General features: G+C 40.1%; 1 protein-coding gene and 1 long non-coding RNA gene across 5 annotated transcripts; one reads left to right on the top strand and one right to left on the bottom strand.

Annotated features, from left to right (window-relative positions):
- Positions 1-15,289: 15,289 nt before the first annotated feature.
- On the bottom strand, positions 15,290-28,734 carry LOC308552783. 3 transcript variants are annotated; one of them, XR_013998141.1, is made up of 5 exons: positions 28,366-28,734; positions 22,834-23,006; positions 17,604-17,786; positions 17,440-17,495; positions 15,290-16,245 (listed from the first exon to the last, which is right to left on the bottom strand). It is a non-coding gene; the product is annotated as an uncharacterized lncRNA (long non-coding RNA). The 3 variants fall into 3 exon arrangements; XR_013998142.1 differs by lacking the exon at positions 17,604-17,786; XR_013998143.1 differs by lacking the exons at positions 17,440-17,495; positions 17,604-17,786.
- Positions 28,735-29,315: 581 nt separating this feature from the next.
- On the top strand, positions 29,316-124,665 carry RASSF8 (Ras association domain family member 8). Of its 2 annotated transcripts, XM_081128148.1 has the most exons (6): positions 29,316-29,399; positions 60,381-60,456; positions 109,786-109,988; positions 116,459-117,348; positions 119,397-119,541; positions 120,590-124,665. In XM_081128148.1, exons 3-6 carry the CDS (start codon positions 109,886-109,888, stop codon positions 120,709-120,711), a joined length of 1,260 nt encoding a protein of 419 aa, XP_080984274.1. In that variant the 5' UTR covers positions 29,316-29,399; positions 60,381-60,456; positions 109,786-109,885; the 3' UTR covers positions 120,712-124,665. The 2 variants fall into 2 exon arrangements, with proteins under 2 accessions (XP_080984274.1, XP_080984275.1); XM_081128149.1 differs by lacking the exon at positions 60,381-60,456 and having other exon boundaries at positions 29,329-29,399.
- The last annotated feature ends 19,514 nt before the right edge of the window (positions 124,666-144,179 follow it).

The raw sequence follows: 144,179 nt of genomic DNA, 5'->3' as shown, positions 1-144,179 counted from the left end.
CTTTTTTTTTCCTTCCTGTTCAGTTTGTATAAAGTTTTATCAATTTTATTGATCTTTTCAAAGAACTAGCTTTTAATTTCATTGATTTTCTTTATTGTTTTTCTGTTTATTCTTTTATTGATTTCTGCTTGTATCTTCATTATTTTCTTCCTTCTACTTATTTTGAGTTAAATTTACTCTTCTTTACCTAGTTTATTTATTTATTTTTTAATTTTAGAGACAGGAGAGAGAGAGAGAGAGAGAGAGAGAGAGAGAGAAAGAGAGAGAGATATTTGTTGTTCCACTTATTTATGCATTCATTGATTGATTCTTGTATGTGCCCTGACCAGAGATTGAACCGCAAACTTGGTGTATCAGAACGATGCTCTAATCAACTGAGCCACCAGGCCAGGGCCTCTAGTTTCTTAAGATGATTAATTTGACAACTTTTTTCTTATTTAATATAAGCATTTATACATTTGTCTCTAAACACTCCTTTGGCTTCATCCCACAAGTTTTTACATGTCATACGCTCATTTTCATTCAGTTCAAAATATTTTCTAAATTTCTTGTGATTTCCTTTTTCACATGTAGATTATTTAGGATGTTGTTTAAATTCCAAATATTAGGGTACTTTTTAGATAATCTTGCTATTAATTGTTAATTCCAGCTCTCCATCTGGTCCTGAGTTTGAAGTTGTGATTTTGATCTTGCCTCTAGGCTATAATGATGGGTCCCTACTAGTAAATGATCCCTGAGGTGTGCCCTCCAGCTTCATGCCCCACCCTTTGCCCTTCAGTAGTCCTCGAGGGACTCATCCAAATGTCTCTGACTCCCTATCTTCTATGTGATGTGATAGAGGGATCATAAACAATGGCAAATTTGTTAGAAAATCAAATAGAGATCCAATTTAATCAAATGAAAACACTACCAAAGTGCATCAAGGGTTCAGCAGAGATTAGATAAATAATGCACAGAGTGGACTCCTCCAGAAATACTCAGTAAGTGAAGAATAGGGCACTGAAATGTATAATGGGGTTTTAGTCAAACTTGAGAATTAATAGGCTTGATAAAATTAAGGTATAAAGGACTTAAGAATGTTAGTAAGAACTTTCTTTGGCATAACCCCACAATGCTTTCAAAATTACCTTCCCTTTTTTTCCAATTTTATTGAGAAATAATTGACATGCATCACTGTACAAATTTATAGTATACAGCATGATGGTCTGATTTACATATATTGTGATATGATTACCACAATAAGTTTAGTTAACATTTATCATCTCATATGGATATAATAAAAATAATAATAATTTTTCCCTGTGATGAGATCTCTTAAAATCTACTCTCTTGACAACTTTCCTAACACTGCATCCCTAGTATTTATTTATCTTATAACTAAAATTTATCCATTTTAACCACCTTTCTCCAATTTCCCCTCACATACCCCCACCTCTGATAACCACACATCTGATCTCTTTTTCTGTGAGTTTGGTGTTTTTTTGTTTTTTGTTTTCTTTATTTTTTTTTAATTTTTGACTTTAAATAATTTTATTTTTTAATTACAGCTGACATACAATATTATATTAGTTTCAGGTGTATAACCCAGTGATCAGACATTCTATAACTTACTAAGTGATCATCCTGATACATCTCACATCCACCCTGCACCATACATAGTTATTACAATCATTATTGACCATATCCCTTATGCTATACTTTACATCTTGTGACTATTTTCTAACTACCAATTCATACTTAATCTTTTCACCTCAGTCCATCCTATTGATGTCTAAAAAAATGTGATAAATAAAAGTTAGATGACAGAATGTGAATTGATTAAGAACTTTGATGTCATGTGTAGCGTTTGGGGGGGTTTATTTTGTTTGTTTTTAGGTCCCGTTCTACAACCCTGGACAGCTAGAATTCCATTTCAATCTCAACAGGAACTAAAGAATACTGAATACTGTACTGTCTCAGCTTTTAAAAGCCTGAAATATCACTTAGAACAATGGCTATGGAAGAAAAACGACAATAAAGTTTGTTTTGTTTGACAGCGACTGACAATGATATTATTGTCTGCGCATGTCTGTCTATAAATACTGTTATAGATCTTGCAGCTCTTTTCCCCTCTAGCACAACCCAGGCATGGAATTAGTTGATCAACCCATCACCATAGATAATGAAAAGTCTGCCCAAGGGACCTCAAATGTAGATCATGGGTAAAATTGTATGAGTTGCTGTGACTGATCAGGACTCTGTCCTCATTAAGGAAGATCAGCCCCAGGGAAGAGGCCCAGTGTCCCCAGAGATCCCGTCCCCATGGGTCCTAAATCTCACCTTTTACCTGCCTCAGCTTCTCAGGCTCTCTTGAGGTCCTGGGCCCACAGTTTCTACAGTTCACGCACATGGGAATCCAATGATAGCACCTCTGGCCCACTATTTTTCTCTGGGATGATGCTCACATATAACCTTTAGGGATTTACCAGTTTCTCTCTTTATCTAAACCAAGTATGAAAAATCTATTTCTTCTGTTTTAGTTTAAACAAAATGCTTAACCCCCCAAATTGAGAGGAAAACAATGAATTTCAAAACAAAACTTAGTTCAAATTCTTGTTCTTCCTTTAACTCACTATAGACATTGAATAAATTACTTCATTTTTAAGTAATCATTCAACCAACATTTGCCAAGGAGCTACTATGCCAAACATGCTTAGGCAATAGGTGTGCCAAGAAAATGAGAAACCATTCGTGTTCTCAAGGAGCTTACAACGGAAAACATAAGATGGACACGTGCGGCAATGTTTACATGCTGGATGACACAGATCATGACAAGAGGAAATGAAGGAGCTCTTACTGGGTCATCTCACCCAGACTGGGAAGGTCAGGGTGGGCTTCCAGGAGGAGGAGGGTAGCCTGAGGTGAGGCTGAAGGATGAAAGACAGTCAGTACAAGGGGAAAGGTGGGGCGAGAGGAAGTGTAAAAGCAGGAAACAGCAAATGGTAATGGACTTGGAAAGTAGAAAATGTTATCCTGACATGCTACTTGACCCAGCATGAAAAGCTGCCATACTGATATAAATGCCATTAATTAGCTTTTAAAGTCAAAATGTAGACAAAAGTATCATCAATGGTTTCAGCACATAATAACATGAAATATTAACATTATTTAACCATATAAAAGAAAATCATTATATCTACCCTCTGATGTAGTAATTCCACTCCCAGGCATTTACCCAAGACAAATGAAAACATGTGTCCACACAGAAACTAGAATAAAGGCGTTCTTAGCAGCTTTATACATATTAGCCCAAACCAGACACAACTCAAATATCTATTAACAGTGAAATGGATAAACAAATTGTGTTTATATAACGCAATACTCTTCAGCGATAAAAAGGAATAAACTACTGATACATGCAACAACATGGATGACTCTTGCAGACATTACAGAAGCCAGACATGCACAAAATAGAAAATACCTTGTTTACACTTACGTGAAGTTCTAGAAGAGGAAAATCTACTCCATGATGAAAAAAGTCCGATTCGTTGCCTCTGGAAGGTGCAGAGGACTGACTAGGAGGAAGCCCAAAGAAAAATTTCTGGCTTGATAAAAGTGCTAGAGATGCAGATTACACAGATATATGCACTGATTAAAACTCACTGAATAGCTCTTAACATGTATGGCTTTTGCCGTATGCTCTTGATCTAAATGAAAACAAGCGTTACAATTTCATTAGTACGTTTGCTTTTTTTCAGCGGTTTAAGTTAGCCATTCTGAGGCTACCTCCTGTGTATTCTAGGCTTGAGCAAAATTCTAGCCTTTTGAAAATAATGGGAGCCAGGTTTCTCACTGCTGATGAATGGGTAACAAATACAGAAAGGAAGAAGACAAACCCGTGCTGTCCAATATGGTAACTATTAGCCACATGTGGCTTCTGAACCCTTGAAATGGGGCTAGCCCAGATTGAGGATGTGATGTAGGCATCAAATACACACTAGATTAGGAAGACCTGGTACAAAAAAAAAAAAAGAGTAAAAAAACCTCAGTACTTTTTATATTGATTATATTTTGAAATGATAAATTTTTAAATATAGTTGGTTAACTAAGTATAATATTAAAATCAATTTCAATTGTTTCTTTTTACTTTTTTAAACATTGTAACTAGAAAGTTAATCGTTACATGTGTGGCTCATATTTGTATCCATTAGGCTCTGCTGGACTATAAAGTAGTTTGTGGTGTTGGACTGGAATTAGAGCTATCATGGTCCAGCAGGATCTATCTATGTATCTACCTACCTATGTATCTATCTATGTATCTATCTATCTATGTACCTATCTATCATCCATCTATCTATTTTTCCTTCTTATGAGAGGGCCTAGAAACAATGACATGCCAGTAACATGAGCACACCTAGCACCCAAATCGTGGTACCATTCTCCATTAAGAGAAAATACAGCTGCTTGAAGAAATAGCTGATTTCAGGGCTGGAGCAGAGAAAAGTACACAGTGAGCCCGGAACATCTTATTCCACAGGAAAGTAAAGGGTTGCTCAGAAAATGATGGGGTATATCAAAATGACACAAAGAACCACTGGGGCTCCCACTGGCCAATCTAGGACAATTTGAGCAGCAAAATAAATGGTGATAGTAATGGATTATTGAATAATATAAGAATCCATGAGTCTATGGTGAAAGAAAGAAGGAAAGAAGAAAAGAAAGGAAAGAAAGAAAGAAAGAAAGAAAGAAAGAAAGAAAGAAAGAAAGAAAGAAAGAAAGAAAGAAAGAAAGAAAGAAAGAAAGAAAGAAAGAAAGAGAAAGAAAGAAAGAAAGAGGGAGGGAGGGAGGGAGGGAGGGAGGGAGGGAGGGAGGGAGGGAGGGAGGGAGGGAGGGAGGGAGGGAGGAAGAAGGAAAGAATGAGGGAAAGACGGGCTCCTTTAGAGTAGAATGCCAACTAATAAATACAGAAAAAAAATGATCGAAGTCAAAAATTATCAATGAGTACTAAAACTAGGTTCAAGTTTGATGAGAAGCAGCATAATTTACCTAGTTTCAAAGTATCTCCCCATATATTAACTACAAAGAGAAAATTGTTTCAGTTTAGAAGAGTAATTATAAACTTTACCACTGGGGAAAAATCACCAAAATAAACCCGGAATTAATTATGCAACCTTGCTGCCTTTGTGTTTTTAAATATCACTGAGAGGATTCAAATTCCCCCTCCCAAATCTGATGAAGGGAAGCTAACCTCGTCTGCGTTTGGTTCATGAATGGCCATTAGGTCCGTCTGAATCCCTTTTCTGAAATCTTTATAAGACATAAGAGGCAAGAAGCCTGCATGCCCCAAGGAACATGACAGTAGCAGGGGCAGTTAAAATATCATTTGCAAAACTATTTAGCAAATAAGAAAGCAAACAAGAAAGAAGAAAGCAAGCTACTTACACTGTCATTTTTAATTGTTACACTTATGATTGTCATACCTTAAAATGATATAATTTTAAATAGAGTCAAAAATCTTTGTAAACCTTGCACTGACACTTCTTAAAAGGCTCCATGTAATTTTAAAAAACATAATATATCATAAAGGCAAAAATTTGTATGGGGATGGGGCAAAAATAGGAAATCACCTATAAAATTAGATATCCTATTCTTAAGTAGACCCAACAACAGAAAAGCTGAGTTTATTGACCTGCTAAATAACTTCCATATTTAAAAATAATAATAATAATGCCAGTACTTACACACACATCAGAGTTAGAACAATTTAAATAAAATAACACGTAGTCAGTAACTGTATATCTAGCCCCCAAATTTAAAATTCAACCATATGCCAAGAGCTGTATAATTGAACACGAGAGGATCGGGTGGACTTATTTATTAGTCTGTTTGTTTAATCATTCTAAGATAACCTCTTTTCAAAGGAGCTGAGTTTCTTATGACAGAGGGCATATAGAACATGGTATTCAAAATGATACAGAAATGTTCCCGGTAGGTCCGCGGCAGGTCTGGGCGCGAAGGAGGTGCCTGCTTTCCGGAGCAAGAGCAGTCATGGAGTTGAAGGCCAGACCTCGAGGAGCTGGCTCCAAGGGAGCTTAACGAGACAAGAGGAGGCTTTTTCACAACAGGGTGAAGTGCTCTCCTAAGAATGCAGGTAGGAGGGTGGCAATAAAATTTGAATAAGTAAGATGGCAAGAAAAGCTGGCAGAGACTATGAATCTTGGAACTTCAAATTCACATTTACCATCAGCATCAGAAGACTCGTCAATCCTTCACTGTCTTGGCCAACACTTGGTGATGGCTGTAAAGTAATATATTTTACTTTAGGAGTAAATAACCCTTAAAGACCAAGAAATGAGATTATCCCGATCTTTTGGTAAACATGGCATCATCTCTAACCAGAACATAGTCATCAGATTTATTTGATTATCAAACCCTTCGAAGCTGAGAATAATTTTACTGTGTTCTTTAAAATTTGTTTTCTGCATATATTGAAAAGAAGAAAAGACTATAGTGTGTGTGTGTGTGTGTGTGTAAGTAGCAAGGTTGGCTAAAGAAAGGACTGCATGAAAGTCTTTTTAGCAAAATCAACTGAAGATATCTCCAGTGTCTATTTTAAAAATATGATCTTTTTTTTTTTTCCCATCTTAACAGTTCAAAATGTTATAAAAGAAAAAGAAAATTCAGACCAAAGGAAAAGGAGACAATGTAAACATGCCAGCCCTGAGCAATGTCAGAGTTGCCGCCATTCTTTCAATTCTGTCTTGAGCTTCCTGGCAACCAAAACAATGGGCACACAAAATTACAATACTTTGTCATTGGAGTAAGGAAATATCCTAGTTCCTCAGAAAAGGAAAGGCTTTCCTTGACTTTAAATTTGAAAAGTATTTCTCATGGGGAGAAAGGAATAATATATAGTGTAACGTAGTATATACTATCTTCCACTGGATTTTTATTGCTGATATCAAATGATTGTCTATGGCCAAGAATATGACAGTAACGTATTGCTCGGTGAAGGCAGTCCTAGGAGGATTAAGGAATATCTATGGAGCATATGGCCCTCATAATACACTGTTCTCTGGAGAACGCATTTTGCTCTTTAAGGTACATCTAAGTGAATATATTTTCCCACTTGATTACATCATGTCGTATAAACATAGTCCATGAAATCAAGTGCCGCAAAATTCACTGATTGGTTTGTCAGATGAACATAGGAACAAAGGCTCTGAAAGGTGGAAAGGATTTTAGAGATCTTTTGATCCAATACTAAATTAGAACAGCTAATGTCATAAAAGGCATCTCTCATAGTCAGTAGAGGAACTCAGCGTATACACCATGATGGACAGTTGGATCTCTCTCTAACAAGGGCATCCGCTCCACTGTGGCAGGCGGTTCTTTTTTACGTTACATTGAAAACTTCTGGACAGTAATTTCCACCAGCTTTTAAAGTCTGTCCTACAGATCAACTGAGCAATCCTTCAGATATCAGAAGATGCTTGTGGTTCACCACTTCTGCCTTACTGAGCTAAACATCTTCAGTTTATGCTATTCATCCACTTAGAACAATAATATTACTTAAAATTCATGTAACACTTCAAACTTCAGTGCTTTGTATATGTGTTCTCATTGTAGCTTTATAGGTAACTCTGAGTGCTAAACAATAGGTGTTTTACACATGAGAAAACTGGGTTGCCCAAGATCATGCCACTGGTTTATGGCGGAATGTAGACTAGAAGCTTGATCTCATTTTCTTCCTAGCTCTGTGTTTAAATGAGCATTTATAAACTAGACTGAACACTCACTAACCTCAGTGAGTATTGAGGAGAATAAAATTTTGAAGACATTTTACTAACTTTAAGAAAATAATCAGGAAGACAGATTTATGGTAATCAATACTTGTAAATCTACTGATTTTTTCAAAGTGCTAAGAATTTTATATAGGTGTTTGGAACTTCTAGAAGCTATATTAAAGGGGTTAGTTTCTCTTTTGTTTTCAGCTAAAAGTGTTGACCAACTATAGGTCTGAGTTCAGGTTTAAGTATTCTGATCACCTGAACTGTAAGGTAATATCCCAATAGAAACCCTCTGGCTTACCAAGTAAAACTGGAACGCCTACAGCAACTTTAAAAATGCGTGAAGGATCTAGGGCTTTTGTACTTCAGTCAGTTCAGATACCGTTTTCCTGTTTTCATCTTCAGCCACTCATATTTACTGAATTGCTGGGCATCTTCTGGCTCCTCATCTGTGTTCCCAGAAAAGAATCTCAGAATTCAAACATTTTTCCTTAAACAGCAACAACAAAAATTCACGGCGTACGTAAAACTTCACCTGTTGTGATGAAATCCTTAAGGCTTTAGAACTAAGCGTAAGGCACTCAATTTAAGTACATAGAAGCCGCAGCAGTTGATGGTATATAATCAAAATATCAGCTTCAAAATGTGCCTCTAAGGCATTTCAATTTAAAGAACTCTTCATTGTCCCACAGAGGTGCTCTACGGAGCCCGAGGACATTGGAAAATTAAATGGTGAGAGCTCTCCGCGAGGCACCCTCCCCTCCATCCTTTGCACATGGGAGTGTGCACTGCTGGTGAAACTCCCACTGGAGGGCAATGGGAACTGAAGAGCCTCTTGAAGTGTGTGGGAAATGGAGAGAAAACCCTTGGTGATGGGGTGAGCTGGGACTCGCTCGTAGCAGGTTGGACCCCTGGAAATATTCACCTGGCCACACATCCTGTTTGGGTAGAACTATCTTGCTCTTTGGTTCCTCTTTTCCTTTCTGAGTGTGTCCAAATGCCAATTTGAGCCATGTTTTTAAGGAACAAACTAATGAATATCAATATACGAAAAATGAAAACTAGCTATTGTGCCCTCTGGCCTCAAAACAGCCACAGGCAGAGAGGAACAGGCTGGGAAGCCCTGTAGGAAATTTAGATCAAACCGCCTCTCCTTGGATTCCTGACTCAGCCACCAGCCAGCCCCAGTTCCAACACCGAATCTTACAGGCAGTGAAAAGTTGTTGAGCACCAGGGATTCAAGTTACTGTGTTACTGAAATACAGCATGCACTTCCTTCATCTTGAGTCTTCCTAGGATTCTTTAGTAAGAATCCTAGCTTTTTTTTTTAAAGTAATTTTTTTCAATTACAGTTTACATTCAATATTATTTTGCATTTATCTCAGGGGTACAGCATAGTGCTCAGACAACCATCTACTTTACAAAGTGTTCCCCCCAATATTTCCATTACCCACTGTAGTTATTACAGTATTATTGACTATATTTTCTATGCTGTACTTCATATCCCCACGACTATTTTGTACCTACCAACTTATAGTTTTTAACCCCTTCACTTTTTTCGCCCAGTCCCCCAACCTCCCTCCCCTGTGGCAACCACCAGTCTGTTCTCTGTATCTCTGAGTTGGTTTCTGTTTTGTTCGTTCACATGCATTGTTCTTCAGATTCCACATATAAGTGAAATTATATGGTATTTGTCTTTCTCTGACTGACTTAGTTCACTTAGCCAAATGGTAAGATTTCAAAGAATCTTAGCTTTTAAAATACCATTCCCTTTTCCCCAGCCTCGGCATGTTTTCTTTCTAGAAGCAGCAGAATCCCGCAGGCTGTAGAGCGAAACAGTCTGCTTTTACCCTAGGTTCTCCCACGTGTCAGGGAGGTTCTCTGTTCCTGGCTCCCGGTGTTTCTTGTGTCTGGAGAGACCTCAGGCTCTGTAGCATTCCTGGCCTCGCCACTCTTTAATCACACTCTGCCTCAGGGCATAAGGAGCAAATTATTTGATTGGGAAATCTGAGAAGAGTAAGCAGGACTGCCATCCTTTCCTTCCTGAGGAACGCCTGCAGTCGTGCGAATGTTCGCGTCCTCCCCTCCACGCTAAGCTGTAGCAGGGGAGCCCCACGGGAGGACACGTGTCCAGCAGGCCCGCACTGATGAATAAGTCCGCCTATTTCTGGGCTGCAGGATTAGGAAACCCACGGCTGCCGCACCCCTAAGCCCCGTTATCCGGCCCAGCCTTAATCAGTAATAAGTATGGTATTCTGACCTCCATCTGTCCTGTTCCTTGACTGCTTCTTAAGTGGCTTAGAATCAGGCCCACTTGTTAACTGTGTTGTCCTTGGAAAGTCACTGTACTACAGGCATCACCATCCACTCAGATTTGCCAAGTTTCTGAGCATCTTTTGGTTCCTCTTCTGGCCGCTATCATTTTATCAACCTGGCAGGACTGTGAGCGGAAGGTGCCTGGTGCAGACAGGCCTTTGCTTTCAATTAAAGTTTACCTTTCCTTGCTATTATTTTAAGTTTAATTTAATCTTAATTCTTTCTTCCCTTTAGCTTACTCCAGTAAGTTATCTTCTAGCTTTTCTCACTGTCTTCAACGGTTCCTTATTAAACCTTTCTGTCTCTAGGCATTGCCCTAAATTAACCTAAATTTGGTACTTAAAATATGGTGCCAGGCCCCACAGCATCAGCATCTTCTGGGAATTTGTTGGAAATGGAAATTCGCAGCCCCCTCCTCACTCCCCCTCAGATCTACTGAATCAGAAACTCTGGGGGTGGAGTCCAGTAGTTTGTGTTTTAACAAACCACGCAGGTGCTTCTGAGGGCACGTTCAAGTTCAAGAACCAGAAGCTTAAATCATTGCATTTCTGTTGAGTCCCGTGGTTTGTCTCCGCCAGAGACTTTTCTGTTTGTACTTTAGTCTCTTTTGTGATGACCAATCATTTCATTTAGTGTCATTATCAATTGTTCCATACCTGAAAGTCCCAATCTCCATCTAAAAAGGGACACAAAAATAACTATTTTACCCTTAAATGATTTAAAATTAGGATCTACAAGTTTCATTTGTATAGCTTTTTTTTTTTTTTTTTTTTTTTTTGTCCACTCCTAATTATTATGCCTGATTTACTGAAAATTCAGGCAACTCAGTTTGTTTTCATTTAGTTCACTAGGTGGTTCTTTTTCACAATCATTGTATAACAAACCCACTCACAGATCTGCAAATCTTGGCTCTGTGTTTTGTTTTTAATGGGTAAACAGAAAATCTCTTATCACAGGAAACTACAGGTAGCACTGAAGAAAAAAAATCGGTTTCACAGCACTGGTTTCCCAACAACTTGAAAAGCATCAAGCAATTCAATTATCCTAAAATTGTCATCCAATTTGTTTCTCTGTGGGAGAGCTAGTATTTTTGTGTCATGAAGACCAGGAGTATGTGAATCTTTTACATTCTATATTTGCTGAATCTCTGAAGGAATATTTAGGGGCAGCAGGAATTGGGGGGGGGGGCAGGGATAAGGGGAGAAGAGGTAAAATGGGAGCTGAAAAAAAAAGATGTTTTTCATTTCAAATGACACCAAAATATTACTATTTAATTTGTTAAATACACTTGAAATGATCCTTTAGTAAATTTTAATGCCTAGGTACTTCAAATAATTGGTTCTGGTATTTATTAATTTCCCTCCCACCATTCCTCAAATGTTTATGCAAATTAATTTTTAATCAACAGACTGGTAGACATTCATGATTTTACAGCAAATTAGTATTAATGTGTAACGTTTTGGAAAAATGTGATTCTCGTGCCATTCATTACGAGGCACTTGGGGGGAGGGCAAGCAAATCATTCACTTAAGTTGTAATGAAAGCATTTAGTATTTTATTAGTGTATAGGAGTCTTGTTCTCAAGGGAGTATTTCACAGCTATTATTCATTCAAATTGTTTCCCTGGAAGGGAAGGGAAGGGAGCCCAGTGAGCCAGAGTCAATGAGTTGACTCATTGTTCAGCTCTACTCCAAAGGACGACTCGGTTTCAGCCTTAGGGCGAAGTTAGGATTCTCTGGCTAAGGATATTCTTTGTGATCTGGTCCCATTGGTAACAGCTCAGACACCACTTATCTGGTCTATGATCACCTTCCACCTACAGGACCCTGGGAGGCAGCCATGAAACAAAAGACTGTCCCGAGACTCTCTCTCCGTGTGTACACCAAGGAAAGGTCATGTGAGCACACAGCAAGGAGGTGGCTGTCCTCTTGCCAGACATCAGCCCTGCTGGCACCTTGATCTTGGACTCCCGATCTCTAGAACTGTAAGAAAGTAAATTTCTGTTGTTTTTAAAAAAACAAAAACAAAAAAAACAAACAAAAAGTCCTGAGCCTTCCAGGATAAAGCATATGGTCCTATTTTGAATACTCCAAGATCTTAAATTTGGTGGTGGTGATAAACAGGGGTCCCTTTTCATTTTATCTTCATTGATTTCTCTCCTTTGTACTCCATCTTATAGAAACGGCATTTTCGTCTCATTTGTCTGTGTTTTTTAAAATCCTAGCTGATCAAGGTTCTTCTGGTGTCTCTTGCTCTACCAAGCAGTTTGGAGAAGTTATTTAAATACTATCTTCTTGAACACTCATTCCACCCCTTAACTTTTCTTGAGTAATCTCCTAGTAATCTCAGCCCCTGGTGATCTCAACTTTCTTTCCTATTTCTAACACCTAGGCTACCAAAAATTTTAGGAAAGATTACAAAACCATATCAAATACTTTTTTTTCAACAGTCCTGTCAGTGGACTATACAGCTTCATGCAGGACAGTCATTGGTTTACCCTCCTGAAACGCCCCATCATAATCCCGGCTCCCTTGTTCAATGTGGGTGACCTTGTCATCTCTGTTGTTACACCCTGTTGTGCCTCCCCCTTCAAATTTTCTGTGCTTCTGCTTTTTTCTTTCTTCCTTACTGCTTCAGAGGGAGCTTTGCCCCTTCCATACTCAACATCTAGTCATCCCTTCAACCTCTTCTCTATTCCTTTTCCCGGAGTTTGCCCAGCTGTCTCTGTCTTTTCTTGTCTCTGTGCTTTGGTTAGGCCTATCAACACTCTCAGTACTTGCCTAAAAAAACAACAAACAAGCAAACAAGAGTCAACTTCCCTTGGTTTTGCAGCCTCTTCAGATGATCATCTTCCTGGTTTTCTTTCCAGGGTAAATCTGTTTGCTGCTGGACCTCTTGAAAACTGGCTAATGCCACACGGTTTCACAGAAGTGGTTTTCTCCGAGGCCGCCCATAAGCTCTAATCACCAAGTCCAGTGAACTGCTTTATTACTCAGTTTACCTGATCTGACGCCTGCTCGTACCAACCAACTTATCTTGGACTCGCTCCTTGCTCGGCGTTTGGGAAACATAGCTGCTCTCACTGTGCCTTCTTTGCTTCCTTCAGGGATTCCTTCCTCTCCCAGCTGTCAAAGGGGATCTTCCACCAGGTGCTTTCTCCAAACCTCATTGCTCTTTCTTGACTTCACCAACTTGCACATTTTAAACGACTGCTTCTTGTGGAGCATTCCAAACCCTAAATCCCACTGGACATTTCTACCTTGGATATTCTAGAGAAAGGGTCGTAACACTATTTCTAGAAAGGACAGATAGTAAATATTTTAGGCTTTGCAGGCCATATGGCCTCTGTTATGACTACTAAGCTCTGCTATTGTCGTGTGAAGGCAGGTACAGTGTGTAAATGAATGAGCATGGCTCATTCAATAAAACTTTACTTATGGGCATTGATATTTGAATTTCACATACTTTTCATGTATTAAAAAATAGTATTCTTCTTTGGACTAAAAAAATATATATAAAAATTAAAGTCATTCTTAAAATAAAACGGGCAGCAGGCTGGCTTTGACCCTCGGAGTCCAGTTTGCTGATTCCTGTCCCAGTTACATGTTCCTCAGCCATTCACTCCTCCCTCCCCATTGTGGCAGTTTCCTCTTCAAGACTGTCTTTATTTTTATTTTAAAATAAAGAGCTGTGTGCTGTGCCATTTCCTGAAGGCACAGACTTCCTGTAGGGTGGGCTTGAGGAAAACACATCGCTACAGTATTCCCATTCTCAGGGAAGGGAGCTGAGGCCCAGCTGGGATTTGTCAGAGTTAAGAAGCGCTAACTCCAGCAATAGAACTCAGTTCTCTGGATTTTTTTGGACCAAGACTCTAGATGAATTGTCACACAGCAGCTAATTGGCAATCATATGTGGTTTATATCTTTCAACACAGAAAACCTACCGAGGTTCTTTTCAGATCTACAATCCGTATAACACTGCAGTCCCCCCGGTTACAATGCTTCAGCGTAGCTTAGTCAGGCTGCCAGAAACAATGTTTACTAAGGCGAAGTTCCATAGGGTGAGGCAGAAATCTTCATACGCACAATGAAGATCTAGATAACAACTGTCATAATTTCAGCACTGGCGAAGAGAGTGAAAGCCCCGTACTGCATTAAAAAAAATAAAGAAAAAGCAAAAAGCGAGATGCATTTGCTATTAGTTCAAATATGGTGTGGGAGTGGGTTATTTTCCTGTAGCTGATGCCTACTTTTTCCTCTTAATCTGCATCTTCTTGAACTCCCACAGAGTTCTAAGAATACTGTAATAGTCACTTTGCTTTCAGGAGGCTATGAAGGGCTTAGGTTCCTTTATAACTTCTTTTCCTACCTCTCCAATTTTAGAATCGTAAGGAAATCACCCTCATCAGTCCTGAGCCCACGTTTGTTTTGTAGCCACAAGCCAATTTGGCACTATTTATTTTAACTTCCATACTTTAGTATCTATCCTAATGAAAAAACTTTACAAAAAGCCTAAATTATACGTGTTATTTTGCTTTGTGAGGAAAACAAAGCAAACCAACAAACACAAACAAAAATATTCAGTAAAGAAGCACCATTAGGCATGACGACAGTTGTGGGCGTAAAAAACAAGCCACGAACAGGTGCGTGTGTGATTCTACCCTCAACTCAACTTATGCTTTTTTTCTGAAATTACATGTTAACTTTGCTTTATGCTTCTTTCATTATTGTATTATAATAAGTGACCCCTGAAGAATCTTGTTTCCTGAGAGTGCATTTGATCAGAAACAGAATTTGCTCCTAATTAAAATGGGATTATCACAGGGTGCTCTAGCAAAGAAATGTGCTTCTGTATATATGCGTATGTGTGTGTGTGTGTGTGTGTGTGTGTATGGCCAAAGCATACTACCCTTTTCAAATAACAGCCCTTTGGTAAACAGATTTTCATGTTTGAATGGAAGACTAAATTAGCTTTATCAATGTCTTAATGTATAGGGAAATTCACTGTCAGAATCAAAGGAAAACAGCTGAAGAGTGTAGAGTTTTATTTTCTGAAGAAAATTACTTTGCTTCTATGGTTTGGTTATTTAATATATTGAGGTAAAACACCTCACAATAGGAAACCTTGTAAAATAATTTTTGTAGTAGTATTATTGAATAGACTAAGCTATTATCGTAAGACAGGCAGACCCCCAAATGCAGTGGCTCGAAGAACAATGAGTTTATTTGTCTCCCAGGTTACAGTCCAGGAGAAGCGTTCCAGCCGGGTGGGCAGGTCTGCTCCAGTCATCGGAGCCCAGGCTGGCAGCGGCTCTGCCATCAGCGGTTGGCTTGCAGGGTTGCTCTGGCCGTCACCATTCCAGCTGGCTTCGTGGGGGAAAGAGAGGGAGTCTTGGGCCAGGGATACGCAAGATAAGGCAGAAGTTCCTCAAATCACTTGTACTCAGCCACACCCAGCTACACGGGAGGCTGGGAAACACAGCCTGTCCCTGTGCCCGGGGGAGGGGAAAGTCAGAAACAGTGGGCAACTACAGTCTCTATATGCTCTCCGATTGTGGAAAATTATACATGGCCAACAATATGCATTGCAAGGTCTCTAGATGGTTATACAAACACACAAAAAACATGAGGAATAAATGGATTAATTTCTTTCTATTATGAAAATATGCAACAAGGTAAAAACCAAGGCAGGTCTCTGACTTTATGTCACCACATCAAAAAGATTTTTGTTACCAAACACACAGAGGAAATACCCAACTTAAAATAAATCATGTTCTAAAAACTGGGAATTCATTTTCTCATAGAAAGAATGTTATAAAAATGGCCAGGTTCCAATATGATTTCAAAGGGGCTCATTTACCTCCTGTGGGACCTCTGCGATGAAAAACAGTGGACAATACTGCGCTGCAGCACTCAAAACAGAACTGTTGGCTAGAAGTAATTTTTTAAAATATTTTTAATAAGGAAATTAAGTTTAACTAGAGAAGGATATGAAAGGGGAGGGGGGGAACGAATACTTTAATGTGAAGTCAAAGTGGACTTCCAGCATCTCCTGGCCGTGGTTCTTTACGTCGAAAACACACCAAAATGTGTGGATTTGCCTTTTCCTTCTTCAGGGTTTATCACAGGCAAAATGAAAACGCTGCTCAGCCATGGGTTACCTATAGATTTGGGGGAATGAAATGGGAGGGAGAAAATAACGAGCAGAGTGGTGCAGGAGGAGAGGATTCTACAAATAACCAGGAAAGGTTTGGGGGTGTCAACATAAGAAGGTCCAGACCTGGAGAGAATGTTTTAATAAAAATTTATTTGAGCCAAATAGAGAAATGCCCCAAAGCAAGATCTCAGTAGACTGAGATAAATGTGTTGTTTTTTTAAAAATAACAGTTTGCAGTTTCTTTTATGCATTTGAGATTAAGGAGGGAATGTAAAAAAGATTGCATGTAAGTGGGAGAAAGCGAGATGCAATCGGGTTACAGGATAGTTAAGGTTACGTGTGCTCTCTTGCACACTTTGGAAGGGGGGGTCTGAAAGGATGGGCAGGTATTACAAGGAGGGGCCCGGAAGGGGGCACTTCAAAGGTGTGTTAACCTAGATGCACAGACACAATGGACAGGCCTTGCTTAAGGCAAACATAAACCTTTCAGTAAAGAAGTTAGGTGCCTAAGTCTGACTACCCACCAAGACCTGCTCAGTTAGGAATTTACGATCACTCTATGAGGTTACTTCCTATAGAACCCCCTTTTTTTCCCCCACAGGAAACGTAAGGGAAGGGAGTAAAAGTCTCATGTGCTCACGTCTACAAGTATTTGTAGAAAGACATTAGCAGGGGAAAAGAAATCAAGACTAAGATATGCATGATCTTTTATGGGAAAAAATGAGAATGGTTTGGGATTGAGTTTTCCATGCTCCAACCTCCAGGAATTTGATTACTGACTGCAGTGAGTGTCTCAGATTAGGAGAGGCAGCAAGTGACCACGTGGAGAGAGAGAATGTTCACCAGCAGAGAGGAATTTAGGGAGTGACTGACCTCTATTTTTTTTTTTAATTGGCATAAGAAAAGTTCATGGTTTAAAATTAAGAAAAGGGCCCTAGCCACTTTGGCGCAGTGGTTAGAGCACTGGCTCAGGGACTGAAGGGTCTTGGATTCTATTCCGGTCAAGGGCACATACCTTGGTTGCAGGCTTGATCCCCAGCCCTGGTCTCTCTCTCTCTCTCTCTCTCTCTCTCTCTCTCTCTCTCTCTCTCTCTCTCCCCCTTTCACTGTCTCTGAAAAGCAATGGAAGAAAATATCCTTGGGTAAGGATTTAAAAACAAAAAACAAAACCCATAAAATTAAGAAAGGGAAAACATACCAAAATGCAAATTAGAAGAATCTCCATGGCAGAAAAGATACATCCAAACAGGGGCCCTATAAATATACCCAGTATTAGCTCCTTGCATCTTTCAACTACACATTTGTTTTCTTCTTTCTAACTGTTCCACTCAAGTACAACTTAACGGTTCCCCTACTACTTACAACATGACTTCTGAAGGTGCTTGATCTTGAGTAAAAAGGCAATTTTGAGCAGCTTGATCTGGGGGTGAGTCCTGTGTCTGAAGTGGAGGGCTGTTCTCTGTGCGTCTGACTGACTGCTCACAGCCCACTGATTGTGGAAGTCACCAAGGAATACTGGTTTCTCTCACTTGACAACTGCACGTACTATAATCACAGAGGCATGACACTGAGCTCCTCTAAAATTGCCTCGAATTGCTTTCCAAGTAGTACTGGGTCTAATGGTGGCACCAGCAACAATGAACCATCGCCCTGGGTTTCGAGAGCCCAGCCTTTAAAGCCTAACAGGGAACAAAGATTGCTTTAACTTCTGAAAATGAAAGCACCCTTTGAAATTAAACATAAATTCTCAAATTGGCTGCAAACTCTTTAATAAGTGCACTTTGTGGTTTTAGAGAATATTAATACAATCCCAAGCATGTCAGCACAATTTCACTCACAAATTTCTCTTATTCCAGCTAATTGCTGTGTTAACTATTTTGCAGAGAGATCAAAGTTGATGAGGCAAGGGAGAGAAATGATGTAAAGTTTAAATATAATTTTTTTTCTCTATTCTGTCTTGAGTCTTAAATCTGAGCCTAATTAGTTGCATTATCTTGAGCAGGTCCCTAGACATCTCTGGATTTGATTCTTCAACTGGAAATTGAAGGGATTGGAGGAGATGACCCCCTGTAGCTCGATGGGCTATAATTCAGATTTTTTCAGCTTCACTTGCACTATGACAGAAAATTTTCTTGGCAGTCTTGGATTACTCGAAGATAGAGCACACTGCTTCAGGCCTATGAAGTACTGCCCCTCCCAGCTGCTCTGGTTCTTTCTGTTAGAGGCCACTTGGATTGGGGTGAGGCCAGTGAAATTCCATGTCCACATCTAAAGAGCTTTTGAAAAGCTGCCCTGTGACTCTTAAAAAGGTTTCCTATACAATCTGACAGTGCTAAGCCAACTTCACAAAGTGACAAACAAGTATTCAAAGTCAACACCAAGAAACCCTTGCCCGGCCACACAGAATTCTCATTTAGAATAATGCCAAGCTTGGGTCAGATTTTAAATAAAACACTGATTTTTTTTTTTTAAAGCTCCAACATTACACAAACCTGACTTACCAGTCTTTTCATTTGCAGTAATAACGTCTAAGTGAGGGTATTTATCAGCAGAATGGACCAAAAACAGACACAACTGGACATGGAGAAACTTTTCTGTCTAATATTCACCCACCTGGGAGCTCAGAGCTGCAACTGGTACTGGTACTGACTTCTGAATCATTGCCAGGGCATGGAGTTCCCTCTTTTCTCTGCTACTAACCGAGAGGTAGGGATTTCTGGTCTCACTCCCCACTCCTTGTCCCACCATCTGACACCATATAAAGGAAAGCATCTCTGGCCTAAACAATAAGGCCTCCAACCCAAAATTTCTGATTCAGTGGGAAGATTAAGGGCTAGAGCTAATTTGAACTGAGGCCTACTCTAGGTCATACACAGTTAATCTTTCAGACACTGTATTTGGTAAAAACTCATCAACAACCCTTTTTACGCATGAAGAAACTGAGGTCCAAAGAGATTAAATAAATTGCCTGGAAGCGGGCACCACCATCCCCACTCTAGATGCTAATCCACACACTTCACAGTTTGCCTGGAGCCATTTAGAGCCGCTCTGTCTTCTTGCCATCAAGGGTGGGGGTAGAGTAGCCAGGAGAAAGAAGGGTTAAAAACTGACAAGACAGCATTAGATTTAAATGTTTCATTTGCAAATAGTCTATCTTTTTTATAATTGTCCTTAATCAGGCTCAGGTCTCTGAAGAGAGCTCTGGAAAGTGTATCAATTTGCTTTTCATTTCTCTAATAAAAAAAGACCCACTCAAGCACCTCTTACGTGCATAGTAACTACTGAACTGACTACTGCTGCTGAAGGGTAGGTTTGAAAAAAACAGAGCCCAGAGCCCTGGCCAGTGTGGCTCAGTTGGCTGAGCATCATCCTATGCACCTGAAGGTTGCCGGTTTGATTCCGGGGGTGGGGGTGACGGGAGTAGTGGTTTGATTCTGGGGGTAGGGGTGACAGGAGTAGTGGTGTGTTTGGGAGGCAGCCAATCGATGTTTCTCTTTCTCTCCCTCTCCCTTCCTCTCTCTCTAAAATCAATAAATATTTTTTTAAAAAAGATAAAACAGAAAAAAACTCTAAGATGTCATCCATGTGCTAGGAGGATTATAACCCAGTACTTGAAGCCTTTCAAACTTCTTTCACATCCAAGTTACCTTCCAACGCATCTTCTGCCTATATTAAAAAATTAGGAAATTATCTATTCTCTCTCAATTTTAGAGATCTGAATTACTCATGTGAATTCTGCATTCTCTCTAAAATACGACCTAAGGATGTCCTTGAGATCTCACAGTAAAATAAATATTTATGTACAAAGTAGTTCCTCATCCAAATCACTTCTTCCCTTTTCTGAGTCCAGCCTTGGAAAGAGAGTAGAGTCACCTGCCAGGACCTCCGCTGGTTTCCATTTGCTGCACAGCCCTCAGGCTTGGGTGTGCACTGCCAAGGTCTAGAATTTTAGGTTCCCATGTATCATTTTGCATTTACTTAACTTTTTCCTAGTAACTCCTTTTTATCCCTTTATTTGCTCCTAAAAAGCCAGATAGAATTAGAGCCCTTACCTACAAGGACCCCAACAGTACAATCATGATTGCTTATTATAAGAGAAGGGATTCTGACATGCTACTATATCTTTGATTAATTTCTAACACTCAGATACTAATAAAAGTGTTTTTGTTTTAGCAAACACTTCCCTAGGGAACACCAGGTGCTAAAATTAAAACAAAAACATCTTTGCCCTGAGGAGAACAAGATTTCCTTTTCTTAGTTTACTCTCTTGAAACTACCCAGGGCTGAACTGATTATCTACTTGCGTCTAGAATCACTGAAGTATTATGCAGTTTTCTCTTCACTTCGGCATTCTGTCATGACCCCTATTAGTACATGGACTTCCCAGTTTTGAGGGCAACAAGTAACGTGAGGCTCTTTCTTCCTAGGGTAGCCACCCTTTGTTCATTTATTTGTTATAAAGCTCCAGTGGCTCATAGAATTCTCTGAATAATGACTTTTTTGGGAACTGATGCTCACAAATTGATATCTAAAATGAATGTAAGGAGTGAAGTCATAAAATAAAGTAAAAATGCATAATAGAATTATATTCACTGATTATGTTCCTAGTGCAAACCTATCTTAAAGCCTCACCTACATCTTTTTCTGGATTTTTAAGTTGGTTGTTGAATTGCTGTGTGGGTCATTATTAGGAGCTGGAGCAAGCCTACTTTGCCATGTCTCTTCTCTTTCAATGACACCCAGTATTTTAATTGATGATTCATCTATTTAGAATGTTAGAGCTTAGAAGTGACATTTGAGGTAATTTTATAAGCCCTTGCCACAAGAACAATGCAGCCCCACCTGGAAATGGGGCCTTTTGGAAAAACCACACATAGGGACACACAGGGAACAGTGGAAGGGAAAGGGGGACTCCCATTAGGCAGCCAGATCTGCCAGTTAATGCTGGGGTTCAAAGAACCACTGACAAATCATGCTCCCATCTTAGAGAGGTCAAGGAAGGCAAAGGGGCTTGCCCTGGGTCACAAAGTTCATTGAAGCAGAACTAGCTCCTGCTGGCTCACTTCCTAGGATTGTCCCTTATCTGGTAGAAGACCGAATACCAGGAATTCATTTAAAATGCACATAGCTGGCCTGGGCCAGGTTGCTCAGTTGGTTAGAGCGCTGCCCCAAAACACCAAGGTTGCGGGTTTGATCTTCAGTCAAGGCAGATACAAGAAGCAAGCAATGAATGCATAAATAAGTGGAACAACAAATTGATGTTTCTTCCTCTCTCTCCCTTCCTCTCTCTCTCTAAAATCAATTTTTAAAAAAATAAAAAATAAAATGCACATAGTTATCTTAGTCACAGTCCTCTGTGGGTTACTTTCCCAATTTGCTTGTAAATTAACTTGGAAACATCAATCATTCTAAAATAGAAGGGTAACTTATTTTGCTAAGTGTACAGTCCATAATGAGGGGGCACTGATGCTGCTGGGCCTGCCCCGTCCTCACTTCCCATCCCACACCCTCCACACACTCTAGATACCAGGGGAAAGGAACCTGCCGAAACCAGATCACAATCTGCGATCTCATTCTAATCTTTTCACCTTGAACCTGAGCCAATTCCATGCTTCATTCTCTGTTATTTTTTATTCTTGCCTCACTTTTTATTAACTGCAGTGGTAAAGAATGCAGGCTTTGGCCTGGCTGGGCATGGCTCGGCGGTTAAGCATCGACCTAGGATCCAGGAGATCAGGGTTTGATTCCCAGTCAGGGCACATGCCCGGGTTGTGGGCTCGATCAATGACTCTCTCATCATTGATGTTTCTATCTCTCTTTCTCCCTCTCCTTTCCTCTCTCTGAAATCAATAAAGATATATTTTAAAAAGAAAAAAAAGAATGCAGGCTTTGAAGCAGATTTCCTGGGTTTGAATCCCTGCTCTGCTACTATCTAATGATGGAACCCTGACTAAATTACTTAATCTCTCTGTGCTGCGACTTCCTAATCTATAAAATGGGTATATAAGAGTATCTACTTGGTACAGGTGTTGTATTTAAAATTTAATACATGAACAGCATTTAGAACAGTGCCTGCCACAGAGTATACTGAAACAGACAATTATAATTATTGGCTTTGCTGAAAAGTACCTTGTCACCTACCAGCCTGAAGATGATGACATGTACCAGGCACTGTAGTGAAGGCTTTCCACACGAGGCCAGTGAATCACAATAATTCTTTATGTGCTGCTAATATTATCCTCTCTTCCCCCACCCCCCTTTTTTTTCTCAGATAAGAAAACTAAAGTCTGAGTACTTGAACAACACGTCACTCAGGTAGTGAGAAGCGGAGTTGGGACTTGAACCAAGGTCTGTCTTGGTGTCTTTCAATCTCTCTAAGAAAAGAAGCTTAGGGTTCTTTTAAAGTTCTTTTATTTAAATGGACTGCCATACCTCCCATATAGGTCAGGAAGACAGGGATCTCCTCAGAGGCTGAAGGGCAGCAGCAGGACGGGAATGGTCTCTCCCGGAAGGTGTCAGGCGTGGGATGACGACACTATCAATGTCTTAACCTGCCCACCCCCTGCCTTCCATTGAGCCACACAGCACTCACCTGGGCTGTGCTGCTGGAGGCCACATCCAGCCTCTTGCTTATTTGAGTACAGTTATCAGGAAATGTCGTTCTGATTCAGGCCAAAGTGGTAGTATTTACAATTTCAGTATCAGTAGTTCTCGCAAGCATTCATTTCTACCCCAGCCTTAGAGTAGGGAACATCTCTTTCTTTCCTAGATTAGAAAGAAAATTTGATTTTTCTCCCTTCCTTCAAAGTCTTCAGTAGCCAGTATCTCACCACTCTTGCCCAACACCCATTCTCATTTGTCAACTTTTCTTGCATTTGTCCAAAATGATGTCTTCAGCCGGTCTGGGGCTAAAGGGCCAGGGGAGGGAAAAGAAGGAAAGTCCCTGATTTTGCTAGAGGAACACCATGCACACTGACTTGTCCTTGCTCCTGTACCACTTGCCCATTCTTGTATTTCCTCTGAAGCTCTGTCTGCCTCCTTCACTTCCACCCCAGAACCTTCACCCAGAACCTTCCAGAACAGTCTCTGGGTGGTGCCCGGGAATGCAGGTGAATCAGCTACGTGGCCTCTGTTTTTCCCAAATACCCACCAGTAACACCCATGCTGAGCTTGGCTAGTTGGGCTAAATTTGGGGAGGAGAATAGCACTGGAAGGATTTTTACTCTATTCCCTCTCCCCACAGCTGCCATCATATTTACTATTAAATTACTAGAAAATGTCAGAGAAGCTGAAGATGAATGTTTGTTATATGAAGAGAGGCAGAGAAGCTGTTTGAAGACAGACTGTAAATAGAGCTCCAGAGGAGGCCAGCGGGGATAGATATCCTGGTTGGCAGCAAAGAGACTGGCAGAGGAAAGAGAAGTAGATAAGTGTATTTCTATGGCTAGTGGGAGAATAGAAAGGGTGAGACTGGCAAGTAGGCCTCAGACAGGCCTTCACCCAAGGGTCCCTTGTTCCATCCCGGCCTCTCTGGATCTAGCCTAAATTTTCCTAACATCCTTAGGTCCTTCCTTGCTATGTAGCATTTACTATTAATCAATACCTTTGTGATAATTCTTGTGGCTGAATGATTCTAAGTTATTTTGCAATTATTATTCTTGCTATGATCATATAAATCTCACATTTTTAATCAGTTGTATATTCTTCCCATGAACTGTAGAATCTTCTATTGCAGATGACTGGGTCCTTGACAAGGAGGCTCTGGTTAGTCTAGCAGTGTTATTAAACAGATCAGATTTCCAGTTTGCAATTAATAAAAATATAATTAAATACATAGAGGCAAAGCAGAAGATAATTTAATCTTTCTGCTATGATTCAGAAGTCATATCAGGGTCATCATGATAAACCTCAATTAAAGTACTACAGAAGTGTAGGGACATTGGCAAGTGGCATTCCGGTTGAAAGAATGCCAGTTAGACCAGATTCTACCCCATGTATTAATAACATCGGGTACTACATTCATTGATTTCCCCAATATACTGATCCTAGTATAAGCTCTGGTAGACTCCCCTATAGTTAACTTCAGCTGACTAAATCCACTCTTCTAGCCTACAATAAAAAAACCAAGACTGTTTCATTTTCATGAGATTATCCTACCAAAAATCATCTATCTAAAGATCCAATCATATTTTAAATCCTATTTCTGAACATATTTGGTTGTATTCCTTTTGGCAGAACCTGTTGTAGTTTCCATTTATAGTTTATGCTTTCTTTTCTTTCCATACTGTACTTGATTGTTAAACAAAATACACTGATCATTACCCTCCTTCCCCATCAGATTATTGGAGGGTCTTTTAAGGGGTTCTTTATAATTTAGTAACTGAATATTTTTTAAAGAAGAAACTATCATTACATAAGAAATTTCTACAGACCTGAGAACTGTTGGTTGTTTCTAAAAAGCCCCTTTATGTTGGTCAAACAAATCACAATATTTATAGGTCTTTGTAGTGTTTCAGTATAAAAGAAAAACTACAGTATATAAGAAAATATAAGATTTTCATCAGGAATGAGAAAGAATACCATATTTACTTGCTTTCCACACACACATATACCAAAGGGAATAGATGTCATTTTTTTCTCTTCTTTCCAAACTTATCACTACTAGTGACTAAATAAAGGCGTGGTAAGATAGGCTGAATCACTCTAAATGACCCCTTTTGTACAAATTTTAGCATATGACTGGGCTTCAAGAGAGTCTTGATTTCACAAGATTGCTGCTGTAACTCCAGCTATCACACTCAAGTTCCATGCAAGCATAGGGCTTGAGTCTGCCCTGCCAGTATCCCACCACCAGACACACAAATAAGGAGTTTTCCTCAAGTCCTATCAACACCTTCCATTCACATACCATTGGGCTATACTTTGTAACACCTATCTGCAAGGAAGGTTGTGAAATAAAAATTTTCCCTGGGCACAAAATCAGGTTTCTGTTACTAAGAAAGGGAATGGGATAGGCAACTAGCATTATCTGCCTTCTCTTTTAGGACATGTTTCTTTAGATGAACTTGAATTCATAGAAGGCTGAAATGATGTCAAATTCATTTTTGTAATCCTGGAGCCTAGCACAATACCATAGCTTATTTTTTGTGTGTGTTTTTTAATTAAAGAAGAAAATGAAAATCTTAGCTAGTAATGGGTTAGAAGGAAGAAGATCAAAGAAAAGTATAACAGGTGAGCAGGTGGCATTAGTTTATTCCATTTATTTGGTCATTCACTCATTCGTTATTTCAGCTATGTTCCCAGTCTGAGCCAGACCCAGTGTCAGGCAAGGGGGATACAGTAAGTACCACATAGTCCCTGGCTTCAAGAAATGAGTAAGGGTGAGGTTGAGGGTGGATAGTGAGGGCTCTACAAGTAAAGGAGCAATTTCAGGGTAGTGTAGTAAGAGAACTGAGAAGTGGTCCTGAATCACCGTTTGAGAGGTTAGGGAGCTGTTAAGTAGTCTGGGTGGAACAGGGTGGGGAAAGATGTAGGGAAAAGGAAAGTTAGGAGAGGCTACATAATAAAGGAACTGATGTTGTATGCAGAAGTCCATAATTTATTCCTCCCAGCACACATATCTATTTGCTGTGGCACAATGTTTGTCTCTCTCTTGGACGTCCTTATGAAAGGATTTCCCAATACTTTGTCCTGGATAGATCTGACCTATTGATGAGCTTCTAGGCTGGCCAAACTGTAGTCGCTGCTGTGTTCCATGGACTATATTTAAGCATGGAAGCAACTGTCTTCCCAGTGTCCCACCTTACAGGGTGGTGCTTCACCTTACAGGGTGTTGGGAAATGCTTGTCTAAACATATAGTTCTCAAACTCGGCAATATGACTTACCAGGGATTTCCAGAGAAAGGGATTTACACCCAGGGGCTGCAGATGTGAACCTGGTTTTCTCAATGTGTTAATACATTGGGTTTCAGTTATGTAAGTCACCAGAGGGGATCCATGATTTAGTTGAACTAATGAGTCATCACTGCAGCAATCTTACGGTTAAATCCCACTGACGGTTTGACTAGTAATAGAGACACCAGCATCTCTTCCTGCAAATAATTCAATTCTGTTCACAGCACAGAGGGCTAGAAATGTATCTACATCAAATTCCCATTTTCTTTGCCTATCTAAAGAGATGGCCCCCTCATCATAAAGCAGAGGTGACAAACAGAGAGAGATTTGAAGATGCTATGTCGTTGGCTTTGAAGAGAGCAGAAGCAGGCACAAGCCGAGAAATGCACACGGCATCCAGACACTGGAAAAGGCAAGGCAATGGATTCTCCCCTAGAGCCTCCGGATAGAACACAGCCCACACCTTGGCTTTAGGATTTCTGACCTCCACAACTGTAAGATAACACGTTCATGTTGTTTTTAGCCACTAAGTTCATGGTAACTTGTTTATAGTTAGCAATAGGAAACCAGTTACACATAATTATGTATCTCTAGGTGCTGTCCCCCCATTCATTCCCACTGCTTTCCACGAAAGTCAGAGTCTCTCCCGTGGTAGTCTCCTCTATTCTGAATCTAACCTCTCAGACTGTTCTCTTAAAACTCAAATCTGATTATGCCACAGGGCTTGAAGTGCATGAACACTCACTGATTTCTAGTTAGGTTACTTTTTGGGAATATAATTAGAAACCAGAAATAAAGGTTGTTTACAACTCCCGTCAAGGACATTTGGTGTGATCGCAGGAAGGCTTACCAGGGATATGATTATAGCTAAGAAAGCTTAAAACAAATTGAACTATGTGCTGAAGAAAGAATGTGTTAACCGCATGGGGCTGAGGTAGGGAACAGAGTTATCTGAGTTTATCCAGGACTGGATACAGGTAAACTCACTGACTTCAACAGCCATCTCGGTAAGGCACACTCTGGTTTACAGGTGGGGATACCTCACCAGGTACCTCGATCCTAGTAAGCGCTTCTCCTTACTAGTGAGCACGGTTATTTAATCATAGTAAATTTCATCTTGATTTATGCACTGGTCACATGAAAGTTGGTTGTCATGAGTCAGCCAACTTGTTCACCTCTGGATGCATGATAAAATTGATGTCAGGACCCTCCCTGTGACCAACAGAAACTCTAGGAAGGTTCTTCTACTTGGTAAGATCCAGAATCCTGGTTTAACAAGAGCCACACTCCTCCCTGCTATCACTCACCCCTGTTTCAAGAAAAAGAGGGATGACTATCACAGCAAAAAGAAAAAAAAAAGGGGGGGGAGAAAAGTTCTAAGAAGGAAGGAGAGAGAAGTCAACGTTTGCAAATGCCACAAAGGGCACAAGATGGGGATTAAAATTTTCCATTAGATTTGGCAAGTAGGTGGTGACTGATGTTCAGTGGAGTGAAGGCTGACAAGACAATGAGAATTTAGAAAATGGTAACGTTAAGGATGGACAACTCTGGGGAAAGGATCCATGCCCTACAAAGACATCTTGAAATAAAATTCCCTTGGTTTGTACTTTTGAATCAAAGAGCATTCTCCTCCCCAAATCCTCCAAATGTTGATCAGCCAAATTTGAATCTCACCATTTCTCTCCTCAGTTAACCTCCGAGGTAGAGGAACTAATGAGCTGTGCAGTAACTAAAGGTCAAAAAACAAGGGGAAGAAACAGAAGGCCTACTACAAACCCAAACTCAACACAAACAAAACAAATCGGGCCTTGAGTAAGATGAGCTGTAACAAGCTGTGCTTCAAATTTAATATCCTTGTTTTGATGATGAATAAAAAAGTACCTAGAGAATTTAAAAGGGCATTTGATCATTGGAAAGCTTCCTTGCATCTCACCCGTTATCTTCACCCCAACTCCCTCCAAATTAATAGCTGTTGCAGAGTTGTGGGCAAGTGTGAGCACATGCTGGACCAAAGGCTGAACTGTGTCCTGGGCTAGACTCACTGCATGCCAAAAAAGAAAAGGAAGGTGGAATAGGGAAAACATACCAGTGCAACCATACATATCTGCATTTCTAGATGAAAGCACGGTTTTCCTTCCTCGACTCTCTGCTGTATTTAAAGGGGTGTGTGTGTTGGGGGGGGGGGGGGGGTCCTGAATGGGAGCCGGCTCTTTCTAACTTGGTTACTCACGTCTGATTCATTCCTGTGTTTGTTGAGGGCGCGTGTGAGTCCTGTCTCTGTCACTGCTGCTGCGGAGTGGCTGAATCACTGCCACTCCAGACGAAAGCAATTCAATTCAAACCCAGTCCTTGGGGGCTGGAAGGGCTTTTTTTTTTTTTCTGTTTTTTTTTCCCCCCAAAAGGGTCTGCGGGAAAAGCCGCCTACTTTCCGGGGTGACCGGAAAGGGCAGCTTTACCAGCGTCGCCCCGGGCTACGGAAGATTTTGCTTCGCTGCGAGTGGGCGAGGCGCCGGTCCCCGCGCCCGCAGGCTCCGGGCGCACAGGCCTCGGGGGCCGGGGGCCGGCCGAGCCCGCCCGGTGGGCCCGAGCCGCCCGCCGCTCGCCCCGCCGCCGCCGGAGCTCCCACAATGCAGCGCTGGCGTCCCAGTTCCGTTACAAGGTCTCCCCCGGCGCCGGCGACCCGGCGAGGCGCGGGCGGGGCGGCGGGGGAGCGGCGGCTGTAACCCGAGCGCCGGGCCGAGGGGGGCGCCCCCGCACCGCTCCTCTCGCGCGCTCAGACCGCCGCACGGCGGAGGGGCGGAGCCGCCGGCCGCCCGGCCCGGCCCCCAGCCCGGCCCCCAGCCCAGAGACACCGGCCGCGGGAGCCAGCCGGCCGCCAACTCCGCAGCCCGCGCTCGCCGGTGCCCCGCGGCGCGCCCGCCGCCCGGCTCCTCGCCCAGCCTCGCCCTCCCGCCCGCCGCGGCGGCGGTGCTGGGGCGGCTCCCGCCCGCCGCGCCGCCGCTGCCCGCGCGCTCGCACAGTCCCGCAGCCCCGCCCGGGGCGTCCGCACTCACCTAGCGCCGCCGGGGAGGTGCGCGGAGGGCGCGCCCGGGCCTCCCTCGGCTGCGGGGCGCGCGGCCCGCGGAGCCCGCGGAAGGAGGCGCGCGGGGCGGCGCGGCCGGGGGCAGGCGCTGGGCGGCCGCCGGGCTCCGGGCGCCGCCGCGTCCCCAGCGCCCGGCCGGCCCCGCGGGGCGGCCTGCGGGGGCGGCGCAGTTGCGAAACTGAGTGAGTATTGAGCATTAACTTTACTCGGCGGCCGCGATTTCTAGGCTGCGCGCGGGACCCCTCCCTCCTGGCCCGGAGCGCCGGGTCGGTCCCCTGCGCGCAGCCGGGCTCTCCGCCGGCTCTGCCCCGCTGCTCCCGACCACCTCCCCGCCGCGCGCGTCCGCCTGAAAAGTGCGAGCCCTTCCTCGCCGCGCCGTTTCCTCCGGTGCCCTTGGCAGGGGAGTTTAGAGGCCACTTTTGCTGGGAAGGGAAATGCATGTCTGGTTTCGCTCATATTTTCTCCTCCAAATGGAAACCGGAGGCTCGCTCGCCGGGTGGCGGTTTGCTGAGACGCTCGTTTTCTCCTCTGAAACAATGATTGGTTTATAGGTTTTTAAATTCTGTCTGAACGGAGAATCCTCCTCGGGCTCTCTTCCCCCTGGCCGCCGATACGTACAGGGAGGGGTCCAGAGGAGGTGACTTTAAAAGTAATTCCGTTTTGCACACTAGAAACTCCGAGAGGGTGAATCGCAGAAAACTTAAGACCGCCCCCGGAGGAACCTTGAGCTCCGAACGCGGGTCCGTGGACGGCACTGAGCCCTCCAAGCCCAGTACCTGGTTTGCAATCCCGCGTTGCGTTGTTATTTTAGCATCACAGAGCCGCCTGGTGTTGCTAAACCACTACTTTCTCAGCATCAAATGGCATCTTGAGCTGTGCAAGCATCGGATATAATTGCGGGCCAGCGTTGCCCCTGATCTTTAGGGATTTAGAAAGGAAAGAGATATGCAGGGCACGTTTCGTAGCCGATTCAAACCCGTCGGGTTAGCACTGTCAATACATCAAAGCACGGCACTGGAAAAAAAAAATTACTCCAGCCTGGTGACCCGGGGACCAACATTTATGGCTTTCCCAGTGCAATGCGGCTCCGCAGCTCTTCGTTAGATCGGTTGTGTCCCCAGGAAGCGCCTTTTACCATGTGCAGACCTCTGTTTTCCGGGTCAGTTGGACTAAGGACTCATTTTGGTAGGAGACCTCAGGTAGTTTTCCTCTTTATTTTCTTTCATCCTTGGGTGGCCAGGAGTTAGCGACCATGTTATGAAGGAACAGAAAGAGGGAAGCTTCCGTGACGGGCTCTCAGCGTCCTGCCCTTGGCGGGGTTGAGGCGGCGGCCGCCAGCTAGCCCTCTGCCCCGAGAGGTGGCCCAGGGGCAGGACGCAGGGCGCAGCGCTGCCACTCAGGAGGGTGGTTGTGTTTATCTTTTAGCGGGCTTATTAATGGCACTTTTTATTTATCTCCATGGGGAACTCTCCCCAAGCCATAAAAATTACATGTGACTGAACATGATTTGATGATTTATCCCATTGAAGGATCAGACCCAACCAGATGTCATTTGTGATGTGGATGATAAAAACCTTTCAAAAATCACCCTCTCCCTCATTTTCTCTCCTTTTAAGCGTCTCAGGCCGGTACTTTCAATAATAGACGCAATTGGCAGTAATGTATTGAGTTCATTCTTTCTAGGCTCATTGATCAAGCCTAATTTCTGGGTTTCCATAGCTTGAAGGGGACCTCAGAGAGAGAGAAAGGGAGCACAAACCATGGGATTGTGCCGATAGGAAAGGCATTCCAGTTGGCCAGAGTGCCCACGTGCAGGGAAAAGCAGTTTAAAAGAAGACTGCATGTTTAAGTTGTTTTTAGGGTGCATGTTTACTGAATTTGGCATTTGGTTGAGGTATCTGGGAATTGCAGATTTTAAGTTCTGTGCCATAGTGGTGTCGTTTCTTTCTGCCTAATTTTTTTTTTTTTTTTTAAGATTTTTTTATTGATTTTTAGAGAAGGAAAAAGGGAGAGGGAGAGAGAAACATGGGTGTGAGAGTGAGACATGAGTAGGCTGCCTCCTGCATGCCCCCTACTGGGGACTGAGCACACCACCCCAGGCATGTGCCCTGACCTGTCACCTCTCAGTGCCAGGGATATCCGCCCACCAACTGAGGGGCAGTGCCCAGGGCACCTAATTTTTTTAAGGTTTCAATTTTTTTATTTATGTGAATATCAGTGCTTGGCTTTTGTAGCCTTCCCTCCGGGACAGCTTGCATTTTTGACTTGAATGCCTTGGTTATTTGAGAAATGATTACTTTTTCAGAGTTCTTGCTCATTAATTGGTCTGTCTTATGTTGGTGTATGTAATGAGAGTAAAAATACTGTTTGCTATTGGCTATTGTTGCTCTTTTCGTTATGGTTGATTCCTGGCGTAACGGCTTTGCTATTTATGGTAAAACATTAAGGTCCTAGATATCTTGCTAGTGTCCAAAAGATTGCAGGACTCTTTGCAGGTATGGAGTAGGGATGGGAGTGGGAAAGGAAGCCATTATGCATTAAATCTGAGGATTTGGGTTTAAAAAATAATGTATTACCTATTTACTCTCCTTGGGTGCTGGCTTGCTCCAGCCGTAAATAGTCTTCAAAATTCAAAGCGTAGAGACAGTTTCCAAGAACTCTGTATAGTGGGAAGAATGCTTACCCCACAGCCAGCCGGCCAGCCTTGGGTGGCAGGTGTGACTTTGTCACTCCGAGCTGAATGAGCTTGGCCACGCTACTTCAGCTTCTGTGATCTACAGTTTGCTTTCAGTAAAATGGGGATACTGCTACTAATCGGGATGCTGGGACAAGCAGAACACCTGATGTAGTGCCTGGCACATCCTAGCCAACGAATGGCAATGTCTCAGACGTCTTCAGAACTGTGCTCTTGATTACCGAACCTTTCCAGTTGTTTTTGCTGTTTTTCATCTCATCCATCCAAAGAGTGGCTCAGGCCAGAAGGCTGGAATTCCCGTCACTCTCTGTTTCATTCTGTCACCCTCCAACCAGCCAGTTTGTCACAAAGTTCTACCCACTTTTCTGGCGAAAGCTCTCTCAAACCTGTCTGACTTTTCAGTCTCCATTATGCTACTCCCCTAGTTCAAGCTATCATTACCCCTCCCCACTGCAGAGGCCTCCTGCATGCACTCTGCACCCATTCCCGTCCCTTTACCCACACATCCTGAGAAAAAAGAGAAGTCACTTGCTGCTTAAACTCTTCAAAGCTCTTAGGGAACACATTTACACTTAGGATAAAATATGAAATCCTCCACAAGCCTACAAGGTCCTGCATGACTTGGCCCCTGCCCACCGTCTTCATCTCTTGTCAGCCCCATTGGCAGTTTCCAGCGGACTCACCTGAGGGCTGTTGCTCTTGCTGTTGGCCTTTCTGTTTTATGACCATGTCACTGAGTAATTTCTTGTCCTGGCTGCTGGTTCAAATATCCTTTTATAAAGTCTTCTCTGATAAGGCCACCCTTAGCATCAGGTAACTTGGAACCCCTTTATTTTTTCCCTCATAGCATAATCATCACTTCCCTTAATATTTTCCACAATTTAGAATTACATATTATTTCATTGTTTAATGTTTTTCTCTTGCCCTTGAAGGCAGCAATAATGCCTGGTTTGTTCAGCAGTCTATACCCAGTGCATTGTGTGTCTGGTGTGTGTGCGTGCGCGTGTGCAGTCGGTGCTCAATAAATAGTTATTGTTATAATGAATAAGATAGTAATATCAGCTTAATATTTGAGTTTTGATTGTCTTCTTATCACTGTTAAATCTGCTTTTCATAATAGAAAAGCCAGACTGGTTTTATGTATAATGTGAAACAACCTTTGCATATATCAGGTAAAATCAATGCATTTGGGCTCTGTGAAAAAATTTGTAATAATAAATCGAGACACCTTTCAATTAGTGTTACCCTGTGATTTTCTTTTGTAGATAATTCTTTTTCTAAGTACATCATTAAAGTAATTATGCTTTTTTTTTTTTTTTATCAGTACAGGATTACTGAAAGAAAAAAAATCTTACCGTGTCATATTATTTTACACATGTCATGTGGTAACATGTCAGTCAGCAGCTATTGATTGCCCAGTGCTAGATTTCAAAGGGAGGTAGGGAAAACTGTGGTGGAAAAATGAGTTTTAACTCTAAGGTTTAGTACTGTCCAGCTGTTGATGTGACTTGCATAAATAAATAGATTTTACTTGACCATTTAGTTGAGGTAGAGGAGTACTGTAGTAGTTTAAAAATGGGAGCCACCTAGAGGTCCAGAAGTCCTTTTTCCCTTTCTCACTAAAGCATTTCTTGTTTTAGCCAAAAAAGTCTCATGACTTTCCAAGGCCAAAGAAGGTTTAAAGCTTTGTTTGAGTATTTTTATCATGTGGTTGCTCTTTACACAGTATTAGTTTGATGCACTATAACTCTGAAGTACCCGTCTTTATTATTAATGTTTTGAGTCTCTACTGCTTACATAATCACCCACGTTTTCTTTTGACTTGTTTTTTAGGACTTTAGTTTCCTTTTAGAATTTTCCCCCAAAGCCTTAGAGGATAATCCCAATTACTTTCTAGTTTTGTATCTTGTAGGTCACTAAGTATACAGGGAACTTGGCAGTTGATTCTAGTTCTTTCAGGATTTATATCTTTGCTCACAACCTCTGGATGTCCCCAAAAAGTTGTTGCTCTGAGTGGTCTGGACCCTGAGTTTTTGCCAGCCAGAATCTCTTTGCCCTTGGATTGGGAGAACAGGGCGGGTGAAAGCAGCATTTCTAAGCTCCTGTTATGTGCTGAGCTCTGGGCAAAGTGTTCTCACAAAAGGGGAGTAAGTAGTTCACCTGCTTGAAATCACAGAAAGGAACCTTAAGCTTTTCATACATTTGCTTCACTCAAGGAAATTGTTCCTGTGACACCCTCATTTCCCCACCCTTTATTTTCTAGTCAGGAAGGTATGGCAAGATTGAGATGTCCTCTCTAGCCAGACCCTTTACGTTGTCTTGGTGCTTATTTAGACTTGACTTTATTTGTAGAGAAATATTGGGAGTGGGGCCAAAGAGAGACAAACCATATGATTTGCCTTTGTGGTAGGCCTCCGTGCCCCCAGGACATTTGCATCACGAGTATCCACCACTCTGGAGAAGAAAGTTATGGTTGGGAGCCCTTGTTATTTTTTCCCTCTTGTACATATGCTTAGTGGTTACTTTGGGTGACCTTGAACAAGTTGCCTGGAGCTTTTTAGCACCAATGATACTATCTGTTTCTCAGCCTTGCTGTAAGATTTAGAGGACTTATTTTTTGCAAATTTTTTTTTGATCACATTCAGATGTTTCACAGAGGTTATTACAATTATCTCTAGTGCTGTGCAAGTTTTATGCATTTAGAAAAATACTTTGGGAGAGAAATTTGACCCCCAGCTGCATCCAGAACCAAAGTCATGGCCCCACTCCACCCCCATGCAAAACCTAACCAGAACTTGAACACCGGAACTCTTTCAGAAACCAAGGGTCCATTTTCCAGAAAGATCCAGGGCTGACACCTTTTATCATAAATGCCAAGTTCCTTCAATTAAAACTTGCCCCACCGGCACTGTTCCCCCAACCCCTTAAAAACCCTTAACCTAGTCTAGTGTGCAAGATGGATTTGAGGCACCATTAGATCTCCCATCTTCTTGGTTGGTGCCTTGTTGATTAATAAATCTTTTCTAACAAAAAAGAAAAGAAAGGTAAAAAATATTTTGTTATTCAGTAGCATATGTTTTACTCTGTTTTCATAAGAAATCAGATACTTTTGTAACAAGAGAAGAGTTGTGATAGTTTCCACCAGGTTTTATTCATGGGGTTGATGTGCCTTGTTACTCTTGTTAACTGTCATTGACTTCTGAGTGCTAAGTCATTCTTATTGTTAATTGTAGAAATTTTATTATTGGAAAATTACTTAAAATTAAATTATTCTTTCAGATGTAAGTATACACATTGAAAAATTAGTGTTCCCTTAATGGATAGGTATTGTACAGAAAAGTAAGCACTTACTCTTATTTTTGCTAAAAGTATTTGAGTAGATTTATAATCTCTGAAACCGTACTGTAGAAATACTTTTGAAAGATAGATTGGGAATGTTTTGCAATGTTTAAGGTAAAATTTGGCCATTTCTAAAGCAAATTCTAATACCTGATGCCATTAGATGTCAGGAAACCTAAAATGGCTTATTTGTACTATATTTTCTTTTTTTAATATTATGACTTTTCCCTTATATTTCTTTTTTAAAAAATAGCTTTATTGAGATTAAATGATATGCAATAAACTGAACACATTTAAGTGTATCATTTGAGAAGCTTTGACCTATGTATATAAATATGAAATCATCACCACAATAAAGGTGAACAAGTCCAGCAAACTCCCCAAATTTCCCCACTCCCCTTTATAAACCCTTCCTTTTCCATCATCCCGTCACCCCAAATCACAGCTTTGCTTTCTGTCTATAAGAGTAGTTGGCTCAGGTCAGTATGGCTCAGTTGGGTGAGCATCATCCCATGCACCAAAAGGTCACCGGTTCAATTCCCAGTCAGGGCACAAGCCCTGGTTGCAGGCAATCTATGTTTCTCTCTCACATTGATGTTTCTCCCTCCGTCCCTTCCTCCCTCCCTCTCTTCCTCTCTTCCCCTCTCCCCCCTCCCCCCTCCCCCTCCCTCTCCCTTCCTCTCTCTCATCAATAAAAACATATATATAAAAAACATATATGTAAAGAGTATATATATTATAGTATATGTAATATATATAAGGAGTAGTTTGCATTTTCTAGAATTTTAAATTAATGGAATCATGTATAGTATGTATTCTTTTTTTTTTGGTCTGGCTTCTTTCACTCAGAATAATTATTTGGAGATTCATGCATATTGATGTATGTAGCAGTGGTTCATTTCTTCTCATTGCTGAATAGTATTCTGTTGTATGGCTATATATACACAACAGTTTATCTTTGTACCTATTGATGGACATTTGGGTTGTTTCTAATTTTTTGCTCTTTCAAATAAACCTACTACATTTGCATGCAATCTTTGTATAGACATGTACTTTCATTTATCTTGGGTAAGCACCTAGGATTGAAATGGCTAGATCATGTTAGTTGTATGTTTAACTTTTTCAGAAACTGTTTTCCAAAGTGATTATATCATTTTACTTCCCTACCAGCAGTGTATAAGCATGCTAGTTTCTTCCCATCCTTGTCAGCACTTAGTATAGTCAGGTTTTTTCATTTTAGTCATTAGCGATATTTTATTGTGATTTTAATTTGCATTTCCCTAGTGACCAATGAAGTCGAGCATCTTTTTATGTATTTTTTGCTATCTTTATACATTTGGTGGTCTGCCCAAGTTTTTTGCCCATGTTTTTATTGGGTTGATTGTCTTTATTGTTGAATGTTGAGAGTTCTTTATATATTTTGAATAAGTCCTTCATCAAATATATGTTTTATAAAGATTTTCTCCTAGCTTGTGGCTTGTTTTTTCATTCTCTTCACAGTGACTGTTGAGAAGTTTTTAATTTTGATGAAGTCCAACTTATGACTTTCTTTATAAATACATTATGCTTTTGGTGTCTTGTCTAAGAAATCTTTGCCTAACCCAAGGTCACAAAGGTTTTCTCCTATGTTTCCTTCAGGAAGTTTTATAGTTTTAAGTTTTGCATTTACGTCTATGATCTATTTTAAGTTAATTTTTTAAAAGAGGCTTTATGTTTTAGAGAAGTTTTCGGTGCACAGCAAAATTGAGCAGAAGGTACAGATTGCCCTTGTACTCCCTGCCCCATACATGCAAAGCCTTCTCCATTATGAACATTCCCCACCAGAGTGGTACATTTGTTGCAGCTGAACCCACATTGACACATGATGATTGCTCAGAGTCCATCTTTCATTAGAGTTCGCTCTTGCTGTTGTACATTCTGTGTGTCTGGACAAAAGTATAATGACATGTATCCACCTTATAGCATCATACAGAGTGGTTGTACAGCCCTAAAAATCCTCTGTGCTCTGCCTGTTCATCCCTCTTTCCTTAACCCCTGGCAACCATAGTCTTTTTACTGTTTCCATAGTTTTTTCTTTTCCTGAATGTCATATAATTGGAATCATACAATATGTAGCTTTTTGAGATTGGTTCTTTCACCTAGTAATATGCACTTATATTTCTTTCCTACATGTCTTTTCATGGCTTGATAGCTAATTTTTGCCCTGAATAACATTTCGTTGTCTGTGTGTACCACCGTTTATTTGTCCATTCACCACCAAAGGACATCTTGGTTGCTTCCAAGTTTGGGCAATTATGAATAAAGGTGCAGTAAGCATACATATGCAGGTTTTTGTGTAGACATAAGTTTTCAGTTTCTTTGGGTAAATACCAAGAAGCACAATTGCTGGATCATATGGTACAAGTATGTTTAGTTTTGTAAGAGACTGCCAAACTGTGTTCCAAAGTGGCTATACCATTTGCATTCCCACCAGCAATGAATGAGAGTTCCTGTTGCTCCACAGTCTTATCAGCATTTGGTGTTGTCAGTGTTTTGGATTTTGGCCATTCCCATAGGTATGTAGTGATATCTCATTGTTTTAATTTGCATTTCCATTATGACATACGATATTGGGTTCTTCATATGCTTATTTGCCATCTATATATCTTTGGCAAGGTGTCTGTTAAAGGTATTTGGACCATTGAGTTAATTTTTTATATTGGATAGGTTATTGATTAAAGTTCATTTTTTTGCATATGAAAATCTAATTGTTCCAGCACTGTTTGTTAAAAAGACTGTTCTTTCTCCACTGAATTGCCTTTACCTCTTTGTCAACATTCAGTTGCCTATTATGTCTCTTTTTATTGTATCAATTGACATTCTTAGCTGTGTAGCACATACTAAAGGAAAAGTAATTAAATTCAATACTTGATAATGAATGTGTTTTTGTCACATTTAATAAAATTTCTAGTTTCTGTACTGTAGCCTTCATGGAATCCTTTTTCTATTCAAACATTCCTTTTTCCTTTCTCTTTTTGTTATTTACTATACTTATAATAAAATCTGGTGATGAGGGGACATATACAACTTATCCCTTTCTTTAAGTTTTACTTATCTTTCCTGTGAATGACAGTTATTTCACTGTTTCTTTGAAAATCTCGCAACCTCTATCACTCCCTCTTTTTAATTTTTCTAGTCTCGATGATCTCTCTTCTATCACAGTCTGTTGAGTAGTGGCATACTGTATATATTGGAAAGAATGCTCCCTTCAGTGAAAAACCTGGCTGGACCTGGGTATCCTTGGAGAAATTATGAAGCTCACCCAGCCTCAAGTTTTCTGATCTTTAAATGGGGCTACTAATTTATCCCTCAGGGCTGTTTAGGAATAAAAGAGATGTTTACATGTGTCCATGTAGGGAAATGAATGTATATGAAGTATCTCGGTGAAGGGTTAGGCCTTCCCCCCTTACCCAACTCCAGTGAGCTCAGTATACATGTCTGTCCCAACTGGGAGTCTGAGCAGGCCTTGGTGCTCTTTGGAGAGGATGGGTACGAACTCCTCCAGTCTGCCCAGGCCCATGGTTGAGAAGCACCTGAGTTGGAGAGAACACTGTCAGTGTAGAGCATCCAGGGGTGGAAGAAGAACATTTGCTGGTCAGCGTGGAAGAACATCTTCATCCCCACAGCTGGAATTGGGTATGTCCAAGGCCTTTCTCCATCAGTAATCCTTTCTCTGTGTTGAATTTCAATCTCACCTTCCCTTGGCTCCTTCCCTTGATCTGGAAAGAATATGTTCAAGTCTCTCTTGACATTGCTGCTCCTTTTAGCTGTCTCCTTTATCAGCTATCTTCTTACAGGAGCTGTCTGTGCTTAATGCTTCTACTATTCTATCTGCCAACTCACTCCTTAGCCAGGTATACCATTTCTTAAGACACATTTCTTGCCATAGGTGCCAATATATATTTTTTTTTAATCCTCACCTGAGGATATTTTTTCCATTGCTTTTCAGAGTGGAAGGAGAGAGAGAAAAAGAGAGAGAGAGAGAGAAAAAGAGAGAGAGAGAGAGAGAGAAACATCAATGTGAAAGAGACACATCGATTGGTTGCCTCCCACATGTGCCCTGGCCAGGGCTGGGGATCGAGCCTGCAACTGAGGTACACGCCCTTGACCGGAATTGAACCGAGACCCTTCAGTACACGGGCCGATGCTCTGACCACTGAGCAAAATTGGCTAGGGCATGTGCCAATATCTTAATTGCCAAAATCAATGGAAACTTTTCACCCCTAATATAACCGAAGCCTTTTTGTGGCATTGTACTTTATTGGGCTGTCTCCCTCTGTGTTGAAACTTCTCCTTCTTGACTTCTGGTCATCATTCTTTATTCATTCACCCAAAAATGAACTACAGTGCCCTTCCATTCATGGGGCTATAGCAGAGATCAAAGCACACAAAATTGCTGCTCTCATGGAACATGCACTCTTCTGAGGGGAGTTAGATAATAAATGAATGAGTGATTCTACATTTTTTTATATGATAATAAATGCTTTGGAGAAAACGAAAAGCAGCAAGGTGGAAGAATTGAAAATGCTGGCGGTGGGAGTGTGTTATTTGATATTGGATGGGCAGGAAGTCCTCACTCAAGAGCACATTTAAATAGAAACCAGTGAAGTGAAGGAGCTACCTCTATGACTGGAGGAAGACACTCCAGATAGAGGAGACAGTAGTGAGTGCAGAGGCCCTGGAGCAGGTGCATACAGGTGTGCCCACATCATAGCAGTCAGACCAGTGAGGTTGGGAGGTGTCATGGAGCAGTAGCAAGGAGGTAAGGTAGAAGAGGTCCTGGCTGTGCCAAGGATCTTGGTTTTTACTCTGGAGTGAGAAGACAGTTGCAGGCCTTAGAGGAATGAATGAATTGGAGGGTGACATGGAGTATTAGGCAAGAACATGAACTCTGGAGCTGGCTGCCTGGGTTAAAATCCCAGCTCTACATTTGCTGGCTCTGGGACCATGGAGTAGTTGTGTAACTTCTCTCTGCCTCATTGGTAAAATGGGAATAAAAGTGATATCTATTTCATAGTGATGTGAGGATTACATGAGTTAATATTTGTAAAGAACAGAGCATGGCAGATAGTTTTATAAAAGAGCCTGTTAAATAAAATCAGTAAAATTGAAAAGCCACACTTTGCTGCCCTGTGGAAAGGGCTTGTCAAGGGGAATTAAGAACAGAAGCAGGAAGCCAAGACGTGAAAACAACCTAAGTATCTATCAGTGGATGATTGATAGAATGGGGTATGTATACACACTTGTATTTTCAGCCAGGAAAAAAGGAGACACTGCCATTTGCGACACCATGGATGGACCTTGAGGGCATTATGTTAAGTGACATAAGTCAGAGAAAGACAAATAGTGTGTGATCTAACTTATATGTGCATTCAAAAACAAACAAAAACCCACCAAACTCATAGATACAGAGAACAGATTGGTGGTTGCCAGAGGCAGATAGTGGGTGGGAGGGATGGTGCATGGGTGAAATGGGTAAAAAGATAGACATCGAGTTTTAAGATAAATAAGTCCTGGGATATAATGTACACCTTGGTGACTTTCAAGAAAAGACTAGAAGCAGGAAGACCAGTTAGATGATTGCCTTAATTCACACGAGGATGGCTTAGATGAGGTGCTAGTGGTGGAGGTGGGGAGAAGGGTCACATGGTGGGTGTATTTTGGATACGGGACTGGCCTGTTGACTGGAGGCTTAGATCTGCTTTTTGTCCCATCGCTGATCTTTCTAAGACTTTATTGTCTCCTTCTCTCCTATTTGACCAGAGGCTCTCAAACACATTTGGAAATATGTGGGCACGTTTTTTGGTTGTCACAGAGACTAGGTTGTGGATATTTCCAGTGTTTAGTGGGCAGGGGCTGGGCCAGGGGTGAGGACCTGTCCCTTGCAATTTGCCAGCAGCATTCTGCTTGAGAAATCCTGCTTTAGACCCTTTCCCACATACCCTCCCTGCTCCCAGCCCAGGATTTCTTAACCCGCAGTCCTATGTGGACAGCAGGAGTCCTATAAGCTGCCTGACATTTTCCCCAAAATATTGTTTGTTAATGTACATTATGGGGCCTGAGCATTTAAAAATATATATATATATATTTTTACTGATTTCAGAGAGAAGGGAGAGGGGGAGAGAGAGAGAAAGAAACATCAGTGATGCGAGTCATTGATCAGCTGCCTCCTGCTCGTCCCTGACTGGGGATCGAGGACACAGCCTGGGCAGGTGCCCTGACTGGGAATTGAACCACAATCTCCTGGATTCTAGGTGTGGCCTGAGCATTGTCATTAAGTTCTCAAAACTGTCCTATCCTGAGAACATACAAATTCCTGTTATGAGTGGTCTCACCCACTTTCATTGTTTTTACTCCAGTGTGTATGGTGATGCTTCCAGTTCTTTTCCTACAGTGCTCTGACCTCTGGACCCCTCTCGACTGAGCCCTGCAGCGGTTCCTCAGGATCAGCAGTCCCTGGCTTCTTCCTTTATTTCCTGCCTGGATTGGTGGCACCATCATCCACCTGTCTCCTAACCCTGCCTTCCCTGTGCCACCTCACCTTGACTAATTCATCTGTACCTTCTGATATTACCTCTTGGACAGCTGAGGAAGTCTTTTCCATTTCCCCTGCCATTTGTTACTCTAATTTAGCCTCTCATTTAGATTGTTGCCACCTCACCGGCCTCCCCACCTGAGATGCATCTTTTACACACCACCAGATGAGCTCTTGGATGCACAAATCTCACCATGTCACTGACTTGCTAAAAACTTAGCTTGCCACTGCCTGTAGGGTTGAGTTCAGACTCTTACAGCAAGCACACAGACCCTCTGAAATCTGGTGCTGGTCCCCCGCCCTGGGCTGGCTAGGTGGCTGTCATGCCTCCCTGCTTGGCTGCCCTCCAGCTCTCTCCCCTTACTTGTCCTCCTGCGCCAGGCTCTAGCAAGACTAAATAAGCTCTTTCATGCATTGATGCTTGAATATTTAAACATGCTGTTGGTCACACACAAAAAAATGGTTCAAGCTCTCCCTTACCTCCAAAATATTCTATAGCTCTAAAACCCAGCCTGGCTCCCCTCTTCCTGAAGGAGGGACTCACTCCCTCCCGAGTCTACCTTGCCTTCTTCCTGTCCCATATGCATGCATGTTTCCCTTCTCTCTTTGCATTTTCATTTCAGGAGCTCTCTACTTCAAACAGGTGAGCTTCTGAGAGGCTCTTCTTAAGCTCATTTGTTCACAAGTTCAAAGTGACTAAGAGGACTTTAAGTTTGCATTCCCCCGATGCAGTTCAAGGAGTGTAAGTTGGTTCTTTGAAGCTTTATAACCAGTTCTGCACTTGCTGCTGGATGTCCTGTAGGGCATCTTTTTCTAAAGTGGAGCAGCTTTGTCTACATGAAAAATCTCCTGAGGCAGGTGGCTCCTTCCTGGTCTCTTTGGAGCCCTGGGGAGCCCCTTAGTAGCCCTTGGTGTCCAAGTTCACGCCTCATCTTGAATTGCAGAAGCCTCAGTGGGCTCAGCCCTGGCTGTGCTCAGGCTTTCTGTTCTAGAACAATAGCCTGGCCTCCTGAACTAACATTGGGCCGAGTTTCCACCTTTGGCCCTGATCATTCTGTTGCATATTCAAAATGGAAAAAGGTCTGAGGATCTCCTTTCTCTGTTCTGGCTGATTATTACTGATAGGTTATAGGTGTAGGTTAGCTTTTTTTCACCCTCGCTCAGCCCCATTCATTTTTTGCCCTTAACGGTTCTTCCCAGTGTAGTCCATATGCAAAAGGAGAAAAAAAAAGAAAAGAAAAATATTTTTCATCACTCACAACTATTTGTATAAGCTCTCCTTTTGTTTCTATCATAATTGTGTGTCTCTTTTTTACTACCACTTTAAACAGTGCTATACTTTTGCATTATCAGATATGATGGGGTTAATGTTTGTAAAATACTTCAAAACATATTTTAAATACAGCAAACGCGTCCATCCGCAGACTAAGGAGCGTGAAGGCACCTACCAGGCAGAGTTTCCAGAGTTGGGCTCTGGGGCGAGTATTTGTTCCCATCTGGACAGTTGTGATTTGACAGCTCAGGAGTGGAAGGGTCAAGATTTGTTTCCTGTTGCCTTTCCTTCTAGACTGTGGGAAGCAGGATTCATATTTAATTGTCTACCAACTTTTAGCTCTTTGATGGCAGGAATGTGTCTGATTCTCATTGGATCCTTGGGTGTGGTACTGTTAGTTGTGGAATGAATTCACTGTGCTGGCTAGTATTTATACCCTCAAGGGGAACCTTGCTAAACTGCCTCTAAGCATTGAGCTGTGCAGACTAAACAAAGAGTTTGGAATACAGCTGACTAAAGCATTCATATTACATGGATGACTGAGGTGATACTGAACTCTATATGGTTAGGAATGGAAGCTTTACTTGGCTTCTGAAAACACTTCAACAAATATTAAGTACCTACCATGTTCAAGAGTAGGTTCTGTGGAGGACAAGAGGAGGGGGATATGGTCTGTGGTTTTGGAAAGCTTACTATTGAACAATGAGGATGCGCTAAGCACCAGTAAGAAAACACATCAAAATATAAACATTGCATCTGACTTCAAGTATACGATGCATATGTGCATGTGTATATGCCTATGTATATGTGTATATAGGGTGGGGCAAAAGTAGGTTTACAGTTGTTTGTATAAAAAAATAATAACTGATAAATAACAACACAAGAATAAAAACTCTGTTTCACATACAACTATAAACCTACTTTTGCCCCACCCTGTATGTACATATATGTGTGTACGTATCATAATTATACACTTCATTGAATTTTCACACTGTGACCATACTCATGCAACAAGTGCCTAGGTTAAGAAATAGAACATTATCTGCGTTCCACAGGTCCCCTCGTGTTCCCAACTTCTGGTGGCATTCCACAGTTTTGGCATCATGGAAATAGACTCATACAGCATCTACTCCTATGTCTGATTTTTCACACTCAACATTGTCTGACTCATCCATATTGTTTATAGTTGTAGATCGGTCATTCTTATTATTATGGATCACCTACTCTTATGCTTTCATATTTTTAATGTTTTCAGAAGTATGTATTTTATAATCAGAAAAAGATTGTTTTTTTTTTTCAAGAGGCAAAGGCAAGTTTATTTGCAAAGAGCTTGAGTAGATTGAGTTGGCCAGTTCAGCTGGACCGTGGCACGCGTGGAAGAGAATAAGTGGTGGCTGTTCTGAAACAGATGCATAGATATGCAGTGGGAGCTCACAGGAGAGCAAGATTCTGTATGTTCTGTCGGTTTGTAGTCATGGGACTGGGCACTCCTTCAGTCCCTTTGATCCTCAGCTTGCTCATCCGTTTATCAGCTGGGTGTAATGGTATCATCCTTAGATAACACTGGTCTTGAGGATTTGCTTGAGATAGTGAGTCTGTAAGTAAGTCTGCCAGATGGTGAAATCCTTGACTTAAAAATGGGAATTAGAGAGGAGGATGCTCAAGGAGGTAAGTTATGTTCAGTTGCCATTAATTTTCTCTAGGAAGTGAGGGGTGATGATTATCTGTAAATGAAAGCACATGGCTTTGAGGTGGGGGTTCGAGAAGCTCAAAGCAGAGAAGCTCTGGGCAGGCAGCCCCTAAGTGCTCAGTGAGAAGGGGCCCAGGGAGAATGGAAGGAGAGCTTGGCAGTGCTAAGGGCCCATGTCTGAGGTTGGAGCACAGACATCAGTGTAGTGTATTGGTCCCCCCCCCAAAATATTTGTTTATTATGTTTTATTTGGGCTGATATTAAACCGATTTTTCCTGATCATACCAATGGAAAAAGTAGAAACAGAAGGAAAAGGGAAGGAGGAAGAAAGCCCACTGACACATGAGAAATACCTAATCTACAAAGACAACACTATTCAAAAGAAGCCTCTGATTTAAAATATGAATATGTCACAAGAGTCCATGGTGGTCTGGAACTTCGAATGTCTTTTTCCAAGGATATTTACTCTAAAAGGGAGCCCTAGGATTTTAGTCTAGATCACAAAAGCCTACAAAACGTGGGGATCTTTTACTAATATTTTCTAGCTCCGAGAGTCCTAAAATCACCAGCAGTTTTAACTATTTTAGATCCACTAAGTAGTGTAGGGCTTGATGGGCCGGCCTGTAACCCTGTTCATTGCTGGAATTGTTTCTATGGGAATAATTCCCAGGTGCAGTGAAAACTGCCGAGGATGCACTCCGAGCTTGCCCACCTCTTCCAAATAAAGCGATGGGTAAGCACTTCATCGTGAACCCAGTAGGGAGAGGTGAGCTATTTGTAGATAAATGATGTTAATAGATTGGGTGGCGCCTTCACTCATCATTGTTCTATTCAAACAGTATCTGTTGACTGCTTGTGGGCTGGATATGAAAAAAAGCTTCTTTTTAAAAGCCTTATCTCCCAGATACTTTTTATCTGGGCCCTGCATTTAAAGAAATAATTTTTGGAATGTGATAATGGGTAAAATGTAGATGTGGGTTCCTGGGGTGGGGTCAGAGGTGAGTGCTTCTGGAAACATCTTTCTAAGTCTGCCAGCAGAAATCTGGGAAGGTTTAAAAGGGAAATTCACTCTTGAGCTAAGACTTGAGAATGAAAAGGCGTTTTCGGAGAGGGTACTCCATACAGATAAAACTGGGCACAAAGCCTGAACCTGTAAGGAGAACAGGGTTGGTTGGTGAACTACTGCTAGTCTTAATATCACTAAAGTTAGCGAGGGGGTGGGGGGGAGTGCAGGAACCAAGGAGTGGAATAATTCTTCCCCCCACCCATGGGGGAAAGGATGTCACATTATCCTAAAGTTTGTTTAGCTTTTTGCTCATTGGGTATGAGAAGCACAGTTGTTCTGTCTCTGTTCTGAATCAAGATTTCTACTTATTCAGATTTTACATTTGAGATTGCTTTATAATTAAGTGGGACTTGGAGTACTGCTCTGTGTCTTCCAGTACAACGTATTGAGATCACCTTGTTTGTGTTCAGTCCACAGTCATTAATTAAGCATATATTCTATCAAAGGAATTATACCTGCTGTTGATGGTCTTACAAAGATAGGAACTGGCCTCTGCCTTTCAAGAAGCTTTCAATCTAGTTAGCAAAGCAGAACTTGAACTTTCAGAAGCCCTATTATGGAAAGACAGGTAACAAGATGGACTTGTCACAACTGTGGGAAGTAGAGATTTATTTAGAAGATAGGGCACCCTGATCAGGGACCAAAGGCCCCCAAAGATATGACTGGTGGATAGTGGTATAAAAGTGGGGCACGGTGGCTTTGGAACTGGAAAGAAGTCACCTCAGCTGGAGGACCATGGTGGAGGCTAGCCCAGGAGCATGGATGTGCAGAGAACCATTGGGAGGTAGAATGGTATCTAGAATCACTCAGTGCCGGGAATAGAGAGAAGTGTGGCTGGGGCTAGGTGGCAGGGGCCTTAAATGCGGCACTGAGGAATTTGGACTTTATTCCAAGCCATTATGCATTGTTGTTGTTTTTTAAATTATAAGAGAAAGTTTATGTAGAAAGTTACAGGGGTAGTAGAATGAACAAACTGGGATGCGTAGGTTCAGGAGACAAGTTACAGAAGCAAAAGAAGGGCTCTTTGAGTTTAGGAGAGAGAAAGGCAAAGATAACATGCCTGGGGGAAGGAAAGGGAAGGGAAAGACTGAGCTATCTGGTCAGGGCCCAGGTATAATACCCTTATATACCTGGAAGTCAGACTAATAAGAGTATCTGCAGTGGTGGTCAGAAAACCTCCATGCTTCCTCATTCCTATCTTCATTCCTATTCAGCATCCTATTAATTATGTTACCTGTGTTAAAAATAGTAAGCATAAAACCTGTGTGTGCATGTATATGTTGGGGAGGTCAAAAATCAACAGAATGAGGGCCTTAAAAAACAGGCGCGTAGATACAACTGGTACACAGAAAAGACAGCAAGGCCAGCGTTCTTTAGTTTCAAGTGTAGTCAAAGGTTATAATCATATTGCACATGATTCATGGTGCCTTACAGTTTTCAGATCATTTTCACATCTTTTAAATCATTTGGTTGTCACAGCAAACCTGTGAGGGTGGTAAACTAAATGTCATTCACATTCTCCATGCAAATTTAAGTCATGGAAAGACTGTGCATTGTCTCTTATGACAGGTGTCCAGACCATTCTTCCACAGCCCGTTTGGTCTTGCCCAACTCCTCGGTGTCTTTTTGGGGAGTGGGTAGGTGATGGTACGTACCAAAGAAACTTGAAGCAGGTGGCAGTTACCTGCTGTCTTACAAACTCACTTCTAGTTAATAATGAAAGCGGGTTTCCGCTAAACTAGTGCACACATAGAGATAACTTTTAGATAAACATTCTCTAGCCAGAAGCCAAAAAAGGGTTGATACAATCTGGCTCATAAGCTTGATGAAAGCTCCAGTCTTTGTGTTTCAGGTGTTCTGATGCACAATATCAAGGAACACTTGAAGCACACAACAGGAGGGCAGGGGAGAGGTTCCTGGTTTTTTAGTTGCTCTCAGGGGTTCAGGCTTCACCAGACTCTTATATTCTGTTCGTTCAAGGGCAAAAGTGTCTCTAAAACATTTCAGCATGCCCATGTACTTGAATCCTTTAATTTCACCAGTGTGATCCCATTTCTAACATCCATCATGCTCATTTACAAGCTGCTGATTGCACCAAAGAACATCCATCCAGTAGGTAATGAGCAAAGTATGCCCAAAGCATTTGTCTTTTGTAACCACTTCTGAAGTATGGGCATCCTGCTTGAGCCCACTAGCTCCACCCTGGACAGTGCACCCCGTTACTATCAGAGTTATTGCTTAAGCTAAACAGCATCACAGAATGTCACAGGGTGGTTATGCTGAAATGACTCAAAAATAAATCACTGATATTGAAACACATCTAGGCTGTCGAGATATCTAGGGAAGTTACATTGCTATTTTTGATAAAATTGAGATGTGCTTGTTCCAGGTCTTAAGCATTTTACATGTATTAACTCATTTAAATCTCTCAACAACCTTGTAAAGTCTGTACTATTTTCAGGCCCCATTATACCTATACAAAAACAGAGGCACAGAATAATTTGCCTAAACTCACATGGGTAGGAAGAGTGGGGCAGAGCCAGGATTCTAACCCAGGGGTGGCTTGCCCACTATTGATTTTAACTATCATTCCATGCTGAAGCTTCACTGTAGAGGAGAGAGGTTGGGTACTGTGTTGGGTGATGGGGACAAGGATAGTCCCCACCCTTGAGGAATTTTTACAAGGCTAGTAGGGGAGATGAATCAATAGCACGTGTAGTTTTTGGTGCTGTATGGAAGTGTATAGCAGGTAGAGTCAGGGCACAGGAAGGCAGTGGCCAGTTTAGCTGTTGGAGGTGGGAGGGAGGAATCAGGAAAGGTCTCTTAAGGAAAGTGACCTCTTAAACTGAGATTCAGAGTGACAAAATTCAGAGTGGTGGTTTAAAAAAATATAGGTATGAGAAGCTGGATTTCATCAACTCTACTTCTGTTTTGATCAAATTTTCTAAGTACCTTTCCCCATGGTTAAAAATTGATTTAAGCAGATATAGCGGGTCTTTAACAGTCTCCAGTGGCTTTTTCCTATTTAATTTGCAAATGTGAACAGATTATTGTTGTTCCTATTTGTTTTGGCTAGGTGGAATGTGATGCTGTAATACTAATAATGTAATTACATGCAGCATTATATTTAGAGAAGGGAAACCAAAGACTTCCCTCACATACTCTATTTTAAGAAAAAGCACACATATATATATACAACAAAATGGGCAGTAATTTGGGCTTTAAAAACAGTCATTTAAAAAAATAAATGCTGTAACTTGTGGATGAAAAGGGGTACTGTAATAAATCATAAATTCCTAACCCGCCAGGTCATGGTGGGTAGTCATGCCCCAGGCCTATAACTTCTTTAGTGAAAGGTTTTGAGTAAGCCCTGTCCATTGTTCTTGTGCATCTAGGTTAACAAACCTTTGAAATGCCAGAAGTAATACCCTTGAAGGCCTAACCATCCTCTAGAGAGCACATAATCTTAACTATCCTATAATCCAACCTATGTGTAATCTTCCTTAAATTCCCTCCTTAATTCCAAATGCATAAAAGAGTCTGCAAACTGCCATTCTGTGGAGCATTTAAGATCTTGTTTTCCATCATTGTCTTCATTTTGGCTCAAATAAACTCATAAAAATTCTCTACAGGTTTGGACTTTCTTACATCAACACAATCTATTATGCCTCCTGTATAGGGTGGAAAAGACCCTTCCTCCATAATCATTTCTGTGCCTTTCATTGAAAGCACCTTATAAGAAATGAAATTGTTGCTTAAATGAGAACAGGGAAATCAGCAAGAGAATGCTGGAAATCTTACAGGCCCCTTCTCAGTGACTGCCTGCATGCTACAGATGCCCTCTCTCTATTAAGTTATGTGATATAGCTGAATTTATTATTTCTTGTGTATGTAATAGTTTTGTTACCCATTCTTTAAAAGCAAGAAAATTGTAACTTTTAAAAACTCAAAATAAATTCCATAAACAAAGTTACTATTATTATTATTGCACTAGCTCACTATTTGTTCTATGTTAGAGTTTGTTCAGACTTAAATAACTAAGTGGTTATAATATGTGTAGGGCTGTGCTAGGTCCTTTCACCCACATTTTCGTTTAACCTTCACAACTCTGCAAGGTAAATCTACTCATTTTATGAATGAGAAAAATAGGTTTGGAGAGAGTTGTTATTTTTTAACTTCAGAAAGTTAATAAGAACCCAGTGGGAAGAGCTAATTTCAGAGTATGAGGCCAACACTGGGAGAAAAAGAGATGAAGAGAGCAGAGCAAGTGAGCAAGAGGTGATACATTGGACAGATCAATCAGCCACAACCCCAGAGTCTCTGAGTATACAATGTCCTTGTCATGGGTATGTTTAGCCTTCCGTGTATATGGGGGTGTGTGTGCTTATTTACAAGTGCTTTATGACAGCGTTTGCAAACTCATTACAACAGTAGGGCAGATGGCACTGGGGTGAAGTGGGTTGGGTGTGAAGGATGAGTGGTTAGGAGTATGGCAAATTAGAGAGTACTTGACTCAGCTAAAGGGGCGGGCCCCACTCAGCTCCAGCTGATTCCCCTTAGGAAATGTGGGTGGACCAACTCCTGGGAAATCTTCAGGGGTTTTTTGTGTTTTGCTTTTTTCCAAAGAAGCCATATATCTGGATTTTTGGGGGTGATTTCCATCCTTTTAAAAACATCAAAAACCCTAGGTTGGCCAAACAAAACACTTGATAGTAGGTGGATTTGTGCTTCAAATTGTATCGCAGTGTCTCCCTATTAGCCCATGGGGATAGTATTAAGTTCTTAAGCTTGTGAGAGAGGATTTCTTGTTACCTAGCAGCCTCAGCCAGCTACTCCTGAGCAGTCATGGGCAGTAGTTACAAATGCCCTGATTTACATTTTTGCACAGAAGGAGATGCAGCTGTCAGACTGTTTTGACACTCTCCTTGCAAGAATAATTTACATTCAAGCTAATTTTTTTAAAAAAAATTTGTGAAATGAGATAATGCATTGAATTTTTATATAATTTAAAATCTATTAAAACTTTCATTTTAAAAATGAAGGATATCAAACTACCTGCTTTAACAAATTATATTAAACATAATATTTGGGGGTTATTGAAGGATATTACTAGCATATTATCCTGTAAATTTAGATATTGTCCAGTAGAAAATAGGCAGTGGATACTTTTTATGGTCAGTATAAGGAGACCCTGAGGCACTTGCTTTATCAAAAGAAAAAAGAGGTGTGTTGTTAGGGTGACACTTGTCCTGGTAACTGGATCAGTCCTGGTTCACTCCTGTTGTTCTGGCCTAATAATAGGACCTTTCCTCCTGGGTGATAAAGTACATGGTCATCCTATATAATGTTAATGTTGTTTTAGTTGCTGGTCCCTTTCTCATGGAGGTGGAATCAGGCAGGTATGCTGCATGACCTTGCTGCTGCTTGTAAAATTAATCGCCGAACAAAGGCTAAACCAGTCTTCACCTTAGAATGACTCTCAGCTTTTCCTAAAAGATCTCTGCTGTTGCAGTCAGGGTTTTCCTTGTCAGCAGCATATAAAGCATGATTGATTATTTCTATGTCATAGTTTTACAAGGCGTTCTCCTTGTGAACTTTAACCTACTCTTATGTCTGTATCAGATTTGATTTGTGGTATGTAAGGGAGGCATAGCAATCCCAACTTCAAGGATCCATACTATATTTTGGGTAAATACCAAGGAGCGCACTTGCTGGAAAGAGTATATTTAGTTTTGTAAGAAACTGGCAAACTGTTTTATTTTGCATTCCCACCAGCAGTGAATGAGATTTCCTGTTGTTCCACGGTCTCACCCACATTTGGTGGTGTTAGTGTTTTGGATTTTGGCCATTCTAATAGGTGTGTAGTATCTCCTTGTTTTTAATTTGCATTTCCCTCATGATATATGGTATAGAGCATCTTTTCATATGTTTGTTAGGCATTTTCAGATAAAAGTACTCTTTTTCATTGGGAAGGAAATGGTCTTATTTCCATCTTACAGATGTGGAATTTAGGGAGGGGATAGCTAAAGATTATATTTTGGGGAGAGAAGACCTTCCTGCCAGGACTGCAAGTTGTGATACAGCATGGCCGTGGAACAGCTCAGTAGTGTTACAGCTCAATTATGAAGCAGCACGGCTGTGAGGCGGCCTGCTCGGCTCCATCTGCTCCTGTGTGCGCTGCTCTGCCTTGCTCAGCACCTGTCTGCCCCCTCCACCTGCCCGCTTTTAGCAAGACTCCTTTCATGTTTCAGCGCCAGCTGGGGAAGTGCAGTCTTCTGTCTTCAGTGGAAAGGGAAATTATACTTCCAGAGGCTGAGGGGAGTTGGCTTATATAGAGAGAAGTCCCACCCAGGGCCCCTGGTTGGTCTGTCCTCATGCAAATGAGGACTCCAAATCCTCACAGTTTGGTCCTTAATGTCCTGATTGGTCACAATGGAGCTGCCCTGATTTGTCATTGAAGGTGCTGCTGGGGATATAGCTGCACGGCTCCAATTGGACAGGGAATGCCTCAGTCCTATTGGTTGAAATATAATTTCTGGAACTCCTTTCTAAGGGCTGGCTCGGATGGCAGGAACACAGTGCAGGCAGGCAGTTCAATGCAGGCTTTTCCCTGAAGTGTAACTTGTATGAGAGGCTGCTAGACTCTGTTTTTGTTGTTGTTTGTTTTTATTTTGAGCCCAGTTAGCCACCAGGAGCCCTTAGTGTAGGTATCTTCTTTCTCAGGGTCCACACATATGTAAACTGAACCACTGAAGCTCATGGGTTCCATGTGCCCTTTGGGGCCTGTGATGTGCAGGCCGCTGCCAGTTTCCACTTCATGCCAGGGCAGCTTGCCTCTTCTGTGAGCACCTCTGCTCACCACTCCTCTTAATGCAGTTCCTCTCTAAATTGTGCAAGTATTAGATGTCCATTGGCTTCTGTGTGTTTCCCATATTTCTGACTTATTCCCCTTTGGTTTGCTTTAATCATTTCCCTTTTTTATCCCCTCTTATTTATTCTTACACACTGGCCCTTACGTGTTTATGCCATTTTTCCTGTACCTGGGGGTCAGGAGTAGACTGTTTGTTGACTTTTAGAGCCATTACTAGGCAGTGAACTGGTATGAACTGGAATGTGGTATGAACTGACCGAAATCCACAATACATCATGTGAACTATTCAGTCTTGCCTCTTGGCTCTCTTTTGCTCAGCCAAACTGAACATTATTAACACAGCATTACATTCAACATCGTAATGTCTCAGCAAGGGAAAAGAGTACACCAAACTAAACAAAAAACTGGGTAATTCCAGAAATGATCTAAGGAGTTTCCTTCATTCAGGCACTAAGGCAGGAAATGATAAGGTTCCAGAAATATGTAAAGTATAATCTGCACCAGTGCCTAGCGTAAATAGTGTTTAAAGAAAAGGGTACTCTTTTCCTCAACTTAACGTAGCTTTATTGCTTATGCTTTTCTTTGAACTGAAATGAGGACATTTATTCAAGATTAACATACATTATGAAACAGCTCAATTTAGGAAATTAGATAATTGTTTAAAGCATACTTGAATGAGCCAACATACTATAGTAATTTTCAACTTCAGAAGCAGAAGATTCTTTACCCTCTCTATTTTTTCCCTTTTTTAATGTATGCTGAAATTTGCCTATCAACTCATGTTTTAAACAGAGAATGAAAATCATTGTCACTTGAAAGTAATTAGTGTTATTTTAAAAACGAATCCCTTTTGCACACTTGAACTTACTCTTCATTCTGGTAAGGTCTTTTTAACATTAGTTCTCTGAGACCATTAGGAAAAAAAATGGGGGAAATTTTAAAACATCCGTGCAGACAACCTTCCAGTCAGAGCCGCCAGGTCTTTACAGCAGTGTTGGGATTTTTCTTACTGTCTTGTAGCAATATTGAAACATGGTTAATTGACAGCAGGAAAGCAGGCTCATGAAATCTGATAAGCTGAGAAGAGGTTAACTAGAGCGATGTTTAGTATTTAGAAAAATTTCTAGGGTGAGTGGTGACCAAAATCAATATTTAGGATTTCATTTGTGTTAATACAAAAATACAACTTAAAGCCACAGGTTTGTTTTTTAATTAAATTTTTTTCTTTCATTTAAAAAATCATCCTCCTATCCCCCAATAAATCCTTCCTTGTATGAGGAGAAGGAAAGGAGAAATTTGTATTAGCTACCTGTCTGCATTGCCATCTTGGGAAGTAGCATGTCAGATTCCTGCTTTATCTAGACCCTCCTCCTGGCCTTCCCTTCATCCTCAGTTACTGAGTGTGCCAAATTTGGTGCTAGGTGCTGGGACTGCAAACAAGAAATGAGACAGGATTCACTGGTACAGCAGGGGAATGGATCTAATATATAACACAAAACACTCGATTCCTCCAGAGAATCCTTTTATTGTGTTTAGAGAAACTATCTGTTGGACTATTTACGACTTTATCGATTTTATTACCTTTGTAGTTTACTTTATTTAAATTAAAAAACAGTTATCTTTTTGACGTTTTCCTGGTCTTAGAAAGCAGCTCTTCCAGGGGTGTACCTATCCTACCTAAATCCTTCTGCAGATGCACTGTGCCTCCAACAGAGCCTGTACTTTCCAAGCCACAGTAAAGACAGCTTTATAATGTCTCCTTTGCAGAAGGAACCTACTTCCTTTTCTATTCCTCAGGTCTTTTTCCCTCCCAACATTACCATCAATTCAATGTTTTCTCTTTAAACTTTGGCCCAGCCATGTGTTCTTTCTTAACCACTGGACCACACCAAAGATCACACTATTCCTTTCTCAGTGCTTGCTTGATGTCCTAATGTCCTATTTGTCTCATGTGTGTTCTGTAGAGAAACACAGCTTCTATTAATATGTTTATGTTTGTTCTTTAATCTATATGTACTTAATAGTGGTTCTTTTGATTGACTCAAATTGGAGTAATTTTCAATAAAGACACCTAGATAATTTGATGAATATTGATCAAAACTCTGAAAACAGCTCCCTGGCGTATAGGATATTAAAGTGTTAGGTAGGGGAAGGAGACCCTATCCAAGTAATCAATGGATAACTTGTCTAGTAAAGTTTATTAAATGCATTTTTCAAACTGATCTAAACAAAAATGATTGCTTGGCTATTTAAAAATAATTGATCGTATTATTTGCTTGTCTTATCATTCTCCTTTGCTCTCCTGATTTCCTGCATGGCATTTAATTACAAATCATAAGACTAACAATGCATTTCAATTCCAATGGTTTATGGGTCAGTTTATTAGCCCAAAAGGGAAAGGTGCAGGAAAGAGTGTGGGTTATGTGAACTAACCAGGGATGGGAGTCTGGTAGACAAAAGCAAACACCTGAGTTCAAATCAGGGTTCCACCATTCGCTGGCCATGTGAACCTGGAAAGGTACCAGATCTTTCTGAAAACTTAGTTTCCTCATCTGCAAGATGAGTATTGTAGGATTTGCCTTCACAGGGCTGTGAACAGTGTCTGAGTTGTGCAGCGTGTTTCCTGGCATGCACTTACTGAGTGCCTGCTATTACTTCAAAGGCAGGAACTGGGTTCAGATCAGTCTTTCTGAACCCAGTCTTTCTAACTTCAGCTTTGCCATCTGTATACTAGGACTTTTAGCATTCATATAAAAAAGCTCAAAGTTTACAGCCACATGCCAATGCAAAGAGTTACTTCATGAAGGCTTCCATCAGGATAGGCGCTCAACTGTCGTTTTTCCTCTCTTTCGTGCTTACAAATGTGTATTTGGTATTATTATGAACAGGTGTTATCTGTGTCTCGTAAGTATTGCATAGTTAGTGGAAAGAAACCCGTATCTTATCTACCTTTATAATCCCTACTATATTTTAAATATAGTAAGGACTTGGTGAATGTTTATTATAGGAATAATTCTTTTTTATTCCTGTTGCCCTCTGCTTTGCAAACTGATATAGCTGATAACATCATAATGGATTGATTTCCACAGAACTTTTATTATTCTAACATTTCATAGGGAATATGTAAAACCTAAGATATTTTTCTTATTGGCATTTCATATTGCTTTTAGCAGAACTGAATTATATTCAGAGATATAGAATGTCTCTGAGTTTTGAGGTTAAAGAAGGAAAAACCCCTTGACTGTTCCTACTTCTTATTAGAAAAACTAAAAATTTAGGAGAATTTTATTTTATTTTATTATTTATTTATTTTTTAAAAAATATACCTTTATTGATTTGAGAGAGAGGAAAGGAGAGGGAGACAGAGAGATAGAAACATCAGTGATGAGAGAGTCATTGATAGAGCCCGCAACCTGGGCATGTGCCCTGACTGGGAATCGAACCCCGATCGCCTGGATCCTAGGTCGATGCTCAACCGCTGAGCCACGCCCGGCCGGGCTTAGGAGAATTTTAAATTTGCATAATATTCACGATTTTAATTTATTTTATTGATGCAAACAGATAATGCTTTTGAAAATGTACTGTAACATCTTATTTACAGTTGAATATTTATTTATAGTTGAATATTTGTATGGATTTTTTTCTTTTCAGTAAAAAAGATTGCGCTTTTTTAACTTTTGAACATCTCAGGGTCACAGAGTAGAGAGTAGCTGGCTTCTTCCAAAACCTTTAGACTTTTTCTTATATGACCTAAAAGATTTGAACAACCAGAGCAATAAGCTCTTTTCTGATTTCTACAGTAATGAAAATGTCAGTGTTGTCCATTGATTATCCATTCTGCTGGGCCTAATTTGAAAGAAGAGAATATACCACATCAGTAGTCATTAAGAGACATTAACAAGCAAATGAAAGGCCTGCATCCTTCACTTCATTTGTGAAAAAAAGGAAAAAAAGACACTACCTCTTGGAAACTGTAACTTACTTTGCTCTTGAGTTCTTAATCATTCTGTTTTGCTTATGTTCAGTGTATTAAAATTGCAATAACCTGTTACTGTGTTCATTTACATCAGTAACTTCTATTTGCATTCTTTAAACTAATTTAAGTAAAGACTTGGAGGAGGTGACAATAAATTCATTAGTTATCTGTTGCTGCATAACAAATTGCCTTGATCCTAGGGACTTAAAACTAAACATTTTTTATCTCACCTAGTTTATTTGCATCGGGAATCCAGGAATGCCCTAGGTGACTGGCTGTGGCTCAGGGTCTTTCATAAGGTTGCAGTCCAGATGTCATTCCAAATCATAAGTAGTCTATGGGAAGACTTGACTGGGGCTGGAAGATCTACTTCCGAGGTGGTTCGCTCACATGCCTGGCAGATTTGAACTGATTGTTGGCAGGGAGCCTCAGTTCCTTACCATGTGGACCTCCTCGTGGGGCTGCTGATACGTTCGTGTAACATGAGCAGTTGATCAAAGAGAGGAAGATGGAAGCTGCATTGCCTCTCATAACCTAGCCTGGAAGTCATATGTTATTTCCATGATATCCTACTGGCTATGCAAGTTAACTTCGCTCATTGTGGGAGGAGAATACACAATGGTATGAAGACCAGGAGGCCTGGGGATCTCTGGGGGCTGTCTTAGAGGCTGGCTACCAAAGTAGTAGAATGCCTTATCTTTAGCCCATATTTTGAAGTGTCCAGTGAATACTTTTAATTTTATCGGAAATATCGTAATATAATTATTGGAGTATAGAGGTTTCCAATTTTTACCCCTTCCGTTTACTCCAAATTTTGCATGTTGGTATATGCTCATTAATGATTCATTTCAACTGCTTATGTAACAGATATCTCTCTTCCAGACATGTGGCCATAGGAGAATTATATCTAGATAGAAGGAATCATTTAGCGCGACAAAGTTTTCACTGAACAACCCACTGCTATACTGTAAAACCCTGTGAATTCATTAAGCCTCTTATGTGCTGGGCAATGTGAATGCCGGTATCAGTAGCAAATGTCTCTGCCCTCAAGCAAAGGCAAACATGACAATGGAGATACATACTGGAAATGGCGAGCTCAGTTGTTTAAGATCATGGGCTCTGAAGTCCATTTGCCTGAGTTCAATTCCTGGTTCTCCTATTTAATAGCTGTATGACCTTGGACCAGTTATTTAACCTTTCTGTATATTTTTAAAAATATATATCTTTATTGATTTCAGAGAGAGGAAAGGAGAGAGAGAGAGAGAGGGAAACAGCAATGATGAGAGAGTCATTGATCGGCTGCCTCCTGCACGCCCCCAACTGGGGATCAAGCCCGCAACCCGGGCATGTGCCCTGACCGGAAATCGAACCCCGATTGCCTGCATCCTAGGTCAACGCTCAACCACTGAGCCACGCCCGGCCGGGCAACCTTTCTATTTTTTAGTTTTCTGACATTCTCTTATTACAACTTACCTACCTCATAGGCTTGTGAGGATTTAGGAAACAGTGCCAGTGAGTACTGTTAGCCAGTCTCTTGGATACACCTGGAATAATCAGTTTGGATAAGGGAAGGTTTGCAGGGAGTGTGAGATATTTGAGTTGACTCTTGGAGGATAAACTGGAGCTTGTTCAACACAAAAAATTGGTAAGGCCTGGCATGGGAGACAATTGAGGCCTCTCAGGAACTTGAGAGGTGAGGACACGTGTCCAACAGCCCGAGTCCCTCCCTTCTTGTCAGGTTCGGCATTTCCCACAGGCAGCCAAGCACATTCCCAGGATACCGGCAGGACTGGGACACTTCCCATCCCATCCTATCCCAAAGAGCCTTGACTCATCCAGAATTTTACAATTATAAAAATCTAAAAAGGAGAGATGTTAATGTCAGCATATATGTCAGTATCATTTTGAATTGTATATGAGGCAATAGATGTCATAACCTCCTTGGCCTTTAAGGGTCTGGCTCTGGTAGTAAGAACTTTATTTCATGGACAAAAGATGATTATGCCAATTTTAGAAACTCCTTGTCAACTGCCCACTTCCCACTTCCAAAAGATTTCCTTGAAAACAAAGCTAAAAAGAGAGGTGAGGCTTTAAAGAAGAAAAGATGGGTAGGAAAAGAGATTTTGATTTAACTAAATAAGAATCCCTTTGCCAAATAGGCTGGATTCCAGATAGTTTCCAGGCCCAAGGGTGGGAGTTAGGTGGTCAGTCTCTTTTGTGTCTTCTCACATGGTTCTGAACTCGCCACCCAGTCCTCTCTTCCAGCAGGGTTGCCCCTTCATTGCTTCTCCCATGACATCGCCCTCCGTGGACAGCCCCTTTTACTGAGCAGCACATGAGCCTCAAATGTGTCGTTCCTCTGGCTTATTTAGGAGATAAGTCAGTCCATTGAAGCCAGAAGGCTCTAACCCATCTAAGAGGATAAAACAGGAATTCTGTGATTTATCTAGTTGGCTTAAAGCCTTTTCATTTTCATTAGAAACAGTTTTAATGTGACTGCTAGTCTCTTTTTCTTGTAAAACTTGAGAGCATGCACTCTAGTGCACCTTTGCATTGCAGCTATAACACTATGTAAAAAATAATCCGGAAGTGAATGGCATTTTTATAAAAACTATTAAGTTATATGAAGTGTTAGTCCAGTTACCAGATTTGGGGACAATGTCTCCATTCACAGTTAGAGTAGCTGAGCAGGGAGAACCCAGGTATGGAAGGGGACACTTTGGTCTAACGTCTCCCTTCCTCAGTTGTGTGTGAAATTTATATATTTTCTGATAGCTTCCATCAGATTTGGGGTCCTCGAGCTCTTCTTACACTATTTCTTATTTGATATTTCATACTATTTCATAACTAAGAATTTGATTGTAACTTTTTTGGTGGCATTTTCTCTTCATAATAAAAGTACTTCAGTTTCTTGGTATATTAAAAATATGGTTGACGGAAGATGGTCTTGTTACTAAAGTAAACCCTTCTATAAATAAATGCAGAAACATCTGTTAAGAGCATAGTCTGAATGTAGCAGACATAAGAATTGCGTCAATTCTCGCCTTGTAGCCAAGATTTCTTTCCTAGGCTTTCTTTGTAACTAACGTCATGGCAGTTTCACATTCTCACAGCATTAGGCCATAGAGTGGTCAAAAAACTGGTGCCAAGTCACCTTCTTTCTTAGTTAGCCAGTGGTTGTAATTTGTACTCACCAAGGAAAAGTGCAGCGTGCTTTTGTTTTTATTTTTTAGCACCAAAAGCCTGAGCTCTCTCCTCCAGCTTCATTTTCAGGCCTTGACCTTAGGCAATTTTCCAAATGTCTAACTGTTAAACTGCTTTCAAGAAATTATTGTGGTATTGCAGGGAGCCTTGGTCAGGAGAAGAAGGCACGCAGTCTTTCCTAGAACACCATGGGCCCACCAAGTAACCTTTTTAAGAAACAACTGAAATTCCTTTTTCAAAGGCACAGAAATACTAATTGAAACCAAACCAAACAAACCCACTCCACAAGTACTGCAGCTCAAATGACTAAAGGGGAGGGTCAGAAAGGGGAGGAAGAAGTCTTCTTGGGAAAACTGTTTGAAGCCGAAAGCTTGTGTATTTTTACTCTTCAATGATTATACGTTGCAACGGGGTGATTTAGCATTTTTAAGATAAAAATTAGCCAGGCCTGTAAGAACACTGTGTACCCTTTCAGGTGCCTGTGCCTGGTGCTCTGCCCTTCCTCAGGACTACCTCACACTCTTCCTGCTTGAGGATCCCAGCGTGACAAGGTGAGTCTGTATATTTGTACTCCTTACTACATCCTAGAATATCACTTATGGGGACTTAAAAAAAATGTGTTTTTTTTTAAGTCCCTATAATGTGTTTTTAAAAACACTTTTTTTTTTAAAGTATGGGAGACTTTTATAGATTGTGTTCCCTATTGAACTCTTAAGAATCATCATTTGTAAGCCTTTTATTTAGGAAAGTGTCAGTGTGGTTAACAATGGTATCTTTTTTTAAAAAAAAAAGTTTTATTGATTTTTAATTTTTTTTAGAGAGCGAGGAAGGGAGAGGGAGAGAGAGATAGAAATATCCATGAGGGAATCACCTTTCGGCTGCTTCCTGCATGCCCCCTACTGGGGATGGAGCCCGAAAGTCCCTCCCCTCCCCCGACCAGGAATTGAACCTGCGACCTCTTGGTGCATGGGACAAGGCTCAATGCACTGAGCCACACTGGCTGGGCAACATTTTATCTTTTTGCCACTGTAATGTAAATCCTAGGTTCAAATTGGATTGACACTACTAGCATCATGAAACATACTTTGGGTTCCAAATTTGGAGTCTGAGGCAAAATTTTACAGATTGTATCACCACTCTAGGGCTCCCTGGACACTATTCTACTAATGCTTTAAATGGACAGACAGCCTCTTTTAAAGCAGACACTTACATATTTCTAAGTGAAAGGCTAGGTTTTGATAAGTCTGAAATATATCCTGTAGTTTGCACTTCCATCTCTTTAGTAGTGCCAAGAATTGGCTCCATTAAGTAAAGAGGGGCACAAAATCCCTTGAGGTGAGAATATCCCACTTGCTGTTTGTATGTTTGATGTGCATTATCTCTTACGTCTTGAACATTAGAGTGACTTATTGGTCCCAAGAGGGAAAATAATTTGACCTTGTTTGTAGTAAGTGAATTACTTATAAATAACTGTTCACATTTTACAGGTGAGTAAACTGTGTAAGGGCACCAGCCAGCGTGCTCTCTCATAAATTACTTATAGTCCCTCATTTGCAAGTTATGTGCTTGCATTTTTGCCTAGCTGATGAATTTCGAAGGTCTCACATACGTTAATTTCTCCCTGGAATAAAGAAGTATAACCGTAGAACCTTCCAGTAATTACTAGACTATGTGGAAGGAATGGATTCCTAAAAGCACTAGTCCACATTCTCCCTGGTTCAGTTGTTCTGTGGGCTCTGCTACATTGCTTGTGGATTAGGAAAAACCATGACTAGAAGGCCACATGTGTTGAGAGTAAATGATAGTCTTATTGTAATAAGGCAATTTTATTATGTCCCTGTGAGACCTGAAAATTCCTAGTTGGGCCCTGCTCCTTGTAACGTCGTACTGTTTGTAGTAGTCTCGAGGAAAAGCATAAGGAAAAAAAATGTCTTATGCAGCTAAACTGACTAAAGTTCTCTCCATGATTACACACTTAAATTTTAGTTTTAGCTTCCATTGCCAATAAAGCTGTTCCATAAACCTTTCTTTTATACATGAATTATTTCTGTTTAAGAGGATTTATATGTTAAGTTAGACCAAGAAGGAACTATAGTTCAAGTTTAATGCTAAGGGATTTTGTACATTTGAGTTTGAATAATTTAATTATTTTGTTTCTTTTATGGAAGATGTGTGAGTTGCTTGGAGTTTGCTGCTGAACAGTTTTTATTTTTTCGGCTGTTTCTGCTCAAAGGCTCAGTACACTAAAAATTCAATGACTTTCATTATTGACCTCAAGTGCAAAGAGGCTCCTTTAACACACTGCTTTGTTTTCCTTTTTAAATTAAGTTTTGTTTGTTTTACATAAATGAAGGCTCCTGGGCTAGGGTATAGCTAGCTATGCATGAAACTTATAAAACTTTTTGCCTGTGTTGGTTACTGAAGTAACCCAGCTTACTCGTAGAAGGGGAGGGTATGTGAGTTCCCCGTCTTTCTGAATGAGGCATCTCATTTTAGTCATGCTAACTTTGATGAGCAAAGCCAGCTTGCGATTCTCAGTATTACTACACTGTAAAAGAACTTGTTTGTTTTTTTTTCATGGAGCTACTTTTAATTTTTAATGCCATGCAATCAGATTATCTCTACTAAATCACATTTTCTCCATAAAGATGCAGATTTCCCCAAGCCGTTATTCTTTTAAAGCATGATAATAGAGAGTAACTCACAGTTTATCGCAAGGCATCTTTGTTAGGTTTATAAATTTGGAACTGTGAGAGCAAACTTTAAAGCCCATATTTTCTATAAAAAAAACGCCACAGATTGGGTAAAACAAATAAGACTTTACAGATTGTTTATTTGCTTCTCTTTCTGTTTGTACTAGGGCTTCCCCACCCCCCTTTCCTGGTACCTTCCTATAAAACCATTAGTGAGGGGGAAATAATGGTAAGTAGGGTTTAGCTCCGTGCTCTTCTTTCAGAATGGCCTTGCAGGTCATTCCCGTAGTTCCGGGGCGAAGCCGATGGGGGTGATATACTGTGCCTTTGGTAGTGAGGAGCAGTTTCAGAATAGTCTCAACATTTCATATTTTAAGCAGTGTATGTGTGTGCTTTCAGGTTGGGTTTTCTGTCCCATGTAGACTTAATGGAATTTATTTTTTCTATGCTTATAGTTGGTTTTCATGCTTTAGATTAGGGCATTCCTGAGTAAAAGTGGTGAAGAGACGTTTATTGTTGTTACAGGTAATTCGTGCGCACAGGTTTTAGGAGGCCTGAGATGATCTTATGGAGAAAACAGTTCGGTAGGAGGGGGGACGTTTTCTGAAACTTAAGTTGTCATAGTAACCTGCCTCGTACTTGGAACCCGGGCCTGAAGAATCTCAGTGACAATAAACATTCCAGTCACATTCGTCATCTTTTTTTTTTCTTCTTCCAAGAGAGGAGCCAACTATTGTGACCTAATTGTTTCATTTCTGTTTTTAGAACGTGGGCAGCGGTTTGCATTTTTGTAACATTTTGAAACTTCCCTGGTAGAGTGAAAAAGAAAAGTTTAGCTGTTTATATTTGAAGTTGACATTTTTTGATAATGTATCTCCAGCTCATTTCAGATGGCAAGACAGGTTCAATATACTCGTTACTTAATGAAGAAAGAAACGGGGTTTGAAGAAATGGCCACATACATTTGTTAAATGCAAGTCTTAATAGTAAGAATATTGGAATCTGGTTTTCATGGAATGTTGATCTGGGAATGTTTTTACTTTCCTAATATCAAATTGTTAATATTTTTATTTGATGGCCTCTTGTCCTGTTGTCTTAAAGCACAAGTGTATTTTAATAAAAAAAGATGAGGTATCGTTTTTATTAGCAGAGTAAGTTTACTTTGAGAAATTTGTATCCAGGCATTATTTTTAGGTATGCCGTCTTTCACAAAGGACAGTAGAATGTTTTTCCTAAATAAAAAGCTTTTTATCTTTTGCTTCTCTCTTGCCTTTTGCAAAATACTGTTTGCTAATCAAGAAGATTTGCAGTTAAAAATGTTCTCCATAAGTAAGGAATGTTCAGAGAAATAGGAGGTAAGGACGTGTGTGCCCATTCACTTTAGGAAACTTGGAAAATAAGTTGGAAGAGTTTGTAGCTAGTCTAATAAAAATATTCAAAATTAGAAGTTATGGGATTTAACTATAGTTATCTGTAGATAAAAAGTGATAATATTTTTGTAGGTGCTTTTCCACATATGTATGAGAATCCTAATCAAATGAGTGATTCTTTTAAAAACACAAATCAACAAAATTTAAATTTTAAAAAGTGTAAAGATAGATTTAGAAAACCTAAACAATCCATTTACTGGCAAAATGTGAAGGGAAATAAAATCACTCGTTATCTCACTGTTTAGAGAATTCTACAGTTAATATTTTATGAGAAGTATCTGTACTTTTTTAAAACAAAATTGGAATCAAGCTGTCAGTAATGAAAATACTAAGAATGATGAAACTGTAGGCTTTTATCTTCTATTAGAATTAACAGCATAAGCAGCTGTCATCACTACTGTCTAAAATAGCTCCGAAATATCAAGCTAGTATATTAGGAAAAGAAGGACTAAAAGAGAGAAGTATTAGAAAGTTTAAAATTATTTATAGATAATACTAAATCCCAAGACGATCAACTGAAACTAATAGAGTGTAGTGAGGTTCTATTTAAATAATGTAATATGACCTACATAGTAATAACAGTTCAAAAATATGAGGAAAAAAGAGCCCATTCATAGTAGAAACAAAACGCATGCTGAGGATTAAACTTTGTAAGAAATGTCAATGGCATGTGGGAAGGAAACTATTAAACTTCACTGCCAGGATGTGGATACTGTTTCTAGATACGAAGACAATTCATTAATTATTTTCATTCTCTTCACATTTATTTGTAAGTATAATATAATTTTAATCAAAATCTCAGCAGTAATTTTTTACATATCAGTGATTCTGAATTTCATTTTTATAGAAAAAATAGCCACAAAATGCTTATATAAAGAGGAATAATGAAGGAGAACTTGTAATGCTAGATTTTATAAACTGTATGATGTTCATGAAATAGACATATATTTGGAAGAGAATAGAAAGCTCAGAAAAATGTTGTATTGATAAAATGCCATTATAAATCATATAAAAAGTATAGTAATAAATATACTAAAAGAGAATGTCCATGAGTATCTGCTGGATTTAGGAAAAGATAAAGTAAAATACAGTAGCAGAGGTTAAAAAAGAGTGATTCATATATATAATTACATTAAAAATACATCAAATTTAGTATATGTCAGATCACAAAAAGTATTCTCTCTATATGTAATATATATATAAAAGGAGTTAATACCCACATGTAAAGAATTATTTCAAATTAGTAAGGAAATACTCAGTGCCCAATTAGAAATTCGTTTGTAGTGCTTGGTAGACAGTTAGTTTAAAAGGAATGTAAACAGATGTAGCCTAAAGATTTGTTCAACCTTAATACTTAAAGAAATATTATATTTGGTATACCAATCATATTATTAAAGATTCAAAAACATGTACATAACCCATATGTGTGACCCATACATAAAATGTAACACAAGCAGACCTGTGTAATTCCTAATGTTGGCAGTGGGAGAAGTAAGAATGCTCATATGATGCAACTAGAAGGTAGACTGCTCTGCAGCCAGTAATAGCATCTGTCTGTCCGTCTACCATACCTAGCTACTTACTTACCCACCTATTTATCTAGTTTAACTATTTAATTAAGTGGAAAAAGTATAGTAACTTAAAAAGTGACAATACAAGGGCATGATATGAATTATAATGTCCTTATATTGCCATATATTTTTTAAAGTATATTTACATAGAAAATAAATAAGAAGGCAATATACAAAAGTGCTAATGATGATTATTTCCAAGAACTACAGGGAAATAATAATATTTGTTAACTCTAAATTATTATTATAGATTTTCTAAAACAAACATATATTCAGAAAGTTGAAAATGGATTCAGTTTTTAAAAAAAACAAATATCTGAGGTTTCATTTTATGCCTTTTTGACAAGTATATACTTACTGTAAAGACGTGTTTTTTTGTGATGAACTATACACAGAAATTAATAACAAGGGGATCCTTAGAGTCCTTGGGCAGGGCTGAACAGACTGCATTCCTGGCTGCCATTCACATTCGACTATGGTCTGTACCTGTGCATTTGGTATCGTGCTTCCTGGAAGTGATACATCTGTTTATATCATGCATCCCTGGAATGATAAAGAGCATTGTGTCCCTATGTTTAATGTATCTGGAAACTGCACACCTGTTAATTCTCTTGTCTGTCTCTCTAAATTACTTCAGCTATGCTATTGGATAAGTTTTATGTATAGGTGTTTCTGCTGTGTTGTGTACTTACTTCCCACACTTCCTTAATGTATCTTTATAGTTCATCAGACGAGATATTGTAAGCGGTGATCATAACTAACTGCACAGGTGGTTCCTCAGTTTAGAGTGGAGGGTTGATTTCCATTGTTTGAATTTTTTGACATTGAAAGGTATGAATGATATGGTTGAACCGCACCCACTTGTCCCTGTAAACTCTCCTGTGGTATGTTTTTTTTTCTTTTGTGCTTTCCTGTTTTTTAGATGAGTCATAGTCCAAATAGGAGAATTTTTTTTTGGTAAATATTTCAAGTATGAATTTTCCTATGCATCTAATAGACTGTGTGAATCAAGGGCATGTGTTCTATGCATCAGCCACAGAGGTATTTTACTTCCTTGGGGGGGGAGAATCTAGCTGAACCTTGAACATTGATAGAATAATTGATAATATACATACCAAATGTGTTTTTCTTATAATTTGTAAATAACTTCTAATATTACAAAACTGGAGGAAGTAATAGGCCTCAAGGTTTGGATCATTTGTGAAAGGATCAAACATTACCTTCCATAGTTTCCTTCATTAGCAAATTTGTGTTCACACCAGACATTGCCCAGTTTTTAGGCTTACAGAGAATCTACTGCGAGCGAGACAGGTAGTAAATAAGTATAGTCATGTCATAAATTATGCAATAGTGGAATGAAGAAGGTGCTGTGGGAGCACTTTAACTGTGTAGAGGTTAAGGAAGGCTGCTTATGGATATTGCTTGAGCCAAGTGTCTAAAGGTGAGTAGGTTTTTAGGGAGTGGGGAAAAGGCCTTCTAGAACAGCCTGGCACTCAGTATATGCAAAGCCTAGAAAGGCGCATAGGGCATGATGTGTCTGGGGACAAATAAGTGCAGCTGGGTGTGAACACGAGTGTAGATGGGAAGGAGATGACTAACTTAAAAGACAGGATTCTTATTCTAGTTTTATAGGAACACTCTTTTAGCGGCTCTGGGATTTATGGTAATTAATTAAAAGGATCAAAATTATTTAGAAGTAGACAAAGTTCTAGTTGGAGGATAAGTAGAAGTATTAATGATTGGGAGTAACCTAACTTCAGATATCTCTAAGCAGAAAAGTAACTCATGCTTTTTATTCTTGATAATTTGTGTATAATCTCAAGAAATTAAATATGTAACATATTCTCATGTTCAAGAAGATATTGCTACTTTAAAATGTTCTTCCTTGTAAAATTAGATATAAATAGGTAACATTAAAAGCTATACTGTTTCCAGCAAGTTGATTCAATGTTCCATTCAGTTTGTTAATATTTTCTCCTGTGAGCTGCTCTAGTCACTAGACAATTTTTTGCATATTTTGCCTTGTCAGAATATGAATTGTGTAAAGGGAGAAATAATTAAAGATTGCTTTTGGGGTGGGGGGGTACAGCAAATAATGCTTTTAGAAAAACAGGCTGATATTAACTGTTATTTTTATTCCATTTTGCTCCCAAAGATCATTTGAATGTATACTCTCAATCTTTCTATTACACCAAGAAGTAGAAATGTAAGTTGTGATTTTTACTGTTAACAAAACAGTAATTTTATATAGTAATATTTATATCCTGATGTGAAAAATAAAATAATGTCATGTGGGTAACTTCACCTGAGCTCTAGGACTGTCTTGCCTGCTTCATTTTGTATTTTCCCGATGCTACACCACCACATATTTCAAGCATATACATAAAATTGTAATTTTATTTTTCACTTGAAAAGCACTTTGGAGATTTGGCTTTGATGGTAAAGAAACCAAGACTGAGTTGGAGACTGATTTACTTCCTCTAGACATAGTCTTTAGGGCAAAAACTCTTCTCATCTTTGTGGTCCCACTGCCTAAGCAAGTAGAGAAAGATCAGTCCAATAGGTGAATATATCTCTTTATTCTCAGAGCCTGAATTACAACTCTCATTCTTTCCAGTCAGTCCAGTGTTCTTTCCTATCTACTGGTACTTTCTCATCTGATTTTCTACTGCAAAATGGATTTCCATAGCAGCAGAATTCCCAAGGTTTCAAGGTATGTATAAGGCATAGCTGCCGGCTATCATGACCCTACCCTCATCTCACAAGAAAGCCAAGCTCCTCAACACATTAAGACAAGGGGGTTTTCTGGGCTGAGAACCGATGGATATGTTGGGATATTCCTGAATGAATTGGAATTCCACACTCACGGTGGATGGCACTTTGTGTTTTTCCGTTTGTTGACCACACTTCTTTTGATAAAACTACAGAGTCAAGACTTGCTGTAGGATCGTAGACTTCATTTCTAGAGCAGTCTTTCTAAGCAAGAGTGGTTCCACCATCAGGTGTCTGGGAAATTTGTGAGGGCATTTTTGGTTGTCACAGTAGTTGAAGGGATGCTCCTGGCACTTGATGAATGGGTGCCAGGTGCCAGGCATTCTGTCATGCACAGGACAGCCCCACACAGTGGAGCGAATGAAAAACCTAATGAAAAACCACAGTTGAATGTAATTTTTTACTGAAATGAAAAGCGTGGGTATAAGAGACCAGGGGTATAAGATCTAGAGTTCCTTTTAAGACATGTTGAGTTTGAGGTGTCTACTGGACATCAAAATGGCAAGGTTGACTTAGGCATCTGAAAGTGAGACTGAAGTCAGAGAGAGCCAGAAATATAAATATGGGAATTGTCAGGTATCTCAAGTTATGATCAAGTTGAATGAGATCATCAGGGAGTAACTATAAGTGGAAAATAGCAGAGGACCAGTGACGGAGATCGGGGACGCTCAGACATCAATAAAGCTCCAGGAATAGGAGATTGAGAAGGAACACCAGTGAGGCTGGAGGACAACCAAGAGGATGCAGTCCTGGAGCCGAACGCAGAAAGTGCATCAGGAACAGGGAGGGATGTGCATTGATGCTCAGATTTAGCAACGTGGAGGTGACTGGTTGACCCTGACAAAAGTGGCTTTAGTGGCACGATGGAGGTGCGAGCCTGATGGAAATAAGCTCCGTTGAGGTGGGAGGTGAGAAAATGAAAAGGGGACAGGGAATGGGAGGTAGCCGGTAGAGGGAGTAAAGTCAGAAGGGAGCTCTTTTGTTTTTGTCTTAAGATGGGTCATAATGCTCCTTCCTTCCTTCCCTAATCCAGCACAGCAGTCAGTGGGGCAGAGCGGAGACGCTGGAGCTGATACGAGGGGCGCCTGTGACCACATCACTGGCTCTCCAGGCACCTGGCGTCACGTAGCCTGAAATAGCTGATACGTGGATTTTGAGGCCCAGGGACAGGAGACTTTCTCAGTCTCCAGTGTTTGTTCCTTTTCTGTTTGAGGAAAGTTGGTCAGGCACCAGCCAAGGGCTTAGATTTTAGCCAGAAACTAAATTAGAAATTAGTGGAAAAATAGAAGGTAGAGTAGAACCGATTGCTTCTCCGTAGGCAGCAGCTCGGAAGCAGCTGCAGTTTTCCCGTCCTGTGCACTGGGCCCATTTTAGCCCCTGGACTTGTAAGCAGAATGGCGCAGGTCCTTAGGATAAGGGAGCGAGGCGCCCACAGGGCGTACGGGGCACTCACTCTGAGTCCTGCAAGTCCAGTGGTGGCATTTGAGAAGGGAGCCTCCTTACATTTACACCCTAGGTACCCCAGCTTGCTGCACCCCGATCCCCCTGGCCCTGAGAATGGGTGCTGTCGTTTTTTTAAGGGACAGTAGGAAAGCTCTCTTGCCCTAATTATCTCTTTTTATGTTACCAATTAGAGACTAATTTAATGTACTTTGGTTAGTTAGCGAACATGAGGAAGACTTGGTGAAGAAGAAAAACGTCCTGGGCTGCAGCATTGCACCGTTAGTGATGGGACAGAGCAGGGAATGGTGGGCTGGGCCTTTGGACGACCAGGCAGAGGGTAACAATGAGGGACTTCTGGATACCTAAGAAGCAGGGGGGAGGGAACTGGGAGATAAAAGGGAGACTGGTTAGGCTCAGTCCTACGTATGAATACCAGACTAGAAACTGCCCCTCTCCAGATGAGTACTTTTGTCACTTTTAAGTGTTTTAAGGGCCCTGGTACCATCATGTCTTTCCCTCTTTGGAATCCAGAGGTGGTTATCGCTTATTTTGTGGGCCCCTAAGAACTGAACTTCTTGTTCTGCCCAAGATCTCCTGAGATCTCCTGAGGAATTAGCCATCTTTGTACCTCAGAAACCAGAAGCCTCCAGCAGCATCCACAGAACCCAGAGAATTCTCGGGGCTTTGTGTCTGGGATGGTGGACATGGTCCTCAGAGGGAGCTGCAGTGGCAAAGGTGTCACAGAGAATCACGGATGTCTTGACCACGCTATTTGAGTTGACAGATTCTCATCTGAAGAACATTTAGGATAAAACGTGTAGAGATGGTGCAGATGTGATTGTGTACAAGATAAGTAGTCATCTGAAGGAACAGCGGGGAGCGATGTACAAAGACGGATCTGAAGGACTTCCATCAAAAGGAGGTGTCTCGAGGGGCAAGCAGCAGACACACTTAGAGGGGATGGAGGTGGTTAGAGATAGGGCCAGCGATCCTCTTGTAATTAGAAAGGTTGACAATTATGAGACTGCGGAAGAGACTATTGAACTTAAAAGTGGGGAAATTTTCTTTATTTCCAAGTGGCTCACAGTGAAAATTGGAATGGCAAGGAGTCCATGACTAATTACAGATGAAGTAATGATCCTAGTTTTTATATCTTGGTGTTTCCCTGCATAATTTATATCTTTATATATTGCAGCCCCATATGAATGAATCTGGTAGCAGTAAGACAGAAGTTTTTATTGCAGTTTCTTTAGGATGCAGCCTGATGACATTTTGGTTTGTGTCAGCCCCATTTCTAAGAGCTGACTCGGCCGCATGCCCATGCAAAGAAGTCCCCACTGAAAACGGTAGACTTGACTTTGGTCAGTACTCCATAATCAAGAGGCCCCTTGAGAATTTCCTCAGAACCTCTTTTCCAAAAAGATTAGCCAGATGTTTCCCGGAATAGCTGCCCTCTTCCTGACGAGCAGTGTGACTTCTGATAGTGTCAGTTACTCTTCCAGGCCCCGTCTTCCTCTTCACCTTCAATCCCAGAGACACCTGAGTCCATCAAGTAAATGTGATGATGTGACTGATTAATAGAGACTGACGCATGAACTTCAGTGATAACCTAGTTAAAGCTTCTGAAACAAGTATAAAATATATCCTGTATAATTATTTGTTTTATTAGATGGTAGAGAGTTAGTTCAGAGTTTAAGCTCTGGTTGCAGACCGCCTTGATTCAGATCTTGACTTCCCCCTAGAGGGCCTGTGATCTTGGGCACAGTTTAGAACTTCTCTTTGCCGTGGTTTCTTTTTCTAAGAGTAGGGATAATAACGGGGCCTATCCCTTGAGATTATTATGAGAATTAAATAAAATAGTACATGCAAAGCACCTAGAACAGTTCTGGTATATGGTAAGTACCAAGTATTAGAAATGACTCTTTGAAAAGCTGTCGGGCATTTAATATTTAAAAGTGAGAAAACCTCCCGGCCGGGCGTGGCTCAGCGGTTGAGTGTCGACTTAGGATCCAGGCGATCGGGGTTCGATTCTCGGTCAGGGCACATGCCCGGGTTGCGGGCCCGATCCCCAGTCGGGGGCGTGCAGGAGGCAGCCGATCAGTGACTCTCTCATCATTGATGTTTCTGTCTTTCCCTCTCCTTTCCTCTCTCTCAAATCAATAAAGATATATTAGGAAAAAAAAATTTTTTTAAAAAGTGAGAAAACCAAATCTCTTCTTCCCCAAATAACATTATAACTGCCAGTGAATATCTTAGTGTTGATTACGTGAATTGTAGTTATTCACCCTTTTTTTCGGTGGCTGTAAATGGCTTCATGTGTCTCTGAGGACAGAAGAATAAGAGGAATCTCCCTGTCTGGCCTCTCACCAGTATATTGCTCTTGACAACCAAACGGAACTGTGCTCATGTATTATATATTATTACTAATCATGTGAGTTGAATTTTTAAAAGTTGGTGGGGACTGTGGTTAGTCTCCACATTTGTTTTTTCTTGAGCATCCTGTGTCCATCTTTCCTTCCGTGGGAGCTTTAACAGCTGTGTATTCTGTCTTGGTGCTCTGTCTCTCCACCCAAATTTATAGAATCAAAAAAATGAAAGAAATTGTATCTCCCAGAGTAAAAAAAAGAAGATGAAAGTTCCATGTAGTCAGCAGCATGTTACCCATGGGGTTCTTTGTTGGCATGTGCTCGTCCTCAGGGAGCTTGGCCCAGTTTTTTACCCAATAAAAAGGGCAGAGTTCTCATGTGGTGTGCCCACAGGACTTCCCTCCCAGCTTCTCTCTCGTTTCCGGTAATTCAAGTATACTTTATAAACCATGGGAAAATGTGGCTTCTTTAGTGAGAGCCACCTGGTGGGACAGCACTTTAGTGCTCATAAAACTCTTAAATAGGTGAGTGTAGGTTGATGCTCAAAAGCAAACTGAAGAGAAAAATATTCTTATCAGTGTTGTACAGATGAAGAAATGACCCTGCCTGAGTTTAAGGGAGGTCAGGGTTACACGGTTAAAATTAGCAGTGAACCCAGGTCTGCTGACTCTTGAAATCCTGTGTCCTTCCAGTTTTTTTGCTTCCCAGTCAGATTCACTTAGCTCACTAAAATCATGCAATAGGACCCGGACTAGTAGCCAAGCCACTTGTTCATTAGTAATTATATCCATGGAGTTAGAACTTCAAATAATATCCTAAGATTTGACACTTGTTAACTATTGAAAACTTCGCATTTTTAATAAAAAGATGTAGTTTCCTTCTGGCTGTATTGTTCATTCTTCCTGGTTATGTGTATAAGCATTTTTAAACTAACTTTAACTTTTAAAGGTTGGGTTTTTTTTCCCCATTACATGTATATTTTGTCACTAAAGTGATTTCATGTTGATAGAAGTCTGTTTTCTTTCAATGTGGCTAGTGTTGAGTAGGCCTAGATTAAGACCCTGAAATTCTCTACAGAGTGTAATTACCAGTTTTTGTCCTATACTTGCTAGGTGGGTGAGTGGTCTCAGGAAGAATAAAGTGGTTCTATTTTGAAACCATTATTTTTCTAAACCTCACTCTAAGCAAATGGCACATTTCTCTGCTGCATGGACAAACCTCAGACCTGTAGCACTGGTTCAGGAGTTTGAGAGTGGACCTTTATTGCTTCGTGGGGTTGTGTCCGTGGCCTGCTTGAGCTGCCAGTGCCCCTGCTCAGCAGATGCAGCCCCAGCTGGCTGGTGCCATGTGTCCCATGACTTGCTGAGAGCTCACTCACTAAGCAGCAAACTTTGGCAGGGACCTGCCTGTGTCAAGATCATATTCAGTGGTCGGTCACAAATGAGTTCCGAAACACTCGAAGTCCTGTGGTAATACTAGCAATAGCTACTTTTTATTAAGTAATTATTTCATGTCAGGTTGTTTTTAAGTCTTCATGGTTATTGTTATTTAGCTCTGACAAACTTAAGGATTATTATTCCCATTTTACAGCCAAGGAAACTAGTAATTTGTCTAAATATTAAATGGTAACATCGGGATTTGAATTCAAGGCTGCCTGGCCAATAGCTCCCATACTAGGGATGGTAAAATATGTCATGTATATGGCACCTGTGCCCATGGCAGACGTGATTAATTGATCATGGTGTGTTCATGCTGATAATACCAATAATCCTTTTCAGCACTGCGTTCTTGGCATCTGTAATCAGTCACGTACTAGGCAAGATAAAACATATCTGCTATCCTTGACTGTAAATGTATCTGTATTAACTTTCTTCTAAATTCCAGTGTGTGTTGAAATTGGGCCAATTTGCTTTTGGAAAATAATAAATAATGTAAATTATTGCATGTTCTATATCAGAAACAGGCATGCAGTATTTTTCTATAGAAATCTTGATTGGTCTGGATAATTGAATTTAATGCAGATTAAATTCTATTTTAAATAGGATATAAAAGTCACCTCCATGTCAAAAAAATCTTAGGCAGGTTGATTACTGATTTATAATATTTATTTATTTGAACATTTTCTCAAATGGATATTTGAAATAAAAAATTTTGACGGTGCTCATAGAGTGTTATAATGAAATTTGATTTTTTTTATACAGAGACGAGAAACTGGCTGTGAAGTCTTCATTAAATTTTTAACATAGATCAAAATACTGATCCTTTAAGAATTAAATTTAAAGCTGTTGTTATGGCTGCAATTGTGGGAATAAAAACTTGTTAGGATTCGGTTTATTTATTTATTCATTTATTTATCTCAGTCCTTTTTCCTTTCAGACCTACCTTACTGCTACTTCAACTGAAGATAGCATTTTTATAAAATATCACATATGGTCAAATAAATGTTCCAGTGTTTCCTCTTGACCCCTTGATGTAAAGGGCTCCACCCACTGTAGGACCGTTGAAGAACATCTTGGCACAGGATTCAGGGTTGGTGTGTTTGAGCCAAAGAGCAGTCATATCTATAATAATAAATTGCCGTTCCTGCCTGCTCCTTAGTGTTGAAATTTCTGGAAAATAAATGTGCTCTTCCTTTTTATCCCTTTGAAATCTGAGGCACAAAACTGAGAAACAGAAAAATAACTTATATCAAAATATATTTCCATAGATACGCCACTGACCAGCAAAGAGATTGAGGTGAAATTTAATCCAAATGAACGTGTGAGATCATGGAAAATTGCGTATATTTTGTGTGTATCTTTAAAGTTAAGTAACATTATACTTTGTTACTTATCTCAGTTTGAAAAGAAATGAAAACTTTCCTTATGTATTCTTGTACTGATGGTAGTTAGGAGAAGAAATTATATAATACCTAATGTTAAATGACCTATTATTGCATTGAAAGAAATGCTGATTTGAATGTGCTTTTTGGAAAAATAAATAAAATTAAGAGAAAGAACTCATTAGTAGTGTGTTTCTACAGTCACTCTGTTTGTTCTTAGTAATACGTTTCTCTTTTTTCTTTATCGATAAGGTAAGGTCCTAGCTATTTATACTTTGAACACAGGAGACAGTGCTTCTCTATAACACTGAGACCACAGACCCCACTAACTCTGACTAATGATTACTTGGATGTGCTAGTGGCTGGTTGGAGTTTATAATTTGTTACCAAATTACTATTATCTATTTTTTCACCCTATATTTTGCCTGTCAAGCAGTCGTATTCTCCAAAATTGGAGCATCAGAACCTTCAACTAAAGAGTTTAACTAGAGGCAGGAAGAGCCTCTTTTCCCTTGAAACACATAGAAAATGTATTCATTTTCATTTGTTTTAAACTTTTAAAAGCCTGGAAGTGATTAAGGGCTGTTGTGGGGGTTTGTTTGATGGATTAATTGATTGGTACTTTTGTTTTGTTTTATTTTTGGATTGTATAATGAATCTTCCTGGTTCTAAAGTCTAACTGGTGCTTTTTCTTTGATCCATTTATATTGGTCCTTTAGATTAAGGATTAGCTTCTTCCTCACCTGGCATTTTAAAATCTCTCAACAATTTTGGACCATAGCTCACATGTCCAGGATTTTTCTTATAATGTAACCTTAATTAATCTGATTTGGTATCCTTGCTGTCTGTTCTAGAAAGTCACAGTTTGGAATATGAGGGATGGCATGGGTGGGGGTGTGGGAGAAGGAAGGTGTTTTTTACATATTAATATTTTATTGAAGTATAATTGCCACATAACATTATATTAGTTTCATGTGTATGACATAATTCTCTATTTGTATTTATTGAGAAATGATCACCACAATAAGTCTAGTTAACCTCTGTTTCCTTACATAGTTACAATTTTTTTTTTTCTTGTGATGAGGACTTTTAAGATCTACTCTGTTAGCCTGGACGGGCGTGGCTCAGCTGTTGAGCATCAACCTAGGATCCAGGAGATCATGGTTCGATTCCCGGTCAGGGCACATGCCCAGGTTGCGGGCTCGATCCCCACTGGGGGGCGTGCAGGAGGCAGCTGATCAGTGATTGTCTCATCGCTGATGTTTCTCTCTCTCTCCCCCCTTCCTCTCTCTGAAATCAATAAAGATACATTTAAAAAAAAATCTACTCTGTTAGCAACTTTCACATGTGCAATACAGTATTATTGACTATAGTCGCCATGCTGTATATTACATCACCATGACTTATTTATTCTATAATTGAAGTTTATACATTTTGACCCCCTTAACCCATTTTGCCCACCCCCTACCTCTGGCAACCACATTTTCTTTATGCATTCATCCATGAATTAACACTTAGGTGGTTTCCATGTCTTGGCTATTATAAATAATGATAACATGGGTGTGCATTTATCTTTTTGAGTTACTGTTTTCACCTTCTTCGGGTAAATAACCAGAAGTGGAATTGCTGGATCATACAGTATTTCTTTTTTTTTTTTTTTTAGGAACCACCACACTGTTCTCCATAGTGGCTGCACCAACTTACATTCCCACCAACAGTGCACAGGGGCTCCCTTTCCTCCATAGTCTCATCAGCACTTGTTATTTTTTACCTTTTTGATAGTAACCATTCTAACAGGTGTGTAATCTCATTGTGGTTTTGATTTGCATTTCCTTGATGATTAGTGATGTTGAGCATCTTTTCATGGACCTGCTGGCCATCTATATGTCTTCTTTGGAAAAATGTCTATTCAGATTCTTGGCCCATTTTTTTTTTTTTTATTGGATTGTTTGGCTCTTTGCTGTTGAGTTGTCTGAGTATTTGGATATTGACCCCTTATCAGATATACGATTTGAAAATATTTTCTCCCATCCAGTAGGTTGCCTTTTCATTTTGTTGATGGTTTTCTTTGCTGTGAAGAAACTTTTTAGTTTGATATAGTCCCAATTATTTATTTTTGCTTTTGTTGCCTTTGCTTTTGGAGCCGGTTCCAAAAAATCCATCACTATGACCAATGTCAAAGAGTTTCCCGCCTGTTTTCTTCTAGTTTTATGACCTCAGGTCCTACATTCAAGTCTTTAATCCATTTTGAGTTAATTTTTGTATATGCTATAGTCTAGTTTCATTCTTTTGCATGTGGCTATCCAGTTTTCCCAACACCATTTATTGAACAGACTGTTTTTTCCTCATTGTATATTCTGGGCTCCTTTGTCTTAATTAATTGACCATATATGCGTGGGTTTATTTCTGGGCTCCCCATTCTGTTCCAATGATCTGTCTGGTTTTGTGCCAGTACCATACTGTTTTGCTTACTATAGCTTTGTAGTATAGTTTGAAATCAGAGATTATGATGCCGCCAGCTTTCTTCTTGTTTTCTCAGTATTGCTGTGGCTATTCAGGGTCTTTTGTCAGTCCATGCAAATTTTAGGATTGTTTGTTCTATTTTTGTGAAAAATGCCATTAGGATTCTCATAGGCATAGCATTGAATTTGTAGATTGTTTTGGATAATATGAGCATTTTAACAATATTAATTATTCTAATTTATTTTCATTTATTTCTGTCTTCCTAAATTTTTCATTAGTGTCTTATAGTTTTCAATGTACAGGTCTTTCAACTCTTTGGTTAAATTTATTCCTAGGTATTTTATTCTTTTTGACGCAATCATAAATGGAAGTTTCTTAATTTTCTTTCTGATGGTTCATTTTAGGAGGAATTTTTAAAAAACCAACACTGTTATCTACATAAAATGGTCTGTGAGAAAGAACTTTACAAATTCCAAAGTCATGTGCAGGTTTTATACTGAATGATAAAATTGCTTTAGGTAGTTATAAAGATAATATATAAAATTAACAGCCTTTTTTTAGAACTTAAGTTGCTTATGAAGCTGTTGGCAGTTGTTTATGTCAGCCCATTTAATGAGGTGTGGAAATATTTCCTTTCCCATTTTTTTGCTTCATGCTATTTGATTTGTATTTGTCCTATTATATAGATGTTCATTTATATAATTTACTCACATTAACAAGACAGGATAGATAATGAAAATATTATCTGAAGCTCATTTGTTAATACCTTTCTCTTTTAATTTCTAGTGGTTTATAAAATTTACTTGATTTTTTAAAAACTTTCTCTGCTGTGCACAATGCACAACAGGTATTTTTTCATGAAAGTAATGAATTCACAATTTTAATATTTCAGCTGGAATTTTTTTCCATATAGATGAATAATATTAACTGAGAAAACATTCCTACTTGTTTTTCTTTGGTTCATCTGGGAGTGAAAATCCATATAGGATTAGATAAATAAAATATTTTTAACAAAAAAGCTTTTTTTCTCATTGCTTTTGTCTTTTTATTACATCAGTATTGTTAATTGTTAGTAGAGATATTTTATTCCAAGGTACACAAAGAAGAATTGTAAAATAAAGCTTTCTATTGCTGGACAAGTTTGGGTCTTATCAGGAGAGAGGAACTGCATGGTCATTTGAACAGGGAAAGTCTAATATGAAGGAATGTAAATATAACAGAGGACCCTAAGTAAGAGATTGATGAGATAGAGACTTCTAGAGGATACAGATAGCAGATACAAGGTATTCTCTTAATAGCTACTACCCTAACTAAGGCTGAGGTAGAATACTCAAAGAAAAAGCCTCTCGGAACTGAGATTCACACCTTGTTGCAGAGAACCTGGCTATGGTTCCCTGGGTGGCAGAGAGAAGTCACTATGGTGCCTCCTTGATGGAACTTACCCGAAATCCACCCCCTGGAACTTGCTATGGAAGTATCTTACCGGAAGCACGAAACCATAAAACCACCCAGAGCTGGCGCTGGGGAAGCTGCCCATCATACCGGCCTCTCCAGCGCAGGAGCTGGGCACCGGAGAGACTGCATGTCTGCAAGACCCGCACACTGGGGAGGCTGTCCGCGCCCTGCCATGGGAGCTGCTGCTGCAGAAACACACCCACCAAGGAGCGAAACCCCCTTTCGCCTTCTCTGGTGTGTCTCTCCAGTGCCCTCTCTTGACATGGTGCAATCATGAAAGAAAAGGTATTTGAGGACCCAGATCCATTTCCATAGAGCAGGCAGGCCAAAAGGATTAATTTGGAATTTAGAAGCAGTAATAACACAACCTGTTAGATCGTCCGTTACAAAAGCCATTTTCCCTTTTCCATGGACTATGATAGTCGTCTGTGAGGTCGCTTGATTTCACGTCTACTAAAATGTCTGTAAAAGGCATGTGGATTGTTAGACATATGGGTTTATTTAACTTCTGACGTAATGTATTAATGCTGTAGAGCACATCTTTACTCTTGAGGAGAGTACTTAAGAATGTCACTATAAAAGCTGATTTTTATTGTTTTTAAGTAAGAGTTGCTTCATTTCATCATGCTGCTTGCCTGTATCCGCTAGAATACAAACATCCACGAAATGTTACATAGGTCATTGTCAGCCACCTTTGAAGACTTCATTCTTGCTTCAGGTACTTCGAAAATAGCTCTAAAAACTTATTTAAAAATTCTTGACATCATATAACTAGACTGAAATTTTATAACATTTTGCTTTAATGTGACTTATTGACAAATAAAATTCATGAGCTAAAAAAGACTCAACCTAAAAGCAAGAAAAGTTTCTAAAACGAAGTATGTATCTCAGCATGAGTAGCCAACCAGAGAACATGGCTTTAATTTCTTGGAGAATCATAAAGATGTATGGAACACTTAAAATTATTTAAAACTTGAAATCACTGAGCAGAAATTGGGGAATATGGGAGAACCAGCAGAAAGTAGCTGTAGGTGGACCAGCATTGCTCTAGTTCTACCCACCCCCAGAGGAGAGTGGGCATTGAATGGATCCTGGGCCAAACCAAGGGTATTGATCTACCTACCAGAAGACCCTTTCACTGAATTTGGAAAATCAGATCCAGTCCCAGATCTGCTCTCTGATGTTGGCCCCTGTGTAGTCAGTTAAGTTATTTAGAATAACTACTTCATGAATGGCTTAAGTAAATATATCCAAAATTGCCCACTAAGTCTTTTTTTCTCTTAAGAATTTGACTAAATTCTTGGGAATCTGAACTTTTCTTGCATCATGGCAAAGTGAGACTGTTGTCTTCTCCCTGGTTTGGCTTGGCCATAGTGGTGACATGGTGTTGCCCTTGCGACAGGGATGGACTGGTGACTGGAGAGCTGGTCAGCTCAGGTTTTTATGTGGTGGTCACAACTATGCCTTGGACAGTGTCTCCAGTATGACCAGCAGATCTTCTTGACAAAATTGGTCACAGTTTACAGTGCACCAGCATTGGTGCTAGCCTTTCACTCGAATTGAGCAGCATTTTCTCTGTTGTGGTGTGTTCTTTTAAAACAATCTTAGTAATTGCAAAAATATGTCACATGGGACATGGGGTAAGTTTACTTTTTAAAAATAAGAGGTAACTCAAGTTCAGTGAATAATAATTATGAGTGAGTTTAGGAGTGCTAAACTAAAACTTTTTGAAGAAAGCAGGGCCATTAAAAATAAGACACTTTGGTGTATAGTAAACTGACATAGAAGAAATTTCTAAAAAAAATTCCAAATATAGTTTGAGAATTAGCAAAATACGAATAAGTATAATTTCTCAAATTGCCTACACTAATGGTGCAGCACCCATATGCATGTGAAGTAAGCAATTATATATCAAAGAAAAATGCAGTCTCTTTACTTTATAGTCATAACTCTCAGAAATGGCTTTAGTGCAACAAAACCCAAACTTTTGCCTCCCAGAGCAGATTAAATAATATAAATGTTTTTCATGCATGGGCTTAATGTAGAAGAGTGTGAGTGTGTGTGTTACTAAATTATTTCAAAAGATGTCTTGAATTTTAAAGTTTCCTGATTGTAGAAAAAGATAATTTTGCAGACATGCCCTGAGTATTGTTCTTTTAAAGGAATGTTTGGATTAAGTAAAGTGTACTTTAGACTTTAATATCACGTTTTTAACCATAATTTTTTTTAATTTTCTTATAAAGGGGAATTTAATTTTCTCGATATCCATTGTTTGATGATGATCTTTAAATTGTGTCTCTGGAGGTGCCTCAGGGCTGTAGTTTAAAATTTGCAGCTTTATGGCATTTGTCTAAGACATAACAGCAAAAAAAGTGAATGTAGGGATCTCATTTGGTGCTTATCACAAGTATATTCTTGTCATGTTACATGGTAAAAGAGTAAATGTTACCTTATATGGCAAAAGATATAAAAAAAGGATCTTAGATTTTTTTCCTGGATTATCTGGATGGGCCCTGATACAATCATCTCTGTCCTTACAAGAGGGAGACAGAGGGAGCGTCTGAGACAGACGATGCTGAGGTAATGGAGCTGGGGAGGAGAGATTGCAGCGCTCTGGTCGCAGGCCAAGGACTGCCTGGGGTTGCCAGCAGCCTGAAGAAACCAGGAAGGGTGCTCTCCCGAACCTTCCGAAGAAGCGCGCCCCTGATGATGCTTTGATTTGGGCTCAAAATTGAAACTGATTTTGGACTTCCACATCAACAAAATTTGGAAGAATCTGTTGCTAACAGATTCTCCGTGCAAGTAATTCTAAAGGAAGTTTTTTAAAAAATTAAAATAAAATTTTTTTAAAGTAACATGACAACTACACTAACAAACTTCCAAGCGTATGTTATAGTATTGTTAACTTAATATAAGCACAATGTTACGCAACAGATCTCTAGAATTTTTTCATCTTGCATGACTGAAATTTTATACCTATTGAAGGACAACTCCCCACTTTCCCCTCCCCCATTGCCTGGCAATCACTACTTTACTTTCAGCTTCTGTGAGTTGGTCTGTTAAACGTGCCTCACATAAATGGAATCAGGCAGTATTTGCCCTTCTGTGACTGGCTTTTTTCACTTAACATAATGTCTTTCTGATTCATTCATGTTGTAGCGTATGACAGGATTTCTTTCTTTTTTATGGCAGAATAATTTTTGATTACATACATATATTATGTTTTTTATCTATTAATCTATGGACAGTTGGGTTATTTTCAGTTCTTGGTTATATTGCTGCAATGGACATTGGAGTAAAAATACCTCTCTGGGATCCTGATTTCAGTTATTTTGGATAAATACCTAGAAGTAGTGTTACTGGGTCATATGGTAGTTCTGTTTTTAATTTTTGGAGGAACTTCCATACCGTTTTTTAAGCGACTGCACCGTTTTACAGCACTGCACCCACCATAGTGCACAAGGGTTCCATTTACTCCGCATTGTCACCAACACTTATTTTGTGTCGTGTTTATTTGTTTATAACAACCTTTCTAACAGTTATTAGATGATATCTCATTGTGGTTTTATATTTCCCCGATGATTAGTGATGTTTAACTTCTTTTCATATGATTTGCTCATTTGTATATTATCTTTGAAAAATTATCTATTCAAGTCCCTTGCCCATTTTTGTTTTTGTTTATTTGCCAAGTGGTAAGAGTTCCTGATACAGCGGTGCCTCGGTTTCCGAATGTGATCCGCTCCGGGAGACCGTTCCAGTTCTGAAACGCTGGAAAACCGAGGGATCCACAGCCCACAGCTGCGCCCCAGGACCTTGCCCTCAGCGGAAGCCTGTGGCATGTTCGACTCCCGAGGCGGGTTCGAAACCCGAAGCGTTTCCTTCCAGGTGTATGACGTCGGTAAACCGAAATGTTCGTCAAGGGGGTCCCGTTTGAAAACCGAGGCACCACTGTATATTGAGTGTTAAGCCTTTATCAGATATATGGTTTGTGCCTGGCCAGTGTGGCTCAGTTGGAGCATCATCTCGTATCCCAAAAGGTTGCAGGTTCAATTTTCAATTTCCAATTTCCAGTCAAGGCACATACCTAGGTTGGGGGGTTCGATCCCCAGTTGGGGCACATACAGAAGACAACAAGTTGGTGTTATCTCTCTCTCTCTCCCCCTCCCTCCCTTTCTCTAAAATTAATAAGAATATGCATGAGTGAGATTATATACATGTGTATGTATATATATATATATATATATATATATATATATATATATATATATATAGTTTGCAAATGTCTCCCATTTTGTAGGTTGCCCCCCCTCACTTAGTTGACTTTTACCTCTTATGCAGAAGCTTTTTAGTTTGATGTCTCCAACTTGTCTATTTTTGCTTTTGTTACCTGTCATTCAGATGTCATATCCAAGAAATTATTGCCAAGCCTAATGTCAAGAAACATTTTCCTTGTGTTATCTTCTAGGACTTTTACAGTTTGGGGCCTTACATACAAGCTTTTAATTCATTTTGAGTTGATTGTTGTGTATGGTATGAGATAAGGGTCCAATTTTATTTGAAATACAAAGTGTGATGATGCCTTCAGCTTTGTTTTCTCTCAAGATTTTTTTGTCTATTCATGGTTATTTGTATGAACTTTAGGTTTGTTTTATCCAGATCTTGAGATTTTGGTAGAGATTGCATTGAATCTGTAGATCACTTTTGTTAGTTTGGACGTTTTAAGAATACTAAGCCTGCCAGTACACGAACATGGGATGCCTTTCCATTATTGTGTGTATTTTTAATTTCTTTCATCAGTGCTTTGTTGTTTTCCATGTATAAGCCTTTCATCTCCATGGTTAAGTTTATTCCTAAGTATTTTATTCTTTTTGATGCCATTGTAAATAGGATTGTTTTCTTAATTTCTTTTGCAAATAGATCATTGTCAGTATACAGAGACACAACTGATTTTTCTAAGTTAGTTTTGTATCCTACAACTTCACTGAATTTATTTCTAACTCTGTGTGTGTGTGTGTGTGTGTGTGTGTGTGTGTCGTCTTTAGGAGTTTTGTACATACTAGATCATATCATCTGCACACAGATAGTTTTACTTCTTTACTTAAAAAAAAAAAAAAATACCTTTTTTTCCCGTTGCCTAATTGCTCTAGCCAGGATTTCCAGTACCATGTTGAATAGAAGTGACAAGAGTAAAATTCTTACCTCGTTCCTCATCTTAGAGGAGAAGCTTTCAACTTTTCCCTATTGAGCCTGATGTTAGATGCAGGTTTTCATATGTGATCTTTATAAGTGGAGGTAATTTTCTTCTATTCCTAGTTTGTTAAGAGTTTTTAACATGAAAGGGTGTTGAATTTTGTCAAATGCTTTTTTACATCTATTACTTCATGTGGTCTTTATCCCTCACTTCTGTAATATGCCATATTTATTGATGTTTGTATTTCGAACCATCCTTGCATCCCAGGAACAAATCCCACCTGGTCATGGCGTGTGTGATGCTTTTGAATTTGATTTGCTAGTATAATGTTGAGGGTTTTTGTATCTACTTTCATCATGGACATTGGCCTATAATTTTCTTCTCTTGCACTATTTTTGTCTGACTTTGGTATCAGGGTCATGCTGGCCTTGTAAAATTAGCTTGGATGTGTTCCCTCCTCTTCAGTTTTTTTGTAAGCATTTGAGAAGGATGGGCATTAATTCTTTAAGTGTTTGGTAGAATTCACCATTGAAATCATCTAGTGCTTAGGTTTTCTTTGTTGGAAAATTTTTTATTACTGATTCCATTTTCTTACTCATTATTGGTCTGTTTGGATTTTCTATTTCCTCATGATTCAGTCTTGGTAGGTTATACATTTCTAGGAATTCATTTATATTTTCTGGGTTTTCCAGTTGTTGACGTAATTGTTTATAGTAGTCTTTGATCCTTTGTAACAGTTGGTAACAGTTGTTATATCTCCTCTTTATTTCTAATTTTATTTGAGTCATTTCTCTTTTTTGCTTAGTCTAGCTAAAGTTTTGTCAACTTTGTTAACTTTAAAAAAAAACTATTACGTTTTTCCTAATGTTTTTCTGTTCTCTATTTCTGTCCTAATGTTTATTAGTTCCTTCCTTCTGCTAACTTTGTACCTAGTTTATTCTTTTTCTAGTTCTTTGAGGTGTAAAAGTTAGGTTGTTTATTTGAAACTTTTTAAATGTAGGTTTATATCATTATAAACATCCCTCTTAGTACTTACTAGTTTTGCTGCATTAATATATTTTGATATATTGTGTTTTCATTTGTCTGAAGATATTGTCTAATTTCCTTTTGCTTTTTGACCCACCCGTTGTTAAGAGAGGTCTATTTTATGTCCACGTACTTGTGGATTTTCCAGTTTTCCTTCTGCTATTGATCTCTAGTTTCGTTCCATTGTGGTTAGAAAAGATACTTGTTAGGACTACAATCTACAATTTACGACTTTTTGTGACTTAACATGTGATCTATCCTGGAGAATGTTCCATGTGCACTTGAGAAATATTTATTCTACTATTGTTTGTTGGGTAGAATGTTCTTATATGCCTTTAGGTCCATGTGGTCTATAATGTTCAGATTCTCGGTTTCCTTTTTCATCGACGAGGTGATCTGTTGTGGAACAGGGGATATCCAAGTCCCCTGCTCTCATTGCACTGTTATCTGTTTCTCCCTTCAGTTCTGTCAACGCCTGCTTCATGCATTTAGATGCTGAGATTTTCAGTGCATGTGTAATCGTTATATCTTCCCGGTGAATTGGCCCATTACATTATATAATGCCCTTGACTCTAAACATGTTGGCAAGTGATTGGACATTTAATGTGATTGGAGCTAAATGTGTAGGATAATTATTTGTCATTTTATTATGATTCACTGCTTAACTCACTTTTACAATTATCCAGCCATTTACCATTCTCAACTGCAGTGGATAATAGGCTTCTGCCGTGTGGTTCTAGTCTTGGAGCTGAGAAGTTCCTAGAGATCAGGTTTGAATGTCATTAAGTCATTAATAAAGTTAAACATTTATTAAGCACCTATTGTGTGTTAAGCCTATCAACATGTAGCTAGTAGTTGATACTGTGAGAATTACTTTGATCACTAGGGGAGGGGTGTAAATGAGTGGCTTAAAAGACAGAGCCAGAAATTCAGTAGTTAATGTTAACCTGAACAAGAACAGCCCACGTTGATGACTGGTGTAGAATGACCAGGTGGATGGACGAGCCACGGAAATAGGATGTAAGAAATCAGGACAGGAGAGCGTTTGCAGAGGAACGTCAGCCGTGCCAGCGCTTGCAGAGACGTCGGAGGGGGTACAGGACAGAGTAAACCGGGCATGCAAATCCAGCCCACCAAGCATGAGATTCTTGGTGACCTTGTTGGAAGGATTTCGTTGGTGTAGGGAGGACAGATTCTAGTAGATTTTGTGAGCTGAATGGAGATGAATTATAACTATCAGAATTTTGAAGCCATATGTAAATTTAATTTTTTGCATATTTAAAAAATGTGTTTCATTCAGAACTTTATTCTCTTTCCTCATATTCTGTGGGATTATAAGTAATTTCATTTTTTTGTTGCCTTTCTCCATTTGCCAAACATTCCGTAATGAACACATTTTGCCTTTGTAGTTGAGAAAGAAAATTGTTAGGTATCCAAAAGATGTAATAATGTCCAATAGCCTTATTTGCCAATATGTTGGAGTACAAAACAACATTTTCTAAACAGGTATTTCACAGACTGCTAAAAGACTTCTGCTGGGCTAACTACCCGTGTCTCTGGGATTTCCTAGGTGCTGCATGAAATAAGAGATGTGCGTTGGAAGGTTCTAAACCCCTGGGCCATTATAAAGGGCCTATGCTAAAGTGTAATCCACGTAAAGTGATGAAAAGCTACTGTAACACTTGACTTTTACTTCCATCCTTGGCTGCAGTAGAGTGGCAGTAAGTGGAGAGAATTGGGCCATTCCTTACTTAATAGAATTGAAACAAGAGATTGAAACTTTTGGTTGTCAGCTCCTTGTATTATATGTGAGCTGGGATGAGTGAGGAGGAGTGTTTTTACTGACCAAATGTTTTGTTCAAGATACTTTGGTGAGTTAAGGGTCTCTTTCTTTTCAATTTAATTGCAGATATATATGTTGAACCCTGAAGGAGCCCTGGCTAATTTGCCTTTTCCTTAAAGCCAGATTTGGTACACAAAACTTAAGTGCAAAGCTAATTTAAAAAGCAATATAAATCTTTACTGCAGTCTTTAGCTGAAAGTTGTCCAGGAATGGTTGTATTTATAATACACAGTAAAAATTCCTGAAACCTCTTTCATCCAGTTCTCTTCATTATCGCAGTAGCATGGTAGCTGTTCCACAAATCTCTTCTCCAGGACTCTACATTCCCTCTACCCATCCCTCCCTGCTTGACTCAACTGTTGATACATCATTTTAGCCTCTCAAGCTGTTTTCAGCTCTCCTGTTCTCCGTTACCTATATGTCTGCATTAAAGGAAAGGGGGGGTGCATTTTTAAATATAGTTTGGGTGGAGAAAGAAGATTATAAACACATGGGGGTTTTGTTGTATCCTTGTAACACATACACAGTAAGTGACAAGTGCTTCACAGACCCTGCTTTTCATCTCTCTGGGGAAGGGGTGACCTCTGGTGGCTGAAACGATAAGCCCCAAATTCAAGAGACATAAAACTTTAATTATCTCATCTCTGCTCAAATTGTGTACATATGTTCATGCTTTGTCATTTTTTTATAATGTCCCATATACTCATTCCAAGTAAATCAATGTCTTTTGCCATCTTGTTTAAAAGCTGCATCTTTTGCTACTCATCAGCTGTGTCCTGTATTTATGATTGGCCTTAATTCAAGATCCAAATATTTTCTTCACAGAATACGTAATTCTTAACACAACTGTCTTCTTGGGACTCTTTTATATTATTAAAACTTAAAACTTTTAGTTTAAATCATTGTTCTTATTAGTGATCATTCTAATTAGAAAAACAGTTTTACCTACTGGTTAAAGAAGCTACTCTCAAACTATGCTGTCTGACATATAGTTCTGGCTACTATTTATCTTTGAATCAACCCTCTAACCAATATTACATTGATGTAATCCATTTATTTTCTAATATGTAATTGACAAGTGTTATAGTAATTAGTAGAATTACACTAAATGATAAAATAATTCTTAGTAGTTTCCCGTCATCATCAAAACCATGCTTTATTCAGGAGGAAAAAAACTGTTTTGTCCAGGAGCCATGGTTTTCAGATTTTTCTGTGACAGTTTTATTTTTATTATTATTATTACTACATAAATCCTCACCCAAGGATATGTTTTTCATCGATTTTTTTAAGAGAGGAAGAGGGAGAAAGAGAGAAACATCGATGTGAGAAACACCAGTTGGTTGCCTCCCCTACTCGCCCCAGACAGGATCAAACCTGCATCCTTTTGGTGTATGGGAACTATGCTCCAACCAGCTGAGCCACCTGCGGGGCTTCTGTGACAGTTTAAATGTGCATTGTTTCTCATGCTTCATAATCCTGAGAAGAGGAACTGTAAGAAACAGAAATTAATTCATTCTGCATAATACTACTTGTTTTCAAAGAACTTTCTATGAGGTTCAGTAGGATGACTTTTATAAGCCACCTGTCTAGATAAGATGGGTTCTATGCTTTTGTCATCTAAAATGCTGAGTTTTTGTCCGTCATACACAGAATAATTATTTTCACAGCCTGTGATGTTCTGCAGAGTTATCACTCATGCCATAGACATTTTTGCTGAGGTGTTTGGTATGAAACAAATTCCCATGTTACTCTAAATGGAGTAGAAAAGTGTATAAATCTAATGAGTAATATTCCATTTCTTTCGTAAACCAAATAGGTATCTTTGATTTCCTCTTTTTTCCTACAGTTAGATTTTAATAGATAAGCAGCCCCAGATTAATGTCTGGAATAAAGTGAAGACTCAAGAAACATCTCCTCACACATTCTCTACAGACAAATGGTTAGTTTTTAAGGTTAATTGTGTATCACAAAACGTACCAAAACTATGGCATAAAGAAAGCAAAACAGTCAAAGGCCAAACTGTGCTTAATTATTATATTTCTTCGACCATTTACCATTATTCTACTGATAATCTAAGACATGTTATTTTAAAACATATATATGATACACTACTTTAATATATTATTTCCATAGAAACATGGTATTTCAATGTCCCATAGTAAAAATACAGATTCCAATAGTTGGTTACGGAAACAATGTACTAATTACTCAATATTCACAAGTGTGTTTCTACAAAGTATTAAATAGTACCATGGAGGTGAATCTATAAAGTATAGATATTCTCTCTAATATTAATACTGTGGAGTATGCAGAAAGCATACATCCAAGTTCTGTGTTTACAGACTTTTAAAAATAAAAAAAAATTGTGTTTTAATGACTTGTTTCCTATTCTTACCAAAAATATTCGCTATTGAAACATACTGTTAGAAAATCCTTTACGCTCTTTAATGTGAAGAGAGGAAAAATGGCCTACCCGCTACCTCTTATGCCTGCGCTTCTCACCTCGAGTGTGCAGCCAGGGCATCGTCAGGGTTATCGTCTCCCATACAGTCCTGCAGCCGGGGGTCTGCGACTGTGCCTGTAGAGGGCCGGCAGTCAGTGTTTTAGGCTCTGCTGGCCACATTGTCTCTGTTGTAACTACTCAGCTCTTACGCTGTAACGTGTAGCAGCCACAGACAGTAGGCAAATGAATGAGCATGACTGTGTTCCCATAAACCTTTATTTACAAAAACAGGCAGCAGCCATAGCCTGCTGACCCCTGCAGCATGGTCATAGAGATAGTGAGTTGGAGCAGTAGGAGATACAGGGGCTCCTCTTAAATACCTGACTTCTGACCGGCTTGACTGGTGCTGCTTTCAGAATAAATGAAGATTCTTGACCTGACAAAGCAATGCAGGAAGTTTTCTTTCACAGCCAGTAGCTAGGTCCCCAGTTAATTTACTTGCAGGCTTTTTCTTCCATTTTTTGAGGCGTTTGGGACTATGATATTTCTGCCACTACATTAATGAAGCATTTTACAGTGCTAGGCTCCTTTCCGTATTATTTTGATTTTGCTAGCATTATAATTTCTGTACCTCAGATGTGAATTTGGGGAGTGTCATTGTGCTAGATTTCTGGGTTCCTTTGATTTCGTTTACTACCAAGCCTTTAAAATGTCAACACTCCAAGATGCTAGGTTTAGTTGTGTGTTTTTTAACTGTATCACTTACTTGGATTATCAGAGTATATTTTGGCTCTGTGTTACACTTGAGACCCATCCTTTCCCTTCATGACAGTGTGAAGACAATATAGAGTTCTTGAGCTGGATTAACCCTTTTGGTTAAACCTCAGGTGTGTAATAGAGGTACAAGCTGGCTCTGAGGCAGGCTGAGGGGAAGGTGGGTGTTGGTGGCAGTGTGCCAGGTGGATGCAGAGTGGCGTCGCAGTTATAAAAGTATGCCTGAGATAAGAAAGGTTTTAAACTATTGGCAGTGAAAATGGCAGTCAGTGGATTGAGAGATTTTAAAATAAAAGTCTGGAAAATGAGTGCTTCCAAAAGGTGCTTGTTAAGTGGAGTCTGAGTGATCAGAGTGGGGGTGGGAGAGCTGCAGAGAAGAGCACTTAGTGGAGATTTCAACATCAGCTATGCATGGAAAACCACACAATTCCTATCATTATTGCAAACATTTCTTATTTAGAGAAAGTCAAGAAATCGGAAAAGATGCTTCAGTATCTTTTATATGTTTTACATATGTGTTCCAAATAAATTTACCAAAATATATTGCTTCTCGTCATGTGCTATTTTAATGAAATGTGTATTTCTGTGTGTATAGTTTAAATTTATGTCTATGATAGCAGCAGCCTACAGCACACGAAGGAAACTTCCCATATCCCAGGAGAGCTAGTGACTAACATAAGGTCTTGGGAAGTTGGGAAATTTTATGTCTGGAAAGCTGGATTAGGAATTTTTCCGTCGAGCTTGCTTCATTGAAAAGATCCTTCCTCTGTGATAGTCTGTAGTGCTTTAGTAGCCCAGCCCAGCCATTTTTGTAGTGATTTACTCATTTATTTTCACATATGAAACTTTTAAATGTCTCATAGAAAAAATGTGGAAAAATATTATTTATATCATAGCTTCATTTTTCCTAAGAAGAAGTGGGGTTTTGAAATTTGAGTCATTAATATAAAACAATTCTCCATGCCGGCGTGCTGTTAGGTTCACAGCAGGTTGTGCGGAACCATCTAGGTGAGGCACTTTGGAATGTTCCTTCCAGACTTCTAGCGCTGTGTGTAGAGCGGTGTATCCCAAAGGCAGGTTCTAGGGCTCGCGGGGAACTTTCATGGCTGAGTCCAAGGGTCCCTTGGGATAGATGAGTTTTTTGAAAGGAGAACAATAATTAAAAAGGATATGGAAATTGCTACATTGGTGTTCAGCAAAGAATTTCGAAGAAAATATTTCCTGACAGCATTTGTATTTGCCTGCAGTGTATAGTATAAGAGAATTTTAATTCATAAAAACCTCCAAATCTGTTCAAAGTAAAAGGAAGTAGATAGATTTCATTAGCATGTGCAATGCCCAACTTCGTCACCACTCTATAATTATATAAAACAGAATTAGTAATGGGAGTACCAGCTGAGAAATTCTGTTGCTGTTTGAAATGCCTGGGGTGCCAACACAATTAAACAGCATCTGTACACACATTGGTCCTGTTCTAACACCACTGATTGTGTCAAACATGAATCGCACGTGTCTACAAAAGCCGTTAGAGTAAACATCTGGAATCTTTTACAACCAAAACTAAAATATGACATAATCAGTTAGCAGAGCTGCTTACCACAGATGTGCTACAGAGAGCACTTTCTCTGTGTGATCTTACTTTAAAGCAGACGTGTGTTAGAAATTTAATGATGAGATACTTCAGCCATCCTTGAAATTTCACTTTCCTTTAAGGTAAAAAGTAAGGACAATTTAAATGTTGCTAAAGAATTGGGGTTAGCCTGGCCAACGTAGCTAAGTGGTTGAGCATAAACCCATGAACCAGAAGGTCATGGTTCAGTTCCCGGTCAGGTTACGTGCCGGGTTGCGGGCTCAATTCCGTCAGGAGGCAGCCCATCAATGACTTTCTCATCGTTGATGTTTTTATCTCTCTCCTCTCTTCCTCTCTCTGAAATCAATAAAGACATGTTTTTTAAAAAAAGAAAATAATTTGGTTTAACCCCAAATAGTCTGTAATGAGGAAGAATGGTATCAGTTGGAGATCAGATTTTTACTAAAAATGTGTGGCTCAGGTCTCAGGCTGATACAGAATATGTTGGACATCCTTTGATCAAAAGAATTTGGTATCTACTCATGTAAATATCAAGTTTTACTTAGAGCTTCAAAAGTAAAACTTGTTATCTTTCATATTGCAACAGAAAAATCACAAAGTATTTATAGCATTTTTGGTTTTTACATTATAAAATGACAAGAATGGTGAGCTTTTCCATATCCTTTATATTTTTCCCACTATATTCCTTCTTCACGCTCAGTAAGGTATCTCACACTTTCACCCTAAAGCACATTAAAATTTTCTAGAATATGAACGTTTTCTTTAGCAAAATGACATTAATATAAATAGCCCAATTTTTATTTTGGAGGGAAAATGAATAGCATGAAGGGCTGTTGGTTTTTTTGATAGAGATAAGGTGAAAGTGAAAGAAAGAAACCCAAAGGGCCATGTGGTGTTTTTTTAAAGGACATTTCTTTGTGATGGTGAAAACTTTTCTTTGCATTCAATATGCAAATCGACCTGGTTCCTGTGGGCTTTTTGCCACCTCCAGGTAAAGACTAAGAGCAAGGACTAGAGCCAGACTCAGTTCAAATCCCAGGTCCATCTTGTACTAGCTGTATTGCAGCACATTAATTAACCTTTCAGAGCCTCTACATTCTCATTTGTAAAATGGGCATGACAATATTTCTTCAGTGGGTTATTTTAAGTTAGCATTCATGCTTGGCGTAGAGGAAGCTCTGGGCATCTGCTGGTGCCTCCTCCCCATCACCAGCTCATCAAGCAGAGGCCAGCAGGATGCCCGGGGCTAGCCTGGCGCAGTGACAGGAAGGGGGAAGATGTTCTGAGCCGAGAAGGCGGTGCAAGTGGGCCAGGGAGACCTGGCTGCCTCGCACACGGGGAGGGTGGTTGAGGAAGGGGCTGAGGTGGTGGGCAGTGATAGGAACACGGGCTTTCACCTAAAGTCAGCGAGAACACTCATGGACTTAAGCAAGAGAGGCCCAGATACACACAGTGGTACCCCGGTTTGCTAATGTGATCTGTTCCGGGAGACCGTTCGAGTTCTGAAACGTTCGGAAACCGAGGGATCCACAGCCAACAGCTGGGCCTCAGGACCTTGCCCTCAGCGGAAGCCTGTGGCATGTTGGACTTCCGAGGCATGTTCGGAAACCAAAGCATTGACTTCGGGTTTATGGTGTTTGTAAACCGAAACGTTCATCAGCGGAGACATTCGAAAACCGAGGCACCACTGTTAAGAGTGAGGGAATGAATGAGTGGGTGGGTGGATGGATGGATGGATGGATGGATGGATGGATGGATGGATGGATGGATGGATGGATGGGTGGATGGATGGGTGGGCGGGCGGGTGGGTGGGTGGATGGGGAAATGAACTGGGTTTCTTGGTTGTCAGGATATTTGCTATTTAGACTGAGTTTGAACCTTATGGTTAGAGGAATGAGGTTATGGATGGCTTTATATTCTCATCGTTTCAATCCTCTCTGATGTTCTCCCCCATAAAATGAGCACTTATTTTTTTAAAAATGTTAAGTATATGAGTAAATGTATAATTTTTTACTATCAAGATTCCATTTTATTACATCTTTTGTTAAATCTTCACCCCATTTTTAAACATTTTATTACCAAGTTATATTTCATTAAATAATTTTCTTGTTTTTTATTAGACTTTTATAACCAGCGATCAGATTAGCATTGAAATAAGTTTAGCACAGTAAATTTAGGTAATTGTTTTCAAAAGCAAATATATTTCATAGCATGGACAGCCCTTGTACGGTGGGTGGACCGTCAAGGCTACTTCAGCGGCCCCTCTTCATTTTTCTGGGGGGCGTATGTGCACGCATTCACGCACATGCCTACGAGATGCGGGGAATGAGCTTCAGAGTGGCTGCCTTCTGAAATGAAGAGCTGCCCCTAAAGTTCACCCCAACCCCAACATGCTTTGTTTCCCAAGAATCAAAGACCAAAGGAAAAACAATGCCCCAGCCAGGCTGAGTGTGAAACAGCTTAAAAGTTGTTTTAAAATAGAGAAAAGCAGATATGCGTTAAACCAAGCTCAGCTCAATTCTTGGACTGATCTTGAGTGCCTGTGACATACAGTATCCTTACGATCTCACTTTCTCTTTAGTGTATTGTCTTTCTGTCAGTTACCATATGGATTTGTGATTGTCTGTAAACAGTTTGTACAAGGCATATGTGCTTTGGGTAAACTAATGTCACTAATAGAATAGTTTGCTTTCTGAATAATGTTTTCCTGTTTTTTACCTTTATTCTTAAAGCGAAGCTTTGTTTCAAAATCAAAGTCTCAAAGGAAAGCATCCCCAGTTCCTTTGGAAATATTGTTTAAAAAGTTTAAAAAATGCAGTGAAGACCACAAACATGAATAAAGTAAAATAGGTGGTTTTGACAGTTTCCTGAAAGTATTTTACACTTGCAACTGTGAGCACCCTAGACGCTGCGTACTTACTTATGTTTTTATTGATTTTTACAGAGAGAGGGAGGGAGAGAGAGAGAGAAACAGTGATGTGAGAGAGAAACAGCAATCCCATCGGCTGCCCCCCTGCATGCCCCCACCGGGGATCGAGCCTGAAACCTGAGCATGTGCCCTGACCAGGAATCGAACCAGCAACCTTTTGATGTGTGGGATGATGCCCACCCGCCTGAGCCACATTGGCCAGGGCATTATTTATGTGTTTTTATACTTTGTGTTTGGAACCCCAGCTTCTGAGGTATGTTGGAAAACTATAGAACTAGGCACTTGGCTTTTAAATGCATCTTCAGTGTATACCTTCATCATTGTTACCCAGGGCACATTAGAAAAATAATTACTTTTATAGCCTACTCTTTAATTCCCAAGATTAATTTGGGAAAATAATTCAAAATTCTTTGTTCTTTAAAATGTTCTTGCCTTAAGAAAACAGCAACAGAAAACCACCATTTAAAATGGAACATATTCAACTTGCTTCATTTCCAACCAGATATAATTAGTGCTCAGTGAAGCCTCAACTCCCCGCGCACAAAACCAGGACATTGCTTTATCTTTTGCTGGTTTTATTTAATTTGACTTTAGTGTCTTCACAATGAGTTTATTGGCCTGATAAATTACTCCTTTGTTTTATTTTTATAGTGGTGGTGAGAAGGGATTGTTACAAATCATAGTGATAACTGCTTTGCCTAATTTTCTGTTACCGTACACTTGTCAACACTATTTGAATTTTTCAGGGTGAAAAATAGTGCTATTTCAGAGTTGTAATGATTCTCACACTACAACCCATTGCCCACTGTGTGGAAACTTCATGGTGTGTAAATAGTCCTAGTAATTGACAATTTTCATGTCAATGTTCTTTCCCTATTACCCTTTTTTTTTTTTTTTTTTAATATATCTTTTATTGATTCCAGAGAGAGGAAAGGAGAGGGAGAGAGAGAGATAGAAACATCAATGATGAGAGAGTCATTGATGGAGCCCACAACCCGGGCATGTGCCCTGACCGGGAATCGAACCCCGGTCGCCTGGATCCCAGGTCGACACTCAACCGCTGAGCCACGCCCGGCCGGGCTCCCTATTACCTTTGAAGGAATCACTCTGTGACTTGGAGTTGAGGCGATGACTTTTGCTTGTGCTCCTTACTTAATTTTTGAGTGATTTATTTAAGTAAAAGGTATAACTAACGGCATGATTTAGGGAAATCAAGAGATTTGCCTAAATTTAATAAGTAACTATAGAAAGGAAAAATATTTGTTATGTGTGAGGCTTTTTCCTTTTTAATCACAGGTGTTGCTGAATGCATGACCGTGGTGGTACAGTGATTAACAGAGAGCATGTGAATTACATTGTGTATTTAAAATTAAATCATAATTTTATTTTCTTGACTTTGATCATTCCACAAATTTATTTGAGTATTGAATTTTTTTAAACAGTGGCTTTTTTGTTTTGTTTTTGGTAGTATTCTCATTGTTTTTGCTTTTTTAGTTGTTGAATCATAACTTTAATATGTTAGTATGCTTGATATTTAGGAAATTAGGATATTGTTTATCTTCTTAAGATTTTGGGGGGGGCGGGGTTCAGTAGCTACAAATAGTACAAATAATTGGTTGCTTGGATTTAAATTTTAAAAAAAAAATTAGCAACTTCATTCTCAGCCATTCTGCTGCTAGGTAAGTTTTGAGCAGTGGAAAAACTTCCAAAAAGAGCCCAAGTTTATGCTTCTGCTAGTGCTTTAGTTAACTGTCTGTAGATAGATATCTTCTCAGTTATGAAAACATCAATCTCATTCCACTTTGCTGAAACCTCTTTAAATGTCCCTCTCCCTGTCCCCCTCCTCAGTAAATTTCTTAGGCCTTGAATCTTTGATTCCCATTTTATAAGTAAGGTAACTGCTGACTCTTCAGTGGACTGTGACTTTTTATTGTTTTTTGAGCACTAAATGTATTGATACAGAACTAGAATGAATATTTTCTTTTAATTTGCATTGTTTTATATATCCAAAACTTAATTAGTAACTTTTTATTTGTGGCCAAATTATACTAAGAAAATGAATTGCTGGTTATTGTAAATAGAACTTTTAGAGTCTAGTTTTAAAAATGAAATGAAATTTAACTTCACTCTTTTCTGGAGTAATATAGTTATAAATCAGGAAAGCTAGTTTATTTTTTCCCCACCTAAAGGAGCTAAACAGCAATTTGAGAACTTGTTGACTGAGAAAACAAACTACATATTTGCAGGAACAGTTGGGCAAAAAGCGTATGTTGTGCTTACTCTGTGTGTTCCCAAGCTTTGAAATGGGAGAGAACATTAACCACAGGTGTATGTATGTGTGCCTGTGTGTGTATGCATATATATGCTCTTCATAATCTTAGACAAGTTATTTAGGTAGGCAGTTTATAAACCGGAATCTCAAAATAGCTTGAGAAGGCTGTGCTGTTTAACTTCGTCAGTTCTGTTGTTTTGATTTCATTAGATCCCTTACATTCTTTTTACTAAAATCCTCTGAGTTTGTAGGGTGGAGCATGTCTTCCTTGACTGGTGACATTTAGCCTATTTTGATTAATTTGTTTTTAGGAAGGCAAAAGTTTGCTTACGTGATAAAATGTCAAAAAAAAGCTGTGTTAGGAGAATTTTATACTCCTCTGAATTTTTTCCAGTTCCTGAACATTAGACATTATGTTTTGCAGTCGTTTTCCTATCAACTTTTTCATAAGTACAATTTACTTGAACATTTCCTTTCATTGGATATTTAAAAGTTAATATCCATAAAAGTTATTTCAGTTAAACATTTTATTTATGATCACATGAAAATCACAAATGTAGATTAGAACAATAGTATCCCGTCTTCAGGTATTGCCTTGGGATATACTGAAGAATTTTCCAGTGTGGTATAATATTTACAGTAACATCTCTTATGATAAGATTTAACATTTATTCCAGGAGTTTAAATCAATCCTGCAGGGCTTTACTGAACTTGAAGTACTTCATTGTGAGTTTTGCCACCTCTGGGTTCACACTGACACTTTTGCGTTGCTTCTGTGTGTGTCTTCCCCCGCCCCGGTTAAATGTAACCTGCCAGTTTCTGCCCTGTGCAGTCAGCACCTGTGTTATTCAGCAAACACATGCAGTGTGACATATGTCAGCTCCTGTGCTGAGGGCTTCAGGCAGTCGTGTGGGAATCAGAGGGGTTAGGCAGATAAGGACTTTGAGAGTTGCCACGATAAAACAAGAACACAGTGGGCTGGAAGCACGGGGAGAGTGGCCACCTCCAGGTCAGAAGAGGGGCCAGGAGATTGGGGAAAGATGCCTGGATGGAGGCTGAAGTGAGTGTGAAGGCTATACAGGAATCAGAAGCATTGTCCAAGGAAGGGGACAGCACATGCGGCACAGAGAGGTGGGGAGAATGCTACATACAGACCTGAAATGCCTTGACATGAGTGTGGAGGGCGGCTGCGAGAGTGGCAAGGTGACCGAGGGGTCGTACGTACCTCAGTGACCGAGGAGGAGTTTGGGTTTTATCCTGGAGGCACTGGGTGCCATTGGAGGATTCTGAGCAGGGGTGTGGAGTCAAATCTGTATTTAGGGAAGACTTTTCTCTAGCAGTAACGGACAAACTGGATACACGAGGGGAGAGAGGCAGGATGGGAAGGCTGGGGCTGGGTCAGCTGGCAGGCAATGGGGAATGCAGCAGCTGCACCCTCAGCTCCAAGTGCTCAGAGTGGGATTGTTTGGAAGAGCCCCAAACTGGGAACAACCCGAATGCCCGTCACCAGTAGATAGATGCATAAATTGTGGTGTATTTATACAATGGACAACTCTACTGCAGTGAGAACCAATGAACCGCTGCTGTGCACAGCAGCAGCAGCGAAGCTCAGCAAACACTGTTGCACCAAAAAAACCAGACATCGTTTCCTACGCCAGCATCCATTTATACAAAATTCAGAAACAGGCGCAATCGTCACAGATGGAGGTCAGAATGATGGTTGCCTCTCAGGGAAAGGGTTGGGACTAGGAGAGGGGTTCTTCTTAATCTTGGATATGATTAGGCGGGTGTGTTTGCTCTGTGAATTCATCACACTTAAATTTTTTGAGTTTTTTGTAGTATGTTATGTTTCAATTAAAACATTTCTTTAAAAATCCAATTTTCTTATACCCTAGAAGTGCACACTATTTTAGTGTCATCCCCAGCTCCCTTCTATCTAAGCAGTGACTTATTACCTGGCCACTACTTTCCTTCTCACTGAGAGGGGAGCGCGGGGCAGGTTTTAGTGGCCTCTGGAGTAGCTCTTGGCCATGTTTTTTGACCCTTTCATTGAGTGGGTTGATACTTCTGCAGGTGACCTTTGCCAGGATTATCACTGGATTACCAGTGCTTGAGCTTTGCTCTCTACTCTGAAAACGTAGGACTTGGTAAAATATAAACACATGGTGGAAATCAGATACACTAATGAAATGCAAAGAAATTTAAACAACAAAAAATAGGGGTTTTTCCCCCTTAAGCAAGCAGTTTGATTTGGAAAGTGTATTGGGATTTTTAAAGTTAATTGCTTCAGGAGCTGTACCCTGCAGTTGAGCCTTTTATATTTATTCGTGTGCTCTAGGTTGGGTGTTCAGCGTTCCTCAGTCAGCCTGACTGCTGATGACCGGTCAGAGCCATCTTCAACCTGGTGCTGTAGTTTCTGTAAAGGGCAGGGACTAGGCCTAAACCCAGTTCTATAAATAGGATATTGTCAAGTGGAGTATCACTTTAGTCAGCATCACTGATGGTATTTGCAAGAAATAATCAGGTCTTTTGCCCTGAACTTTCACAGTACACATCTCAAACTTAGTATCTATCTTCTTCAGTAATACTGAATGCCCACTAAACGGTGCAACACTTTCAAAATTATTTGAAGCCCACAATGGCCCCAACTAAACGCAGAGCTCACACAGTATCTAAAGAGAGTGACCACTAATGAGAGTGAGTAACAAAGCATGGCAGCTTGCAACAATAGCATTATTTGTTTTATTACACTGAGTAACCTCTCTGTTAAAATTTTATTACAATGGAAAATACCTATTACTTTAAAATATCACCAAAAGACGCATCTATTTTTGCATCTCATCTAGGGATTTAATTACTTAGATTTTCTTCAGGAAATAAGTAGAATAAGCAAAATTATTCTTGAGTCTTAAAGATTAAAGGGGAAGAAACTACCTTTTCAAGTTGTTTGAAAGGATCCTTTTTTTGTTTTTTGTTTTATTTAGAAAGTCACAGAGGTAGCAGACACGAGCTGCAGAAGAAATGGGCTCAGGAAACAAGTTATAGCAAAAGCAGGGCCCTTGGAGCTTGGGGTGGGGAGAGAGAGAGAGGTGGGCCCTGAGAGATGAAAAAGGGAGGAGAGGTTTGGGCGTGCTGACGGTGGGGAGAGCACGCCCCTGGGAAAGAAGGGAGTGTGCTCCACAGAGAGAGCCACCCGTTTTCTATGAATTAAAATAGCTCCAGTTTAACCAGGAATCTTAGGGATTATGCATCTTTAGTTTTGCCAAATATAATTTCTGGCTTTCCTACTCGTAAAGCATTCAGTACTTTATCCACTGAGTAAGTATAGTAATGAAATCTTTTTTAAAAACATTTAAACTGTTCTACTTTATTTACTGTGTTAATTAAATCTTAAAATTAAAGTCAATAGTTTTATAGTCTGACAACCCCTTTGACCCAAGGAGCTAAAATTTTCCTGTACTAGTAAATTTATTTTATTACTATTTCCTCCCCAAAATGATTTTATTTTGGCTTTGAAATGTTTATCTATTAATTTAGCTTAGAAATATATACCTGCAAAGGAACATGTTTTGGTATATAAAGTTTGACTATTTGAAGTTGCTCTTGTAGCTATAAGTAAAAAAAAAATGTTTTGTTGAAAAGTTTATACATGTAATCGTAACTATAAAAATTGTGTGTCAGAATTGATGGGATCGATATTTATGATACTGTGAATGAGAAGTCTGTGGTGATCTTGACTTCATAGATGAAAAATACATTTCTTTCTATCCTCTATTAAGTAAAATGGTGGGTTCCATTGCAGAATACCATAAATATTAAAATCAGGAAATAGATTAATTATGCCTGAATGGTGTCTATAAGGCATTGAACATAACTTGCCGTCACTCAAATGGATATAAAATCACTAATGAAGTAGCCCACATAATTCAGATTTGGAGAAGAAATGCTTCTGCCTTGCAGACAGCCTATTGTCATATAGAAAGGACACAGACACTGGTGGTCCGATAACATTTGGACTCAGGTCCAAGCTCTATGCCAGCAAGAACCTCAGGGGCCATGAATGCCTTATTAAGTCTGATTTGATTATGGAACATCTGCTCTTTGCTTCATCCCAGTTCTGTGGCAATAGTTCGGTCAAATATATTATTTAGCTTAGTACTATTGGAATTTATAGCTCCCACGGCCACATCTGCTTGATTAGTTTCTCTCCTGAGCCAGGATTGGTGATCCCAATGTCCTTGCAAACTTTACCAGTAACTTTATCTTATAAAGATAAGAAGCTTTTTAGTGGTTATGAGCATTACCAGATTTGGATCTGCCTCTTGCTGGCACAGTAACTTTATACGAATTACTGATTTCTCTATACCTCAGTTTCCTCATTTGTCTCATAATAATTCATGTCACATAGAGCTACAGATGGGTATAGAAAAGATTACATAAAAATACTAATATATATATATGTAAACAGTTAGCTTTGCATTTATCACATAGTCAGAGTTCAATAAGTGTTAGCTATTTACTATTTTTTACTGGCTAGATTCAGTAAAAAATAAGGACGTGTTTCCCTTTGAAGTGTTGGTTTACAGTGAAGGTGTCAAAGTATATCTGCTTTAGGAGAAATATAACAAATCTACTTGTACTTAAATCTATCTTTTAAATACCAAGTTTTTAGTAGAAGCACATTTTACCATTATTTGCTCACTGCCAATTTTCTAACAGTTGTGAAAGAGAGCATAAAATGGCACATGTAGCAGAAAGCATGACTTACTTGATGCCAGAGTTCAGGACTTTCCATGCTAAGACTTTGAAAGTGTGGCCTCTTATCCCAGTCCTGGGAGCTTTATCAGCAGTTAAACCATCACAGAACTTGGCACTACACACATGCCTTCAACTATTTCTGAAGGGCCAAAAAGTAGTCTGGACCCTAGCAGAAGATATAATTGCAAAGCAGATGGCTTTTTATAGTACTCTAAGCAAGAAATAGAACCCAGTGGTCTGTTATTTTTATTTTTTATTTTTATTTCTTAAGAGATTTTGTGCCAGTAAAATTAAATTGCAAGGTCCCCTACTGTTCCACCTACCATAAACGTTTAAGAAAGTTAATAAGAACAGACCACATACAGGTTTTTTATGCTAATGTTCTTATATTAGTGTCACCCCCATTTTATAGTCTGTTTTAACTAGAGTTCTTTACAGGAGCCACTCCCTCAATAACATTTATACTGGGCACTTAATTTATTTCAATATATGTAAAGCTTAGTCATTTAATTTCAGATTTCAGAATAATCTGTTAATATTACAGTATTCCAAAGATTGACTCTGCTAGTTGATGACCAGTAGGTTGCTAGCTCTGAAAGCAAGATATCTTACCCATTTTTGTTTCAGTAAACTCTTTAAAATGAGCAACTTTTACATGCCTGAAGAAAGTACCTCCATGTGCCCATCCCTCTGGCATCTGTAGGTGTGAGGAATCCGCAGCTTCTTTAAAACCCAGTAGAGCAAAATGTATTTTTTGGTGATATTTGTAGACCTGTGTCATGGGAAGAAGAATATGGCAAGGCTGGGACGGCAGAAAGGAAGGAACAAGAGCAAATGCGTGTGCCAAGATTAGTGGCATTTGTGTTGTGGAATGGTGGCCTTCCAGTTTCAGTCGACCCAGGCTACTGCCCCTAGAGAGATTGCGACCATCAGGAATTGGCTTATGTGAGGGCTATAAGGGCCTTTGGAGTCCTTGACCTAGACTGACTTGTATGTTTCTGTGTTGGTCTCAATTCCTTTCCATCATTTTTGTGACATCCCTTCACACCTACTACCCATGGCTCTCTGGCATCTCCGTGTCTTCTTCTCTAGTCTTTCCAGGGTATAATGTTGCAGGCTTAAATTCTGAAGCAAATCACTTGCTTTATTGGTGTTCTGCCAGCTAGACGTCAAAGAGGAAGTCAATTTAATAAACATATTCTTTTTTTTTAATATGTCTTTATTGATTTCAGAGAGAGGAAGGCAGAGGGAGAGAGAGAAACATCAGTGATGAGAGTCATTGATCGGCTGCCTCCTGCACGCCCCCGACTGGGGATCAAGCCCGCAACCCAGGATGTGCCCTGACCGGGAATCTGAACCGTGATCTCCTGGATCATAGGTCGATGCTCAACCACTGAGCCACACTAGCTGGGCTAATAAACATATTCTTGTGTTACCATGAGGTGTTAGAATGATTTCACAAATGGTTACCATAGTGGGGGAGCAAAAGGGGAAGAAATGACTCTTTGCTGGTGTCAATTAGTATATTAGACTGGTAAAAGGAATTATTTTGAAGCTGAGCTTACTTTTGAGACTAGCCTTAGTTATCTCTCTGTTTTCTAATATAGTAATTGTAAAGATCCTGCTTTTTAAATTACATTTATTACATATTAATTCTGTATTTTTCCTCAGAGCTATAATTGACAGGTCAAAATTTATTCAAAGTGTTAGTTCAGAAATAAGTACCATCCTGGCAAAATACTGTATTTCTAAAAGGTTTTGATATTGTTTTATGACCTGTTGGTAACACTCCTGGGTATGGGGAAAGTCTCCATTTCTAAGTCTGGTTATGGGTTTAACATTATATATGATTTAGAAAAATATACTGTAATTGTCAATAAGCTATCTGGAGATGGGCTTTAAATAAGAAGCTCAACCAAAGGTAATGGCTCTTGTAGCACTAAATTTGATGCTAAATAAAAAACTAAAGTTACTAGTTAAATTCATTTTAAAAGTTTGTTGTTTAAAGGTAGTGCTTAATAGAAGGATCAATATTTTAATACCAATAACTTTAACTTGATCTGTACCATGTTTATACTAGATGCAACTGAAATTTTTTAATATGGATGCTATTCCCTATTATCATTTCCAGTCTCCATGTAAAAACTGAGTGTTGGCTGTTCCTAGGCACATGACACAATAAAATGTCTTTATTTTCAGATGTTCTTATTAAAATAACAGTAGCATTTCTAAAAATTTGCTTTTCTATTGATTTTTCCTTCAGTAAAAAAAGTTTATAATATTTAAAAGTTATTAAATATAACTTTCCTTTTTCTCTTGTGTATTTCCTTTTTTTTTTTCCTTTTTTTTTGAAAATACTACAGATGACCCTTTTTCCCCCCCTTGACCCCCTCCCCCTCCCTAAGCCTTCACCACACTATTGTCTGTGTCCATGGGTTATGCCTGTATGCATATAAATTCTTTGGTTACTCTCTCCTCACCCACCCCCACTTTCCCTCTGAGATTTGTCAGCCTGTTCCATGCTTCTGTGTCACTGAATCTATTTTGTTCATCAGTTTATTATGTTCTTTAGATTCCACATATAAGTGAGATCATGTGATATTTGTCTTTCTCTGCCTGGCTTATTTCGTTTGGCATAATATTCTCCAGGTCCATCCATACTGTTCCAAAGTGTAAGAGATCCTTCTTCTTTACAGCTGGGTAGTATTCCATGGTGTGAATGCCCCACACCTTTTTTATCCACTCAGCTACTGATGGGTACTTGAGCTGTTTCCAGATCTTAGCTGTTATAAACTGTGCTGCTATGAACATAGGGGTGCATATATTCTTTCTGATTGGTGTTTCAGGATTCTTAGGATACATTCCTAGGAGTGGGATCACTGGGTCAAAAGGCAGCTCCATTTTTAATTTTTTGAGGAACCTCCATACTGTTTTCCATAGTGGCTGCACCAGTCTGCATTCCCACCAGCAGTGCACTAGGGCTCCCCTTTCTCCACACCCTCGCCAGCATATGTTGTTTATGGATTTGTTGATGGAGCCATTCTGACAGGTGTGAGGTGATACCTCATTGTGGTTTTAATTTGCATCTCTCTGATGATTAGTGACCTTGAGCATTTTCTCATGTGTCTCTTGGCCATCTGTATGTCCTCTTTGGAGAAGTGTCTATTCCGGTTCTTTGCCCATTTTCATTTCCATACACAGAACTAGCTTTTGTTGAATTCATACTTTTTGCCAAGCCCCATCTGTACTAGGTATATTTAAAAAAAAAAAAGACATTCTGTTTTTTATAACTGCCACTTGAAAAGTTATGCATCTCGAATTGAGTCACAGAAAGTAGTAGACTCAGGATTTGAACTTGGTGCATGCTGTTTCTGCTAATCAATGTTCCCTTGGAAAAAAAAATAGCTTATTCAAGGAAGTAGTTTTTAGTGATGTTTTGTGAACTTAAAGAAAATGCCCAAAATCTTTGCTTTGTATTTAAGGCAAGAGTTAAAATTTATCATAAATATGCAAACATTTCTATAAAAGTAAATAAGGATGTAATCTTCCAAAATTAGAGGAATAATTTGTTGATGCTGAAAAATGAGCCCGACCATTAGACACTCATTTTGCTGGCATGTGCATCTGAGTTAAAACTGTAGTTTCTTACCATAATTTAGTTGGGTTACCTCTTGTCTTTGTCCTGCAATGGCAGGTTGGTGCATGTTGCCTGATCGTTATTGATAGAAATAAATTTCCAGCAGGTGATAAATGAGATTTCTTAGTGTAACTTGGGACATTTTGAAAACATTTATTTGAGAACAGTGAATCCTTTTGGAGAAGCCTGCTTTATTTATTATTTAGTTTCTTTATTCATCCCAGTTTTGAATATATGTCCCTAAATTACTAGGTTTTTGACCTTGGGAGACTTATTTAAGCTCTCTGAGAGTCACTTCTCTCATCTTTAACATGAGGTTAATACCACCTAACTTGCTTGTGTCTTGTGTCTCATTTGTTGTGTTGTGGTGAATAAATGAGACACAGTATACCGTGCTTAGCACTAGTAAGTACTCATGCCGTTCCTTGCCATAATTGCAGAATGGTCACTTGATCATGTAATATTTGGGAAATGTTAAATTGTTGCATGTGTTTGAATACTGTGACCTGAGGATGATGAAGAGTAGAGGAAAAGGCATGGGTTTATTGGATTTAGTAATTAATATGCAGAGATTGCTTAGCGTTGAACTTTTAAAACATGCTATCAGCCTTGGCTGGGTGGCTCAGTTGGTCGAAGCATCATCCCCTACACTGAAAGGTCATGGACTCGATTCCTGGTTTGGTCACATAAGGAAGGCAACTGGTCAGTGTTTTTCTTTCACATCAGTGTTTCTCTCTCTCTCTCTCTCTCTCAAAATCAATAAAAAACAACATATCCTCAGGCGAGCATTAAAAAACAAACAAATCGTACTATCAAAGAAAAAATCCTATGATTTAGATGAGTCTCTAAAAAGAAAAATATAAAACCCATCCTTAGAAGATGGCTCAGGCAGTCATAGCAGTCAAGACTTCATTTAAGAGAGAGAAAAGTTTGGGTTCTATTAAATTTTCTCCTTTGTTCTATATTGTTCCTACTAAAGTTTTAAACAGTTGTGTCCATCACCACCTCTAGATGACTCAAAATACATTAAAGGGCTGGCAGAAATCTCATTTTATATATAGGCATATTTTTCAGAAGTTGGTAATTTGTGTCCTGTAGTTCAGCAGGGTATTTTATTGGCATTGTGCCCCCTTTTCACACCCCACCCCCCATGCTAAGTCACTGTAAGTTTAACAAAGATCAGCTAGTTTCTCCACTATGGGCTCAGAACCTTTATCTTGCTGTGCACTGTCTCCCAGAGACAGTGTTAGGAAATGTTTCCCAAATTGTTGGACTGTGGAATCTTATCTTCCCATGCACATCTCACGGGACTTCCGTTGTCGAGAATTCATTTTGGGCACTGGCTGGTGTGGCTCAGTTGGTTGGGGTGTCATCCTGTACACTGAAAGGTCGCAGGTTCCATTCCCAGTCAGGGTAGATACCCAGGTTGCACATTTAATCGTGCAGTTGGGGTGCATATGGGAGGCAATTGATTGATGTTTCTCTCTCTCCCTCTCTTGTTCTCCCTCTCTCTGTCTCCCCAAATGCAGGTGCTTAATCCCAATAGGCTTTTAAGATAATAAGTGGTTCTTAGCTAAAGAACACTTGTTCAGCAGTAGCATGTTACTTAATAAACCTATTTCTTCATTATCAAAATTATTAAAATAATAGTAGTTTGAATATAGAAACTTCATAATGAAAACACTAACTCACCTATATTAATATCCTTACAGTAGAACCTTACTTCTACCTGCGTCACTGTTTCCATGGAAAAAATTATGCCAAATTCCAACAGAGATTCCAAAGCCTTTTTTTTCCCTGAGTCTTTAGTTCCAACGATGACCAGTCCATCACAGTTACCTATAATGTAGGATTTGATTTTTCCCTCTAGTCTAGTTCTGGAGCTGGGAATAGAACTTTAGGAGTTGGACTTTGGAGGGTCTGAAGGAAAGAGCAGGGTGGCAGCTCCTAGAAGGGAGTTCTAGGGGCCACTGCTGGGAAGATAGATTCTTTAAATGACCATTCTCATGAATGACACCCTGATTTTTAAGGAAGCTAGGGATGATTGTCAGTACAGCCCCAACCTTGGCAGAAGCCATGTACTAAAAACTGGCCCTCCTAGGAATCAAATTTGGGACCGTGTGGTTCATTGATCTGACCCATGAAGGCATTTCCTACCGTCCTTAACCATTCAGGGTTGAAAGGTGTTAATGGTGTTAAAACCAAACAGCAGACATTGGTCTTGTCAGGTGGTTAAATGCCCTGCACGTTTGTATTAACTAGGCAGTGCTCTTCACGCCGTGTTTCCCATGTCACTGTTCTCTGTGATAAGTAACAGACGGACGAGTGTTTCGTGCTTGTTTGTGTTCACTTAATGATTAAAAGCTCAAGGTGAAACAGTGATAATTTAGATGGGAAAGTATGTGGTAGCACACGAAAACCTGTATAGAAAATAAAGATGAGCCTCATAAGTTTCTGTGAAATGACAGGTCTCTTGTGGGGAAGGGAGACTTTTAATGAGATCTGATGTCTTTCTTGTTAGATTTCCCAAGTTTAAATTTTTTAATGACAAATAAGGGACTAGATATTCAATAGATTTTAATGCAGCTGAGTTTTTTTTAAATTCAGTTGTTTTATTTATTTTAATAAAATAATTTAATTTTAATATATTAATTTAATACAATATATATTGTTTGGCCATTTTTTAATCTTAATTTCATTCCAAGAAAGAATGGTACATATTCTAATTTTAGTAGAGTGCCTAGCAGAGAAGGTAACAAATTTTAAGTCGGAACTCTTCTGTTTCCGTTCCTTAAATGTCCTCTAAATGGATTGGGGACAGTAGCGTATAAACCTCTTACCTGACGTGTAGAGTGCACACCAGCCCAGTAAAGGCTCAGAGAAATCTCCACGTAAAGAAACTTGTTTGACTCTGTTTACTGCGTTTCTTACAATTCTTTGGCTTCAGAACCCCTTTTCCCCCGAAACTAACAGCTCACAGGACTTCATGGCGAGGCGCAGTTGCGGGCACCAGCCTGTCCCAGGCAGCGGGCCTCTCTCTGCTCCATGGGGTTAGGAGCCACCTAGCAGTGCAGAGCTTGTGGCCTGCTGCGAAATACCACTCGGCCGGGCCTTTCCCTTGTTTTCAGGATGCAAGAACTATTTTTGTGACTTCCCCGGAGAAAGTAGGAGTATTATTAGGTTTATTCTCCTTCAACTCACATGTATTCTGACTCATCTACCCAGGTGGCCAGGTGGCCTAGAACTGTCTTAGGACCTTTACGAGAATGTACAAGGACTAAGCTACTGTTTGTCGTCAATACTATTTTACAAGAAAAAAATTTAGGGTTTTTAAAATAAGCTTCTTAATAAGTCATTAATCTCACAACACCGGTTCTGTTGTAAACCCCTAAACAAATTCATGTTCTTTCTAATTAAACAGTGTTTATTACACCTTGTAAACTTTAACTTTTTTAAAAAACAGCAAAGAAACAGGACGATCACAAGGACAATGGACAAACAAATCATAGTTGATGACAGATTTAATGCAGGAAGAGCTGAGATTTTCAAAACCCACAGGAAAAGGAGTTGTGTGTAACTGATCTTTAGCAAGCGCATAACAACACTAATGAATAGAGGAATCAAGGCATTTGATTTGGCTGTAGGAGAATGTGGAAGCTCTGCCTGGCACACAGTGCAGCTGAACAGAAAAATCAAACACAGGGAGCACAGCAGGTGTAACAAAAGGTTAAGGTTTATATTATTGGAATAACTTAGAATTTAAAGAAATTATCAAACCCTAATTAAATCAGTGAGAAAAAGACTTATATAGGAAAGTTGTCAGCCATCAAAGGAATTCATTTCCTGCAGCTGGTACTCTCTGTGCCCCCCTGAGCCTTATGCTGCGCTTGGTGTTGGGGTTTGAGTGGTGAAGACGGCACGCTCGGCCCTTCAGGGAAGAGGGGAAGGGGCACGGAGCAAAGGAGTGCAATGGAGTTGTGCAGATACCTCTACAAATGCTGCCAGGGCTGTAGAAACTGGTTCAATTATATATGATTCCTAAAATGACAGAAACTTTTTTTGTATTTCTCTTTAACCTCAGGAATGATTCTAATGAAATAATTTTTTTAAAAAAAGAAACAGCTTATATGTTGAACAATAGGGCTTAGTCAAGTAAATGAGATTTATTTACCCAATAGAGAGTGACTTTATCATTACAATTATAATAATGAAAACAGTAGTGTTATGAAACAATGTTGTGACAGGTGGATGTAGTTGCATTCATGCAGCAGAATTCGGTCCTGTAAAATAAGCACATGGTCATTAATGACAGGATTATCACATATTTAAATTTGTGTAATATTTACATACTGGAAGAAATACTAAGAGTCATTCTATTAACTATGTGTTTTCCTCTTTTTAGCTGACTACACAGACTGCCTTCTCCGTGTTTCCATAGTCAGACATGACCTGACACCTTTCATGACCAGTCTCAGGGCCCTTGGGTGACTGGCTGGTACACCATGGAACTTAAAGTATGGGTGGATGGAGTTCAGAGGATTGTTTGTGGGGTCACCGAAGTCACAACTTGCCAAGAGGTCGTAATAGCCTTAGCTCAAGCGATAGGTAAGTGAAATCCCGGGGTGTCTGAGATAAAATGGTTTATGGGTCCTGTTGTGGTTTGTTTGTTTGTTCTAAATATAGATCTCTAGTGGTGTTTGTTCATTTGGTTTCATGAGACATCTCACAAGCACACTTTTACTTCTTACTGTTCCCTGTGCTTAGGTAAATCTGTGAAGACTCTGGTTTCTGTTTCCCCCCATATTATACTAATCTTGAGTCTAGGGTCTGTGCTGTCTTCTCTTCTGCTGTTTATCCTAAACAATAATTTTGGGAACTAAAGATGTCAAAACCTAGAGTCCTAGTTCCAGAACCCTCATTAGGAAAAATCCTATTTATTGTTTTTTCTTTATACTTTTAGAAAAGAAAATGCAACAAATTAAATAACATGCTTCTTCACTAGAAAGATAATGTGTACTTTTTAAATCTTATTATATAATGAAGACAAAGTTGTTAAGTATGTGCTTACTGGCTCTATCTTACTCAGTTACCCTTTTGCAGCTTTTCTTCTTATTTACTCCCAGTTTATCTTTATCACATTTCATGTGTGTTTTTAGTTGCTTTAAGTTAAATCCTTTTGAAACATGATGAAGGCATAAACACCTGCATTGGAAAAGCCAACAGTGTGGGTTCAAGTTTATATTTGCATCTTAAATCCATTATTCAGCAAATATGTATTAAGAGGAAGCTGTGTTCAGCACCATGCTAGGTGCTCGGTGCCTCTTTGTGTTTGAGCTTCTTATCAAAAGTTTATTTTGTGTCATACTGGTTTATATCGAAAGCATGTCAGATTAGCTCAGGATTGAAACAGGTCAGCTTAACATTTTGTACAGACAGTTGTGCCACCTGCACTGTGGCAGATGCACTGTTAGAAGTTGGCAATGCCCTATACAGAGACAGAGGCTTTCTTTTGGTTTTGCCTTAAATACTGTATAGCACACTCCTGTCTCAAACAGTGCTGAAAATCCCAGGCTTTCACATCTAACATAATGTTCCTGCAGTTGGGACTAATACTGTATTATGGACTTAAGCTTATTTATTAAAGAGGGGAGAATTAAGGTATTTCATTTTATTTCATATTCTTTGCAACTAACTTTAATATTTGTCCCTTTGAAAAGTTTCACATAATTTATTTGAATTAAATATTCAGGGTGTGTGTGTGTTTTCCCTTAGTGAAAACTAGGATTAGCAAGTGTCAAACCTAACTTTGTTATATTTGAGAATCAAGCCACGAGCAGTAGTAAAACAAATGAACAAAAACAAAAGTCGGGGTACTTGAGGAGTGTGGCAAGCTACATCTCTTCATGTGGTAACTACATTCTCTACACAGAATTTCAAGGGGAAAATGCCCAGAAGTACCAGGTGTGAGTTTATTCATTTGGACTAAGGAGTGTACTTGTCTGTGAGCAAGCTAAAAAGAAGTTTTAACGGAATCTGTTCCCCATTTTTTGCTTCCTTAAGAACTTAGTCCAGACCTGTTTTGAAAAGTTGACAGCTTGAATATCGATGTTTTATATTTCTCCAAACTTGGCTCAACACTCTTTTTCTATATCATAAATACTTCATTGAATTCAGAATTCATCTAAGAGATGACTCAACTGGCAGCCAGCCCAGGGCTGTGGATCCTTGCTTCTATCCTGCCATGAGATTGTCTCCACATCAAATGCACTATGCTTCTGATAAATGCTTAAATATTTATCTGCCTCATAATGAGAGTTATTGGTATTCAGTCTAAACAGTAGATGAAACTTTTATACTATTTGACCTATTTTCTACTATAAGAAATAATAGAGGGTTTATTAATTAGGGAAAATTGCTGTTGTAACAAACCACCCCAGAATTTCTGTGGCTTAACCCAGTAAAAGTTTAGCTATGCTGTTAGCAGAGTATGGACTGGCTGCACGTTTCTAAAAAATTTAGTGAAGCAACTTGTAGACTGGTTTCTTGGGTTTAAGGCCAACTCATGGTAGCAATATATATATATATATAAATATACATATATATATGCACACACACACCCCCCAAAGCGGCAGGTTTGCCTCCCACTCAGAGCACATGCCCAGGTTTCGGGTTCAGCCCTCGGTGGGGCCAGTGTGAGAGGCATCCCTGCTTCCCCCTCACATCAGTGCCCCCCTCTCTTTCCCCTCTCCCCTTCCAGTGTGTAGCTAACAAGAGATTGGAGAGGAAAAGGGGAGGAAGAGGCTGGGGGGCTGAGGGAAGGGTTTCTGCTTCGCAGCCCTTTGGTGCCTAGTGTCATTTAAGGTGGTGATGACTCGGAACTGTCCTGTGTTCACACATAGCCTCCGGTCCCGGAGCGCCTTCGAGGGAGGCGAGCGCCCGCGTTCCGTGGGAACATGGGCAGGGCCGGGGCCGCGAGGCGAGCGCCCGCGTTCCGTGGGAACAGGGGCAGGGCCGGGGCCGCGAGGCGAGCGCCCGCGTTCCGTGGGAACATGGGCAGGGCCGGGGGCCCGGAGGCGAGCGCCCGCGTTCCGTGGGAACAGGGGCAGGGCCGGGGCCGCGAGGCGAGCGCCCGCGTTCCGTGGGATCATGGGCAGGGCCGGGGCCCCGAGGCGAGCGCCCGCCTTCAGTGGGAACAGGGGCAGGGCGAGGGCCCCGAGGCGAGCGCCCGCCTTCAGTGGGAACAGGGGCAGGGCGAGCGCGCTCCTCCCCGAGGCGCGTGTTGCACGCAGCTGCCCCAGCGGAGTCGGTTTCCAGACGCATCTTACACTGAGCTCTCTGGGTTTGGTACCTAACCCTTCTTCCTCTTCTCTGGAGGCCCCTCCAAAGTAGGGGTGCCCTGCTTGTTTACCTTTCTTGCACCCTTGCTTTGCCTAATGTAGGTACTTAATAAAAGTTTCTAGGGCAGTGCGGAGGCAACCGGCCAGTGCTTCTCACATCTCCCTCTCCGCCCCCCTGCTTCCTTCTCTTAAAGAAGTATAAGATGATGATAGATGATAGATGATGATAGATAGATAGATAGATAGATAGATAGATAGATAGATAGATAGATAGATAGATAGATGATAGATAGATGACAGATAGATAGATAGATAGATGATAGATAGATAGATGATAGATAGATAGATAAATAGATAGATAGATAGATGATAGATAGATAGATGATAGATAGATAGATAGATAGATAGATGATAGATAGATAGATAGATAGATGATAGATAGATATCAATGATAGATGATAGATAGATAGATAGATAGATAGATGATAGATATCAATGATAGATAGATGATAGATAGATGATAGATAGATAGATAGATAGATAGATAGATAGATGACAGATAGATAGATAGATGATAGGTAGATAGATAGATAGAAAGATATCGATGATAGATGATGATAGATAGATAGATATTGATGATAGATAGATAGATGATTGATAGATGATAGATAGATAGATAGATAGATAGATAGATAGATAGATAGATAGATAGATAGATAGATAATAGGTAGATGTGGGTGGGTGTGTATATATTCCTCACCCGAGGATGTTTTTCTTGATTTGAGAGAGAGAGAAAGGGATGGGGGGGGGGAGAGAGAGAAACATCGATGTGAGAGAGAAAATGGATTGGTTGCCTCCCATACATGCCCGGGCCAGGAAACAAACCCAAACTAGGTATGTGCCCTGACCGGGAATCAAACCCACAACCTTTTTTGTGTATGGGACAGTGCTCCAACCAACTGAGCCACCGGCCAGGGCTAGTCAGTATTTTATTTACCATTACGTAATGTGACACACAGTGCTAGGTGCCAAAACGGCTTCAATTGCAAATGGCACAGATAGATGAAAGATAGATAGATAGATAGATAGATAGATAGATAGATAGATAGATAGATAGATAATAGATAGATATTCCTTTTTATTAGTTTTAAGGCTATATCAAGGTAGTATGCAAGGTAGAACTAAATGTATCCATTTAATAAAATGCTCTAAAGGGAGTTTTTCAGGAGAAATTTGAATTTATCTAAATCAATAGGATCTGTAGAGCCTTGCCAAATATAGGTATTAGAAACAATGATTATGGGATTTAATTCTTACATAAACTATCTAAAACTCAATTTCTATAATAAAATCAAAGCTATTCATTTACCTTTTTAAAAACCTTTTTTATATTACTGAATGGAATCTTTTCTCTTTCTTTTCTTTTTTTTCTTAATTGTACTAAATGTGCATTATTTAACAAAAGGGAAAAACTGGCAGTAAAAGTAATTCTAAATAATCTTCTACCAAGACATTCTCAAAGGGCAACAGTACCATTAAGCATTGGAAAAGTCAGGTTTATATTTAATTATGACTATATTCGAGTCTTTAAAACTTTTAATTTAGCTTGAATAGTTTAACGATTCAGTTTTCTTTTTAAAGACACTTCATTGGCCTGATCGAATTAGATAGGCCTAGTCTAACCCCTCCTGTGACCGATGCGGACCCAGAGGTCCAGCGGCAGGAGTGGATCCTGAAGGTAGTTAAAAAGCAGCAGAGCCAGGAACACAAAGTGCTGTGATCGTTGAAGCAGTGTGTTCCTTGCACATTTGTCATGTGGCTTTTCTTGGGGTGATTCCAGTAATTTTTAACCTGAAAATTGTTACAAACCAATTAGATTTCAGAAAGCCAATCAATATGCTGAGGCTTTCTTTTCATTCCCTTTGTTTGCCCAGGTATTTTGATAATAACCTAATATTTGTGTAGCACTTTTCAGTTTTACAAAACATTTTTATATTTGACATCTCACTTGACTCTCACAGCAACACTGTCAAGTAAGAAAATACACTCACCTTGTTGATGAGGAAACGGAAGCTAAAGGAAATGTAATAAATTGTGCAAATCCTGTAAATGGATGGCCGAGGCAGATCTAAACACAGGCCTTCCTACTCCAAAGTTTTTCCTTCTGCTCCTGTGTAGCTTTACAGGGTTGGGAGTTGCTGAAAGTTGCTTCAGGATTTTGTTAAAGTCAGATTATCCCTATTTAAAGGAGGTCCCTGGTCAGCCCTTTCATTATGCAACAGTGTCTTTAATAAAGGCTGCCATGTACCGAGCACCTGCTATGGGCCAGGTGTCGTGGTACGTGCTTTACCGCACTTGACTCTATTATAACCTGTGAGGCTCTGCTACTCTCCTCATACACAAGTAAAATTCTGCTGCTTCCAGTAAGTAATTTACCCAGAATTAAGTCTCCAGTGTGTTTGCCTCCAACTCTCCAACTTTTCAGGTGCCCTTAACAGAGCACATTGCATGTGCTCAAAGCAGTATCATTCCTCATGTGCTGCTTCAGAATTGCATCCATGGGTGTTCATAGTTACATATCCAGATCTCTACTTAGTGACACAGTAATTGAGAAAATGCTTCTGTTGGTTTAGAAGCTCATGAAATTGAAAAAGAAGGCAGGGAAAATCAGTCAGTAGCTATATATGCAAGTATTATAATTGCTAGGTAGCAGGGTCAGTTTTTTTCTTTCTCATAACATTAACTACTAATGGACACTTCTTTTCATTGAGATATAATTAACATATAACATTATATTAGTTTCAGGTGTCATCTGATGGACAACCTTAACAAAATTCATGTAATCCATCTGAACCACTCACCTTAAATGGAAATATTGAGGAAGTATATTCATGCTAATGGCATTATATTGTCTTCTGAAACTTAATCTTCCATAATTACTAGTTAGGTTCAGTGGTTTTTTTTTAATTTAAATGTGAGTTTGTTCTGTTTTTGCTTTTAATACTATTTTTGCCTTTTAAATATTTTAGAGGGATCTTTGAAGCTATTACTATCAAAATGGAACAAAACTTTTCTTCAGGCCCCTCTTTTTTATGTGAAATTATTTTGAAGGGTTGTTTTTAGTGAGGTGATTTATTTTATTTGCCACAGGTGTGCAGGAAGACACCAGCTGTGGAAACTATGGGTTTGCCAAGGCCTCGTGGGGAGACAGGAAAGACCTGTCCAGCTGCCTGTTAGCTGAGCAGCAGGTTCCCCACTGGCTTCCTGTCTCCTTTGAGGTGGAGAAATGGGCCTCCAACCTCCCCAAGTCCTAATGAGTAGAGAAAGCAGAGAATTACAAAGTGGAAGTTTATTCAGGTTTTGGAGTGCTACCTGGTTCCTGGGAGCAGCCCTCCCGGCTTCCAGGGGGCATCCTAGTGTCCTCCTTTGTTTCAGAGGGAGGTCTTGCTCCGAGCAAGAAGGTCTAGGCCATCAGGTACTTGACAAGAGTATAAGATTCTCACTGAAGTTTCAAGTATAAAGTTGAATTTCTAAGCAAGTCTGAAGAGTATATGCAGTTCACATCCTGTGAGTTTATGCTGTTACACATCTCAAAGAGTTCAGTGTCTTCAAGTGAAAGTTTCACAGGCGGCATGGATCAGACCTTGATGCTAATCAAGAAGACTATCAAATAGCATCATTTATATCGTTCTTTTAGCTATCGCATGTGACAGTATATTGTTATCTTTTCTTGTCTAGGTCGAACTGGAAGGTACACTCTGATAGAAAAATGGAGAGACACTGAGAGACATTTGGCACCTCATGAAAATCCCATCATATCCTTAAACAAATGGGGGCAGTATGCTAGTGACGTGCAGCTTATTTTACGTCGGACGGGGCCCTCTCTCAGTGAGCGGCCCACTTCCGACAGCGTGGCGCGAATTCCTGAAAGAACTTTATACAGGCAGAGTTTGCCCCCCTTAGCCAAACTGAGGCCTCAGGTTGACAAATCAATCAAACGCAGAGAACCTAAGAGGAAATCATTAACATTTACAGGAGGCGCCAAAGGATTAATGGACATTTTTGGAAAAGGCAAAGAAACTGAATTTAAGCAAAAGGTGCTAAATAACTGCCGAACGACAGCAGACGAATTAAAGAAACTGATCCGTTTGCAGACAGAGAAGCTTCAGTCCATTGAGAAAGAGCTGAAGTCAAATGAAATAGAGATACAGTTTTGGGAGCAAAAGTACAGTTCTAACCTTGAAGAGGAAATTGTCCGCCTGGAGCAAAAGATCAAAAGGAATGATGTAGAAATTGAAGAGGAGGAATTTTGGGAAAATGAATTACAGATTGAACAGGAAAATGAAAAACAGCTGAAGGATCAACTTCAAGAAATAAGACAGAAAATAACAGAGTGTGAGAGCAAATTAAAGGACTATTTGGCTCAGATCCAGACTATGGAAAGCGGTCTGGAGGCAGAAAAATTGCAACGGGAAGTCCAGGAGGCACAGGTCAATGAAGAAGAAGTTAAAGGAAAGATCGGAAAGGTCAAAGGGGAAATTGACATTCAAGGCCAGCAGAGCCTGAGGCTGGAAAATGGCATTAAAGCTGTGGAAAGATCTCTTGGACAAGCCACCAAGCGATTGCAGGTAAGTACATGTGTTTCATCTATTGAAAAAGAATTAATATATTTTTGACATCTCTAATGACTAGCCATTTTCTCTTACATTTAAAGTTAGACACCTGCCTTAGTGTATAACTTTTTTAGAAATCTTGTGACTGACAATCAAGCTCAGGTGTGAGACCAAAACAAAGGTGAGCGCTAAAGCCCTGCTGATCTTTGCTCCAGGGAAGGGGCTGTCTTACTGTGGCGGCTGCCGCCTTAGGTAATCCCAATATAGGAGAAGGGAATCTCAGCTGGGATGGACACTAAGGATGCCGTAGTGAATGTGACCTTCTTTTAGAGATAGGGAAACCCGAGGCTGAAAGAGATTACCAAGGATTGGATTACCGAGGATCGTAAGGCTAGTTGGCTGCTCATCTGTACGGAAACAGTCCCGTTCCCTTTTCCCCTCTCCAGGTTACCTCCTTTGCTTCCTGAGGAGGGGGCACAAAGCCTTCTCTCTGATTTTTCCCCCTCTCTGCAGTTGGAGTATAAGAACATTTATAGATCATCACATATACCCTGATCACTCAACTTACATTCTTGGATACCCATTCTTGAAAAGGCAATGTGGTGATGTTACGGGAGTTGATATGAGAAAGACACACAGTTGATCATAACAGGCTACTTAAATTTAAACTAATTAAGATTAAATAATATTCCATAAAGCTGTTTACAACTATTAAGTAAATGTAAGGTGGCTTTTAGTCACAGCTGGCCACGTTTCAGGTGCTCAGCGTCGCGTGTCTAGTGCGTCCCGTACTGGGCAGTGCAGGCATGGAAGCTTGCTGCCCAGAGTGCGGTCATGAGGCTTCGGGCACACTGGCTAGAAGTTCATAGTCCACGTTATAACAAGATCTCCAGTCAGTACCTATGACACTGCAGTTTGAGAAGAGCTGCCTTAGAGTATGAACCATTCCAGAAGCCGAAAAAGCTAAGGTTTCAGGAAGATCTCATGTGATTTCTCCATCATTAACTATATGTCGTGAGAGATGAAACTGCTCTCCCCCCTCCAATTTTGAAAATCAGTAATTTCTCAATAGAAGGTTGCTAACCTCTGATTTGTCAGTATTTTACTATTTGAATTCATTTTGACACTTCAAGGGTACAATTGGAAATTGTGTTGCCTTTGAAAAGACAGTATTACTTACAGGAAACACTAATTTATGACAGTCATTGCTAGTAAATCCCACTACCTAGTGAAAGATACCTAATAGTCAAACTAGTAACATACCTCCAAGTACCCCCTACCCTCAAAGCAAGTAAACAACCACTCTTTCCCTATGGTTGTCTTTCCTGCTGCTTCCAAACCCTCAGACACACCCTGCCTAGGTGGGGCCTTGATACTTTTTCTTCGAGTACAGAAAAGGAGAGGAAGGAGAGAAAATCCGTTTAAATCACAGAATGCCTCTCCTTGCTTTCAGACTCTTCCAGCTGTCCAAACTTGATCTCTCTTCTTTAGGGCTCAGCAATTCTCAAAACTGTCTTCTCCAAAGATTTAAAAACCCCATAGTGAGAATCCTGTGGGAATCGTGCTTTCCTCTTGCTATCCTATAAATTTCAGTAACAGATCTCATGAGAACTTAAACAGTTTACAGAAAGCAAGAACTCTGCATCTCATGGACCAAAGGACTATTCATTTTGCAGTCAGTTATGAAGGGGATAACAGGGAAATTTAATTGTTAACAGCTTAGCAAGATTACTGTAAGCACTGGAATGGATGGAAACTAATATTTTATTGATGAAAATTTATAGACATGTATTTATTTCATCAGGTGCATAATATATTCCTAACAAAGGAAATCATCACATTTAAGGGGCCAGGCTAGCCTGTCTTTTGTTTGCTTATTTTTGGGCCCATGCACACAGAAAGTGACCTCTTTAGCCCCTTGTATGGCTGTTACCCAGACTTGTTAAATTCTCTCCTGTGAGAGCGAGTATCCCACATTCAGCCCTGCAGCTGATGGACTGTCACCAGGATGGCTGGCCAATCCCAAATCCTCAAATTTAAAAAAAATTGTAACTTCTTTCTAGGACAAAGAACAAGAACTGGAGCAGTTGACTAAAGAGCTGCGGCAGGTCAATCTCCAGCAGTTTATCCAGCAGACAGGGACAAAAGTAACCGTTTTGCCAGCGGAGCCTATTGAAGTAGAGGCCTCACATGCAGACCTAGAAAGGGGTAAGATGTTGAGAAATCTGCTTTTTTTTTTTTCTTTTTTCAACTTTATTCTCACCAGTTAACTTTACATAGACTTCTGGCATTCAGTAAAAGTGTTAGTCTAACCATTCAAAGCTAATTCTCTTGGGGCATTTAAAAAAAATTTTGATGTACACACTGTTTCTGGGGAAAAGCAATAATATTTAAGTTATTTGTTTACTTAAATGAGCATGAAATCACCAAATCTTATATCATTTTCCTGAAGATTGCATGAGTCATAGTCTATTTGAGTTTTAGCTTCTGTCTGTTCCTAATGTCCCTTCTTCCTCTCCTAAAATTAATTAATTTGAGCTGATATTTAAAAGACACTTCTAGCTTATTTCACTTAGCATAATATTCTCCAGGTCCATCCATACTGTCCCAAAGGGTATGAGATTCTTCTTCTTTACAGCTGCGTAGTACTCCATGGTGTAAAGAAAAATATCACATGATCTCACTTATACGGGGAATCTAAAGAACATAATAAACTGATGAACAGAATAGATTCAATGACATGGAAACATAGATGAGACTGATGAATGTCAGAGGGATGGAGGAGGGCGGGTGGGTAGAGGGGGAGAGAGTAACCAAAGAATTTATATGCACATATGCACAACCCAAGGACACGGACAATGGTGGGGAGAGGGACTGGGGAGGGGGAAGGAACGGGGGGGAACAGGTCATTGGGGAGAAAAAGGGACATCTGTAATATTTTAAACAAAAATAAAATTTAAATAAATAAATAAATAAATAAAAGACACTTCTAAATCAGTATATGAATGTGGTATGAACAACCAAGAAAGAAGCAAATTGCTTACCTTCTGGAAAGATCATTAACTGCTCAAATCACTGAAAACTCGGTTTATCAGCTGAGAGTGTCAAGCAGAGTTAGCCTTCTTCTGTCGCCCCCGGACCCACAGGGGATTGTAATTGTCACTGTATGTTCCTTAGGGCAAGAAAAGTTCTAATTTTTCCTATTGCTAAGTACTCAAGCTGATGAGTACATCCGATGACTCTGTTTCCTGTTTAGAGGCAGCCTTCCAGTCTGGGTCCCTGAAGCGGCCTGGTTCGTCTCGGCAGCTCCCCAGTAATCTTCGGATCCTGCAGAATCCTATTTCATCTGGTTTCAATCCCGAAGGCATATATGTATAACGTCTTTAGGAGAGAGACCCAATAAAGGTACCACGGACAGTAAAAATTCTTTCTTTGATTTGTGCCAATGACGAACAGAGATGTATTTCACAAGCCACCATATCTTTTTCTGTCCTAAATTGCATACCACTCGGAGCCATACCTTGTGCACTGATGCTAAAGAACAAAGAAACTGTTTCCACACATCAACAGTGTTGACATTTTTATCCAGCAGCTGTAATGCAAAGCCTTCGTTTTTATTTGTAGCATTTTGAGAGCTTTAGAGAAGTATTAAACTGTGTGTATACATAAAAAAACCGTGACTTAAGATTGAAGAGAAGTATGTGACTGGCTTAGTTTAATTTATTCCATGTAATCAATTACTGTGTGAATGTTGATGTTTTACTGTTTTTTATTAATACTTACATACTGTGTGATTATGACTGTGTGTGCATGTGGCCAGACTCCAGCGTGCATTGCTGATTTACAACTACGCAAGTGTCATCGGGTGCTCCGCCGTCGAAGCTGACTCCGAAAGAGCCCACGTACATTTACTTTGTGAACTTGTCCTAGCCATTGCTTAGTTGGGTGAAATAATTCAGCTTTTCTTTTTAATCTGGGGTTTAATCTTTTCTTTACAATATTTTCAGTATTTGAATGACCACATACCAGAACAGAAGTATTTTCATGACGTAAATTATATGTTTAAATGGTTTGCAGTGCTTCCAACACTGTTGAACGGAGATGTGAATGCTGAACATCTACCCAGACAGGCGCGGGGTTCCTGATACATTCTGCCCTGCCTTATGGTTTTCCTCGTGTGGATCCTCAGAGTCACCATATGTATAAGTTAGAGGTATCTGAGGACCAGGGCAGTCTAGTTTAGGAAGGTTGTTTTAAGTGATGTATTTTTTAAATAACCCACTTCATTTGTGTGGTCTTTTGGTGTCAGCACCCACGGGTAAGGTGTTAGTTACTTGCACACTATTTGCTCTGTACATTATGGACTATTGCGATCTCTCCAATCACTTAAATAGCAAGAAAGTAGGTTGGAGTTAGGTACTTTTTACCAAGGACATAAAGTTAAATTCAGTGTTTGTTTTCATTTTTGAGCTTGACTTTTATAGGACGTTAATCTCCATTTGTACACATATTTTCTTATTTATAACACCAAAAATGAGTCAGCACCCCTCCCATGAGTAGTGATTTAACTAATAAGACTCACAATATCTAAATGGATATGGTCAGGTACCTCTGAGCCATTTTTACATTCCCTCTGATCAGAATTTGGTACAACTTAATTAAGAGCTTTTTCTGAAATTAATAGTTTTTAATTCACAGAAAAATACATTCTCTGTATTCCATGCAACAGAGTAATGGTGGATTAGTATATTAATGCCATGGTAACAATAAAAGATGTAAGTTGTAGCTTATGCATGAGGGCAACTTTGGATGTTTTAACACATTTGACTTATTTTTGCTTTAATGAATGCTGAGAATGCTGCTATATTTAGGTTTCCAATGGAAAGTTATAAGAATGGCTATGAAAATACATAGAAGCTTCTAGACAACTGAAAGTGATAATGCAGAGTTGCCTTTTCTAGTTCAGCTAAATGGCAGACCTCAACTAAAGGTATTACTTTCTTTGGGTTCTTGGAGTTATTGAGTTGACTTGCCATTGTTACTATTTTGCAAATAACTTGAGAAGTAAATGATTTTTACCTAAATAAGAATCATTTTTGCTCTCAATTTATACACATCTGCTCTCAATTTATAATAGATATTTCATATCTACATATGATTAAAAATTATGAGAATTAAAAAATCAAAGTAATTTGTAGATTTTGTGACAATAATGATGTATGGATGCCTGACATACGCCTTATTTTCAAAGGGTTCCATCCTGTACTGAGTCATTTTGTTACTGTTACTCAGAGAAGTCGTGGTCTTATTCACAAAGAAAAATATTTTTATAAACTGATCGCATTCTGTTTAAATCAAAGTGTGAAACTAAAGATATATTCAACGTGGCATGCCATGAGAAACATAAGTCAGTACCCAAATTTGTTGATGTAAATTCTTATCAGCATTAATAACTAGAGACTGGCAGCATCCTTCCACCTTAGTGGTCTTGGGCTCCCCAGCCTTGTATCACAGGTAACCTCTCTGACAACCTCATCTGAGTTTTATGATCTAATTACAGATAAAAATACTATTTCCTAGATGAGAAGAGTATATAAACATGAACTTGATGAATACAATGAGCAGCTGTACTTTTTAATCAGTTATATTACTTCCAGAAGCACACCTCTAAGAAATATTTTCTAAGTCTTTTTTTAAAATAGTGCAAAGAAAACTCATTTCTCTAGAACATCTTTAAAATATTTTAGTTGTTCCTAATCACTTTTATCCATTGTGAATATAAATGAGTTAGATTAAGTGCCACATCTTTGGATATATTGGGGGCGAGGGGCAGCAATGGTATATAAAAATACCAAATATAAAATTTTGAATCTGGGGAATATTCAGGTTCTAAAGGCTAAATTAGGTGACAACTTCTTTGTTACTGTACTGCAAATTCTTTTGTTGTGATTTTCTACAAGTATTAAATACATTAGAAGATAATTTTTTTACCAAGGAATAATTTGAAATAGCATTAGTATATATGACCCTTTGAGCATCTGTCATCCACATAGAATGACCTGTTGTGGGTTGCCACAGTCCTTTTGTGGTTCTTATAAGATACTTTGGTCCATTAGCATTTGTTTTTCATCTTGATGCACAGGGGATTTACATGTGAAGCTTCAGCTTCCCCAAGTCCTCACTAAACTAACCCTCAATTCCCATAGTTCAAGTTAGTCGTCATTAGTCATAAACTAGAGCTAACACAAGACTCTTACAGTAAAAATATAAGGCTTATGGTGTGAAATGTGAATTTTAACAGTGTTCAAGAGGAGCAAATAAGCATTTGCTTCTGGAGCATAAATAATTTTTTTATCTGCATTAAAAGAAAATTTTCTTTGTGAATAAGAGCAAAACTGTCTTTAGAAAAAAGAAACTTTATTGAAACCTTTTCTGTGAACATCTTTCCAAATTAAAACTATAATAATGAATTGAGGAAATAAAAACCGAAAAGCGAAAACTCTTGACTCCAGTTGTGTGGCGGGCGCGTGGGCAGATGGGCGGTTCCCGGTGTGCATTGCCTCTGAAAAATTGGGCCTTAATTTATATGTAAATAACAGTGTTGTGTTCACATCCCTCTTCTACCTGCTACGTTGTCTTTATTAGTCCATATTGTATAAAATTTTGCTCGTGTTACTTTTATATTATATCCATTTTTTTAATTGCATGTTTATACTATTTGCTGCAGTATTTTTAAGTTTTGGGTGAAGGCCATCAGCTGTATGGAGAAGACAAAACAATCACTATTTATTCAGTATTGCTGCTTTACATTTCCAGAATAGCTTCCATGCCGGGACAGTGGCTGCTTGAAAGCTGCAGGAGCTCTATTCCAATGCATTTTATATATTTTTAGAACCAAATAAATGCAGATAACTATTTAGTATACTAATTATATTAAACCAGCAGAAATATAAAGGCAATAAAGTATATACATATATATATATATATATATATGGGGGGAAGGGAAAGATTAAAAAATAGGTTTACAGCCAGACACGGTGATCGCCCTAAATGTATTGCTCAACCTGTCTTTCTTTATTGACCCAACAAGGATTTGAGTTGCTGCAGCTTTAAACAGAAAATTGCCACGTTCGCTACTTGTGGACACATAAGTATGCTTTTAGTACTGCTTTGCGTATGTACAAATAAAATATCTGTAGTCTGTATTATATGTAATTATTCTTTTCTTTTGACTCTCACTTCAAAATGTATGTTTTCTGATTATTATCATGAGCTGTAAAACAAAAGATCAATATCTGATATTCTCCCAAGTAATAAATTTTCAGGATTCATTGGGGCATTACCTGGCTGGCTTGTTTCTTATGTGTTTAATATTTTTAAATGTAATTTTATTTCCTTTCAAAGATGCCAAAGAGATTAAGTCCGCATATCAGTAACACAAGATTACATTTTTCTAAAAGTAATGTTAGTATAACTAAAGAATTATCTGTTGCTGGAAAGGTAGCTGCTTCATGCAAGTGAAACAGAATTGGGAAACTAAATGCCTCCCTTTTATTTCAAAAGTGAAAGAAAAAAGTGATTTTCACTGCAGCTCTTTATTCCCAGATCTTCAAAACCATAAGTGAGAGGAAGAAAACTAACACTTTAGTACCTACTGTGTGCTGGGTACAGCAAGAGGGCTGCTCAGCCCCCCAGGGAACTTCTCCCAGATCACACCGCTGAGTAGTAGCTTACGTGGAATTTGAATTTGTACCTTGCAGACACGAGAGTGCTTTCCTGTATCCCATGATGAAGCTGCATGAGCTTTATCCTGCCCATTTTCTGCATTTTAACCATTTTCTAATGCGGAACTACGTACATCGTCATTTATATGTTTTTTTCCATCCTCACCTGAGGATATACTTACTGATTTTAGAGAGCGGAAGGGAGAAAGAGAAACATCAGTGTGAGAGAGAAACATTGATTCGTTGCCGCTTGTACACGCCCCAGCTGGGGACAGACCCCAAAACCTCGGCGTATCGCCCAACCGGGAATCGAACCCGAGACCTTTTTGGTGGACCGTTAATGCTCCAACCAACTGAGCCACCAGCCAGAAAAACGTCATTTATGTTTTTTTAATAGATGTTAGATCTTGACCAAGAAATTATATATATGAATAATAGTATGTTATAAAAGCAAAGATAAAATGAGAAACTTAAAATAATTCAAAATATTATTCTGTGTCCTGGTTGGAGGGACTTTTAGAATTTTAATTACCCTTCCTGCCCTCCTCTAAAGTCTTATGTTTTGTTAATGGCTGAGCAAGAAATAAAACCTGTTCGCTTGACGCCCCCCATACTGCGCACCCCACATGTTTGAGCGCCGGTGGAGGCCTGTGAAATGGGCATGGACACAGCAGACCCCTTTATGCTTCCTGCAGACAGGTTGCGAGCCTACGGGTGGCCAGACCCCGGGCTGAAACTAACATGATTTGCTTTGCCCTTCAACTGCAGTCTCATGAGCCCAACTAAAGGAACAAGATCAGAGCGCCAGGGAAGCACCCCAGGAGGGTTCTACCCCAGATGGGTGCTGGCGAACCCTAGAGAAGGGGTTTGAGGCAGGGAGTGCTGTCTGGAACACACTAGACGATGGGAAGGTGAGCCTGTGAGGCTGAGCAGGTGAATGGTCCAGGAAGGCTGCGAAAGGAGGTAGGTAGGCAGCAGGTGAATCACGAAGGGCCCTGCTTGCCGTGGTAAGGACCTTTCACTTTACCCTGAGCGCCGTGGAGGACTTTTAAGTATGGAAATGAAATGATAGGTTAGCACAGTGCTTTCAATCTTTTCATCTCATGGCACACAGAAACTAATCACTAAAATTCTGCGGCACACCAAAAAATACATTTTTTGCCCATCTGACAAAAAGATAGGTATAATTTTTATTTATTAACACTGGATGGCTATTGTGTTGGCTGTTATTTTTATCTTGACAGTCCAAGGGAAAAGAGGTTCATGGCCCTGACTAAATAGTCAGGTACAGTATTGCATGTTTTAAAAATGCTTGCGCCACACTGGTTGAAAATCGCTGTAGTAACCTGAACTAAGAAGCAGCTGATGGGGATATTCAATAGCAAATTTTTATTGAACAACTACTTTGTGCTTGGAGAAAACCAAACCAAAAAGGTTGCAGATATCCTAAGTAGACAGTAACAAAAGGACTTGATGTTTAAATGGTGGGGGTAGAATAAAAGCATGGAAGAAACTCCAGTGCTTGACAGCTATCCGCAGCCTCAGGGGGCTGGTGGAGATGGTGCTGTGGGTCTCTTGACGAGTAGTCATCACACACTGTTCTGTGTGCCAGGGCCGGGGGGAGGGGGGGGGAATGTCAGGAGGGGAGGAGGACTCCCCCCTTGTGGAGAGCCCCTGTGGGCTTCCTGCAAGAACTGCAGCGTTTGAAAAGCTCCTTGCAGCACCAGATTGACTCAGCCGAGTCTCTGGTATGCTGGACCATCATTAGACTTGACTTTGATACTATTCACCTGCCATGAGTATGTGTCCAGAATAATAGAAGGGTCCAACTATGGTCCAGACTGAAAGGAAGTGAGAGGGTGGGCAATTCACACTCATCTCTGTCTATGCCAAGTCAATATATAAACGTTTCCTGCAGTAGCCAGCAGGGTGAAAGTCAAACAGATGAATTGGAATACTTAGTAATCAGATTTTGTTTAAGCATAAAGAAAATCATAGATCCTCTAAGCATAGGACACAATGAGCTACAACGCTGTGTGGCAACAAGCACCACACAAAAGGAGGCTGGGAGAGCAGGGGTGTGTGTAGAATGTGCACCAGGAGCCACCCGCCCAGCCCAGGGGGCTGCACTTGGGGCGCCCTGACCCCGCCCTGACCCAGCCTGCGTCGGAACCCTCAAAGCCCGCGCCATCATTGAGCCAAAATAGATCTCCTCGTGACTGACAACTTTCCCTAGGACCACACACAAGAAACAATTCCTCAGCAATATGACAGCCCTTCAGACATTTGAAGACATCTATCGTACCCCTAGCGTTCTCTTTCCCAGACTAAATATCCCCAGTTCTTTCAAATGGCGTGGTTTCCAGCCTCCGCTCTCCTGAACATGCTCCACACCACTCCCAAGTGTGGCACCAGGACAGATCACAAAGCTCCACTGAGACCGGAGGAACTTGATTCATTTGTTACGCAGCCTAAAACTAAACTCGGGGTTGGGACGGTGGGTGGGTGATTGGTTAGTTCTTTGCAAACCTCATCTCATTTTTAAATCTGATTCACTCACTAAAATCCTGGTTTTTTCACATTTTCTACTGTCAGTGGAATCTTTCCTAATTTGTATATGTGTAACTGAGTTTTAGGACATTTTATCAAAATACTTATCATCTCTGAACACTTTGAAAGTAGTAAATCCCAGATGGAAGATGTGAGCTTTACTGTCAGGTCAGTAATGAGGTTAATTTCTGTCAAGGGCAACATGCGGCAGGAGCACACAACAGGGTGAGTGGGAAGGTTAGAGGAGGCTCCGTCGAGGAGCTGCAGTCGGCTCCAGAGGAGTAAGTAGACTTTTACTCGTATTTATTGAATGCCTACTATGTGGTGGACGCCGGAGATACGGCAGTGAACAGAAAAGATGCAAATCCCTGCCCACATGGAGCTTATATTTGAGAGGGAGAGACGGGAGCGGAGAAAAATATATAGTATTTTTTATTGTGATAAGAGCTAAGGAGAAAAAAAAAATTAAGCAGCAAAGAGCAACAGGACGTGCCAGAGGTTGAGGGAACGCTTGCAATTTTATATAGGTGGCTTAGGGAGGCTACTCAAAGATGACACTGGAGTGCAGACCTGAGGGAAGTGCCCGCACGCCTGCAGAAGGGAACAGGGGCTACCTGGCCACGTCGCCCACGTTGGGCTTTGGAAAGGAAGGTTTGGGAGGCCCGGCAGGCTTGTGGGGTCCAGCTTTCTGTTTCCAAGCAACTGACTCAGAATGTATAGGCCCTTCCTCGCTCTGAGCCAGTAACCCCTCCTCCCAGTTACTCCATCCGTCTGTCTTCTCAAATCAAATAACATGAAGGGAGAGGACATTTTAAAGATATTTTAAAAGATTTTTTGTCTGAATTGAATTACCCTTAATCCTTCCCAAATTAAAATGTCCTCTGTATAGACACAAACTTGATCTCTATTCCAAAATCATGGCTAGAGGAATATCTTCAGAACTAAAGATGCTTTACTTTGCTAGACATCCCTCTAAATTTAATGCATCTTTATAACCTAAAGATAACTTTTCCTATTCAAGATCTTAAATAAAACAAGCCATTATCAGGTACTTTGCCATATTGATCAGTGCTACAGTCTAAGGACGGGATCTGTAACGCGGCCCATGGGCTCCTAGGAAGGTTTTCAGAGGCTGCTTGCATAGAGACTCCCACTCTGGACACTTTGGGGTCCCAGAAAGTAGAGAGTGCACTGGGTAAGGATAAGATGAGGAGGGAGTGAAAGGAGATGGGGCCGTGTTGTGAAGAACCGTGAATTTCATCTGGTAGGCAGCGGAGAGCCAAGCAAGGTCAAAGGACCCTTAAGATTAGGTTTGCTTTGTAGGACGTTTGCTGTGGCCGTGACGCAGTGGCGGAGCTGCAGTTAGAGGAGGCTGCTGCTAGGAGACCCATGAAATTGCTTTATCTTCTGTGAAAACTGTCCTGATCTTCCTTCCCCTCCAAACTCCCCTCCGGTAAATACCATTGACAGCTCTTCACTTTGTGTCGCCGTTTCGCCCTGAACACATGTCTGACGTAGCCCATGAGAAAACGCCAGGTGGGCCCAAATGGAAGATTCCTAGACTGCAGTGCAAGGACAGATTCAGAGAGATTGCCCGAGTGATGGCACAGCAGAAATTCCAAAGCCCGGCATCTAGCTTAAGGCACAGGCAGGCTGACATATAATTAACTGTCACAGGATGTATGTACCTGTATATGTGTATATATGTATGTGTGTGTGTATATATATGCATATATATATGCATTGTTATATACATAATATTTAGATTATAATACATATAATAGCAGCCAAGTAAAAACCTTTCTTCTTACTGAATACCACTGTGTACAGACTTTAGTATACTCACATAAGCCGCTGGAATTGCTATATTGCTATTGCTTGTTGACCATAACACTCTTTTCAAGAGCTTCAACACCAAATAAGCTTAAAGACTTAGAGAAAACATAGTGGATCAGTAATTTGCAGGGTCCCCTCCATGCAAATGCCCACAAAGGGCTCCTCTCTGCAATGTGGTAAATGGAACGTCAGATGGAGCTACTAAACGGAAGTCTGGGCAAGTTCTTGAAAATCTGTTTTGTAGGAACCAGTTCACATCTAACTGTTTGATACGCCATTAGTTGCCTGTTGCCTTTATAGTTTCTTCTTTTATGACACAGCAAACGAGAGAGAATGCTTCCAAACCAGACTGTCACTTTTTTCATTTACTGTTGCCTCAAGGTTATATCCCTGATTTTTCTAAATAGACAAACATTTGGTATTTGGGGGGCGGGGGTGAGTGTCTGTTTGGGCCACTGGGATGCTGGTGGACCTCGATCTAAAATTCTACCACTTTGATATCTTTAATGGAAGTGGGATCCGTTGGGAAAGGAGCTAGCTAGAGGATGGTGAGTCAGGTTTTGCACTTGTCCTGTTTAGATGCTGGTAGGATCTGCATTGAGACGTCCAGAAAGCATTTCAACATTCAGAGTTGAAGCTTGAGAAGGACACAAAGCTGAAGATGGGCATAGGGAAACTATTTGCAGCAAGACAATAGCTAAAAATTCAGAAGAGCCCCTCCCCCCCAAAATACAAATATAGTCAGAGGACTGGCAGCCTTGGTGTCACCTGCCAGTTTCAGGTTCCATTCTGGACTTGATGAGTTAGAATTTGTATTTTAGCAAGGTCCTCGCATTATTCATGTGCACATTCAAGTGGCAGAAGTGCCGGAGGACACCAAGAAGACTGTCAAGCGACAGGAGCTGGAGAGACGTCGGCATTTACAAGGCTGACAGAAGAGACCACAAAGAGGGAGACCATGAGGAACCCGAAGATGAAATCTAGGGAGAAGGGTCGTCAAGAGCAGGTGGACAGAACATTAAACAATCTCATTTACCTTACAGGGTGATAGGACAAATTCAACCAGTGTCTTCTCATTTTTAGTCTCTTGTTTTCGTTTTTTGCAACTCCAGATTTTCTAGAGAATACAGACAGCATCGCCTTTCGCTGCTCCTCCAGCCTCCAGGCCCAGAGAGGAGAAAAGATCATTATGCGTCTGGACTCTTCTTACCTCTTAGGATGGCAAATGGCCGTTTACATGTGGGTGATTTGGGTGAGTGAAGGGAGTTTTAAGACAGGAGTAGGCTGCTCTGCAAACAATATGTTTTAAAGGTAACAGGCCAGCGAAAGGAATGGACTAGATTGGACCTGAGGAGCATGGGTTGAACCGGGGAGGAACCCAACCTCTGAAGGTGGGACCACCCAAGACAGAGAGGGGATGGGAGCTGTGGGCGGCAGACCCATTTGCACAGGCTCCTGAGGCCTCAGGTCTCCTGGGACACCCATGCTCAGCATGTGGGCGTGTGTGGCGGGGAGACCAGAGCTGCTGGCCCAGCCTGCTTGATTTAGGCCCGGGGTTTTTGTGCTATCCAAAGGTGGGGAAAGGGGGAGAGGAGGGAAAGTACCAAAGATGGGCTGATATTGTATATAATTATGAAAAAGATCAAACGTAATATTTAACTTTCAATGGGGAGAAATTTATGCCTGTTTTACTTCGTTTACCCTCTATCGACCATCACTTCATTCCTGAGAGATTTTATTGGGAATGGTTTCTAACATTAACTTTATGTTTGTTTGTTTAAACCCATTTCCTGGCTCTGTCAGATATTTGAAAAGAAATGATAGAAAATACAAAGGAGTCTGGAGACTGAGGTTCTAGCATCATCTCTATTTCATAGTAGCCATGTGACATTTGGCAAGACATTTATGCTCTCTGGGCCTCAGTTTCCACTTTTGAAAAATAAAGGTCTAAGATCATCTTTATTGTATGATGATGCTGTATCACCCCACTATTCTATGGGGTGTGAAAAAGACAATAGGGTAGAAAGGTTGGAAAATCATGGAGGTTATGAACATAAATCATAAATATGGCAGCCCCTAAATTTTTCATTCAGTTCAATCTCCTTAAAGCTCTTCACTGAACATTGTCCATGATCTGGGCAGCCAGGAAAGAAAGAGAAAATTAATAGGTAATCAGATTGAAGAAAGGTCAGGAGCTCCTAACACATATGCCCAGGACGGGGATCCAGTCTCCCCACTCAGTGTCGCTGGACAGTTTCTTCTGACTAGAACTTAACCTGCTCCCGCACACGGCAGGGTGGCCTTGTTCATCTGGCTCTTACAGACTGATCCTGCCCCTGGCCGGCGTGGCTCAGCGGTTGAGTGTCGCCCTAGGATCCAGGAGATGGCGGTTCGATTCCCGGTCAGGGCACAGGCCCGGGTTGCGGGCTGGGTCCTCAGTCAGGGGTGTGCAGGAGGCAGTCGATTAATGACTCTCATCATTCATGTTTCTACCTCTCTCTCCCTCTCCCTTCCTCTCTCTGAAATCCATAAAGACATATTAAAGAAAAAAAAAAAAAAAGACTGATTCTGCATGAAGAGGCCCCTGTCTCCAATTCTCAGACCCAGTTTTTTAGCTAAAACCCTTCATGGATCCTCTCTTCCCGCCCTCCCTGATTAGGTTCACCTATTATATGCTAATAGCATCCTCTACTTCCCTTCCTTTATTTTAATAAGACATGCTGCGTCTGATTACTTAATATCTATCATCGCTATACTGTAAACACCACAGGGGCAGGCACCGTGTGTGTTTGCTGCCCCTCCCTTCCCAGTTCCTACCATAGGCCCTGGCATATGATACGCATTCAAATAAATAGTAATTGAGTGAAAAGACGAGTGACTGAATGCCATCTTGCAGAGGAGAAGATGAAGACTCATTAGCCAAGTCAAGTCACTAACAAATGAGAGAACAGAAACATGGATTTGTGGCCAGGGGCCCCACAGCCTACCCCTTCTCCACTGCAGGCGGTTTCCTCATCTCTGTCCTGGACGCCCACCTCCTGCAGTGACACTGGTGCTGGAGGAGGCAGGCACAGCGATGACACTATGTGGCTGTGCACCTGGTCCCCTCACTTGACTTTCTTCTTTTTGTTCACCAATGCTCGGTGTACACTTTGTGAACATGCACTCGGCACCTTCAAGGTCTGCATTTGGGCCAGTGGCCTTACGCTCGTGTGGAGGACCATAGTGAAGTATTCAAAATTATGACAAAAATGATGGTCTCCCTCCTGTCATCTGCCTTCATCTGTGTCGTGGACGCCAGCAGATGAACATCCAAGTTGGGAGTGCGTGGTATTTGTATTTCTCCCATGGACGCAATTGAGGGTCCCCTCTCATCCCTAATGCAGGAGTTCCCTCTCTGCCCCAGATTCTCACACAACCAGAGGTTAGCCCTCGAGCCACGCAGGCCAAGCTCCAGGTCCGTTTCCAGAGCTCGGGTGTCCTTTGCCTCAATTTCCTTTCTCTTGCCCAGAGCTACGTTCCTCACCGGTCCACTGCATCTGCTATGGATTTGCCCTCGCTGGCTGGCTCGCTCTCTGCCATGCCCACAGCTCACTCTTACTGAACTATTTCTTCAAAAATCCATTAAGCTTAAGATCTCTAATCTATGACAGGCAGAATAAACACTTGCCCAAATGGAAATTAGTTTACCTACCTTTCTTCACTTTATAATGTCATCAAAGCAAATTCTCAAACTTTGAATGGCTCCAAGTACTTTTTGATGATTCTCTTACTTACATGTCCTATTTATCGCAACTCAGAGAAAATAATTTCTCAGACTTTTCTCAACCTTTGTGGACCGTTTATATGACTTAGAAAAGGCCTAATTCTCCAAACCAGCCTGCAGCACGGGGAATGTGTGCAGCAGAGTCCGAATGTTTCCCTCTTCCCTCTTCTCCAGTCACCACCAGCATTGTCCAGTTCTCGGTCACAGTGAGATTAAAGGGCCTCCCCTCCCAGGGTGACTCAGGGACCACAGCCCTGTCTTCCCTGCCTGGTGACCTGTCGCCCTCTGCAGGAGGACTTTATTTCGGCTCTGCTGAATCCAGAGCTCCCTGAAGCTATGCTCCTTCGGTCTTTATAAAACCTGAGCTAGATCTGGTGACATTCTGAATGTTACCTGTAATTAACCCACAGATTCCCACCTGTCTAAATTTGTGGAGTTGTTTCCATGTTACTAAAATTTCTACCTACACTGAGAAACCCTAGTGCTTGGAAGACTTTCACATTGGGGGGTGGCGTGGCCTGAAGTGGACATTAATATTCTGATTTTTAATTTACCTTTAAAAAAAACCCTGGCATATAGAACAGATTACCTTCTGGTTTCCCTTTGTTCTGGATCTTCCCTCCAAATCTGTATTTTTATTTGACCATATTGAAGAGGAAACATTGGGAACAGGCGGAGTTAAAGAGTAAAAAGATTGTGGTGAGAAATAAACTAGGATAGAGGTCAATTTTCTGCTATCTACTGTGTGACTTTGAAATGCCATTTCACTCCTCTGGGCTCTAGTGTTACCTCCTCTAACATTAAAGGGCTGGCCAGGATGGTCCCTAAGATTCTTTCAGCTCTGAAAATTACTCACCTTATGTTTACTCCTGCGTCACCCCTCTCTATTAATATCTATTCCTCTTTTAAAAGTCATATAAACTAGTTCTATTTTCTAGCTCTTTTTTTTTTTTGCCTTTTTATAGCCATATTTATAGCTCTGTTGTATTCGCTACATTCTCTTAAACAGGGATCAATCACTTTACACATAGAGCTTTCAAGAAAAACAACAGAAGAGTCATAGAGGTCATGCTTTTAAATTTCAAAAAAAAATTTCTTTTATTGTCCCCTTTCCAAATTATTTACAATTTAGATGTTTCTTCACTCTGTAGTATTTTTAATATCCTGCACCAATGTCCTTACCAGGAATGATAGTTAATAATCTTTAGCACCCAACAATAAAAACATTTATTGTGCACCTACTATGCGTCAGGCACTCTGCTCGCTGGTACAGATACAAAGACAGACGAACCCTAGACCTCGGAAACCAAGGCTGAGAAAATGTTCCTGAGTGTTTAGAAGTTAATGTGCTGCTACTTCCTTCTCATTATTCCTGCTCTGGCCTAAAACTGACGTCAAGGACATCAGGCTGAATCCACGCTCCTTGATGCGAGCAAATAATCTAAGGTGGAGGAACACGGTCTCGTACATAAAACGGCCTCTATTGTACCTATGTGGCAAATAAGCTTAATTCTTACATGACTGCTTCAGCTTCTTACCTGTAAAATATGAATATTTTATGTCTGGACTTGGGACAGGGATTGGACTATATGATTCTAAGATTCATTCTGACTCATACAGGCCTATTGTTTGGACTTGTAGTTCAATTATATAATGTTTTTAATAATTAAGGATAGGACTCTGCTTCATAAAATCTAGTAGAAATTAAGCAAAGTCCACCAAATCTTTCACTGTAGGAAAACTTTCATTGTTGGAAAACCAAATACAAGTCCAGCCACGTCTATTTTGGAGCTGCGGTGGTGGCCTCTTTGGTCGAGGCCGTAAGATCAGTGGAAAAACACTCACTTCATTAAAACAGGGGCACATGCATTCAAAACTAACAAAGCTGCAAGAATTCATCACCAGAAGACCTGCACTACCAGAAATGTTAAAGGAAGTCCTTTGGGCAGAAAGAAAATGACGCCGGTTGGAAATATGGCTCTACACAAAGGAATAAAGAGCTCTCCATGGACCCAAAATTCAGTAGCTGGTGCTCCAGCCTGTGCCGGATCAGACATGGGGAGCAGACAGTGCGATCGAAACAGGCACCCGGGTCGTTCGGAGGAGGAACCACTGGAAGCCCTGCACTCGGAAGAAAACAAGAAAAATAGAAGTTTGCTGGAGAAAGAGAAATGATTCTGAAATTCTAACAGGCTGACGTCAACTCGTGTTGGCCATCAAGAAAAATATCACAGCGGGTTCAAGGTCCTCTTTGAGAAGGCAGGAAGCACAGGTAAGTCTTCAAGAGGTTTTTGTCTAATTGAGTAAGAATAAATTTTCATTACCAAACTAGTAACGTTTTTTAAAAATTGAACCTTATGCAGTTTCCTTACAATCCGATTTGTTCTGGTCTTCACACCAGATGGGGCCCGGAGGCAGCGCTCCACCCTCTACCTCTGAGCGCCGTCCCGCTCCCCTCTTAGCGCCTGCTCTAAGCCTGGTGCTCACAGAACAAATGCCTCTTGATTGAATCTTCGATAAATTAATTTCACACATTTTCAACTGAAATTCAGTTCTGCCACCAGGTACATTTAGTCGTCTTTTGAAAGGTTACACTGAAGAAATCCTGGCACTGCCTATTTTATTATTTTTTTAATTTATAAATATATCTTTATTGATTTCATAGAGAGGAAAGGAGAGGGAGAGAGAGAGAGAGAAACATCAATGGTGAGAGAGAGTCATTGATCGAGCCTGCAACCCGGGCATGTGCCCTGACCGGGAATCGAACCCCGATCACCTGGATCCTAGGTCGATGCTCAACCACTGAGCCACGCCCGGCCGAGCTGGCACTGCCTAATTTAAAGTGCAAAGTTTGAAAAGGGGACTTAATTTTGCCCCTTGTCACATCCTCATGCTGAGGAGTCGGAAAACCTCTCTCTGGTTTCTTTACAGCAAATATCCTTCCAGTCTGCTCGAGCATGCCCTACGTGTAGGAAAGGTTCTCCCGGGATTCCCACATTAATGATCTTTATCTCCACCTCAAAACGATGGCTGGGAATGCAAACCAGGGAGCCGGCCACAGCCCTCTGAAAGCAGGCCCAGTGCCTGGCTCCGGCCACGCAACCCCACCTCAGCTGTCCCTGCCTCTGAGTAACTGTTGTCCACTAAGAAAATTCCCCCCACGTTCTTCCAAAGAGCCTGACTTTCCCATTCCCCTTTGGAATTGATGGAAGGCCAAACAAGCCAAACAGATCTAAATCAATCTTTTGTGAAAGTGATTGAAGTTACACTGGGCTGGATTTACGGGCCTGCGGTGTGTGCGGTCACACGGGCCCTGGACTCAGAAGAGCCCTGTGCTGGGTTTAATGCTCGGTAGTCACTGTCATGAAATCCTTAATAATTTTATTTTTGAACTGTGTTTTGTAAGGGATGTCTGATGGGACAATGGGACACGTGTGTGAGCAGAGGAGATGCACTCGACATGCATGTCTGTTGGTTCTTATTTCCCCACCCACCTGTAGCATTCGCAGCGTCCTGTGAACACAGAATTCCAGTGGGCCCACAGCTCGAGGGGGTTCAGCAAGACTCAAAGGAAGCACAAGGTAAGTGTGTCACATCTGTGAGCAAATGAGGGCACGGGAGCCAAGAGAGGGCATCCTTTCCTCTTGAACCATAACCCGTTTCTAACACAGAAGACAACTGTGTTTTAAGAAAAACAAATAACCAAGAAATCCTGTCATATTCTTTCTCATTTTACTAAGCCAGTCACTTTTGCTGCCTATCTTGACATAGAAGAAAAGGGAAAGATAGGGTAACTCCTAGTCCCCTTACCTTTCAGTCCTTATTTACTCAGCAGTAAGGCAAAGGTAGAGAGCGTTGGCTGAATGTGTGTGCACTGCAAAGTATGTTTTGTGTAATCTCAGCCGTTTCACAGTAGATGAGTTATATTTGCTCTTAATACAATTATATTTATTCTTATATTTGCATGTATAATTTGCATTGCACAATATAAAGATGAATGATAAAATTCACACTAGCCTTAAAAAATTTTAATTTGTTTTTACTTTAGAATGACAGTAAATAGTGAAGGGAACCAAAGTTTAGCCACCTTGAAATGTGCCGTTTGGGATACCGATTTTAAGCTGGTTATTGAGAAACAGAGGACTCAGAACCTTTGCCTCTCCCTTTTCCTGCCTAAAGGAATTCAGAGAGAAAACCTGCGTCAGGAAGGGAGCCTTAGCATGTTTACCTTAGCACACGTGGATCAGCACGTATGTGACAGACGGGAAGAAATCTAGCAAAGCTTGTCCCAGCAAGAGTTTGTCTGCCACATGTTTGCTCTTTCTCCTACCCGTAAATTAAGTACTTTCCCCATGGAATCCCAGGCCCCTGCCCCCTCTCCTTTATCCAGATTGGCCTATAAGCCTCAACGGCCAAAGTCACATTCTTGTGGGCCCCTGAATGTGCATTTGTATAATAAATTGTGGACATTTTTATCCTGTTAGCCTGTCTCTGTGTATTTTATTATTATCCCAGCTAGAAGAACTTAGAATGTGGGAGAAAAGTTATATTTTTTGCCCCCCCCCCCCAACAAGAGCAAATAAAACCACTGTAACAAGTCAAGAGAGATGGTAGAAGAAAGGAAAAGGTATTTTAGTACATTTAATGGCACTATTTTCTTGTTTTTTTAAATAAGGGGCCCCACATTTTCATGGAGCAGTGGGCCCTGCAAATCATACAGCCAGCCCTGAAGTGGGAAAAGCAGAAAATGGTGATGAGAACGTCAAACTCAGAGCAATGACAGGAAAACACTGAAAGGACTGTTTTTTCAGGCAATTACAAGAAAGTGTGATAACTACTCACTCTAAGAGAATGACATACTAAAAAGCCCTCAATTATCTGCATCATTTAAGCGAAGCACCTTTGTTTATTTCCCGTGCATTTGGCCTCGGGCTCCTGGCTATTTCAACCCAACGTCTGCAGGAACCAGCCCTCCACTAGGGGGCAGCAGCTACCCTTGCAAACCTCGGGCGCCAAAGCCGCAGGACTTGAGTGTTGCCTCCCTTGAGACCCTGAGGCCCTGACACTCGCTACCTGAGAAGTTTGCTGTTCATCTTGATATTCATTCGCTTTGCCGCATTGTTTTTAAGAGAGGCTGGGCTGCTTACTCCAAAAACTTAAGGTGTTTCTTTGCCTAAAAAGAAACAGCGGCGAATACTTTTTATCTGCCCTCACTCCGTGCCTCATTCCTAAAGTGACGAGGTAACAGTCTGAAAGATGGTTTTAAGCTTAGTTTCTGTGTACAGCCCAGTAGTGGCGGGTCATTTTTATGTACTATGGATTTGATCAAAAGGCACAACTCACTTCACTGGGGCCACTTAACGGCCTATCAAGGGATGACAATTCCATGTGCAGTTTTCAGAGGGAATCTGCCAAGTCAAGGGCTTGGTTCACCGTCACAGAATCCACACTCAGTCCCTCGCCTTGACCTGAATTGCTGAACAGTCAGGATGTCCTAAACAGAAACCAGAATCTAGAAGTCCATATTTTAAAGGAAATAATTTGCGAAGATGGCTGTATTTGCCAAGATACGGAGAGTTCCTCAGGTAGCCTAAAGGTGAGACTAGCATGGCCTTCCAGGCAGGTTGGCTTAAACGTAGCTTGCAGTATTGCATTCAATTCTTCCAACAAGATTTCCCAAATAAAAATTTTACAAAATGTGAAAGGTCTATAAAACAATATGCTAGGAAACCAATGTTGAGAATTCCAGAGTCTCTGGCAAGAAAGTAAAACAACGTTCCTTTTATCCCAGCTTATCACAAACCTCCAGGGAGGGGCTTCTCAATGGAGGCTGTTTGACCCACGAGAAGCAGTTAGAAATCTGCAGGGTGTTTCTGGTGGTCTCAGTGACTAGAGCACTCCTTTCATTTAATAGAGTGAAGAGCCAGGGATGGGAAACCCCCACAATGCGTAGGGCAGCCCCAAACAATGAAAAAGTATCATCACATGTCTCTCGCCACCTTTAAAGCTCTGCCTTAAATTTACAGGTGAAAAACTTCCTTGCAATTTTTAAAGCTTAGAAGCTAAGTCTATTTTACATATAAGCACATGTTATTTTTAGTATGGTTTTAATAAAATTGAGTGTTCCAGGCATATAACTACTGGGTAAGTCAAGGAAGACTATGCTTTATTTCATTTCAGAACTTTACCAATAAGAATGGTTAGCCATCTCTGGAGACTGTGTCACTAGCTACATCTCAGTTTGTGGAACTGAGTCACCAATAGAACACTGTCAACTGTCTGTGTGTAGCTCTTGATTCATGGTGTCTCTAGGTGTACATTTAAATGCACCTATTTGTCTTTATTCAAAATGTCAAATAAAAAAAGAAAAAATCAACTTGAAGATTTTCCTGCATCTTCTAATTCTAACATATTGGTTATGAGTATAAGCACCTGACCACTTCATTGTGTTTTGTAATATAGCTTTATACCTATGCATTTCCATAGTTAAATTTTTTTTCTATTTATTTCTCCTTTATATTACAGTGGAGGAATTATACATACTTTTAAATATGTGTATTATAGACTATTTTTATGGATCTCATCTCAGTATAGTAAAGAAGCATAAAATATTTGTTATAAAAAGGGGCTTTGGGTCCCATAGGTTTGAGAACTAAGGCTTTGGGGCCTCCCCTTCTAAGTGTGGCACCTCCCCATTCCTCCCCCTTCCCCAGCCACCCCTGCCACTCACACAGAAGGGAAAGGTCAGTGACAAGAAATGGTAAGTAGCTAGTCCTTGAAGGAAATTTTATTCTGATTAATATTTTTTTGTTTTTGTTTGGCCTTGGTTTGTTTTTGTTGTTGTTAATCTTCGCCCGAGGATATTTTTTTCCATTGCTTTTCAGAGACAGACAGGAGGGGAGAGAAGAAGGGGAGAGAGTGAGTGAGAGACACATGGATTCGCTGCCTCCTGCAGGTGCCCTCGACTGGAATGAAACCCAAGACCCTTCGGTGCACAGGCCGGCCCTCTAACCACTGAGCCGCACGGCCAGGGCCTGATTAATAATATCTTAAATAGACTCCCTGGCAAGTTGTAAGTTGAACGTTCTTATATGATATGGATGTAAAATTTTATTTACTTATTCATCGAATTTTACTAAGTTCTTACTCGGTGTAAAGCATTTTGCTATTAAATAGATAATGTTTAAAGAGCACAAAAATCATTGCTAACCTAAAGAAAATATTTTTCTGGAAAACAAATAAACAAATATGGATTTAACAAGGATATTACAATAAGTGACAAAACAATTGACTCGGTGAAATTTTCAGCTGGATAGTTTAGAAGCTTTTATTTGTATCCTATCCATATTAAGTAGGTTAGGTCCCTGGAAGCCAAATTAGAGTAGCTAGGCAAGAAAAAATGAAGCTAAAACTTTAAAAAAAAAATCACATTAGGGGGAATAAAGCAACTATTGAGAAAAAAAAACTTTTAAAATGGTGAGACTCTCATTATTTTTGACCCAAATATACACTTTTTAGAGTCAGAGTTATAGGACTGTAAGATTAGTCATTTTTAAAGCTCTTATTTTCCTTTTTCTTTTTATTGAACTTATTGGGGTGACACTGGTTAACAAAATTATACAGGTTTCAGGTGCACAATTCCACAGCACATCATCTCTACACTGTATTGTGTGTGCACCACCCCACGTGAAGTCCCCTTCCATCACCCTTTATCCCCCCACGCCCTCCTCCACCTACTCCCCTTCACCACCACCCCACCACCCACAATCACCACACTGTTTCTGTGGTAAAGCTCTTTTGTATGACTGTTGGAATCAAATTTTATGTAGTAAATTTAGAAATAAAAAGAAATGATCCTCTGTAATTATTAGATACAAATTAAATGTTACTCTGGGATTTTTTTTCTTCCCTCTGGCTGGTTGCTAAAATAAATTATGGAACAGCAAAAGGCCAAACGGCAGAGGGAAGGGTGACTGTGTGACTAAAGCACAATTGCTTAACCTCTCGGTGCCTGGGTTTCCTTCCATGGTAGCACCTGCCTCATGAATTGAATGAAGTAATTCATGTTCTAGGCTTAGCACAGTGCTCAGCCTTATGTATCAAGAGGCATGTACCAAATCCCACTGTCCTATCTTTTTTCCATCCTGGAAACCTGAAGACTACTCATGGGAGCAGTTGCCTATCAGGCAGGCCATCCTGACCTAGACTAGAGAGCCGCATGACCAGCTTAGAACTTCAGGCCTCTAGAGGTGAGAGATGCCATCCAGCCCAAATGTAATTAAGAGTGTTTGACAGCCTGGGAATCCTAGGATGTTCCTGACTAAGCTATATTTAATTGTTTAAGTTAGAAAAATGAGAGACTGATGTGGATTTTTGATACTGGAGTTTGTTACCCAGCAACAGGCTGAAGTTCCGAAAGAAATTCTGAATGACCTCATTAGTGAAGCAACTTCCTAATAGGTGGCTCCTGACTCTTACCACAGTGAACCCAGGAACTCAGGCTCCTCTGACCTAGAAAAAACTCACGTGAGAACTGATTAGGTGGCATCGTACCAAGAAAACTAGTTTTACAACCTATCAGGTGGCTAAAGGTTGGTCACAGTGTCCGGGACAGCAGGAAGAGCAGGGCCACCACACTTCACAGGAGCCACCGGCGTAGAATACGCTATATGGGGATGGGCTCCAGAAAGGACCTAGTGCAGCTGGGACATGCAGGCCCATTCTACCAAATGGAAGCTGCTTGTCTCCCCTCCTTCTAGTCTTTCCACAGTCTGTATATGACCACTGAACCACCCAGAAAGAAACACAAATACAAGATTTTAGATTATGTCATTTAATCTTTATAACTATCTTATCTCATTAAAATCATCCCTTTATAGACAAGGAAACAGATTTAGAGAAGTAGCACCTAAGGTCACAAAGCTGATAAGTGGGATTCAAACCAGGCTGCCTCACCTCAGATTCCATGCTCCTGACTTCTCTGCTGGAGCACTTCCTAGGAACCGACTACAACCAATGTCTGTTCAGCGTTTTAACATTCACGAAGCTCCAAATACTCGTGGACCCTATTTCATCATCATCTCCACTATCTAGATAAGGAAGCAGACAGAAGATAGAGATGTGGTTTTTCCAAGTTTCTGCAATTAGGTAGTAGGGCCAGGATTTGCACCCCAGGCATTTTGAATTGAAGCAGAACTTACAGTAGGAATGCTCAAACATACGGAGTAAGCTACACTGAGTGCCCAGTTTAAGAGGACAGAGTTCTGGGGTGATTACCTTAACCTATTTTTGTCTTTGTTTTGCCTGCCCAGGCAATGCTTTTATGTGAATAGATTTATCTGATGATAACCTGCATCACAATTACTGCATTTGTCCATTCTAGACATATTACCTGTCTCTAGATGATATGTAGGATTTGTATAATCTGGAAATGTCTGCTGAAGATGAGTATTGAAGAAAGCGCTTTTGGATTTAAGCAATATCCTTGAAGTAACATGTCAAGAATACTCAGTTCTACAAGGTACCTCCCCTCCCCCAGGGTTAATAAGCAAATACTGTCTGTCCGTGATGCCAAGACCCAGAGGGGGATCGCAAGATGAGAACCTTCCATCTTCCCAGAGGACAAACATCTCTAAATTTGGGGGGAAATGCCATTTTCAGACTTACTCCACTACTTTTATTTATTACCTGTTGCTTATTATGGATTTCAGAAGGTCTGGTGAAGGAAGGGTAGCTGGATTGGTAGAAGTTCAGTGTGAGAAAGGAAATAACCTATTTAGATCTCTGTCAAAGTTCACTCCACTGAGCTGCTCTTGAGACACTGTGTTGACTGGTCTCACAACACTGGCAGCCTTTCCCAAGGAAGTTCTGCGAGCTTGGGAGTGTCTGCAACCACACAGAGGCCTCAGCAACAGGAGGAAGGAGAGTAACTGGGATCAGTAACCTCACACCTATTGTACCTCATTTTTCACCTTACAGGGCACTGTATTATAGAAATGTCATAAATTTCTCTGGCCTACAAAATTAGAATACAATTGATAAATAAACATATATCATCCTCATTTCTCTAGAGATAGATGCTACTGGAACTAGGTAGACATAAAATGAAAGGTCTAACTAACATTTACCCAATTTGAAAAGGTATGTAAGAAAAGGTGTATTTAAGGATACCCATTTAGTTCTTAATTTGGGTTGTAAATTTTGAGTAAGAAAATCTGTTTATCATGTAACAGAAGTGGGCATGTGATAACCATGTTGCGTCTCACTGGTGATGTTAACCTTGATCACTTAGTTAAAGGTGGTGTTTGCCAGGTTTCTTCACTGTAAAGTTACTATTTTTTTCCATACTCTTTTTGTTTGTTTGTTCTTTCCTTTTCATTGAATTTATTGGGGTGACACTGGTTAACAAAATTATACAGGTTTCAGGTGCACAATTCCACAACACATCATCTCTACGCTGTATTGTGTGTGCACCACCCCAAGTCAAATCTCCTTCCATCACCAGTATCCCCCCACGCCCTCCTCCACCTACTCCCCTTCACCACCACCCCACCACCCACAGTCACCACACTGTTGTCTGTGACCATGAGTTTTTTCTTTTTTGCTCAATTCCTCCACCACTCCATACCCTAACTTTGGACGTGAATCACTAAGTCCAGCTCACATTCAAGAGGGTGTTTCCTTTACTATTTATTTTGAAAATGTTTTAAACTTCTAGAAGAGTTAACAAAAATAATGCAGTAGTGGGATGAATTCCCATTTACACTTCGTCTAGATTTGCCACTGATAGCATTTTTCACACATTCTTTACCACACTCTCTTGCTCCCTCTTCACATCTACATATTATTGCCATTTGGACTGTTTGACTGAACCATTTGAGGGAGAGTTGTAGACAACCTAACTCTTTATCCCAAATACTTCAGCATATATCTCCTAAGAAAAGTTCTCTCATAATCACAACATAATGATT

The sequence above is a fragment of the Miniopterus schreibersii genome, assembly GCF_964146895.1.
Source record: "Miniopterus schreibersii genome assembly, chromosome: 2".
In the NCBI taxonomy this organism is placed as follows: domain Eukaryota; kingdom Metazoa; phylum Chordata; class Mammalia; order Chiroptera; family Miniopteridae; genus Miniopterus; species Miniopterus schreibersii.
Note: the sequence above shows the minus strand (reverse complement) of the source record. Positions and strands in the feature narration are given on the sequence as shown.

Excerpts from the sequence above, each read along its gene's own strand:
- RASSF8 (XM_081128148.1), top strand. The coding sequence starts at position 109,886 with ATGGAACTTAAAGTATGGGTGGATGGAGTTCAGAGGATTGTTTGTGGG. Across the intron at positions 109,989-116,458 it reads AGCCTTAGCTCAAGCGATAG|GTCGAACTGGAAGGTACACT; the intron begins GTAAGTGAAATC and ends TTTCTTGTCTAG. Across the intron at positions 117,349-119,396 it reads AAGCCACCAAGCGATTGCAG|GACAAAGAACAAGAACTGGA; the intron begins GTAAGTACATGT and ends ACTTCTTTCTAG.